Below are 144179 nucleotides of genomic sequence, written 5' to 3' on the forward strand. Positions count from 1 at the left end.
AAATAGCTTTGCGGTTGTATGGTTAGTAGGACAGTCAGTCCACCAGAGATCAAGTTCTAGACTTGACATTGTTAATGATTAGGAGAACAGTGTTATCCCATCCCATCAGAGTTCAAGTTCTAGACTTAACATTGGTGCTCGCATTTTTCTGGATTTAGTCCAGACCTTTCAACGATGTGTGGTCATACATTCCTATTGATTATGATGACGTCTATGGCAAATTCGTCAATCTGAAGATGATGTGCCGGCTTAATTTCTTGCAGTTGCTCATGGAGGTAGGTTGTGCGTGCGGGTGTTCATAGGATGAGTATATATGCATATGTATGAGCGTCTGCATTTGTACCGTATTCAAAAAAGAAAAATAGCTCTTTTAAGCAAGGACCCCAAAGACACAACAAAATACAAACCGGTCATGTCAAATTACACAAAAGACCCCATGTGATAAACATAGAATACAATCAGGTCCCTCCATAACAGCTTGGCCAAGAGGGCTCCTCCTAGGTTCGGACATGGGATAGCAACCAGCCGAGGGTCAGCCACCAGTCCATTACAGCCAAGAGATAAGGCTAAGCCGCCACTGAAGCAACGTCGGACACGTCGGACACCAAAGATGGCGTCATTGTAAAGGTGTCAAGCCTCTACCCCAACCTCTCCGACAACCAAAACAGCGGAGAAGCGAGGGACATACATGAGGTGGTGGGGATGGAGGCATTCTCAAGGAACGAAGGGGATTGTCAGGGCACAAGTAGCCATAGAAGCGAAACTCCTAGAAACCCAGTTCCACATCGCAAATTTCACTATAGAAGATAATTCAGTTAGGTGGTAGGAAAATAGAAAGGGCAAGTGGGCAGCAGTCCACACCCACATGGTAATCATTCAATTGCGTGCATTTATCTGTATAAACAGACATGCATCTGCTACATACGCACAACTAATCATTCATCGAACAGACGCTACAAAGAGTTCCTTACTGTTGGAGTATAATGTCCGGCCCTTTTCCACAGATCGGTTTTTTGGTTGTATTGGTTAGAGCATGCACTTCTACATGGTAACAGAGCCAAGAGGTCTTAAGTTCAAGACCCGGCTGGCGCAATTAAATTGCAGCCCACTTTCGGTCCATGTTTAGATCTAAGGGAGCCACACGTGAGAGGGAGTGTTGACGTATAATGTGATGTCTAGTCTCTTTTATCAGATCGGTCTAATGGATGAACTGATTAGGTGCATAAACTTACAACTAAGAGGTTCAGGATTCAAAACCCAGTAAACGCAATAAATAATTGCGGACTGCCCCTGCTTCCGCTGCCCACGACATATAGCTCCAAAGGAGCATATGCGTGAGGGGGAATGTTGGAGTATAATGTTCGGCCCTCTCTCACAGATCGGTTTTTTTGTTGCATTGGCTAGAGCATGCACTTCTACACTTATCCTTTGAACATATTAAAGCCGCCGCCCTCACATTTGCGAGTTCCATTGTGCTAGTTTTGTATAGTCTTCCATTGAATTTAAACTTTTGAAAAATTGAATGACCAGATTTCCATCAAATTTCAGATAAAAGATAGGATGGAGTGTGCTCTGTGAGTGATAAATGTGCCCGAATAAAGGTACTCGAGGGGCCAAAAAGAAAAGTATGAGCCTGGAAGAGAGTGAAGTGGGGGAGACGAAAGAATATGGTTATTTCGTAACTAGAGAATGCGTTTTTTTGGCATAAAGAGAGCATACGGTTTGTGGCGGGAAATAGAAATGGTAATTGATTGGCGAAATTGCTTTGCGTATGACTAATTACATCCGATTTGCATACGGTATGATGATCCTACGTCTGTTCTTAAAGGAGCGATTTGATCCTAGGGTGACTGACTAAGGTCGTACAACAACATGCAATACGGTCGAGCGGAGACTTCCTGGACTGGCGTTATGCCGCTCTCCACCTCTCTTCCTCCTCCTCGTTCTCTCCGCCCCAGCTACCTAATCCCTTCTCATCACTGAGGATTCCACTTCGAGCTATCTCTCTTCCACTGTTTTCCTCTGCTTTTTCGCCTGCCTGTGCTCTTCCTATGGAGCCACATGAATCTCATAGCCATCTACCTGATCCCCTGGTCAACACAGAGAATTTCAATCCAGATCCTGGGATTGAAATCAACATGCAAGGTCTCTCCATTCAAGATCCTCAAGTTATTCACATCCAGGCCCATCACCATCCTTCAGATCATAGCAAAGAAAAAGGCAACGATGCAGCATACAACATCTTGATGAAGCTGGCGGTCACTGGAGGGCAGCCAAGAACTCTCTCGCTTAACGTGGTTCAGCAGTCCATGGCAAGAGCATGGAGGGATAATTATCAGGGTATCTCCCAACTTTCAAGGTACATATTTGTGGCTCACTTTCAGTCCTTGCAATCTGCTATGTTTGTTTTCACGAGGCAGCCCTGGAGTATGGGACCTGATAATTTCTTGGTTGAGTTCATGGATCCAAAAGATAACAGCAAGGATATTCATGATTATAAGTTTGACACCATCTTTGTTACTGTCCGTATATATGGTGTTCCTGATTGATTCCGCTCTCAAGAACTTCTGAGTAAGATTCTGACTTCTTTGGGCCAAGTTTCAGAGTTTCATCCTTTTATTCAGGCCATGCTCTTTGCTAAACCTGATTACATGTGGGGAATTATTAAGCTGTCTGTGGTCAGTTCTGTTAGAGACAAGATTTGGATATCTTTCGATGAAAGATTTGCTACTTGGGTTTATTTGTTCTATGAAAAGATTGGCAGAATTTGTACTTTTTGTGGTCAGCTATTTCATAGTGTGCAGCACTGTGATACAAGGAATAATTTGTTGATTTCTAGACAAAGGTTGAAGATTCAGCTTGATCAAATCCCTGCTGCTAGATTTGGTCAGTGGATGAACAAGGTTGAACTCATTCCGCTTGCAAATTCAGAAGTTTTGCCTCAAAGTTCAGATCCTGCTTTCTCCACTTTTTCCAATCCTCAGCTCATCAGATTGCAGAAGCAGACTCAACATGATTCCTCAGAAAAGGATAAATTTCAAAATGTCTCCTTGCAAATTCAGAGCAACAATCACCCAGGTTCCTCTGCAAAGCAAAATCAAGGACAGAAACAATTTCTTGCTAATCGATCTCATGACCATGACAGTATTGTTCATGCCTCAGGCGGTGCCCAATTGATTTCAGTCGTAGTTGCTGCACCTAACGCAGTTATTGCTGACACAGACATAAGGCGGTGCATTTATGCAGGAGACAAAGTGATTGATAGTACTGACACCCCAATTCAGGTGGATGTCTCCAGGACCGCTCCGGTTCATGCGGGGAAAATAAAACAGTCCGGCCCACTGACTACTTCAGCTTTGGACTTTCAGTCGGCACCACCTTCAACCCTGCATACCTTTCGTCAGGATGAACCTGCAAACCCCATTTCTTCCCCAAATCTGCTCAGTCTGCCTGCACTCTCTGCTCCTCTCACTTCTCAGAATCCAGTAATGCCTACTCCCTCTGCCACCATGGAGAACATTTTTCCAAGGGGAAGAGACAGCACTAGTCTTTTCCATAGACTTGGCTCCTCCACATCTCATTCATGGCGCAGGCTCCCTTCTCCTCCAAGTCTCGCTCCCAAAAGAACCGTTGAAGACATTCCAGATCCTCCTTTGCCACCAACAAAGAGACTAGAGTTGACCAATCTTCCTGATGCAGATCCTTCCACTCAAGAAACCCCAGCGGCAGGCGGAGCTCCTTCGGGCTCATTCAGAGTCCCCTTTTCGGCGTCGCTCGATCCCCATGCTGGGTCGAGCCTTCTCGGAGCTCCTCCACCCGGGCTCGCACCTCTTGCCCATGCCACAACTGCTCGAGCCGGTTCCTCCCTCGCTTACCGATCTGAGGAAGCAGCAGTTGGTGGTGCCCGCGCCGCCAATTCCCCCGCCCGTCCAGACTCAGGGTCTCAACTTGCCAGAAATCCATCGGTCAACAGGAGCAGCCATCGATCTACAACTTCAAGATGGGATATTCCCCCAACTGGGAGATCTGGAGGTATGCGTACCTCTGTCAAATACTTTCCTCGCCGTTGCTATGGTTCTACCTCTTGGCACCGCGAGACTGTTTCCAATCCGATGGCTAGTAGCGGTATGTTGTACGAAAGCAGCAACAAATTTGTGGCAAACTTGGATGTCAGGCCCACAGCTAAGCAAAGCAAACTCACTGAGGATCAGCGCAGAGAAGCGGCAGCTAGCTATGATCCATGGCCAATTCAGACGCCTTCAAACTCGCCTAGTTGAGATGCTGATAGCTCTTACAAGGGCCCTATCTCTCCTCCTAGACATGATCGCTTCCAGTACATGGGTGTGGATGCTTGTCATAGCCCATATGGCACCACAGGGCAAGGCGCAGTGGAAAATCAAGATAACATTAGCTCCTCTCGCCAAGATGTTCCAATGGATGTTCTCATTACTCACCAGACAGATCACAATGCGACTGCCAACATGGAGATTTCAAATCAAGGAGAGGATGGCATGGATTACTCAGCTTCTTGGGCAGCGGCGCATGGCCCTAACACGCCTGTTGCGTCATGAAAGCAATTGCTTGGAACTGTCGAGGTATGGGCAGGGGCCTTGGCAGTGAAAGAATGTCTTACCTTGCTAACTTGATGCGGTCTACTCATGCTCAGGTAATGTTCATATCTGAGATTAAATCTTCCAAAGTGCGTTCAGTTGATCTAATTAACAGATTTGATGTATCTAATGCTTTCGTTGTCCCTTCTAGACGTACTGCAGGGGGTCTTTGGCTTATGTGGAACGATGAGCTCAAAGTCACTGTCCATAGTTCTTCCTTCCACTATATATTAGCGAATGTTATCCATGTAGCCTCTGGGGTCAATTTTTGCTTGATCTGTATATATGGTGACCCATACCATAAGCAGACTAAGGTCATCTGGGACCAGGTTGCTGCATTTGTTTATGATAACTTAGGTAAACCCGTGGTTTGTATGGGTGACTTGAATGACATCTTGTATGATATCGATGGGTGCAATGGTAATATCAACTACTATCGTATGCATGCTTTTCGCTCTCTTGTCAAGAATTGTGGTCTCTTTGATATTGGTTATAGCGGTCCTGCTTATACTTGGCGTGGTAGACACAATACCTCTAAACCTGTTCTTAGACGCTTAGATCGTTGTCTCATTAACTCTCATTGGTGCTCCTTCTATCCAAATACGGAAGTCTTAAATTTACCTATTATTCTCAGTGATCATGCTCCTATTTTAATCTCTACTGATGGTAATTTTGTCAAACCTAGACAGACTTTCAAATTTGAAAACTGGTGGCTTATGGAACAAGATTTTCACTCCTTCACGAAAAATATTTGGAGCAATGCTTCTCATACTTCTTTTGCAGCAAAATCTTCCTATCTTGCAGGATCACTCAAAGCTTGGTGTAAAAAGAAGAAACCTCTACAAAATAAACTTGCGCTCTTGGAGGCAAAAATCAATGAACTTCAACAACTTCCTCTTTAGCATCAAAATCAAGATCTACAGTGTTCTCTCACGGCAAGGTATGAATTGACGCTTACTAAAATCAATCAGTACTACAAGCAAAGGAGCAAAAAGAATTGGGTAGCAAAACGGGATCATAATAGTAAATTTTTTCATCAAGCTGTCATTAAACGTAGGAAAAGAAATACTATTTGTTCCATTAAAGATGAGCATGATCTTGTTCACTGCAATCCTACTGCCATTATGCAAACTTTTGTGAATTACTTCAAATGTATTTTCTCTTCCCCTAATGACAATACGACTAGACCATTTTCTCACTCTCAGGGATACAATGATAACAATGATCATACTTATTCTATTCCTGATAATGCTGAAATTTTGCAGATTCTTAAGGATATGAAGCTTAATGCCTCTCCTGGTCCCGATGGTTTCAATGTTGAATTCTATTTAGCTACTTGGGATTGGATAGGGGAAGAAGTCACTAAGCTTGTCACTAATTTTTATCAGACGGCTACCCTTCCTTTTCATATTAATAACACCAATATTGCTCTCATTCCTAAGAAATTGGTGCCTCTTGTTCCGTCTGATTATAGACCTATTAGTCTTTGTAATGTGATTTATAAAATTATTGCTAAATCTCTGGCTAATAGACTTAAGACTCACCTTCCTGACTATATTGATCCTGCTCAACAGGCTTTCATACAAGGTAGACGTATTAGTGATAACATCATTATTGCTCAGGAAATTGCTCACTCTTTTTCTCTTAAATCTTGGAATCATAAAGCTTTCATGCTCAAGATTGATCTTGCTAAAGCTTTTGACCGTCTTGAGTGGAACTTCATAGTTTCTGCTTTGGCTCGTAAAGGACTACATGGTCATTTCATAAATTTGGTTCATGCCTGTATCTCCTCACCTACTTTCTCTGTGCTTATTAATGGTCAACCCTCTCAAATATTTAAAAACTACAGAGGTATTAGATAGGGATGCCCCATATCTCCTTATTTATTTGTTCTAGCTATCAATGAGCTATCCATTATGCTGAATGAGGCTTTGCAGGCCAATCATTTGTTTGGTATGTCTCTTGGACCAAATTGCCCTTCTGTGCATTCCTTACTGTTTGCAGACGATCTTCTTGTCTGTGGGCAAGCTACTTATCAGGAGGCTCAGGTTATGGCCAACTTGATTAATCACTTCTGTAATATCTCTGGCCAAACTCCTAACTGGAGTAAATCAGCTATTTTCTTAGTTCTCATGTTCCTCAGCAGGTAAGAGATGACATTAAAAGCATTTTTCCAGTAGCTAATCTAGATGATAGCTTCACTCATTTAGGTCATCCTCTCATTCTTCCTGCTAACAATAGAGCAGCTGCTTACAACTTTGTCTTAGATAAATTTCTTAACAAGCTGCCTTCCTATAAAGCTAATATGCTTTCTCATGCTGCTAGATTGGAATTAATCCGTTCTGTTTTCTCGGCCATTCCAGTTTATTACATGACCAATATTTTATTCTCAAAAAAGTTCATTGCTAAACTTACTGCAGTAATCAGAAACTTCTGGTGGACAGGTATTAGAGAAACAGATTCCAGGAAAAGTCTTTGCCTTCGTGCTTGGAAGGACATTTCAAATTCAAAAACAGAAGGAGGATTGGGTATCAGAAACTTGAAGGCAATTAATGAAAGTCTAATTCTAGCTACGGCTTGGAGGTTAGCAATTAATCCTACTTCACATTTATATGCTGTACTCCGAGCCAAATATTACCCTAATACAACTATTTGGAAAGCTACTCTAGCTCCTCCTAAGTCTGCTTTTTTTGGGCTGCTATTCTTAAAATGTTTCCCAAGATTAAAAATCATGCGTTCTACCAACTGACCCAGGGGAATATTTCTTTATGGAGCATGCCTTGGTGTACCAATTGGAATACTATTCATGACTACCTTATTCCTCAACATTCTGCTTTTGTTTATCCCTCTTTAGTTAAAGATCTTTGGATGACAGAAGCTAGGTCTTGGAATCATCATCTCATCCGCCAACTTTTTAGGGAACCTCTTGCTTCTCAAATCATTAATACCAATATTATTCAGGATGATAATGAAGATCTTCTTTGTTGGCCTTTAGCTCCCAATGGTACCTATTCTCCTAAACATGCTTAGAAAGTTTGTTTACAAGACATTCACGCTCATCCTAGAACAGCTCCTACTCAAGTCGCCACTAATTTAAAAACTTTCTTAAAGTGCTGTGGAAAAACAATTCCATGCTCCCTAAAATCAAAACTTTCGCTTGGCGTCTTCTTAGTAAATCTCTGCGTACTGGTATGAGAGCAGGTAAATTTTTCGGTCATATTTCTCAAATTTGTTCTAGATGTGCGCATCACGAAGACTATTTCCATCTTTTTTTCCTTTGTCACTTTGCTAGAGCTGCCTTGTTTGCGCACCCTTGGTTTATTAGATCCGACACTCTGGTTCATAATCATGATTCTCTCCTTTCAACCATTACTTCTTTTCTGAATTCTGGTCATCCTTTTGCTTCCATGCAAAATATTTTCAATTTCTTATGGTGCATTTGGAAAGAAAGGAATGAGCTCCTTTTTTAGCACAGGGAAGTACACCCGAACAGGATTCACATCATGGCTGCAAATACAGACTGCGCGTTGCAGGCTGAGGCACTGGTGTCAGGACAAGTGTACAACAGTTTTTCACACAGTTTGAATAATGAATAACATATACCTCTGCAGGGTACAACTATCAAGTCTGATCTCATCATTAAAGGGAATAAAATTTATTCTAATGCGGCCTTTCGATCTTCAAAAATTCCAGGTATTATGAGGGGACAGGTTGGTACAGGTATTGGAATTTACTTTTCTATTCCCGTTGATCATGGTGAGATTAATATTCAGATTCAGGCATCTGCCCCTGTAACCACAGATCCTACTCATGCATAAGCCAAAGCTCTTTCTTGCGCTGCTCTTATTGCAAACAAATTGAATGTGCAGCAACCTACTTTTTTCACTGATTGTCTTCCTCTCGCTTCTGCTGCTGCTTCTAAGACCATTTCCCACCCTGCTACTCCTTGGAATATTAGAAATGAATTAGCCTCTTTTAATAGCATTTATTCTATTCTAAATGCTCAGGTGTTCCACATTTCCAGGAATCTAAATGGAGTGGCTCACAATCTTGCACAACAGGTGTACCAGGCTTCAGATCAGCCACTCATGATTTGCTCTACAAGATCACATGACACAAACCTCTGTCCTGTTGCGGCTGCTCTAGCTCAATTCTCTGGCACAGGGTTCCAACTACACAAGGTGTATTGCTACTAAAAACAGCACTCAAAGCAAGGGTCCTCCTGCCTGCAAGAATAGTTGGACTCTGGTGTTACCACAAGCATATGACAACACATCTCTACCGGTGCTGTTGGTCTTTTCTTTAAGCTGCAGTTCATCTGGTTGATTAGTTTTCAACCTATCTCTGCTTCTCCATTGCAGCCTCTTTTTCGGGCTCTGTCTCTTATTCTTCAGTCTGTTGCCCCTGTAACTTGTAATGACCCCATAAGCTGTCAATGGAAATTTAGGCACCTTTCAGGTGCCTTGCTTTGTTCAAAAAAAATGTCGTACAACATCGGATGAAAAGTTGTCACTACATGTAGCACTGCTCAGTGATTGGGCGTCTGCGTAGTGGAGTAGATCACTTAATTGCAGCACGACCACTTGCTTAGTGGACTAGATCAGTGTTGCTTAGAGAGAGACGAGTATATCTATATACAGAGAGACATGCATGTATGCAGCACTACATGTTGAATATCATGGTTATTATGGAAATATAGGATAGCGTAGGATTTCTTTTGACTTGTCTTGTACTCCAAATAGACCATTCTACTTCTATATATATGCCCATGAGACTCAAGCAATACAACGAACAACTATTCGACCAATCCTCTTTCCCTTCTCACATGGTATCAGTTTCCGGATTCTAAACCCTAGCCGCCGCCACTTCCGCACCTACGCGCCGCCCCCGGGGCGGTCGGCCTCCATGACCGCCGCCGGGGGCCGCGCCGCTCATACCTAGGGTTCGTCCGCCGGTCGTGTTGACCGGCTGCCCTAGAGAGTCTTTTTCCCGAGCCCTTGCTCTGGGTTTCTCCGCTCTCTCCCCGGTCATTTTGATCGGCGTTTTTCTTTTTGGTTTTCCGATCTATACTTGATCGGTTTGTGTCGCCCGCCGCCGCCGTCGACCCCCGTGCGCCTCTACTTCGACACCGGCGCGACCGGCCGGTCTCTTCACCGACCCGGCGGCCTCGCGCGATAGGAGGCCCCTAACGGGTGTCGTCCGCGCGTCTGCCCGCCCATCGCCCCGACCCGGCGGCCTCGCGTCGTCCACGCGTCCGCCCGCTCGTCGATCTACACCAGCCATCACAGCCCTGTCCTCGAGTTCAGCGCCCCTCTGCCGATCAAGCAACAGGCTGCCGCTACATCCCCCTTTGGGCCACAGCGCCGCTGCCCCGTGGTTCTCCCAGTGGCTGCACCGATCCGCGCCGCCGCTGGATCGCCCCTTCAGGCCGTAGTGCCACGGCAAGTGATCTCCGCCGCCACCCCGAGGCTGTTCCCGTGGTTGCACCACCTCGCGCGCTACTACTGCGTCGCCCCTTCGGGTCGTAGTGCCACGGCCCGCGGTCAACCGCCGCACCGAGGCCGTTGCTACGTCTTCATCTTGCGTTGGTTTTCCCCGAAGAGGAAGGGATGATGCAGCAGAGTAGCGTAAGTATTTCCCTCAGTTTTTTAGAACCAAGGTATCAATCCAGTAGGAGCCCACGCTCAAGTCCCTCGTACCTACACAAAGCGATAGCTACTCGCAACCAACGCGATTAGGGGTTGTCAAGCCCTTCACGGTCACTTACGAGAGTGAGATCTGATAGATATAATATTTTCGGTATTTTTGATATAAAGATGCAAAGTAAAAAAGTAAAGGCAAAGTAAATAGCAAAACAATATAAAAGTGATGGAGATTGATATGATGAGAATAGACCCGGGGGCCATAGGTTTCACTAGTGGCTTCTCTCAAGAGCATAAGTATTCTATGGTGGGTGAACAAATTACTGTTGAGAAATTGATAGAATTGTGCATAATTATGAGAATATCTAGGCATGATCATGTATATAGGCATCACGTCCGTGACAAGTAGATCGAAACGATTCTGCATCTACTACTATTACTCCACTCATCGACCGCTATCCAGCATGCATCTAGAGTATTAAGTTAAAAACAGAGTAACGCCTTAAGCAAGATGACATGATGTAGAGAGATAAATTCATGCAATATGAAATAAACCCCATCTTGTTATCCTCGATGGCAACGATACAATACGTGCCTTGCTGCCCCTTCTGTCACTGGGTAAAGACACCGCAAGATCGAACCCAAAGCTAAGCACTTCTCCCATGGCAAGAACTACCAATCTAGTTGGCCAAACCAAATGGATAATTCGAAGAGACTTGCAAAGATAACAAATCATGCATAAAAGAATTCAGAGAAGATTCAAATATTATTCATAGATAGACTTGATCATAAACCCATAATTCATCATTCTCAACAAACACACCACAAAAAGAAGATTACATCAAATAGATCTCCACGAGAGAGGGGGAGAACTTTGTATTGAGATTCAAAGAGAGAGAAGAAGCCATCTAGCTACTAACTATGGACCCGAAGGTCTGAGGTAAACTACTCACACTTCATCGGAGGGGCTAGGATGATGTAGAAGCCCTCCGTGATGACGGCCCTCTTTCGGCGGAGCTCCGGAACAGGCCCCAAGATGGGATCTCGTGGATACAGAAAGTTGCGGCGGTGGAATTAGGTTTTTGGCTCCTGTTCTGATCGTTTGGGGGTACGTGTGTATATATAGGAGGAAGGAGCATGTCGGTGGAGCACCGAGGGGCCCACGAGGCAGGGGGGCGCCCCCCCACCATCGTGACCACCTCTTTGATCCCTTGCAGTAGGGTCCAAGTCTCCTAGATCATGTTCGGTCAGAAAATCACGTTTCCGAAGATTTTATTCCGTTTGGACTCCGTTTGATATTATGTTTATCCGAAACACTGAAATAGGCAAAAAACAGCAATTCTGGGCTGGGCCTCCGGTTAATAGGTTAGTCCCAAAAATAATATAAAAGTGGAAAATAAAGCCCAATATAGTCCAAAACAGTAGATAATATAGCATGGAGCAATCAAAAATTATAGATACGTTGGAGACGTATCAGGCATCCCCAAGCTTAATTCCTACTCGTCCTCGAGTAGGTAAATGATAAAAAGAGAATTTTTTATGCGGAGTGCTACTTGGCATAATTTCAATGCAAATCTTCTTAATTGTGGTATGAATATTCAGATTAGAAAGATTCAAGAAATAAGTTTATATTGACATAGAAAATAATAATACTTCAAGCATACTAACAAAGCAATTATGTCTTCTCAAAATAACATGGCCAAAGAAAGTTATCCCTACAAAATCATATAGTCTGGCTATGCTCCATCTTCCCTACACAAAGTATTTAACGCATGCACAACCCCGATGACAAGCCAAGCAATTGTTTCATACTCTAACTTTTTCAAAACTTTTTCAATCTTCACGCAATACATGAGCGTGAGCCATGGATATAGCACTATAGGTGGAATAGAATGATGGTTGTGGAGAAGACAAAAAAGGAGAAGATAGTCTCACATCAACTAGCCGTATCAACTGGCTATGGAGATGCCCATCGATAGATATCAATGTGAGTGAGTAGGGATTGCAATGCAACGGATGCACTAGAGCTATAAATGTATGCAAGCTCAACAAAAGAAACTAGTGGGTGTGCATCCAACTTGCTTGCTCACGAAGACCTAGGGCAATTTGAGGAAGCACATCATTGGAATATACAAGTCAAGTTCTATAACGTAAAATTCCCACTAGTATATGAAAGTGACAACATATGAGATTCTCTATATGAAGAACATGGTGCTACTTTGAAGCACAAAATATGAGACTCGCTATATCATGGTGCTACTTTGAAGCACAAGTGTGGGAAAAAAAAGATAGTAGCATTGCCCCTTTTTTATTTATTTATATTTTTTTGGCCTTCTTTTCTTTTCTTTGGCCTTTTTTGGGACAATGCTCTATTGAATGATGATCATCACACTTCTATTTATTTACAACTCAATGATTACAACTCGATACTAAAACAAAGTATGACTCTATATGAATGCCTCCGGCGGTGTACCGGGATATGCAATGAATCAAGAGTGACAAGTATGAAAGAATTATGAACGGTGGCTTTGCCACAAATACTATGTCAACTACATGATCATGCTGAGCAATATGACAATGATGGATGTGTCATGATGAACAACATGGTGGAAAGTTGCATGGCAATATATCTTCGAATGGCTATGGAAATGCCATAATAGGTAGGTATATATGGTGGCTGTTTTGAGGAAGGTATATGGTAGGTGTATGATACCGGCGTAAGGTGCGCGGTATTAGAGAGACTAGCAAGGGTGGAAGGGTGAGAGTGTGTATAATCCATGGACTCAACATTAGTCATAAAGAACTCATATACTTATTGCAAAAATTTAGAAGTTATCAAAGCAAAGTATTACGCGCATGCTCCTAGGGGGATAGATTGGTAGGAAAAGACCATCGCTGGTCCCCGACCGCCACTCATAAGGAAGACAATCAATAAATAAATCATGCTCCGACTTCATCACATAACGGTTCAGCATACGTGCATGCTACGGGAATCACAAACTTCAACACAAGTATTCTTTAAATTCACAACTACTCAACTAGCATGACTTTAACATTATCACCTCCATATATCAAAGCAATCATCATGCTTCAATCTTTTCTTAGTATTCAACACACTCAAAAGAAAGTTTCACAAATCTTGAATACCAAGCATATTATTATTAGGCAAATTACCATGCTATTAAGAGACTCTCAAATTAATTTAAGTGAAGCATGAGAGATCAATAGTTTCTTTAAAACGAATCCACCACCGTGCTCTAAAAGATCTAAGTTAAGCACATGGAGCAAAATTATCTAGCTCAAAGGATATAAGTGAAGCACATAGAGCAAAATTATCTAGCTCAAAAGATATAAGTGAAGAACATAGAGCAAAATTATCTAGCTCAAAAGATATAAGTGAAGCACATAGAGTATTCTATCAAATTTTAATTCATGTATGGCTCTCTCAAAAGGTGTGTACAGCAAGGATGATTGTGGCATACTAACAAACAAAGACATGAATAATACAAGACGCTCCAAGCAAAACACATATCATGTTGGTGAATAAAAATATAGCTCCAAGTAAATTACCGATGGAAGTGGACGAAAAGAGGGGATGCCTTCCAAGGCATCCCCAAGCTTTGACTTTTTGGTGTCCTTGGATTATCTTGGGGGTGCCATGGGCATCCCCAAGCTTAGGCTCTTGCCACTCCTTGTTCCATGATCCATCAAAATAATTCACCCAAAACTTGAAAACTTCACAACACAAAACTCAAGATAGAAAACTCGTGAGCTCCGTTAGTGAAAGAAAACAAAAGACCACTTTAAGGTACTGTAATGAACTCATTCTTTATTTATATTGGTGTTAAACCTACTGTATTCCAACTTCTATATGGATTATAAACTATTTTACTAGCCATAGATTCATCAAAATAAGCAAACAACACACGAAAAACAGAATCTGTCAAAGACAGAACAGTCTGTAGTAATCTGTAGCTAGCGCAAAATATGGAACTCCAAAAATTCTAAAATAAATTTCTGGATGTGAGTAATTTATCTATTAATCATCTGCAAAAAGAATTAACTAAATATCACTCTTAAAATAAAAATGACAGCACTTCTCGTGAGTTCTAAAGTTTCTGTTTTTTACAGCAGGTTCAACAAGACTTTCCCCATGTCTTCCCAACGGTTCTACTTGGCACAAACACTAATTAAACATAAAAAACACAACCAAAACAGAGGCTAAATAATTTATTTATTACTAAACAGGAGAAAATAGCAAGGAATACAAATAAAATTGGGTTGCCTCCCAACAAGCGCTATCGTTTAACGCCCCTAGCTAGGCATAACGAGTAAGAATAGATCTAGGTATTGCCATCTTTGGTAGGTAATCCATAAGTGGCTCTCATGATAGTTTCATATGGTAATTTTATTTTCTTTCTTGGAAAGTGTTTCATGCCCTTTTTTAATGGAAATTGAAATCTAATATTCCCTTCCTTCATATCAATAATCGCACCAACCGTTCTAAGGAAAGGTCTACCAAGAATAATAGGGCAAGAAGGATTGCAATCTATATAAAGAACAATGAAATCTATGGGCACATAATTCCTATTTGCAACAATAAGAACATCATTAATTCTTCCCATAGGTTTCTTAATAGTGGAATCCGCAAGATGCAAGTTTAGAGAGCAATCATCAAAATTACGGAAATATAGTAAATCACACAAAGTCTTGGGAATAGTAGAGACACTAGCACCCAAATCACACAAAGCATAAAACTCATGATCTTTAATTTTAATTTTAATAGTTGGTTCCCACTCATCATAGAGTTTTCTAGGGATAGAAACTTTGAACTCAAGTTTTTCTTCATAAGATTGCATCAAGGCATCAACAATATGTTCGGTGAAGGCTTTATTTCGACTATAAGCATGTGGAGAATTTAGCACGGATTGCAACAAGGAAATACAATCAATCAAAGAGCAATTTTAATAATTAAATTCCTTGAAATCCAATATAGTGGGTTTAGCAACATCTAGATTTTTATTTCTTTCCATCCCACTTTCATCAATTTCATTATTAAGATCTAAACAATCCGAATTTTTAGAACGCCTTCTAGGTAAAGGAAGATCATATTCAGTTTCATCAAGATTCATATTGCAAAATAAAGATTTAATAGGATACACATCAATAACTTTTAGATCTTCATCTTTATTTTCATAAGAATTAGAAGAACACGCTTTAATAAAGGCATCTTTGGAAGTACGCATCCTAGCGGTTCTTTCTTTACACTCATCAATTGAAATTCTCATGGCTTTTAGAGACTCATTAATATCATGCTTAGCTGGAATAGATCTAAGTTTCAAAGCATCAACATCAAGAGCAATTCTATCAACGTTCCTAGCCAAATCACTAATCTTAAGCAATTTTTCTTCAATCATAGCATTAAAATTCTTTTGCGAAAAAATAAATTCTTTAATATTAGATTCAAAATCAGAGGACATAATTTCCATAAGAGTTGTTGTAGGAATTCCCATAATTATTAGAAGGATTACTAGGATATGGCCTAGGATTAAAATTCCCTCTATAAGCGTTGTTACCAAAATTATTCCTACCAACAAAATTCGCATCCATAGATTCATTGTTATTCTCAATCAAAGTAGACAAAGGCATATCATTAGGATCAGAAGAAACACTCTTAGTAGCAAATAATTTCATAAGTTCATCCATCTTTCCACTCAACACATTAATTTCTTCTATCGCATGCACTTTTTTATTAGAAGTTCTTTCAGTATGCCATTGAGAATAATTAACCATAATATTATCTAGGAGTTTAGTAGCATCTCCTAAAGTGATTTCCATAAAAGTGCCTCCCGCGGCCGAATCTAAAAGATTTCTAGAAGCAAAATTCAATCCGGCATAAATTTTTTGTATAATCATCCACGAATTCAAACCATGAGTAGGGCAATTATGTATCATTAATTTCATTCTCTCCCAAGCTTGTGCAACATGTTCATGATCAAGTTGTTTAAAGTTCATTATATCGTTTCTAAGAGAGATGATCTTAGCGGGAGGAAAATACTTAGAGATAAAAGCATCTTTGCACTTGTTCCATGAATCAATACTATTCTTAGGCAAAGATGAAAACCAAGCTTTAGCACGATCTCTAAGCGAAAAAGGAAATAGCTTCAATTTAACGACATCATTGTTGACATCTATTTTCTTTTGCGTATCACATAAATCAACGAAGCTATTCAGATGAGTAGCGGCATCTTCACTAGGAAGGCCGGCGAATTGATCTTTCATAACAAGATTCAACAAAGCAGTATTAATTTCACAAGATTCAGCATCGGTAAGAGGAGCAATCGGAGTGCTAAGGTAATCATTATTATTGGTATTGGTGAAGTCACACAATTTAGTAGTATCTTGAGCCATCGCGACAAACAAGCAATCTAACACACGAGCAAACAAAAAGCAAGCGAAAAAAGAGGCAAATAGAGAGGGAGGATAGAGAGAGAGAGGGCGAATAAAATGGCAAGGGTGAATTGGGGGGAGAGGAAAACGAGAGGCAAATGGCAAATAATGTAATGCGAGAGATAGGGATTGTGATGGGTACTTGGTATGTTGACTTTTTGCGTAGACTCCCCGGCAACGGCGCCAGAAATCCTTCTTGCTACGTAGTGAGCTTGCGTTGGTTTTCCCCGAAGAGGAAGGGATGATGCAGCAGAGTAGCGTAAGTATTTCCCTCAGTTTTTGAGAACCAAGGTATCAATCCAGTAGGAGCCCACGCTCAAGTCCCTCGTACCTGCACAAAGCGATAGCTACTCGCAACCAACGCGATTAGGGGTTGTCAAGCCCTTCACGGTCACTTACGAGAGTGAGATCTGATAGATATAATATTTTTGGTATTTTTGATATAAAGATGCAAAGTAAAAAGTAAAGGCAAAGTAAATAGCAAAACAATATAAAAGTGATGGAGATTGATATGATGAGAATAGACCCGGGGGCCATAGGTTTCACTAGTGGCTTCTCTCAAGAGCATAAGTATTCTACGGTGGGTGAACAAATTACTGTTGAGCAATTGATAGAATTGTGCATAATTATGAGAATATCTAGGCATGATCATGTATATAGGCATCACGTACGTGACAAGTAGATCGAAACGATTCTGCATCTACTACTATTACTCCACTCATCGACCGCTATCCAGCATGCATCTAGAGTATTAAGTTAAAAACAGAGTAATGCCTTAAGCAAGATGACATGATGTAGAGAGATAAATTCATGTAATATGAAATAAACCCCATCTTGTTATCCTCAATGGCAACGATACAATACGTGCCTTGCTGCCCCTTCTGTCACTGGGTAAGGACACCGCAAGATCGAACCCAAAGCTAAGTACTTCTCCCATGGCAAGAACTACCAATCTAGTTGGCCAAACCAAACGGATAATTCGAAGAGACTTGCAAAGATAACCAATCATGCATAAAAGAATTCAGAGAAGATTCAAATATTATTCATAGATAGACTTGATCATAAACCCACAATTCATCGTTCTCAACAAACACACCGCAAAAAGAAGATTACATCGAATAGATATCCACGAGAGAGGGGGAGAACTTTGTATTGAGATTCAAAGAGAGAGAAGAAGCCATCTAGCTACTAACTATGGACCCGAAGGTCTGAGGTAAACTACTCACACTTCATCGGAGGGGCTAGAATGATGTAGAAGCCCTCCGTGATGACGGCCCTCTTCCGGCGGAGCTCCGGAACAGGCCCCAAGATGGGATCTCGTGGATACAGAAAGTTGCGGCGGTGGAATTAGGTTTTTGGCTCCTGTTCTGATCGTTTGGGGGTAAGTGTGTATATGTAGGAGGAAGGAGTACGTCAGTGGAGCACCGAGAGGCCCATGAGGCAGGGGGCGCGCCCTAGGGGGGCGCCCCCACCCTCGTGACCACCTCTTTGATCCCTTGCAGTAGGGTCCAAGTCTCCTGGATTATGTTCGGTGAGAAAATCACGTTTCCGAAGATTTTATTCCGTTTGGACTCCGTTTGATATTCTGTTTATCCGAAACACTGAAATAGGCAAAAAAACAACAATTCTGGGCTGGGCCTCCGGTTAATAGTTAGTCCCAAAAATAATATAAAAGTGGAAAATAAAGCCCAATATAGTCCAAAACAGTAGATAATATAGCATGGAGCAATCAAAAATTATAAATATGTTGGAGATGTATCAGCCGTCCGCTCCAGGCCGTCCCCAAGGCTGCACCGACCCTCGCGCTACCGCTACGTCGCCCCGTCGGGCCGTAGCGAGCATGGCACGCGATCCCTGCAACCGCCCTGAGGTCTTCCCCGCCGTTGCCCCAACCTGACCGCTGCAGTTGCGTCGCCCCTTCGGACCGTAACGCTGCGGACCGCGGTCCACCACCATCGACGCGCGTTGACTTCCACGTGATATGCGCCGCACCGCCTCCCTTGGCGCAGGAACGTCACCGTCCGCGCCGGTCTTCGTCACGCCGTCGGGTTCATTATCGCCTACTTCGGGCACCGCCGCCGCACTCCTTCTCTAGCCGCCGCCGCCTCCTTAGTCTGTCGCTGCTCTTCTTCCACGGCTCCACGGCGACTACCTCGACACCGGCGACCCACGACTTGACACCGACTATGGCGTTCTTCACACGGCTACCTCGACTACGGCTACACCACCTACACTCTCGGCTACCTCGACAAACGGCACAAAGGGCTACCGCCGTGCTTGAGCAACCTCCTCGGTTTCCACCCCAACCACTGCTCCGTGATGCATCAACTGTTACGACTGTGGGGGGTGTCCATCGGCTTGCCTTCGGATTCTTCTCCAGTCTCACCGTCTGCGTCGCTATCGTTGTGACTACGGGGGGATGTTGAGTATCATTGTTATTATGGAAACATAGGATAGCGTAGGATTTGTTCTGGCTTGTTTTTGTACTCCAAGTAGATCATTGTACTCCTATATATATGCCATGAGGCTCAAGCAATACATCAATAATTCCACCAATCCTCTCTCCCTTCTAACACTACATAACCACAGCAAATCATTCACTTGAGAACGACGCCAATGGAGTTCCTTATGCTCCTGGCCATTCTCCTATGCCTCCTTGCCGGAATGGTCATTCGGCGAAGCTACACTGGGTAAGCCCCTGCTAGTGCATGTTGGGTAATGCAGTATTTCAAAAAAATTACCTACGATCACGCAAGATCTATCTAGGAGATGCATAGCAACGAGAGGGGAGAGTGTGTCTACGTACCCTCGTAGACCGAAAGCGGAAGCGTTTAGTAACGCAGTTGATGTAGTCGAACGTCTTCACGATCCAATCGATCAAGTACCGAACGCATGACACCTCCGCGATATGCACATGTTCAGCTTGGTGACATCCCTCGAACTCTTGATCCAGTTGAGGCCGAGGGAGAGTTCTGTCAGCACGACGGCATCTTGACGGTGATGATGAAGTTACCGGCGCAAGGCTTCGCCTAAGCACTACGACGATATGACCGAGGTGTGTAACTGTGGAGGGGGGCACCACAGACGGCTAAAAGATCAACTTGTGTGTTCTAGGGTGCCCCCTGCCCCGGTATATAAAGGAGGGAGGGGGAGGCCAGCCGGCCCTAGGGGCGCACCCAAGGAGGAGGTAGACCTACTAGGACTCCAAGTCCTAGTAGGATTCCACTTGGTGGAAGGGGATAGGAAGGGAGAGGGAGAGGGAAATGGGGCCGCACCCCTCCCCTAGTCCTATTCGGACTCCCCATGGGGGGGCGCCTCCCCTATGTGGGTTGTCCTCTCTCTCCCCTATGGCCCATGATGGCCCATTGCTTCCCCGGGGGGTTCCGGTAATCCCTCCGGCACTCTGTTTTTACCCGAAACCATCCGGAACATTTCTGGTGTCCGAATAACATGGTCCAATATATCAATCTTTATGTCACGACTATTTCGAGACTCCTCGTAATGTCTGTGATCTCATCCCGGAATCCGAACAAACTTCGGTACATCAAATCACATAACTCATAATACAAATCGTCATCGAACGTTAAGCGTGCGGACCCTACGGGTTCGAGAACTATGTAGACATGACCGAGACACTTCTCCGGTCAATAACCAACAGCGGAACTTGGATGCTCATATTGGCTCCCACATATTCTACTAAGATCTTTATCGGTCAAACCGCATAATAACATATGTTGTCCCCATTGTCATCGGTATGTTACTTGCCCGAGATTCGATCGTTGGTACCATCATACCTAGTTCAATCTCGTTGCCGGCAAGTCTCTTTACTCATTCCGTAATGCATCATCACACAACTAACTCATTAGTCACATTTATTGCAAGGCTTATAGTGATGAGCATTACCGAGAGGGCCCAGAGATACCTCTTTGACATTCAGAGTAACAAATCCTCATCTCGATCTATGCCAACTCAACAAACACCATCGAAGACACCTGTAGAGCATCTTTATAATCACCCAGTTACGTTGTGACGTTTGATAACTGATACGTCTCCAACGTATCTATAATTTTTGATTATTCCATGCTATTATATATTCTGTTTTGGACGTGACCAACGTCCAACCGTGCGGTCATTAGCAACAGATCCACACGATTTGTATATTCCATCGATCAACCCTTCTTTCTTTTTTTAACTGTGGCTGACGTAGATAAACGAGAGAAGGCACTGCATACTTATGCCTCAAAAAATGCATGCATGTATGTAAGACAGAATTGCTGACATCAGCGAAGATTCCGTCAAATTTCAAAATTTAAAATGTTTTCTAGCTCAAACTGTCGCTCTGATCAAAAAACTGTTTACATATAAAAGATTCGTCACGACGAGACCTTCGAAACTAGATCCCATGTTGGTATGTTTCGACAACTTTTTTTCGGATAAAAAGTTACCAGGCATGTGCGACGTAAGTTATCACGACTGCGACATATAAGTTACCAAGTTGTTTTCGTATTAACTACCCGGTATGAAAAGATGGTCTTCCAACTTTTCTTTCCACGTGCACATGCATATATTCACTATGATAAAACTAAGATGTCATTCTAAATTCTTCCTATTTCGAATTTTCAAAATCTTTATAGCTCAAACCGTCGCTTTGATCAAAATCGTTTTCACATAAAAGATTTGTCGCAACGAGATCTTCGAAACTAGATTCCACGTTGGTATGTTCCAACGACTTTTTCCGGATAAAAAATTACCACGCATGTGCAACACAAGTTATCATGCCAGTTGAGCGTAAGTTATCGTGTTGTTTACACATAATTTACCAGGGCATAAAAACTGATTTCTTCTACATTCTCCACACAAGCACATTCGTGTGTCCCTAGGGAAAGAAAAATGCTAATGTCAGGGAGGATCCCACCGAAACTCAAAAAGAAAAAAATGTTTTGTAACTCAAACAGTCGCTCAGATACAAAAATCATTTTCACATAAAAAATTCGTTGCGATGAGACCTTCAAAACTAGGTCTCATGTTGGTATGTTTCGACAACTTCTTTTGGTCAAAAGTTTATCAAGCCTGGGTTAACTAAGTTATCAACTCTCTTGTGTGTGTGTGTGTGTGTATTACTATGCTATTCACACACGAGTTACCGAAGGGTGTTTTTCAACAAGCCCCCCCTCCGGTCAAAAGTTATCACACCTAGACTAAGTAACTTATCAAGTCAGTTGTGCATATATCATAATGTTATTTAATTATGAGTTATCGGGTCAAAGTTATCATCGTGGTTGTACGTAAGTTTTCAGGTCTGCGGTGCATAAATTACCATGTAATTCGCACAAAAAATTACCGAGGACATGTTTCTTCAACTTTGTTTTCATAAGTCAAAAGTTATCAAACATCTTGCACACAAGTTATCAGTGCATAATTACGATGCTATTCACACAGAAGTTATCGGGGATGTATTACAAGAACCCCCACCCCCGCCAAATTTATCATTGTATTAGTACATAAGTTATCGTGTGTGTGATGCAAAAATTATCATGCTCTTCACACATAAGTTATAGGGATATGTTTTCAACCCCCCCCCCCGCCCCCCAACCCGGGGTCGCGGTCGAAGTTACCGCGGTATTTGTATGTAAGTTATCAGGTCCGCGGTTCCTATATTATAATGCTATTTACACAGAAATTGCGGGGTGTACTTCAACAATTTTTCCCGGGTCAAAAGTTATCATAGTGTTCGTATGCCTCATCAAAATTGTCCTCATTATCATTGTAGTGTTCAAGGAGGTACAACAAAGTGTATGTACCTTGTGAATGATACAATGGAGAAATGTAGCAAAAAATCATGATGAACTGATAGCTTTTATACCCAATATTATGCATTTGTTTTCTTGTAAGTGTTCTTCCTACTAAACCCAAGAAATTTAGGGTTAAAAATGCCTCAACCTAAAAATACTAACAGAGCATCCGAGCCATTTGACTATTAAAATGAAGAAAAAACAGTAGGAAAAAGAAGGAAAATTCGGTGTAAAAAAGGGGAAAAGGACATTTTATTATTCACGCCTCGTTTTTTACAGGTACAAAAATTACAAAATCTGAATGTAGTCTCAATCTCAATCTAGTCCTGGTGGTTAGGGGCACTGCGAGATACCAAGGAGGTACTGGGTTCGATTCCATTTCCTCCCAAGTTTGTACTCTTTTCAGGAAGGAAAAGGGGAAGCGGGCAACGAGAGGGGGAAAAAAGTCCCGAACGGGAGCGGGAATCACGGGACGTGCGAAGCGGGAGCGGGAATCATGGGGCGACCGGGTTCGATCCGAATTTAACAGCAACCGAATCGTGCGGATCTGTTGCAAAATTACAGTCGGCAGGAATTTAGCTTTCTCGTTCTGTTTTTGATGTTTAATGGGCTTTATTATACACTTTTATATTATTTTTGGGACTAACCTATTAACCGGAGGCCCAGCCCAAATCGCTATTTTTTTTGCCTATTTCAGTGTTTCGAAGGAAAGTAATATCAAACGGAGTCCAAATGGAATGAAACCTTCGGGAACGTGATTTTCGGAACAAACGTGATTAGAGGACTTGGTGTGGACGTCAAGCAATCAATGAGGAGACCACGAGGCACGAGGGCACGCCTACCCCCCCCCTGGGCGCACCCTCCACCCTTGTGGGCCCCTCGTACCTCCACCGACCTACTTCTTCCTCCTATATATACCTACGTACCCCCAAACCATCAGACGAGGAGCCAAAACCCTATTTCCACTGCCGCAACCTTCTGTACCCGTGAGATCCCATCTTGGGGCCTTTTCTGGCGCTCCGCCGGAGGGGGCATCGATCACGGAGGGCTTCTACATCAACATCATAGCCTCTCCGATGATGTGTGAGTAGTTTACCTCAGACCTTCGGGTCCATAGTTATTAGCTAGATGGCTTCTTCTCTCTCTTTGGATCTCAATACAAAGTTCTCCTCGATTCTCTTGGAGATCTATTTGATGTAACTCTTCTTTTTAGGGTGTGTTTGTCGAGATCTGATGAATTGTGGGTTTATGATCAAGATTATCTATGAACAATATTTTAATCTCCTCTGAATTCTTTTATGTATGATTGGTTATCTTTGCAAGTCTCTTCGAATTATCAGTTTGGTTTGGCCTACTAGATTGATCTTTCTTGCAATGGGAGAAGTGCTTAGCTTTGGGTTCAATCTTGCAGTGCTCGATCCCAGTGACAGTAGGGGAAACGACACGTATTGTAGTGTTGCCATCGAGGATAAAAAGATGGGGTTTATATCATATTGCATGAGTTTATCCCTCTATATAATGTCATCTTGCTTAAAGCATTACTCTGTTCTTATGAACTTAATACTCTAGATGCATGCTGGATAGCGGTCGATGTGTGGAGTAATAGTAGTAGATGCAGGCAGGAGTCGGTCTACTTGTCACGGACGTGATGCCTATATACATGATCATACCTAGATATTCTCATAACGCTCAATTCTATCAGTTGCTCGACAGTAATTCGTTTACCCACTGTAATACTTATGCTATCTTGAGAGAAGCCACTAGTGAAACCTATGGCCCCCGGGTCTATCTTCCATCATATTAATCTCCCACCAACGAGCTATTTCTGGCGCCGTTTATTTTGCTTTATTTACTTTTACTCTTTATCATAAAAATACCAAAAATATTATCTTATCATCTCTATCAGATCTCACTCTCGTAAGTGACCGTGAAGGGATTGACAACCCCTTTATCGCGTTGGTTGTGAGGTTCTTATTTGTTTGTGTAGGTGCGTGGGACTCGAGCGTGGTCTCCTACTAGATTGACACCTTGGTTCTAAAAAAACGAGGGAAATACTTACGCTACTTTACTGCATCACCCTTTCCTCTTCAAGGGAAAACCAATGCAGTGCTCAAGAGGTAGCAAGAAGGATTTCTGGCGCCGTTGCCGGGGAGTCTACGCACAAGTCAAGACATACCAAGTACCCATCACAAACTCTTATCCCTCGCATTACATTATTTGTCATTTGCCTCTCGTTTTCCTCTCCCCCATTTCACCCTTGCCACTTTATTCGCCCTTCTTCTGTTCGTCTTTTCGTTTGCTTTGATGTCTCACTTGGCTCGTTTGCTCGTTTGGTTGGAATAGTTGTTTATTTATTGCCAAACAGAGAACCTAAGATCTATGGATCCTCATCTGCTTGCTAATCTTTTTAAAAGATCCAATTATGATGAACCAATTGCTAGTGAGTTTTGTGCACTAGACTATCTTTATGAAGTTTTGCTTGAAATTCGTGAATCTGAAAATTGTGATGAAGTACTTTATGGAGTGATTCATGATGGATCTTTGAATAAAAAGCATGATTGCAATGATGATAGTATAAATTCTATTAATGTCAATTGTGTTTATAATATGCCAAACCCTAAGCTTGGGGATGCTAGTTTTTCTATGTCTACTACGTGTTGCAATGATCATGATTGGGTTGATTCTTCTTATGATCTTGAAAATTTATCTAAGCCCCATGATGAATATGAGATTGATAATAGTGTTTGCAATAATATTGAAAGTGGGTTTGGAAGAGTTTCGACTTTAGATCCCACATATTTAGAGAATGTTCAATCTTATGAAGTTTTTGATACAAGTGGGTTTGGAGAGGTCATGACTTTAGTTAATGTTAATCCCACTATTTTGCAAGAGTATCAACTTTGCATGCATGTGGATCGCGTTGAGAATATGTTATGTGATAGCTATATTGTTGAATTTGAATATTATCCCACATGTAATTATTTTGAGAGAGGAAAATATGGTTGTAGAAATTTTCATCTTACTAAATTACCTCTCGTCATGTTGAGATTGCTACCGTCTCTTTCTTCTTCCTTACATATGCTAATTTTTGCTTGCTATGATAATTTGTTTGCTTGCTATGATAATTTGTTTGCTTAGAAAATGCCTATGCACAGGAAGTATGTTAGACTTAGATGTGTTTGTCACATGCTTTATGATGCTCCTTTTGTGCTTCAACTCTTGTCTTTCATGTGAGCATCATTGAAATCTCAATGCCTAGCTAAAAAGGCTTTAAAGAAAAGCGCTTGTTGGGAGGCAACCCAATTTTATTTTAGTTTTTTGCTTTTTGCTCCTGTTTAGGAATAAATTCTTTGATCTAGCTTCTGGTTAGGTGTGTTTTTATGTTTTAATTAGTGTTTGTGCCAAGTGAAACCTATAGGATCTTCTTGGATGATAGTTATTTGATCTTGCTGAAAATTCCAGAAACTTTCTGTTCACGAAAACAATTGTTTAAAATCACCAGAACGTGATAACATACTGATTCCAATTCCAATAGATCAATAAACAAATTATTTAGGCCGTCCTATTTTGGTAGATTTTTCTGAGTTCCAGAAGTTTGCGTTAGTTACAGATTACTACAGACTGTTCTGTTTTTGACAGATTCTATTTTTCGTGTGTTGTTTGCTTATCTTGATGAGTCTATGCTTAGGAAAATAGTTTATAAACCATAGAGAAGTTGGAATACAGTAAGTTTAACACCAATATAAATAAAGAATGAGTTCAACACAGTATGTTGAAGTGGTGTTTTGTTTTCTTTCGCTAACGGAGCTCACGAGATTTTCTGTTAAGTTTTGTGTTGTGAAGTTTTCAAGTTTTGGGTAAAGATTTGATGGATTATGGAACAAGGATTGGCAAGAGCCTAAGCTTGGGGATTTCCAAGGCACCCCAAGGTAAATCCAAGGACACCAAAAAGCCAAAGCTTGGGGATGCCCCGGAAGGCATCCCCCTTTCGTCTTCGTCCATCGGTAACTTTACTTGGAGCTATATTTTTATTCACCACATGATAAGTGTTTTGCTTGGAACGTCTTGTATGATTTGAGTCTTTGCTTTTAGTTTACCACAATCATCCTTACTGTACACACCTTTTGAGAGAGACACATGATTCGGAATTTATTAGAATATTCTATGTGCTTCACTTATATCTTTTGAGCTATATAGTTTTTGCTCTAGTGCTTCACTCATATCTTTTAGAGCACGGCGGTGGTTTGTTTTATAGAATCATTGTTCTCTCATGCTTCACTTATATTATTTTGAAAGTCCTACAAAACAGCATGGTAATTTTCTTTAATTGTGATATTAGTCCTAACATGATAGGCATCCAAGATGAGTGAAAACTTTCTTATAAGTGCGTTGAATACTAAGATAAGTTTGATGCTTGATATTTGTTTTGAGATATGAAGATAGTGATATTAGATTCATGCTAGTTGAGTGGTTGTGAATTTGAGAAATACTTGTTCTAAAGTTTGTGATTTCCGTATCATGCACGTATGATGAACCGTTATGTGATGAAGTCGGAGCATGATTTATTTATTGATTGTCTTCCTTATGAGTGGCGGTCGGGGACAAGCGATGGTCTTTTCCTACCAATCTATCCCCCTAGGAGCATGCGTGTAATACTTTGTTTTGATAACTAATAGATTTTTGCAACAAGTATATGAGTTCTTTATGACTAATGTTGAGTCCATGGATTATATGCACTCTTACCCTTTCACCATTGCCAGCCTCTTTAATACCGCGCACTTTTCGACGGAGGGTGTGCATTTTGTGTGTGACGAATCTATAGATCATTTATTTTTCAATGCTCTACTGCTTGACCGGTTTGGGATCTTTTGAAATGTGCTTTTGATTTGGACTCTACCCCTGTGAATTTAGATGAGTGCTTCTCTAGTTGTATCAAAACATTCCCAAAACATGATAGGAAATTGGTCATGGTGGGGATTTCTGGTATGTTTTGATCTTTGTGGAAATGTAGAAATGATATGTGTTTTAATAGGAGATTGATTTGTGATCCCATGACTCTGAAGAAAATGATGTGTGCTTGAATTTTCGACTGGTCCGTTTTGCAGATAAAGGAGCCCGACACAAAATTACTGGCGAACGAGTAGCAAGTGCGACCTACAAAGCATCGCAGGGATGGAGGCTGGGGTTGCTTCAACTAAGTTCTAGTTTCATCCTAAAGAGGCCTTCCTGGGGGTCTCTTTTTCTGCATGTCTGTAATAAGGCCGATCTTGTTACTGATGGTAGTAGTAGATGTTGGTACTAAACTCTAGACTTTATGCCCATATTTTGTCCCCCGAAGTGCTGGCCTTCGTTTTATATTGCAAGATTAGTAGCAAAAATGGCGACTGGTCGGGTCGTCGTGGCTCCCGGTCTGTATTTACCCAACTTATATTTTCATGCTTGTAGTCTGTCTCAAGACACATGATTTTCTATACTGACTAGGATAGTACCATAGTACCGTGTGTGTTTACAACGGGATATAAATATCCTAGTACGTTAGCTTGTGATGTACCAATTCATATTATGTGATTATATAAATAAATGTTTATCAAATCTTACATGCGATTTGGCTATGAGAAGTTTAGTAAATAAATTAAAATGAAATTGGTTCAGGAGATAAAATAGATTAAGGTGGTTGATTACTTTACGGCGAAGGTTAGACCAAGAGGTGGTGGGAAAAGAAAAGTGAAACATGAAAGCTTAAATTATTTTTAAATAATAATAGTTCCTCCATCACGTGTCTAGATGCATACATATCGAGATAAATCTAACAAAAGTAATTTTGAAGGGAGTAATAGTGAAAGGAGAAAAAAATCGAAGATGATAGCCTCTTTTTTTTAAGAGGAAAAGGGCATCCGTCGGGGTTCCATTCCATCAGAAACAAGAGACCCTGATAAGAGATAGTAGTCTCTCTTTTACTAAATAAAAAAGACCGTGACAAGTGCTTCATGTACACGTGTGACACAAACACTTGACAACTACAGACGTTTTTATGATAAATTTGGTGACGCGATGACAACAACTTTAGTTGTCAAGCATGACAATGTTTTTCTATGTTAACTTTCATTTTTTTGTTTGTTTTTTCGTTTTGAATGATAATTTTAGCTGTAGAAGTGCTTCGCGGCACATGTTTGACATTTATCGTTTGTGATAAAAAAATCTGATATGAAGGAAGTGTGAAATACTGTAGAATTTTCGGATAAGGCAAGGAAGAATCCTTGGGATGACTGATGATGGTGCGCCCCGGCAGCCGCGTGACCGTGGTCGTGGTCGGTCGGTCACCGGTATCCGCGCGGGAGCCTCCATCCCGGGGAGTTTCCGGGAAGCCGCCGTCGCGCCCTCCCTCCGGGGAGTTTCCGCGAAGCCGCCGCCGCCGCCCCGCAAACCGCGACCACAAAGCTGCTTGCTTGACCCACGGAGACGGACTGACGGACGCTACCTCTCCTCCTCACTCTCGCGGGCGACTTGTGGCGGCGGCTGGCGAACAGAGGTCAGCTTCCGATCCCCTCTCTTCTCCCCGGCCTTCCCGGTTCTCTCTCCTCTCGAATCTCCTATATCCCGGCGGATTTTGGTGCCGCGGGTGGTTCGGCGAATTTGGGGTCACGGCGGTCCGGTGGATTTCGGGGGCACGGCGGTCCGACGGATCTTGGGGCGTGACGGTCCGGCGGATTTCGGGGCGCGGCGGTCCGGTGCGGTGGGGCGGGTTTTGGGGGCGCGGCGGTGGCGAGGATCTGAGGGGGGAGGCAGCCGCGTGAGGAGGCAGAGGGGAAGACGACGCCAACATCTGAGGGCTGTGTGCGTGCGCGCGGCCGGTGTGCTTGCTGCTTACTGTACTGATCTATTATGTCTCCCTTGCAGAAGTTTCAGGGCAACAGGGAGCAGAAAACAGGAGCCATCTATTTAGTCTGAATCTCGCCCTTACACGCGGTTGCCATGGCGCTGTGGACAGGGCTGGGTCAGGCGGCGACAGTGGCGCAGCTGGTCGGCGCGGATGTCGGCGGCCTCATCTCCATGATTGTGCAGGCCGCGATGACGGCTCGTCAGAACAAGAGTGAGTGTGAGCAACTTGCTCGTCGTGTCCTCATGATCGCGCAGCTGCTGCCGCACGTGCAGGAGCCAGAGGCGGCGCAGCCGCTGGCCGGGCTGGGTGACACGCTCCGGGACACCCACGAGCTCGTCGTGTCGTGCCAAGGGCGGAGCGCGGCATACCAGTTCGTCATGGCCAGCAGGACAGCCGAAAAGTTCAGGGAGGTGCAGAGCAAGATCGACTCCTACCTCATCCTCTTCCCCGTGATCAGCCACATCGGCATAACACGCCGCCTTGAACGGATCTACAATGTCCTTGTTCAAGATGGCTCCACCAGAGATGAACCGTCTCCATTTCCACAGTCGTTGCAGCTGCAGGTAAATTGATCGTGCGGCTCCCTGACAAGACAATACAGAAATTGATACAGAGTTACGGAGCACACGCTCTCACTGCTCATTTATGATCTCATTTCTTGTGGTCTCTTTTTCAGGAATCTACACAGCTTGCTCAGGAGGTACTGCCACATGGAACCCAGGAATTCACGTTGGCGGAGATCGTGGCTGCCACCAATAACTTCGCCCCTAACACCGTGATCGGTGAAGGCGGGTCCGGAAAGGTGTACATGGGCAGGCTTTACGATGGGCGAGAGGTGGCCATCAAGAGCTTAAACAACTCACAGTCGCAATATTTAGAGGAGGAGTTTTGCACGGAGCTCGACATCCTATCACGGCTCCGGCACAAACACATCATCAGCCTCCTTGGATCGTGTGTGACTGTGAGCAAGGACAAGTGTCTGCTATCCACCCCACAAAAGAAGAAAAAGCGCCAGCTGACCTGGTGGAAAAAGGAGCCAGAAGAACCCGAAGAGTCGGAAGAGCTACAGAGGTTCACTGTCTACGAGTACATGGAGAACGGTACGCTCTTCGACCACATGCATTCTGATCACGGCTCCTCCACGATGTCGCCGGTGAGGGGGTCCTGGAAGATGCGCATCGCTGTGCTCCTCGGCGTGTCACGCGCCATCGAGCACTTACACTGTCATGCCAACCCGCCGATCATCCACCGGGACATCAAATCGGCTAACATCCTTTTTGACGCCAATTGGGTGCCGCGTGTGTCAGACTTTGGCTTGTCGGTCGTCTGGGACATGGCAAGTGAGGAGTCGGAGTTGAAAGTCCACCGGGTTGTAGGAACATTTGGGTACCTCGCCCCTGAGTACCACTTTTATGGTCTTCTGAAGCCGGCGAGTGACGTGTACAGCCTGGGCGTGGTGATGCTCGAGGTTCTGACAGGGAAAAGTGCATATTCTCAATTGAACGATCGGGCATATGGACCTTTGACAGACTTCGCACTCCCCATCATTGAAGTCGGTAATATTGAGGAGTTGTTGGACAAGCGACCTGTACCGGAGCCAACGCCTTGGCAGCTGCAGGCGATGAAACGTGTGGCGCAGATTGCATGCAGCTGCGGGAAGTTGGATGCGAAGGACCGGCCGGCCATATCAGACATTGTTGCCAACCTCGAGATGGCGCACGAGTTGATGTGCCGAGACGAGGCTGGTTCAGTTGACGAGCCATGTTTGTGGCCCTTCGTCGAACAAGTTGACCTCCCATCGGACTCACCACACTCCAGGAGCTCGTCATCGGCAGGCTACCATTCCGAGCTGGTACGCTACAAACTAATAATTGAACTCTGTTCACATAAATTCAACCATGTTCATACGGTGATGAAGGGGGCTCACTACTCACTTTGAGGTCTCTTAATTAGGAATCTGAGGTGTTGGAGGAGGGGCGTTGACAACAATCGTCGTTGAAGGCGTCCTCGGAAGGTGGTTCTCTTAATACACTGATGAAGGTGCATTATAATGCTTGTTGTTGCTCGCAGTTTATTAGGAAAGGAACACACCCGCTTGATGGTCACCACCTCACTTTTGTTTTTTAGACTTGATTGAGTTGCACATGGTCACAGTAGTCCCACTTTGTTTGTGTAGCTTCTCTTTCAAAGCCATTCATAGTGTATCCCTGCAAAAAAAAGCCAGTCATTGTGTAGACCCCGTCCTATATATTCTCATTTTATTTTTGAATGTCGATATTTTTTATTCAAGTTGCACATGAAGGACCACCCAGCCATATCAGACATGGTTGCCAACCTCGAGATGGCACACAAATTGATAATCAGCAGAGACGAGCCAGCTTCAGTTGACGAGTTACTCACCACGCGTCATCAGCAGGCTCCCGGTCCGATCCGGTACACCACAAACTGATTGAATTCTATTCACGTTGATGCATTGAATCATGTTCATGCACCAGCTGAGGTGTTGGAGGAGAGGCGTTGACACCGATCTTTGAAGGCGTCCTTTGGAACTGTGCATTGCACTGGAGCAGGCTCCACAACGGGTCACAGGTGACCGTCATCTGCTTCAATCACCCGATGAGCATCCCATTACTGCACATAGGTAATGCCCACTTTTGGTAAATCTACGGGCGCTTGTTAGCTCGGGTGGTTTATGACCGGATCGATCCCACTATAGTTTGCTTCTTCACAACCAACCCTCCTTTGATTTTCCCAGTGGCTTCTTAGGAAAGGAACATGGGGTTGATGGTAAGCACTGACTCTGTTTTTTCATCACTTTCTTTTTGTAATATATCTTGTTTTTTTTTACCCTGGGGCTGTTCATGGGTACAGTAGCCTACTTTATTCGTGTAGCTTCTCTTTCAAAGCCATTCATTCCTGAAAGTGGTAGTTTTGTTATCTCTCTTTTATTTTGGAAAGGTAGGATTTTAGATAAAAATAAGACTATATCTGGTATAAAGTTGGTACTTTTGATTTTGAACTACTCCCTCCGTTCCTAAGTATAAGTCATTTTAGAGATTTCAACACGGATTACATACGGACTTATATTTAGGAACAGAGGACCTGGATTTGTTGATTGAGTATTTGATTAGCTCTCTAGTTCGGTGGTCGGATTTTTTTTTCCCGGAATTTCAGAGCCTGGACCCAATTGTACACTGTGATGCTGACCCAATCCGAAAGAGCCAAACCTATGTTTAATTTATTTGGAAATAGATGTGAGTGAAATGTTGCATCGGAGTCGTGGCTGGGGCCACTGGTGCAGAGGTTAGAGAACGGCTGAAGGTCTTTCTTCCTCTCCGTGCAAGCAGTTTCTTCAGGAAAGAAAAATGATGATGTCCAAATACATATGTTGCTGTAGTTTAGAATTCTGCTGTAGGATGCACTGCGCATGGATTGATGTTGGCAGTTCGGCCTGCTTTCGCCTTGTTTCTTTGCTGAGTTCTAGTATTGTATGGTGAAACCATAATTCCATAAAGCAGAGTTGGCTGCGGCTGAAAACCTGGAGGTAGAGTTCCTCTTGAACTGTTTTTTGGTCAGGTTGTCTTGTCAGTCTCATAAGAAATGAAATTGACTGGGTTATCTTTTTAATTTTTTTCACGTAAAATAGACTAAACTACCCGGTTTAAGGAGAGGGTACATTGTAGTCTACACCACGGTTTTGGGTACCGCTCGAGAAAACGTGTAACCGAGCGGTTACCGCGTTTCTCGCTGCCCTCCGGTAAATGGGCCTCTCGTGCAAATAAATTCGGCCTTTTTTTTATTTTTTGTCCGGCCCAGCGAGAGCCCGAGAAGCCACGGCTGCCACGCTGCGTCTCGCTACTCACACACCCAAACGCGAACCCTAGAAACCGAAAACGCCAGTCTCTCTCGTCCTCTTCTCCCCAAATCGTTTCCCACAAAAACTTGGCGGCGGCGCCCAATCCACCCCTTGGCTCCCGTTCGGCCGTGCTTTAGCTCCTCCACGGCCTCCTGGGGCGCTCCCTGTCATGGCTGGTGTTGCAAGGGGGATGGGGCGGGGTGATGGCGATGGAGATGGTGAGCTGCGAACTGTAGGGATGGCTATCGTCGCCGGCGTCCGTGGCGCGGGTCATGCGTCCATCACCGTCGGTCAGGGCAGAGGGGATGTGTTCCTTCATGGCCAACCAAGCAGATCCGGAGGCAGAGGTCGTCGGTCAGGGCAGAGGGGATGTGTTCCTTCATGGCCAACCAAGCAGATCCGGAGGCAGAGGTCGTCGGTCAGGGCAGAGGGGATGTGTTCCTTCATGGCCAACCAAGCAGATCCGGAGGCAGAGGTCGTCGGTCAGGGCAGAGGGGATGTGTTCCTTCATGGCCAACCAAGCAGATCCGGAGGCAGAGGTCATGGCAGTGGCAGTGCGCCCATCCCTGTTGACCGTTCATCAGGAGGAGGAGGACAAGCCACAGGCATCACGGATGACATCAATCGGAGCGTCCATGCTGTTGGTCTATGAAGTATAGTCTGTTGTTGTATGTGTTGTGTAAGCATGCTGATATGCTATAAATACAGTAGGCATGCAGTCAAAAAATCGAATTTTTTAGTCTTTGGTCCAAAAAATTTGAATTCAAATTTCATCCGAAATTTTTCTCAGAATTTCTGGGTTACCGTGGTATCCGCATTTCCCAGTCACCCACGAGAAAAATGTCCTCCTCGGTAACCAAATTCTTGGTCTACACCATGCCAACCCTCTGTTCATCTACCGTGACATCAAGTCAAGTAACATCCTTTTCGATGTCAGTTGGGTGCCGCATATTTCAGATTTTGGCTTGTGGGTCATCTGGGGCATGGAGAGTGAGGTGTCATGGTTGGATGTCACCGTTAGAGGCACAATTGGGTACATCGACCTTGAGTACCTCCACACAAGTCGAAGAGGCAAGCAACGTGTATAGCTTGGGCGTGATGATGCTCGAGGTTCTTACAGGGAATAAGGCATTTTCCAAGGGTAGGTGGAGATGAATAGAGATCTGGCATCCTTGGCACTCCACATCATCGAGGCCGGTGATATTAAGAAGTTGCTGCACAGGCGACTTGTACCAGAGCCAACGCCATGGTAGCTGCAGCCGCTGAAGTGTGACTGCAGGACTCTGCCTGAAATTGCACGGGGATGACCGGCCAGCCATATCAGACATCGTTGCGAGCCTTGAGATTGCGCACGAGTTGATCTGAGACAGGCCAAGTTTCAGTTGACGAGTGATATGTCAGCAGTGTGTCATCGGCAGGCTACCAGTCCAATCTGGTACACCAGACACTGATTGAACTCTGTTACATTAATGAATGCTACCCTGGTTATACACTGATGAAGGGTGCTCACTAGTCATTTTTGGTCCCTTTCTTAATTAGAATCTGAGGCGTTGGAGGAGGGGAGTTGACGCAAATAATCCAAGGCGTCCTTTTGGACGGTGCACAATTCTTGCCAAGCTTTACAACGAGTGACGGTTTGCTTCTTCACCACCCACCCTACTTTGTTCTTCCCACCGGTTTCTTAGGGAAGGAACGCATGGGGTTGATGATGGTCAGCACCCTCTACTTTTGCTTCTTAGCCCTTTTCTTTGGTAATTAATTTTGTTTTTTTATCCAGGGTTGTGCATGGGCACAGCATGCCTGCTCTGTCCTATATTTTGTTATTTTGTTTCATTTTTGAAAAGCCGGGACTGGAGTACTGTAAAGTTTGTATTTTCAATTTATTGTCACAATTTTTTTGCTACTTTCAATGTGGAACTAGCCTGGAAAAGAAGGATGATGCCGTTGATGGAGTAGCAATGGGAAAGGCTAGGGAAGGATATTGCCATGTAACTCAAGGATTTTTCTTTTGACTTGAACTCAAGAAATTTTTGGATAGTATTATCAGGTAACACAGATATCAAAGAGATAAGGGAAATGAGTGCACAAAAAAAGGTTCCATAATCTTACATCACTGCCATCTTTCAGATGGAGCTTTCTACGAACGAAGAAAACATCTCTAATTCTAGAAGATTTTTCCAACATGCAGAATCGGAGAATTTAAATGGAATGCCTTCTCCATTTTACCTGCTGATTTTGGGGCCCAATTTTATGGGTGTCCACTTCGGCCGCCCTTCACCACCAACCAGTCTTGTGGTAGTCGTAGTCGTACCTCTTCAAAATGGGTCCACTTGGGTTCTCCGCAAGCCCTCGACGAAGGCGTCCTCCTCATGGCGTTTGTTGTGCAGCACGAATTATTGGAGGCTTGTGAGATATTTTAACCCAGTAAACAAACCAGAGTTTCTCTCATAAGGCGGGGTAGAAAACAGCAGCACCTCAAGCTTAGGGGCTGCTCCATCTTGAAACTTCACCCCTCGTAGCTTTCCTATGTCGTCTTCCATTGTCGTTGAGACCATAGACTCAGTTCCAACACCTGCAGACCCGGGAATGCACCAGAGGAAAAACTGAAGGAGACACGAATACTGCTGAATGAGTCATACAATAGGTGTAAGTTGGTCAGGTTTGGTAGCTTCCCAAGGAATTTTATGGCCTCATCGTGCTCCCATATCATGGTGCTCCGTAGCTCCAACTTTCCAAGGTTTTGATGCCCCTCGATCCATTTTGGCAATTTATTCAGGTTGCCATATAGCTTGAGGCTCCCAAGATTTTCGGGAGCTGAAGACACTTCATCAAAGCAGCCGGCTAAACCTGGATTCCCCTCTGACCGTACGAACAAGGATTCTAAACATTCCATTTCGGTGATAGCTGAGAAAAACTTCGTGCAATTGCTCTTGTTGAGACCAGTCACTCTTAATTTGCGCAGCTCGGTAAGATACTTCAGCTCTTCAAGAATGGTGTCCGCCCCATCAATATTCACAACACCCAATGTATGGAGGGCCTTCAGTTGTCGTATTCCTCTTGGAAACTTGACACCATGAGGTTTTAGCTTAAAAAAGAAGACAGGCAGCCCATCAAAACCATCTTTCGTAAGTACCCATGAGCAGCTCGCTACAAGAAGCAGTTAGCCGAATCCCATGATAAGCAGCAACCATACGAGGCCCCACAGTACAAAATATACACAAGCGTTTAAAACTCGGATCAACTGCCTGTTCACGTAGTAGCAGCATGTATGGCCGAAAAACAATCTTTGAAAGACCTGGAGGCAGAAGTGGTTGCAAAAGGAACCATGTTCCCATATTGCACAAATCCAATTTGTTTTTCTCCCATCGTCAATATCTGGCATGAAACCCACACGCAGGTACTGTAACTTCTGAAGCTTGACGATTGTTCTTGGCAGGCTGATTATTTCTGTGTTAGTTCCCAGATCAAAACGTGAAGTAGCTAGCTTAGGAAAATAAGGACAGAGACGCTCTGTCCTTATTTTCCTAAGCTAGCTACTTCACGTTTTGATCTGGGAACTAACAATTGGTAATCAGAGCTTCAGCGTGGAAGCAGCCAGCGTGTACGTATCTTCTCGGCGGAAGGAACTCATCGACGAGGATCGTGCAGTCCGGGGCGGAAGGTACTCGTCCAGGATGGGAGGAACTCATCCAGGGCGGAAAGAACACGCCCAGGACAGGAGGAACTCGTCCAGAAGCAGCCTGCATCAGCGATGGGGGACAAGACGAAGAGCCCAGCAGAAGCGTCCGGCGCCGCTAAATTACTTGCAGTGCCCGGGTCGCAGTACCCACGATTCGATCGTGAGAATTTCAAGGTCTGGCAGGTCTTGATGGAGTGCGCCCTCCGAGCCAATGAGTTGTGGGACGCCATCGATCCCGGCGGTGATGCTTTCAAGAAAGATGGAGCAGAACATCGCAAGGATAGACATGCAACATCAGCAATTTACTCTGTGATGCCAATGCATGTCTTGCAGCATTTGATCTCAAAGGAAACAGCCAAAGAAGCATGGGACGCCCTGAAGGTTCTGTACGAGGGGCATGCTCGTGTGAAGCAGGCCAACCTGCAAACTATGTTGAGGAATTACGAGACACTGGTGATGGCTGATGATCAAACCGTAGATGCGTTCGCGTCACGGGTGGTCACACTTGTCAACGGAATTCGTGCGCTTGGTGAAAATCTGACTGAAACATCTATTGTCCGGAGATTCTTGCGCGCTGCGCCTCCTCGGTATATGCAGATCGTGACTGCAATTGAGCAGTGCGTCGATTTGGCGACGCTTAGTATCGACGACCTAGTCGGGCGCTACAAGGCGCACGACGAACGTATGCGTTACAGCGAAGGAGATGCGAAGCATGATGAGCAAGTAATGCTCACCCTGGCACAATGGCAAGCACTAAGCTTAAGGGAAAAGAAGGGAGGCAGCGAGGCATCCGGCAGCGGCTCGAAGCAGGACTGGGCACCACGAGATCAGAACAAGAAGGGCACCGGTGCCGATGGTGCTCCAAAGAAAAGGAAATTCGACAAGCGCAAGATAAAGTGCCACAATTGTGGCCTGATGGGGCACTTCAAGTCGGAGTGCCGGAAACCCGTAAAGGAGCGGGCATATGTTGCCAAGAAAGGCGACAAGGATGACGATCCGGCGAACCTCCTGTTATGTGAGATATGCGAGTACACGGAGGATGACACGCAGCCAGAGGAAGTCGAGACCGTCACACTTGTGGAGAAAAAAGTATATCTCCATGAGGAAGAAGAGAAGAGGGCCAGCAATGTTTGGTACCTGGACACAGGCGCTAGCAACCATATGACAGGGACAGTGCACAGTTCTCTGAGTTGAGTGCAGCAGTCAACGGAACAGTCAGGTTTGGCGATGGCACGACGGTCCCAATCAAAGGTAAAGGGACTGTCATCTTCGAGTCAAAGAGTGGTGAGCACAAGGTGCTTACAGATGTGTATTACATCCCCCGTCTAAAGACAAACATTATAAGTCTAGGACAGCTTGAGGAGCGTGGGTGTAAAATTGTGCTCGAGGATGGATACCTATGGGGGTATGATCGCGAGAGAAAACTGATGATGCATGTGAAGCGGTCGAGGAACAGGCTGTATGTTTTGAACCTAGACCGTGCTGATCCGGTGTGTCTGTTGGCAAACTTTGATGAAGAAGCTTGGAGGTGGCACTCAGCTATGGGCATCTTAATTTCCATGCCCTACGGCAGCTCGGCCAGAAGAATATGGTACGAGGGCTGCCATGTGTAGATCATGTTGATCAGCTGTGCAATGGCTGCCTTGTTGGCAAGCAGCGGCGAGCCGTGTTCCCGAGGGAGGCAAAGTTTAGAGCTTCGAAGGTACTGGAGCTTGTTCATGGTGACTTGTGTGGACCAATCACACCAGCGACTCCTGCAGGGAAGAAGTATTTCTTGCTGATTGTTGATGATTTCAGTCGGTACATGTGGCTAGTACTACTGAAGACCAAAGATGAGGCTTTGGAAGCTTTCAGGAAAATCAAGACTGCCGCTGAAGTGGAGTCAGAAGAGAAGCTGAAAGCGTTACGTACAGATCGTGGTGGGGAATTTAACTCTAATGAGTTCAAGGCATACTGTGAAAAACATGGCATTAAGCGGTACTTGACGGCACCCTATACTCCGCAGCAAAACGGCGTTGTGGAGCGCAGAAATCAGACCATAGTCGCAATGGCAAGAAGTATGCTAAAAAGCAAGAAATTGCCAGGAAAATTCTGGGGAGAAGCCGTGACTACCGCAGTGTATTTACTCAATAGAGCTCCGACGAAGAGTGTTGTCGGAAGAATGCCGTATGAAGCATGGTGCGGCAGAAAACCCACAGTCGATCACCTCCGCACGTTCGGATGCATAGCACATGTGAAGACCGTGGGAGGGCATGTTGGCAAGTTGGCGGACAGGAGCTCCCCAACTATCCTACTCGGTTATGAGGCCGGGTCCAAAGCATATCGAGTCTACAATCCCGTGATGAAGAAAGTGCAAGTGTCACGTGACATAGTATTTGATGAAGAAAAGGCATGGAATTGGGACGACGCAGTAGTAGCAGATCGCCCCACGCAAGGTGATGATATTTTTGTTGTGACATATAATCACATCAACCATGCAGGCCATAACCATGACGACGACGGGCACGGAGATGGCCATGATGTCGACGACGACGACGACCTAGGTGACGGTGCGCCGGCTACTCCATCAGCACAAACAAAAGTGCCAAGTTATGGGTCGCCGAGCTGCTCCTCACCGTGGGTGGACGATCCATGGTGGACTGAAGACGGCGACACAGGATCAGCTACTGGTGGTGCAGCACCTAGTGCCACGGTCGACACGCAGCAGCCAACAATGTCCACAACAGTAGATGAAGACTCTCCAAGTTCAGTGGGACAAAGCACGGTGGCTGGGTCCCCTGAGCGGACTCCGGGAAGAGCAGCAACGCCGGTGAAACTCCGGCGAGTCCTAGATCTCTACCCTAAGGAGGCTCTTCGGAAGATCAATCCAGTGAGGATGAAAAAGGTCAGAAGGGAGTGTCTACTCATCACAGAAGAACCAGCCACGTTCAAGGAGGCGAATGAAGAAGAATCATGGCGTAAAGCTATGGATGACGAGCTTGGTTCAATCCAGGATAATGACACATGGAGTCTTGTTAATCTTCCTGATGGGCACAAAGCAATAGGTCTCAAGTGGGTCTTCAAAGTTAAAAAGAACTCAGAGGGTGCCGTGGTGAAGCATAAGGCTCGTTTGGTAGCCAAAGGATATGTCTAGCAGCAGGGTGTAGATTTTGAAGAAGTATTTGCTCCAGTTGCACGAATGGAATCAGTACGGTTGTTGATTGCTCTAGCAGCCCAAGAAGCTTGGTTTTTACACCATATGGATGTGAAGTCTACGTTTCTGAATGGAGAACTAGAGGAAGAAGTGTACGTGAAGCAGCCCACTGGTTTTATCAAGAAGGGAGAAGAGCATAAAGTATTCAAATTGCATAAAGCTTTGTATGACTTGCGACAGGCACCTAGGGCATGGAATACCAAACTTGATAGCACCTTGATTTCACTCGGTTTTGTGAAGTGTCCGCTTGAGCACGCTATGTACAAGAGAGGCACCGGTTCAGACTGTCTCCTTATTGGCGTGTATGTAGATGATATCTTGATCACAGGAGCTAATGAAAGGGAAATTGGAAGGTTCAAGAAGCAAATGAATGAATTATTTAAAATGAGTGATCTGGGCTTGTTAAGCTATTACCTCGGGATCGAGGTGCGTCAAAGTAAAGACGGGATCACGTTGTGCCAGGAGGCATATGCCTTGAAGATCTTGCAGAATTGTGGCATGGAGGATTGTAATCCTTCACAAACGCCTATGGAGGCGAGGCTGAAGTTGAGCAAGAGGAGCAAGGCGCCGACTGTTGATTCAACCGAGTACCGAAGTATTGTCGGAAGTTTACGATATCTTGTGAACACTAGGCCAGATTTGGCATACTCGGTTGGCATAGTAAGCAGGTACATGGAGAACCCTACCACTGAGCATTTGACTGTTGTGAAACAAATTTTGAGATATGTGAAAGGGACTCTGAAGTATGGCTGCAAGTACACAAGGAGGAAGGAAGACAAATCACTTCTAGTGGGCTATAGCGATAGTGACTTGGCAGGGGATGTAGATGACCGAAAGAGTACATCGGGCGTTGCATACTTTCTGGGAGAAAATCTGATCACTTGGTTATCGCAGAAGCAAAAGGTGGTTGCCCTCTCATCTTGTGAAGCCGAATACATTGCAGCGGCGACAGCGGCGTGTCAAGGAGTGTGGCTCAGTAGACTCCTTGCTGATTTGACGAACCAGCAGCCAGAACAAGTAAAGCTTAGAGTTGATAACAAATCCACAATATCGTTGTGCAAAAACCCCATTCATCATGATCGCAGCAAGCACATTGATATAAGGTACCATTACATCAGAGAATGTGTAGAAGAAGGCAAGGTGGAGGTGGATTATGTCAGCACTAAAGATCAACTCGCAGATATACTAACGAAGTCGTTGGGAAGACTGAAGTTTCAGGAGATGTGCGAGAAGATTGGAGTCGTGGCTGTTAAGTAGTCGCATTTGTGCTTAGGGGGGTGAATGTGAGTTACAGCACATGCTATATATTAGGCTGAATCGAGTTCGTCGAGTCTGTACAGGATAGCCGAAGTATAAGGTGATTCCTTAGTCGTTTTCCATCCAATCTCTAGGAGTTAAGTAGAGTCCTAAACCAGATTGACCTGTGATCTGGGTCACGTCGTCTTGGGCAAGTTAGGAGGCCGTGTTGGACGTGAGGTCGGTTCATTGAGCCATATATAAAGCAAACGAAACGAGATTGAAAAGCTGCGAATTTGGGCAGCACCAAAACCATCGTCTCTGTCCTTATTTTCCTAAGCTAGCTACTTCACGTTTTGATCTGGGAACTAACATTCTGTATCTCTGATATCTAGCGTCTGCAGGAACCGTAAAATACCATCACAATGAATTTGTTTGGTAACCGTAAAATACCATCACGTCTCCGTAGAGAGAGGTAGCTCAGAAGAAAAAGCTGACAAATTTGATGGAGATCATGATCTGCTATACCCTCTGTGTCTTCAAGATCCAGCACTCGGAGGAATCTCATCTTATCAGAAATGAAAAATGATTCCCATGCTCCAAATATTGTTAGCGATCTTAAGCATGATAGATCCAGTGCACACTCAAAAGCATCCCGATCCCTTCTCCAGCTACTGCTTACAGCAAGGTGACGAATTTTACCTTCGGTGTTTATGTTGCAGCTTCCCTCCAGTGTAGTGACAAGGTTTTCTTCCACTGCCTTTGAGATCCCAATTTCATCGTGAACTTGCAAAAAGACAATCCTTCTAGTGCTACGGGTTGCCCCTTTTGATGGTTGAACCATGGTCCTCCTGATAAGCTGCGTGATATAGCCGGTCCCAATTTCCTCTGCAGCCATGCCCCGTATCCCCCTTGAGTAACCCTCTGCTATCCACCGTCTAACCAATCGTTTCCATCTGATGTCTTGGTCTTCAGAAAATATTGACAAATATAAGAAGCAGGGGTTGAGAAGATACGGTAAACCTTCGTAGCTCGAGGTGAGAACTGTCTTGATCATCCCAAGCTCTGGGTTGATCTCGAGCTCGGCACTAATGTGTTTGTTCAAATTCCTCCACTCAATTGCTGTTTTAGGTTTGCTTGCTAAGAAGTTGCCTACGGTGGATATGGCAAGAGGAAGGCCACCACACTTCTTCAGTATAAAATTCTCTTGCTCAATCATATCCGGACTATAACTGCAATTATCTTTCTCCTTAGTATCCTTGAATACCTGTTATCCATATAATTCAAGACTCATTTAGATCATATCCAAATTATGTTAGTTACTTTGAATTTTGATACTTAGGAAACTAGCCCAATGGAACATATTTTGGGGTGAATAGTCATGTTGTACCCAAAAGCACCATATTAAGGAGCATATATCTCGCTTGTGCTACTGTGAGCTAGCTGATAAATTTGATGTCATTTTAGATTATTATGCTAGTTTAAAATTTATGCCGGCTTCTCATTGATACTATATGTAGAGTTACAAAGATTTAACTGATGTGGTCCAATAATTAGGGTTTAATAGAGCAACATTATAGTAATGTTTAGCTATAATTGTGGGGATTGATATATTTCTAAAATAAGTGTTCATCAAATCAATGGTCAGGTGATGTTATGTGAGAATAAGGTTCAACAAATCAAAACAACATGGTTCACTGATTTTTGGTGTCTACTAGAAGATTATTTTGCTTTTTTTATTTAATCACTAGTCAATTTCTTCATTGCATGCTTCATAAATCTTAGCATATACTCCCTCCGATCCATGTAAATTGTCGCTGACTTATAGTACAACATTGTACTAAGGTAACGACAATCAATATGGATCGGAGGGAGTAGTAAACATGGTGTGTAGTTATGAAAATATATCAAAAGACATAATTTTAGATGGAGGACATAGTGGTTAACATGTCATATGACATAATAATGAATATTTTTTCTCATGTATAGTCAATTGAAGAAGTGGCCTAGCTCATTTGGTTAGGAAGTGGCTGTACAATCCAACCTCCCTGGTTCAAGTTCTCATGGAGGTGAAAATGGGTTCTTATTCCTTGAAAAACAGTATTGCTTCCTGTACCGCATTCCCATAAAAATGGTTTGTAGAGTGCATAAAAAGCTAAAAAAATTCCATTTTACATACCACTATGCATGGATATAGTCTTTATGACATAACTTCGACCATTACTATTGTGCATACCACTCTGTTGCTTAACAACAATAAAATAAATTGTAGAATATTTTTAACACAGATTGATTATATTATTTTCCTTTGGCTAGGCTTAATAATATTTTTTATATTTGGCCAAGTTAGATAATTTCAGTGAATACTTTGTAGAATAACATCTATTTTTGGCCCCTATAAATGCGAGGTTGTAGTCTATAATGTCTCGAAAGTGTAATAGAATAAATTTTGGCTCATATCAAATGATTAAACATAATATTCTTCTATAAGCCACCATAAATGTTTATATGAATTAAAATATCATGCAGATGATAAACATATTTAATCATGTTTAGTCTGGCGGTGAATAGTCATGGCGTTCCCAAAACACCAAATTAATCAGCATATGTATCATTTGTACATGACATTAACTGACGACATTGCCAGCAATTTGTATCTGATGCCAATGTTGTCAATATATATCACAGTTGTTAATGATTTTGACTACTTCCAGGAATTAGTATAATCTTGAAAATAAGACGTGAAGACTTGAGAGCAAGGCTTTGCTAAATAATTATGAATTTTATGTATCATTTTGTTTCTGTACTTTAATTGATGATAGCCACTAAATTATGGAATCGACTATAAAATATTTTTCTTAATGTCGACTAACGGTTTGCCTCGAAGGTATACAGAAGATCTAATGTGGAGCTGGATCCATGCGGGAAAATATAGTCTTAACAAGGTAGTGAAAACAACTTATTTATGCCAATCTGGCACAAATTATGTCTAGTTGTCTACACAATCGCATTGTAGCTCACAAGCAAGTAGAATGCATTTTTTTACATCAACCAACCCTTTAGCTTGAGATATTTCTATAGCAGATGAAATTAAGTTACAATCTAACAGCCGTAGGTATCGGTCAATATCAAAGATTAAACCACACATTGATTGTATTATGTAATTATGTAGTTCTTACAATTTTATATTTTTTAGTTTAACAAAGCTCCACCAAAATCAATGTTCACCTTATGATTTCGGTTCTCACGCTAAATCCTAATTTAGTTGATGTGAATTGACTCGGTGCCTCGAAGAGGACATTATATTGTGCTTTTAGTATATAATAGATAAAGGATTAGCATAAGCCGCACTTGCAAATGCAGCCATTTTCATGAAGTCATGAAGTCCCATTCGAAAGAAGGAAAAGGGAGGAAGAAACAAAGGACAAAGAGAATTGACAATAAAAGAAAGCATTGTTCCATGTTTGGAAGGTAGCAATTGAACAAGTAACTCAAATCAAAGAGAACTTAAATCCAATAAATCAATTCTAGAAGAACTTACGTTGAGTTCCTTCAGCAACTAAAATCAAAGAGAAATTAAGTCCCACAACTCAACTCTAAAAGAACTTATATTGGTTTCCTTTTCATGATAAGGTAGTCATTTTTCTGCAATGATAACATAATTATCAATTCATATGTTTAGGTGCATGGGGTCAACTTTTAAATGGCACGCATATCCAACAACTAACAATATCCAAAAACTAATAATCAAACTCCACTGGACATCAAATTGATGCACACATGACTTGGCGCCAAATATGGGCTTCCAGACTATTCTGAGAAATAGGACAGGTTTAGGGACAGCCAGTCGGTAGGCGCATCTTTGATGGGAGTTGTTTGGACAATGTCTCGACTCTCTTCTTCTTGGACACTTGAGGGTGGTGTGAGGACTGCCCTTGGATATGCCCTTACCTTGTACATATGTTGTTCACCATCTTGCCCAGTCCGGAATCATCTCACTTCTAGTCTCCTGCAATACGCCATGCTAAGTGCCAACTATGCTTGCAACAATTCTAAGGCTAGCTTGAACGGACGCACATCTATAGTGACCCTGGCTAGTGCAAGGAGCGACCCAAGTTAGCTCGGTATGCAAAGCTTAACTAAATCCACAGCTTGAATAAGGAGGCTAGTCATATTCAACAATATCGACCGATTTTCCTTGTAAATGCAAGCTTTAAAATCTTTACGAAGATTGCAACTAATTGGTTGAACAGTGTGCTTGACCATGTGGTAAAACAAACAACGTTTATGCAAGGACGCAGCATACTAGATGGAGTTTGTTGTGCTGCATGAAACTATACATGAGCTTCACTTTTAAATTTTGAGTGGAGTCATCTTCAAAATAGACTTCGAAAAGGCATGGTAAAGACAAATGGCCCTTTCTTTCGCATACTTATGCATGAAGCGGTTTTCACTAAAATGGTGTTGATAGGTAGAAAGTTTTGCTTTTGGAGGTAGTGTGTGTTGGGGAACGTAGTAATTTCAAAAAAATTTCCTACGCACACACAGGATCATGGTGATGCATAGCAACGAGAGGGGAGAGTATGTCTACGTACCCTCGTAGGCCGAAAGCGGAAGCGTTATATCAACGCGGTTGATGTAGTCGTACGTCTTCACGATCCGACCGATCCAAGTACCGAAAGCACGACACCTCCGAGTTCTGCACACGTTCGACTCGGTGACGTCCTCGCCTTCTCGATCCAGCAAGAGGGGCGAAGTAGTAGATGAGTTCCGGCAGCACGACGGCGTGGTGACAGTGTTGGTGAAGAACAATCTTCGCAGGGCTTCGCCTAAGCACTACGAAAACTATGATGAAGGATAAACTAGAGGGGACGGGGTAGCCGACACACGGCTTGGTTTCTTGATGTGTCTTTGGTGCTAGCCCTGCCCCTCTATTTATATGTTGAGCCCGGGGGTCGAAACTTGGAGCAAAAGCCTCCTCAAAGTTGGTTTTGCCCGAAAGGCAAGAGTCCCACTCGGACTCCAGGACCAAAGGCCACAATCCTTGGCGACTGGCCCAGACGCCATGGGCCTCGGCGTCTGGCCCAGGGCCAGACGCCAGGATCTCCGGCGTTTGGCCCCCTGGCCTCCACAAAACTCCTTTTGCACCGACTTATAGCCCCGTGGGCCTGACCCCTTGGCCTAACCATATCATCCAATATATGAATCTTTACCTCTGGACCATTCCGGAGCTCCTCGTCATGTCCGTGATCTCATCCGGGACTCCGAACAACATTCGATCACCAACATGCATAACTCATATAATACTATATCGTCAACGAACGTTAAGCGCGCGGACCCTACAGGTTCAAGAACTATGTAGACATGACCGAGACACTTCTCTGGTCAATAACCAATAGCGGAACCTCGATGCCCATATTGGCTTCTACATATTCTACGAAGATCTTTATCGGTCGAACCACATAACAACATACGTTTGTTCCCTTTGTCATCGGTATGTTACTTGCCCGAGATTCGATCGTCGATATCTCAATACCAAGTTCAATCTCGTTACTGGCAAGTCTCTTTACTCGTTCCATAACACATCATCCCGCAACTAACTCATTAGTTACAATGCTTGCAAGGCTTAAGTGATGTGTATTACCGAGTGGGCCCAGAGATACCTCTCCGACAATCGGAGTGACAAATCCTAATCTCGAAATACGCCAACCGAACAAGTACCTTCGGAGACACCTGTAGAGCACCTTTATAATCACCCAGTTACGTTGTGATGTTTGGTAGCACACAAAGTATTCCTCCGGTAAAAGGGAGTTGCATAATCTCATAGTCATAGGAACATGTATAAGTCATGAAGAAAGCAATAGCAACAAACTAAGCGATCAAGTGCTAAGCTAACGGAATGGGTCAAGTCAATCACATCATTCTCCTAATGATGTGACCCCATTAATCAAATGACAACTCATGTCTATGGCTAGGAAACTTAACCATCTTTGATTCAACGAGCTAGTCAAATAGAGGCATACTAGTGACACTCTGTTTGTCTATGTATTCACACATGTATTATGTTTCCGGTTAATATAATTCTAGCATGAATAATAAACATTTATCATGAAATAAGGAAATAAATAATAACTTTATTATTGCCTCTAGGGCATATTTCCTTCAGTCTCCCACTTGCACTAGAGTCAATAATCTAGTTCACATCGCCATGTGATTTAACATGAATAGTTCACATCACCATGTGATTAACACCCATAGTTCACATCGTCATGTGACCAACACCCAAAGGGTTTACTAGAGTCAATAATCTAGTTCACATCGCTATGTGATTAATACCCAAAGAGTACTAAGGTGTGATCATGTTTTGCTTGTGAGGGAAGTTTAGTCAACGGGCCTGCCACATTCAGATCCGTATATATTTTGCAATTTTCTATGTCAACAATGCTCTGCGCGGAGCTACTCTAGCTAATTGCTCCCACTTTCAATATGTATCCAGATTGAGACTTAGAGTCATCTCGATCAGTGTCAAAACTTGCATCGACGTAACCCTCTACGACGAACCTTTTGTCACCTCCATAATTGAGAAACATATCCTCATTCCACTAAGGATAATTTTGACCAATGTCCAGTGATCTACTCCAGATCACTATTGTACTCCCTTGCCAAACTCAGGGCAGGGTATACAATAGGTCTGGTACACAGCATGGCATACTTTATAGAACCTATGGCTGAGGCATAGGGAATGACTTTCATTCTCTCTCTATCTTCTGCCGTGGTCGGGTTTTGAGTCTTACTCAACATCACACCTTGCAACACAGGCAAGAACTCCTTCTTTGACTATTCCATTTTGAACTACTTCAAAATCTTGTCAAGGTATGTACTCATTGAAAAAACTTATCAAGCGTCTTGATCTATCTCTATAGATCTTGATGCTCAATATGTAAGTAGCTTCACCGAGGTCTCTCTTTGAAAAAAATTTATTCAAGTATCCTTTTATGCTATCCAGAAATTCCATATCATTTCCAATCAGCAATATGTCATCCACATATTATATCAGAAATGCTACAGAGCTCCACTCACTTTCTTGTAAATACAGGCTTCGCCGCAAGTCTGCATATGCTTGATCAACTCATCAAAGCGTATATTCCAACTCCGAGATGCTTGCACCAGTCCATATATGGATCGCCGGAGCTTGCACATTTTGTTAGCACCCTTTGGATCGTTAAAACCTTCTGGTTGCATCATATACAACTCTTCTTCTAGAAATCCATTCAGGAATGTAGTTTTGATATCCATTTGCCATATTTCATCAAATTTGGCAATTGCTAACATGATTCTGACAGACTTAAGCATCTCTACGAGTGAGAAAATCTCATCATAGTCAACACCTTGAACTTTGTCAAAACCTTTTTCGACAAGTCTAGCTTTGTAGATAGTAACACTACTATCAGCGTCCGTCTTCCTCTTGAAGATCCATTTATTTTCTATGGCTTGCCGATCAACGGGCAAGTCAACCAAAGTCCACACTTTGTTCTCATACATGGATCCCATCTCAGATTTCATGGCTTCAAGCCATTTCGCGGAATCTGGGCTCACCATCGCTTCTTGAATGAATAACCGTATTGCAATAAACATGATCAAATCATATTCATGCTCAACGCAAACACCAAATAACATTTATTTAGGTTTAACACTAATCCCGAAAGTATAGGGAGTGTGCGATGATGATCATATCAATCTTGGAACCACTTCCAACACACATCGTCACTTCACCCTTAACTAGTCTCTGTTCATTCTGCAACTCTCATTTCGAGTTACTACTCTTAGCAACTAAACCAGTATCAAATACCGAGGGGTTGCTATAAACACTAGTAAAGTACACATCAATAACATGTATATCAAATATAGCACTGTTCACTTTGCCATCCTTCTTATCTGCCAAATACTTGGGGTAGTTCCGCTTCCAGTGATCAGTCCCTTTGCAGTAGAAGCACTTAGTCTCATGCTTAGGTCCAGACTTGGGCTTCTTCACTTGAGCAGCAACTTACTTGCTGTTCTTCTTGAAGTTCCCTTTCTTTCCCTTTGCCCTTTTTCTTGAAACTAGTGGTCTTGTTAATCATGAACACTTGATGCTCTTTCTTGATTTCTACCTTCATCGATTTTCATCATCATGAAAAGCTCAGGAATCGTTTTCATCATCCCTTGCATACTATACTTCATCATGAAGTTCGACTAACTTGGTGATGGTGACTAGAGAATTCTGTCAATCACTATTTTATCTGGAAGATTAACTCCCACTTGATTCAAACGATTGTAGTACTCAGACAATCTGAGCACATGCTCACTGGTTGAGCTATTCTCCTCCATCTTGTAGGAAAAGTACTGTCAGAGGTCTCACACCTCTCGACACGGGCATGAGTATGAAATACCAATTTCAACTCTTGGAACATATTATATGCTCCATGGCATTCAAAACGTCTTTGAAGCCACGATTCTAAGCCGTTAAGCATGGTGCACTAAACTATCGAGTAGTCATCATATTGAGCTAGCCAAACGTTCATAACGTCTGCATCTGCTCCTGTAATAGGTCTGTCACCTAGCGGTGCTTGAAGGACATAATTCTTCTGTGCAGCAATAAGGATAATCCTCAGATCACGGATCCAATCCGAATCATTGCTACTAACATTTTTCAACATAGTTTTTCTCTAGGAACACAATAAACGGGGAGCAACATCGCGAGCTATTGATCTACAACATAGATATGCTAATACTACCAGGACTAAGTTCATGATAAATTAAAGTTCAATTAATCATATTACTTAAGAACTCCCACTTAGATAGACATCCCTCTAATCCTCTAAGTGATCACGTGATCCAAATCAACTAAACCATGTCCGATCATCACGTGATATGGTGTAGTTTCAATGGTGAACATCACTATGTTGATCATATCTACTATATGATTCACGCTCGACCTTTCGGTCTCAGTGTTCTGAGGCCATATCTGTTATATGCTAGGCTCGTCAAGTTTAACCTGAGTATTCCGCGTGTGCAACTGTTTTGCACCCGTTCTATTTGAACATAGAGCCTATCACCCCCGATCATCACGTGTTGTCTCAGCACGAAGAACTTTTGCCATGGTGCATACTCAGTGAGAACACTTATATCTTGATAATTTAGTGAGAGATCATCTTATAATGCTACCGTTAGTCAAAGCAAGATAAGATGCATAAAAGAAAAACATCACATGCAATCAATGTAAGTGATATGATATGGCCATCATCATCTTGTGATTGTGATCTCCATCTCCGAAGCACCGTCATGATCACCATTGTCACCGGTGTGACACCTTGATCTCCATCGTAGCATCGTTTTCGTCTCGCCAACTTATGCTTCTATGACTATCGCTACCGCTTAGTGATAAAGTAAAGCATTACAGGGCGATTGCATTGCATACAATAAAGCGACAACCATATGGCTCCTGCCAGTTGCCGATAACTCGGTTACAAAACATGATCATCCCATACAATAAAATATAGCATCATGCCCTGACCATATCACATCACAACATGCCCTGCAAAAACAAGTTAGACGTCCTCTACTTTGTTGTTGCAAGTTTTACGTGGCTGCTACAGGCTGAGCAAGAACCGTTCTTACCTACGCATCAAAACCACAACGATAGTTCGTCAAGTTAGTGTTATTTTAACCTTCTCAAGGACCGGGCGTAGACACACTCGGTTCAACTAAAGTTGGAGAAACTGACACTAGCCAGTCACCTGTGTGCAAAGCATGTCGGTAGAACCAGTCTCGCGTAAGCTTACGCGTAATGTCGGTCCGGGCCGCTTCATCCAACAATACCGCCGAACCAAAGTGTGACATGCTGGTAAGCAGTATGACTTGTATCGCCATAATTGTTGCTAGTGGCTTCTCTCAAGAGCATACGTATTGTACGGTGGGTGAACAAATTACTGTTGAGCAATTGACAGAATTGAGCGTAGTTATGAGAAAATCTAGGTATGATCATGTATATAGGCATCACGTTCGAGACAAGTAGACCGACTCCTGCCTGCATCTACTACTATTACTCCACTCATCGACCGCTATCCAGCATGCATCTAGAGTATTAAGTTAAAAACAGAGTAACGTCTTAAGCAAGATGACGTGATGTAGAGGGATAAACTCATGCAATATGATGAAAACCCCATCTTGTTATCCTCGATGGCAACAATACAATACGTGCCTTGCTGCCCCTATTGTCACTGGGAAAGGACACTGCAAGATTGAACCCAAAACTAAGCACTTCTCCCATTGCAAGAAAGATCAATCTAGTAGCACTAGTAGAAAACGGAGCTTTAAAACCGGTTCGTAAGGGCCTTTAGTGCCGGTTCCATAACCGGCACTAATTGGTGGGCACTAAAGGCCCCCCTTTAGTACTGGTTCGGCACGAACCGGCGCTAAAGTGCCACCACGTGGCGTGAGCTCGCGCCCTGGTATGGGGGACCTTTAGTACCGGTTGGTTTTTTTTTTGATTTTTTTTATTATTTTTCGATTTTTAATTTTTCTTAATTATTTGGTGATCTAGTCTCTAATCACCTCTCTCAACTGCTCAAGTGTGGATCACTCATTCCAAATCATCTAACTTCCCGACCGGTCACCCTTCCCTCTCACTACTCCAGCCCGAGCACGCTTAACTTTCGGGTTCTATTCTCCTTCGTTTCCAAGTCTGCACTTGTTGTTTTCCTGACAATAGTAAGATGTCAATCCTATTAACCCTCAGGAGTTTAGCTTGAGCATGAAGTCACACATTTCATTATTTGAGTTTGAAACTATTATTCTAAAAAACAGTAATTATTTGGTAACACTAATATTTCTTGAATAAGTTTGACCATAGTTTGACCATAGTTTGACCAGATTTGACCAAAATTCAAAAAATTGAAATAATTATTTAGTAACACTAATATTCTTGAATAATTATGTAGTAACATTAATACTTCTTGAATAAGTAGTTTGACCAGATTTAACAAAAAAAATTTAAAAAAAACTGAAATTTGACCATATCTTTTTTTCCTTTTGGAATTTGAGGATTCTAAAAAATTGCAACCAGGCCATAGGCGGTCTCCATCGGATGCGGATTTTCGTGCTGAATTTTTTGATATAGTATACGTTTTTTTCCGACATCGTATGCAAAAGTTATAGCCGTTTTACATTTTCCCTACACTTTTTGCAAAACATGTCCAAATTTAAGTTTTCAAATTTTCCTAACTAGTAGATGTAGTAATATAACTACCTCTCGAAGGATTTTATTTTTTGAAGTTTTTATCATTTTCTTTTGATTTTTTCAGAACTGAAATGGCGACACGCGAGGGGGGGGGTAGAGTTTGAAAATTGCCCTATAGTGCCGGTTTGTGTCACAAACCGGTACTATAGGTCAGACCCCTTTAGTACCGGTTCGTGGCACAAACCGGTACTAAAGGTTGGCCCTTTAGTACCGGTTTGTGACACGAAGCGGTACTAAAGGTGATCGTGGGGCCCCGGCCTGACGCCAGCCTGCCATCACCCCTTTAGTATCGGTTCGTGGCACGAACCGGTACTAAAGGTTCAACACGAACCGACATTAATGCATAGCCGTTCGAACCGGCACTAATGGTACCATTGTGCCGGCTCAAATTCAAACCGGCGCTAATGTGCTTCACGTTTGACCCTTTTTCTACTAGTGTAGGCCAAACGAAACTGATAATTCAAAGAGACTTGCAAAGATAACCAATCATACATAAAAGAATTCAGAGAAGATTCAAATATTGTTCATAGATAGACTTGATCATAAACCCACAATTCATCGGTCTCAACAAACAAACCGCAAAAAGAAGATTACATCGAATAGATCTCCACAAGAGAGGGGGAGAACATTGTATTGAGATCCAAAAAGAGAGAAGAAGCCATCTAGCTACCAACTATGGACCCGTAGGTCTGAAGTAAACTACACACACTTCATCGGAGGGGCTATGGTGTTGATGTAGAAGCCCTCCGTGATCGATGCCCCCTCCGGCGGAGTTCCGGAACAGGCCCCAAGATGGGATCTCGTGGATACAGAAAGTTGCGGCGGTGGAATTAGGGTTTTGGCTCCGTATCTGATCGTTTGGGGGTACGTGGGTATATATAGGAGGAAGGAGTACGTCGGTGGAGCAACAGGGGGCTCACGAGGGTGGAGGGCGCGCCTGGGGGGTAGGGGGGTAGGCGCGCCCCCTACCTCGTGGCCTCCTTTTTTGTGTCTTGACATAGGGTCCAAGTCTCCTGGGTCTTGTTCGTTGAGAAAATCACGTTCCCGAAGGTTTCATTCTGTTTGGACTCCGTTTGATATTCCTTTTCTTCGAAACCCTAAAATAGGCAAAAACAGCAATTCTGGTCCGGGCCTCCGGTTAATAGGTTAGTCCCAAAAATAATATAAAAGTGCATAATAAAGCCCAATAATGTCCAAAACTGTAGATAATATATCATGGAGCAATCAAAAATTATAGATACATTGGAGACGTATCAAGCATCCCCAAGCTTAATTCCTGCTCGTCCTCGAGTAGGTAAATGATAAAAACAGAATTTTTGATGCGGAGTGCTACTTAACATAATTTTAATGTAATTCTTCTTAATTTTGGCATGAATATTCAGATCCGAAAGATTCAAGACAAAAGTTCATATTGACATAAAAATAATAATACTTCAAGCATACTAACTAAGCAATTATGTCTTCTCAAAATAACATGGCTAAAGAAAGTTATCCCTACAAAATCATATAGTCTGGCTATGCCCTATCTTCACCACACAAAGTATTTAAATCATGCACAACCCCGATGACAAGCCAAGCAATTGTTTCATACTTTTGACATTCTCAAAACTTTTTCAATCTTCACGCAATACATGAGCGTGAGCCATGGATATAGCACTATAGGTGGAATAGAGTGGTGGTTGTGGAGAAAAAAAAGGAGAAGATAGTCTCACATCAACTAGGCATATCAACGGGCTATGGAGATGCCCATCAATAGATATCAATGTGAGTGAGTAGGGATTTCCATGCAACGGATGCACTAGAGCTATAAGTATGTGAAAGCTCAAAAATAAACTAAGTGGGTCTGCATCCAACTTTCTTGCTCATGAAGACCTAGGGCATTTTGAGGAAGCCCAGCATTGGAATATACAAGCCAAGTTCTATAATGAAAAATTCCCACTAGTATATGAAAGTGACAACATAGGAGACTCTCTATCATCAAGATCATGGTGCTACTTTGAAGCACAAGTGTGGTAAAAGGATAGTAGCATTGTCCCTTCTCTCTTTTTCTCTCATTTTTTTATTTGGCCCTTTTCTCTTTTTTATGGCCTCTTTTTTTCTTTTCTTTTTTTATTTTTTCGTCCGGAGTCTCATCCCGACTTATGGGGGAATCATAGGCTCCATCATCCTTTCCTCACCGGGACAATGCTCTAATAATGATGATCATCACACTTTTATTTTCTTACAACTCAAGAATTACAACTCGATACTTAGAACAAGATATGACTCTATATGAATGCCTCTGGCGGTGTACCGGGATATGCAATGACTCATGAGTGACAAGTATGAAAGAATTATGAACGGTGGCTTTGCCACGAATACGATGTCGACTACATGATCATGAAAAGCAATATGACAATGATGGAGTGTGTCATAATAAACGGAAAGGTGGAAAGTTGCATGGCAATATATCTCGGAATGGCTATGGAAATGCCATGATAGGTAGGTAAGGTGGCGTCTTTGAGGAAGGTATATGGTGGGTGTATGATACCGGCGAAAGGTGCGCGGTATTAGAGAGGCTAGCAATGGTGGAAGGGTGAGAGTGCGTATGATCCGTGGACTCAACATTAGTCATAAAGAACTCATATACTTATTGCGAAAATATACAAGTTATCAAAGCAAAGTATTACGCGCAAGCTCCTAGGGGGATAGATTGGTAGGAAAAGACCATCGCTCGTCACCGACTGCCACTCGTAAGGAAGACAATCAATAAATAAATCATGCTCCGACTTCATCACATAACGGTTCACCATACGTGCATGCTACGGGAATCACAAGCTTCAACATAAGTATTTCTCAAATTCACAACTACTCAACTAGCATGACTTTAATATCACCATCTCCATATCTCAAAACAATTATCAAGTATCAAACTTCTCATAGTATTCAACACACTCATAAGAGAATTTTATTATTCTTGAATACCTAGCATATTAGGATTTTAAGAAAATTACCATGCTATTAAGACTCTCAAAATAATCTAAGTGAAGCATGAGAGATCAATAGTTTCTATAAAACAAATCCTCCACCGTGCTCTAAAAGATATAAGTGAAGTACTAGAGCAAAATTATATAACTCAAAAGATATAAGCGAAGCACATAGAGTATTCTAACAAATACCAAATCATGTATGGCTCTCTAAAAAGGTGTGTACAGCAAGGATGATTGTGGTAAACTAAAAAACAAAGACTCAAATCATACAAGACGCTCCAAGCAAAACACATATCATGTGGTAAATAAAAATATAGCTCCAAGTAAAGTTACCGATAGAAGTAGACGAAAGAGGGGATGCCTTCCGGGGCATCCCCAAGCTTTGGATCTTAGGTGTCCTTAGATTATCTTGGGGGTGCCATGGGCATCCCCAAGCTTAGGCTCTTGACACTCCTTGTTCCATAATCCATCAAATCTTTACCCAAAACTTGAAAACTTCACAACACAAAACTCAAAGTAGAAAATCTCGCGAGCTCCGTTAGCGAAAGAAAACAAAAGATCACTTCAAGGTACTGTAATTAACTCATTCTTTATTTATCTTGGTGTTAAAACTACTGCATTCCAACTTCTATATGGTTTATAAACTATTTTACTAGCCATAGATTCATCAAAATAACCAAACAACACACGAAAAACAGACTCTGTCAAAAACAGAATAGTCTGTAGTAATCTGTAGCTAGCACAAGATCTGGAACCCCAAAAATTCTAAAATAAATTGCTGGACGTGAGGAATTTATATATTAAACATCTTAAAAAATAATTAACTAAATAGAACTTTCCAAATAAAAATGACAGAAGTTCTCGTGAGCGCTAAAGTTTCTGTTTTTTTACAGCATGTTTAACAAGACTTTCCCCAAGTCTTCCCAACGGTTCTACTTGGCACAAACACTAATTAAACACAAAAAACACAACCAAAACAGAGGTAGATAATTTATTTATTACTAAACAGGAGCAAAAAGCAAGGAATAAAAATAAAATTGGGTTGCCTCCCAACAAGCGCTATCGTTTAACGCCCCTAGCTAGGCATAACAAGCAAGGATAGATCTAGGTATTGCCATCTTTGGTAGGAAATCCATAAGTGGCTCTCATAATAGATTCATAAGGTAATTTGATTTTCTTTCTAGGGAAGTGTTCCATGCCTTTCCTTAACGGAAATTGGAATCTAATATTTCCTTCCTTCATATCAATAATTGCACCAATCGTTCTAAGGAAAGGTCTACCAAGAATAATAGGACATGAAGGATTGCAATCTATGTCAAGAACAATAAAATCTATGGGCACATAATTCCTATTTGCAACAATAATAACATCATTAATTCTTCCCATAGGTTTCTTAATAGTGGAAACTGCAAGGTGCAAGTTTAGAGAGCAATCATCAAAATCACGGAACCTAACAAATCAAACAAAGTCTTTGGAATCGTGGAAACGCTAGCACCCAAATCACATAAATCATAACATTCATGATCTTTAATTTTAATTTTAATAGTTGGTTCCCACTCATCATAAAGTTTTTCTAGGGATAGAAACTTCCAATTCAAGTTTTTCTTCATAAGATTGCATCAAGGCATCAACAATATGTTTAGTAAACGCTTTATTTTGACTATAAGCGTGAGATGAATTTAGCACGGATTGCAACAAGGAAATACAATCAATCAAAGAGCAATTTTCATAATTAAATTCCTTGAAATCCAAAATAGTGGGTTTAGCGACATCTAGGGTTTTAATTTCTTCAATCCCACTTTTATCAATTTTAGCATCAAGATCTAAATACTCCGAATTCTTAGAACGCCTTCTAGGTAAAGGTGGATCATATTCAGTCCCATCATTATCAAGATTAATATTGCAAAACACAGATTTAATAGGGGACACATCAATAACTTTTAGATCTTCATCTTTATTTTCATAGGAACTAGAAGAACACGCTCTTATAATGGCATCTTTCTTAGCACGCATCCTAGCGGTTCTTTCTTTGCACTCATCAATGGAAATTCTCATGGCTTTGAGAGACTCATTGATATCATGATTAGGTGGAATAGATCTAAGTTTCAAAGAATCAATATCAAGAGAAATTCGATCAACGTTCCTAGCCAACTCATCAATCTTAAGCAATTTTTATTCAATCATAGCATTGAAATTCTTTTGCGAAGTAATAAATTATTAAATATTAGATTCAAAATCAGAGGGCATCTTATTATAATTTCCATAAGAATTGTTGTAGGAATTTCCATAATTATTAGAGGGATTACTAGGATAAGGCCTAGGATTGAAATTTCCTCTATACGCGTTGTTACCAAAATTGTTCCTACCAACCAAATTCACATCCATAGATTCATTATTATTCTCAATCAAAGTGGACAAGGGCATATCATTAGGATAAGAAGAAACACTTTTACTAGCAAATAATTTCATAAGTTCATCCATCTTTCCACTCAAAACATTAATTTCTTCTATCGCATGCACCTTTTTATTAGTAGATCTTTTAGTATGCCATTGAGAATAACTAACCATAATATTATCTAGGAGTTTAGTAGCTTCTACTAAAGTGATTTCCATAAAAGTGCCTCCCGCGGCCGAATCTAAAAGATTTCTAGAAGCAAAATTCAATCCGGCATAAATTTTTTGAATAATCATCGACAAATTTAACCCATGAGTAGGGCAATTACGTATCATTAATTTCATTCTCTCCCAAGCTTGTGCAACATGTTCATGATCAAGTTGCTTAAAATTCATAATATCGTTTCTAAGAGAGATGATCTTAGCGGGAGGAAAATACTTAGAGATAAAAGCATATTTGCACTTATTCCATGAATCAATACTATTTTTAGGCAAAGACGAAAACCAAGCTTTAGCACGATCTCTAAGAGAAAAAGGAAATAGCTTCAATTTTACAATATCATTATCCACATCTTTCTTCTTTTGCATATCACATAAATCAACGAAGCTATTAAGATGGGTAGCGGCATCTTCACTAGGAAGGCCAGAAAACGGATCTTTCGTGACAAGATTCAGCAAGGCAGTATTAATTTCACAAGATTCAGCATCGGTAAGAGGAGCAATCGGAGTGCTAATATAAAATCATTGTTGTTGGTATTGGTAAAGTCACACAATTTAGTGTTACCTTGAGCCATCGTGACAAGCAAGCAATCCAACACACAAGCAAACAAAAAGCAAGCAGGCAAAAAGAGGCGAATAGAGAAAGAGAGGGAGGATAGAGAGAGAGAGGGCGAATAAAACGGCAAGGGTGAAGTGGGGGAGGGGAAAATGAGAGGCAAATGGCAAATAATGTAATGCGGGAGATAAGGGTATCTGATGGGTACTTGGTATATTGACTTTTGCGTAGACCTCCCCGGCAACGGCGCCAGAAATCCTTCTTGCTACGTCTTGAGCACTGCATTGGTTTTCCCCGAAGAGGAAGGGATGATGCAGCAAAGTAGCGTAAGTATTTCCCTCAGTTTTTGAGAACCAAGGTATCAATCCAGTAGGAGGCTACGCGCGAGTCCCTCGTACCTGCACAAAACAAATAAATCCTCGCAACCAACGCGAATTGGGGTTGTCATTCCCTACACGGCCACTTACGAGAGTCAGATCTGATAGATATGATAAGATAATATTTTGGTATTTTTATGATAAAGATGCAAAGTAAAATAACAGCAAAGTAAACGCAAAAGGAAATAACTAAGTATTGGTAGATTAATATGATGAAGATAGACCCGGGGGCCATAGGTTTCACTAGTGGCTTCTCTCGAGAGCATAAGTATTCTACGGTGGGTGAACAAATTACTGTTGAGTAATTGACAGAATCGTGCATAGTTATGAGAATATCTAGGTATGATCATGTATATAGGCATCACGTCCGAGACAAGTAGACCGACTCCTGCCTGCATCTACTACTATTACTCCACTCATCGACCGCTATCCAGCATGCATCTAGAGTATTAAGTTAAGAATAGAGTAACGCTTTAAGCAAGATGGCATGATGTAGAGGGATAAACTCATGCAATATGATGAAAACTCCATCTTGTTATCCTTGATGGCAACAATACAATACGTGCCTTGCTGCCCCTACTGTCACTGGGAAAGGACACCGCAAGATTGAACCCAAAGCTAAGCACTTCTCCCATTACAAGAAAGATCAATCTAGTAGGCCAAACCAAACAGATAATTCGAAGAGACTTGCAAAGATAACCAATCATACATAAAAGAATTCAGAGAAGATTCAAATATTGTTCATAGATAGACTTGACCATAAACCCACAATTCATCGGTCTCAACAAACACACCGCAAAAAGAAGATTACATAGAATAGATCTCCACAAGATAGGGGGAGAACATTGTATTGAGATCCAAAAAGAGAGAAGAAGTCATCTAGCTACTAACTATGGACCCGTAGGTCTGAATTAAACTACTCACACTTCATCGGAGGGGCTATGGTGTTGATGTAGAAGCCCTCCGTGATCGATGCCCCCTCCGGCGGAGCTCCGGAACAGGCCCCAAGATGGGATCTCGTGGATACAGAAAGTTGCGGCGGTGGAATTAGGGTTTTGGCTCCGTATCTGATCGTTTGGGGGTACGTAGGTATATATAGGAGGAAGGAGTACGTCGGTGGAGCAACAGGGGGCCCACGAGGGTGGAGGGCACGCCTGGGGGGGGGGGGTAGGCGCGCCCCCGTACCTCGTGGCCTCCTTTTTTGTTTCTTGACGTAGGGTCCAAGTCTCCTCGGTCTTGTTCGTGCAGAAAATCACGTTCCCGAAGGTTTCATTTCGTTTGATATTCCTTTTCTTCGAAACCCTAAAATAGGCAAAAAACAGCAATTCTGGGCTGGGCCTCCGGTTAATAGGTTAGTCCCAAAAATAATATAAAAGTGGATAACAAAGCCCAATAATGTCCAAAACGGTAGATAATATAGCATGGAGCAATCAAAAATTATAGATACGTTGAAGACGTATCAGCCTCCGCAAAACTCCTTTTGCACCGACTTATAGCCCCGTGGGCCTGACCCCTTGGCCTAACCATACCATCCAATATATGAATCTTTACCTATGGACCATTCTGGAGCTCCTCGTCGTGTCCGTGATCTCATCCGAGACTCCGAATAACATTCAGTCACCAACATACATAACTCATATAATACTATATCGTCAACGAACGTTACGCGTGCGGACCCTACGGGTTCGAGAACTATGTAGACATGACCGAGACACTTCTCTGGTCAATAACCAATAGCGGAACTTGGATGCCCATATTGGCTCCTACATATTCTACGAACATCTTTATCGGTCGAACCACATAACAACATACGTTTGTTCCCTTTGTCATCGGTATGTTACTTGCCCGAGATTCGATCGTCGATATCTCAATACCTAGTTCAATCTCGTTACCGGCAAGTCTCTTTACTCGTTCCATAACACATCATCCCGCAACTAACTCATTAGTTGCAATGCTTGCAAGGCTTAAGTGATGTGTATTACCGAGTGGGCCCAGAGATACCTCTCCGATAATCGGAGTGACAAATCCTAATCTCGAAATACGCCAACCCAACAAGTACCTTCGGAGACACCTGTAGAGCACCTTTATAATCACCCAGTTACGTTGTGATGTTTGGTAGCACACAAAGTGTTCCTCCGGTAAACGGGAGTTGCATAATCTCATAGTCATAGGAACATGTATAAGTCATGAAGAAAGCAATAGCAACAAACTAAGTGATCAAGTGCTAAGCTAACGGAATGGGTCAAGTCAATCACATCATTCTCCTAATGATGTGACCCCGTTAATCAAATGACAACTCATGTCTATGGCTAGGAAACTTAACCATCTTTGATTCAACGAGCTAGTCAAGTAGAGGCATACTAGTGACACTCTGTTTGTCTATGTATTCACACATGTATTATGTTTCCGGTTAATACAATTCTAGCATGAATAATAAACATTTATCATGAAATAAGGAAATAAATAATAACTTTATTATTGCCTCTAGGGCATATTTCCTTCAGTGTGGCCATCAAATTTCACGATATATTGGAAACCACTTTCAGACTACGAAGGGACTTTGCCAAGGGGACACCTATCCTCTGTTATGTTTAACATTGTGGCCGATATGTTAGCTACCCTTGTTCAGCGGGCTAAGGTGTCCAGTTAGGTAGCGGTGTCATTCCTCATTTAGAGAAGATCTATCTATTCTACAATACACGGATGACATTATACCTTTTATGGATCATGACCTAGATAAAGCAAGAAATCTCAAGCAGCTTCTATGTGCATTGAGGAGCTCTCTGGTCCCAAAATTAGTTTCCATAAGAGCGAACTTTTCTGTTTTGGTGAAGCCGCATAATCTACATCTGGTTATGCTCAAAATTTCGACTGCCAGCTCATGCAGTTCCCTATTCGGTATCTGGGCAATCCCATATACTATCGGCATTGAACTATCGTTGAGTGGAAGTACATGGAAGAGAGACTTGAGAAATATCTAGCCAATTGGGAGGCCAAACTCTTGTCATATGGGGGGAAATTAATATTGATTAATTCCTTCTTGAGCAATATGGTTATATACATGTTGTCTTTTTTCCATCTACCGCACGGGGTGCTTCAGCGCGTCGATTTCTTTTGATCCAGATTTTTTTGTACTACAATAATGAATCCAGGAAATATTGGTTGGCCGGGTGGAGTGTTTTACGCAAACCTAAAAGCCAAGGGGGACTTGGGACTCAAGATCCTGAGATTACAAACATCACTCTTCTCAATGGGTTTACAAATTTCTCACAGAGAATGGAGTGTGGCGGGAAACCATTTGTAAAAAGTACGTGGAGTCCAAAACCATCTAAAAGTTCATTGAAAACAAGGTGATTCACATTTTTTTGTGGCGTGATGAAGGCCAAAGAATTCTTCTTCTAATTTGGTACCTTCTCGGTTAGGGATGGTTCTCGGGTTTGATTCTGGGAAGACACCTAGCTGGGGGCCACCCCAGTTATGGTGCAATACCCTAGCTTGTACAGGATTGGCAGACATAAATTTGTCACGATCAAACAAGTTTTAGGCAAAGAAAACAATGGTATTTCTTTACATAGGGATCTTCTAGGGCCTCGCTTGGTAGCATGAAATGAATTACTCATTTGTTTGGAGACCATTCAGCTGTCAGGTGAACCAGACAAGTTTCGATGGAATTTGCATCAATACGGCAGGTTTTCAGTGAAATCCTTGCATGAGGCAATGGTTCGTACTGATGTTTTGGTTGATAACAGAAAAATATAGAAGCTCAAAATTCCTCTATGAGTGAAAATATTCCTATGGTGTCTAAAAAGAGGGGTCATCTTAATTAGAGACAATTTGGCACGACGAAACTGGCAAAATAGCAAGACATGTGTTTTTTGCCAACATAACGAGTCGATGAAACACTTATTCTTTTTTAGTGTAAGTTCGCTCGTTCAGTTTGGGACATAGTTCAAGTAGCTTTAAATCTATATCCCCACGTAGTGCACTTAACATGCATGGCAATTGGTTCAGAGGTATTTATTAACAAATTTCTGCACATATTCTCGTGGGGCCGGCTGTCTTATGCTTGACATTGAGGCTTACCAGGAATGATGTGATTTTTAATAATAAATGTGTTTCATCCCCTGTGCAGGTTATTCGTGCATGTATGCGATGGCTCCGTACCTAGTCTATCCTGTAGATGCGTGAGGAAATTGATCTTTTTATGGCGACGTCTATATGGCTGGAGCTTACGGCCAGGGAGGTTTTCTCCACTCATGGATGGCGGTGTAATCTCTGGCTTGGATCTGCGGCACCATAGGCTGGACTGAAGTATTATTTTTATGTAAACCAATGTTTATTTTTGGGTTGTTAGGACTTATTGGCTGTGTGCATCATGCTATGTAGAGGTCGGGCATTCTTTCGATGCGTTTGTATCAACTCGATATATCAATTCAATGAATTGTCCTTTATTGTTGAAGATCCACAGCTTCATGCTCAACACATACATGATGTGGTCTTGTGCAGGCACAACACACAACCCTCTTTCCAAATTTGACTTTCGGTTCAAAAGATACAATAGATATGAACTTGGAAGTCAAAAGAAAAAGCACGGGAGGTGAGGTGGGTGGAGCATGCAGTCTCTGGCTCTTCGCCAAAAGTTCCATGCATGGAGTCCATCTACAGTAATTAAGGGCTAAAACACATGCTAAGACCAAACAAATTTCTGAATTGTGAGGCAATCGTGTGGTCCACAACGCCCCAGAAAAGTGGGTGCTCCGCATATGCGTGCCACAAATCTTCCACCACCCCTCCCCTACGTTCCCCACAAAATTTGTACCCCTATGTACATTATTTCACCTCTCCTGTTATGAAAAGGCAATGCTCCTATCGATTCCTTAAAAGGAGTGGTAGTGCCTCACTGCCTCCTATGCCATGGTGTTGTGGGGCAATGAAGACGAGAATGCCATAGTTGGATTTCTGTAGCTCTCTTCTTCCTGGATTAGTTGCCATTGGGCATGTGGACGGAGGTTGGGACGACCATATATGCTAGCTGCTGGCGTGTGGCTTACACACACCGTCATGTGAGACGCCCGCCGTTACAAGCAGTGGTACATAACACATAACTAAGGGAAGTGGCACAAAACTGCTTGCACTTTGTCCGTGTCAAGTTTGGAGAGACCTGTGTGAAGGGATGGATATGCTCAATCAAGTACTCGTGATGCGTGCAAGACAACCATTTGGGATGACAATTGGCTGCTGAGTAACTTTACCTTGCCGCCTTAGAGAACCTTCCGCTGGTCTCTGAACTGATATGTTCAACGACAAATGAGAGGCGCATATGCTGCCAATGGACGTTGAAGTGGCACGGAAAATTCCAATTGTGCAAAAAGAATTATGGGCATGTCAGTAGGAAAATTTGGGTGCTATCATGGTTAGATCTGTGTATAAGATCATGACTGAGACAAAGTATCAGCAGGAGAGAGTTGGTCGGAAGGAAGAACCGAGTCTTCGGATAATGCGGTGCTGGAGGAAGTGTGATAGGTTGGTGTAGATGCTCTCGATCTAATTAGTTTTGCAAATACATTCAAAATGGTGGGGCCTTGTATGGTTATCATGGCCTGCCATTATGCACAAGGAACTAATATATATCAAATACTTTGGGGGGGGGGGGGGGGGATATGGCAGTTTTATTTGATTTTTCTTGTATACTTACTCTCAGTCTAAAGTACTCGGCAACACCAAATAAAACTTCGCCAAGTTTGACTAACTCTGTACAAAAGCATACCAAATTCTACAACACCAAATAGTCTCATTCGACCAGACTGATTATGAATTATGTGTTTATAGTATATTTATTCTGTATTATGAATGTTAATAGAAGTTTGACTTCAGAAAAATCTGGAACCATAAGTACTTGGGACGAAGGAGTAGGTATGTTATCGCCTATGGCATAGTTTTAATCCATGGACAAGTGTGTTTGTATACAGATGGAGGTTCTAGCTCGCCGAATCGACTTGGGTACCACAAAGCACGTCGCCTATGTCCTTTCATTTATGTATTCCTATGGCGCCCGTTGCAGTGTCAATCCGTGACCATGAGGTAATAAGGCAAGTTTAGTTAGGTGTTTGAGCCTGCTTTATATTCTTAATTTGAGCCTGTGTCACTTAATAAAAAATGTGCAACATAATTAATATATGTTTAGCTTCTTTCTTGGAATAAAAAATAAATATTTACACAATTATTCGTAGATGATTTAAGTACAGAGAAGTTAAACAATGTGACTAGAAGGTATTTTATGCAAAGAGACATGTTGAACAGAAAATGAGAAGCTAAATTAGCTGAAATAAGTACTTTTACTAGTTCAATGGTTTGTGGTCGTACCTTCTTTTGAAATAGCTTACGAGCGTCCGTTTCATTTAGGAGTTCAAGATTGTATATATTCTCCTTTCTGGAAGAACACATTTCAGCAATATTCAGTTCTCGTGTGGTAACAATGATCCGGTTACGACCATCATTTCTTGGTGGCGGCAGGAGCTTCATTATCCACTGCCATTTCCCAACAGACCACAGATCGTCCAAAACGATGAGGCATTTATGTTCAAGTAAAATCTCTGCCAACTGGACAATTGGCTCCTTGCCAGAGCCAGAGCCAAAGCCAGAGCCAGAGACAAACTCCCTTTTATCTTCATTATTGCTTAGCAATTGCTGGAGTAAGTCCCCCATAAATTCCTTCTCGGTGAAAGAACGTGACACTGTTAACCAGGCGCACCTCTGAAACCTGCCACCAGGTTCTTGTTGGTAGATGCTTCTCACAAGAGTTGTTTTTCCAAGTCCACCCATTCCATAAATGGCAATCACCTCACCACCTGGATTACTCACAGGAGTAATTAAGTCCATAAGTTTAGCTTTTGCTGCCACTCGGTCAATGAGTTCACCTTCCACCAAAGCAGCAGCCATTGCACAGGCAGGAGTGAGCTTCTCAGGTTCAGTTGAAGTGGATCCAGCCTTGTCCTCCTCTTGGGTTCCAGCGTCCACCTGAACACCAAGAAACACTTAGGGGGCATACTTCTTGCCAAGATGCATTTATATTTGCATTAAGTTCTAGTTTCCAATGCATGATAATATTTCTAGCAATCTGCACTACTTTTTCCGTTTAAAATGTAAGATGTATAACTTTTTCTGGAAGACAAACATTTCCATGTTTGACCAATTTCATAGCAAAATATATCAATATATAAAATACCAAATAAATAAAATATAATTTTTTTACGATGAGTAAAATGATATGATTTGTTATATTTCTCTGTAAATTTGGTCAAAGTAGAGAAGTTTCATGCCGACAAAACTAATTGTACTTTTGACGAGCACAATAGTCATAGATCAACGTGGCCATCTGAAAGAAGTACTGCATCCGTTCCAAAATATATGGAATAGAAACCTATGAATTTCATCACCAAAACAGAGAAATATATAAGGATGTACATGGCTTACACTTTTTGCCTGGTCAAAGCCGATTGTAATTGTGCGTACTTATCATAAACATAATACTTTTTTACAATGGATCTAGTTGGTTTTACAAATGAAAAGAACTATCCATTAAATGTAACAAGTATATATATCGCAGCATCAATTTATCTAGCAATTATGCATGTTCACAATTCGCTCATTTTGAGGAAGAGGATGTTTACCTTCTTATAGAAGGCAAAAAATTCCTTGTCGATTGACCAGTTCTGCTCTATATCAGATAGCATGTAAGGCTGCTCAGTGCATAAACTTGCAACTTCAAAAGTCTGAGTGGACACAATAATTTGGCTTCCTTTGTTGTTCGGGAAGTATGTTTTGATCCAATCCCACTCTTCTATAGTACAGACATCATTAATAACAACCAGATATCTATTGTCCGTCACAAACTGATTGAAATCATCAACCAAATTATCATGTGCTTCCATCTGCTTCAAAACCTGCACCCCTGTTCTTTTAAGATTGTCTTTGCATGACTACCCATAAAACTGCCTCACCAAGCTTGCAAAGAAGTCATTTGGATTAAAGGGATGTGTGAGCCTTATCCAGGCTCGGCACTCAAATTTGGCTTTTACATCTTGATTATTGTAGGCATCCCTAATAATGGACGCGACCCCAACATTGCTGCTTGCTCCCCACACTGCAATGGCACTAGGAACTTTTTCATCTCGAGTGATCAGTTTGACCAGATTCACCTTTTTCTTGTCCTGCAGTGCAGCACGCGTAGCCTCAGCGATCTGAAGTTGTACTTCGGTGCTGATGATAGCCTGTTCATCATTGGAGGTAGGATTGGAGCCAGAGCGCCTGATGAGGCGGTAGCGCACGTTCCTTTGGCTCACATCCTCCACTTTAACTCTCAGATCCTTCATCTCCTTGGCCACACGGCGCCGGTCTAGCAGCATGCGAATGTGCCACCAGGAATATTTTTCAATACGAACAGCGAAATCCTGAAGGTAAGGATATCAATGGATCAAATACCAACTGAATACTGACGAAACTGCATTCATCTCAAGATATTTAAATGGAATACTAAACTAGGACATGATGCATCCAGTACATATATATTTATGGCTGATGAAAGTAACCGGGCAAAACATTCATGATAGTTTTATCATCTAAGAGCTATCACCAGCCATGCATTTTATCTATTTGTGTCACTAACAGAGCATAAGTTGATGTTAAGCTAAGATCTATCACCAACTAATTAGGATATTTTATTCTAAAAAAACTAATACATACGTTTGTTCCTATGTCAGAATACTTTGCAGCTACATAATCCATAATATTTTGGATAGCAACTAACCCATATTTTTATGCCCAAAAAATGCAAGTAATTAAGAAGAAAAAATTAACAGGATTTTTCAGCAACATGCTAAGGGATGCGAAAATTTTAACCCACATATATTCACTCTTATATCTACCTGGAGGGAGTCCTCAACATCATAGGCAACGTCGCGGACTTGCTTCACCCAGGTCTTGACCAACTTGTGGTCATCTCGCTCCTCATGTGCTGCCTCCAAGAAAGCTTGCATCATCTCAAGCTCGTCCGTGATAAAAGCCTGATCACCCTGGACTCCGACCTGCAAAGCCACCTCCTCTGCCACAGCAGATTTGGCGTAGCTAAGTGCTCCATTCAGCACGGACTTGCCAATGCTTAGCACCGTGGCCTCCATTAGCTAGTGGTCTGCTTCAGTGGATGGTTGTGATTGTAGAGGCAATACTGATGCTGTGTGTTGAGCCAGAAGGCGAACTGTTCTTTTAAGATTGACTTACAGGGAATTTAATGCCTCACAATACACTTTAAACCCCCTGAAAGTAAAGCAAACAAACAAGGCCTAGGAGTATTTATATGATGCAAAGAAATGCATTGCAGTGTGAGTACAACTGAAAATCCATTGATTAGTTTGGGGACATGGGTTGGGCAATCAATTGGATTTAGAGAAGATGGAGAACAGGAGCTTTGCGAGTGGTCAAAGATTTCTGGGTAAGTACTTTCAAACATCGCAATGTCAATACCAAAAGGTTTAAATTTGCCATAGTCATGATTCTACCCTTCTCACATGTATGCATGTTTGTAGGATTTCTTTACATGCGTAGATGGTGAGAAGGATCACGCAAATGTGCTGGTTGAGAATATTGCCAAGAAACTAGTCCATGACATGTACTATGAGGAGCGTGTCTAGTTAGTGGTCAAGTATCAAGAGGACTATCTCAACAAGAGGATTTCCAAAATGGATGCTCGGGGGAAGCATCTTTCATGGGACAATTACTTCAAGGCAAGTTATGATGGATGCTTGCTATCCCTTACATTACCGCAAATTAGATTCCTTACTAAGATGTATTTGTTTACTTATTATAGGTGATTCCTTGGTGGTGCGCTGACAAACGTCCGTGCTAGGAGAAGATCGTTGAACGATGGACAGATCCAGGGTGGCAGGATGAACACATGGTAATAGCTGAATGGCGTAAGTTGATGGGCTGTCCACGACACTGTCAAGGCAACCTCACCATCCCATGTGCCGTCCCCAAATATGCAGGCAACAACATCCTTTTCTTTTCATCATGTTCTGTTTCATTTGTGAGCATTCGCTTGATAGTTTGGATCGCTTTCTTTTGTAGAAAGAAGACACCGGCAAGGATATCTCTTACTTCGAGGCGTGGATCATCAAACATACCAAAGACAACAAGGACAAGCGCCTTCTCCACCTGGAGAGGGACTGGATCAGCTCTAAAGCCCGGTCAGATGGGGAAAACTACACCAAAAAATTGAAGGAGATGTACGGGCAAGAGGTTGATCCTCACGTGTTTTCGTTTGACCCTCTTGTGGCCATTGCCGCGGCAGGCGGTAGACCAAATGGACGGATGGCGGTTCACGTCGATATTGTCATAACCTCCTCCCTTCCGAGAGTCAACATGCTCCGTGCTATGAGTACTGGCTCTACTCCTACCACTGAGCGTTGCGTGCCACATACCCGTGGCGATTATTGTGGATATTCAGATCGGTGCTTCTTCATTGATCCTTCATAGTCCTGCATGTTTGCATTTCAACATGAATGACATTTGCATTGCCATATTGTAGACTCGGCTGAATGACACCCAGAAAGAACGAGATGAAGACCGGGTTAAGCTAAAGGCACAAGATGATCTTGTGAAGTCTTTACAACATATGGTGGTCAACCTTATTCTATGCAAAGCAAACCAGTGCCAGAGATGCCACCGACGCCAGAGTAGAACATTGTGAGTTTCGTTCAAACTATTTCTATCACCATTTTCGGCATTACCATATGCATTCATCTTATTATTGGGTCAATCCATCACAGCTCAATCCATCACAAGGGTCGAACAATGTTCCGGTTGTTCCACCTCAAGTTGCTAGAGTTGGGGAAGCAAACGGAATGACACCTCCTAATGTTGATGTTACCACTCCGATCTCCAAAACCACGTGAACTTCATGTTATGTTGTGTTTGAAATTATTCCTTGTATGTGCTTGAGAACTATTGCATCTTGTGTGATCTTGAGACTTGTAAACTTGTACTAGTCGAGTGTGCTTGAAAACTATTGCACCTTTTATGCACTATTGTTTTTTACGTGGGGTGTTCTTGAGAATCATTGCTTGTTTTGTTCATTGACGCCTATATGTGACATGTTCTATTTGTGAGCCACTATATGTTGCTGATGTATATGTTTTTCTATAGGAAAGAAACAAAAATGCAAAAAAGGCTGTTGGGCAAAACATTACCGAGAGGGCCTCTCGGCAAAAACTGTGAAACTAGACCAAGATACAACTTTTACCGAGAGGCCTCTCAGTAAAGAGTACGAACCAGTAGAACCTGCCACCTTTATTGAGAGGACTGTCGAAAAAGGGTAACAACCTATAGTGGCTCATGAAATCTTACCAAGAGGCCTCCCGGTAAAGCAGGACTCGGCTTTTAGGACAAGTGACGTGGCCCTTTCCTATTGGCTCTCTTTGCCGAGAGGCCTCTCGGCAAAGAACGGACTCGGCTTTCAGGACAACTAACGAGGCCCTTTTCAATTGGCTCTCTTTGCTGAGAGTGCCTCTCGGCAAAGAAGGCCCTCGGCCTATTATTGCGGACCCACATGTTAGGAGATGGACACGTGGCACTTTCCTATTGGCTCCCTTTGTCGAGAGTGGCTCTCCGCAAAGATGGCCCTTGGCCTGTTATGGTGGACCCACATGTCAAGCTGGACATGTGGCGCCTTCCTATTGGCTCCCTTTGCCGAGAGTAGCTCTCGGCTAAGATGGCCCTCAGCCTATAATTGAGGACCCACATGTCAGGAGCTAGATGGCACTTTCCTACTGGCTCTCTTTGCCGAGAGTGGCTCTCGGCAGAGATCTCCATCGGCCTGTTACGGGGACCCACATGTCAGAAGCTAGACACGTGGCACTTCCCAATTGGCTCTCTTTGCCGAGAGTGCCTCTCGGCAAAGCTGCGCCACGTGGTAACCGTCGTTCCATTCTGTTGTCTGTTAGCTACTTTATATTGCCGAGTGATACTGTTTGGCTCTCGACAAACTCTTTGCCGAGTGCCTGTGTCCTGGCTTTTGGCAAATTCATGTTTGTTTGAGAGGCGTACGCTGGGTGGCCTTTGCCGAGTGCAACTCTTGGAAAAGGTGTTGCCGGCGGTTATTGGTCCTTTGCCGAGTGTCCGTGGCACTCGTCGTATAGGCCGATTCCAGTAGTGGCGCCACCGGGAATAATTTTCAATACGAACAGCGAAATCCTGAAGGTAAGGATATCATTGGATCAAATACCAACTCAATACTGACGAAACTGCATTAGACTGATCATGAAAACTAGGACATACATATTTATAGCTCATGAAATTAACTGAGCAAGACATTCGTGATAGTTTTATCATCTGAGAGCTATCACCAGCCATGCATTTTACTATTTGTTTCACTATCAAAGCATAAGTTGAACTTAAGCTAAGAGATATAACCAACTAATTTATGATATTTCAATACCTATGTTTGGTTCTTATGGCTGAATAGTGTGGAGCTTCATATTGCATATCATTTTTTGCAAGAAATATTGCATGTCATTTTGGATAGCAAAAAACTATGCAGCACTCATGTCCATATTTTTCTGACCAAGAAATGCAGATAATTAAGAAGAAAAAATTAACGGGATTTTGCACCAACATGCTAAGGGATGCGAAAATTTTAACCCACATATATTCACTCTTATAATTACCTGGAGGGAGTCCTCAACATCGTAGGCAACGTCGCAGAGTTGTTTCACCCTGGTCTCGCTCCTCGTGTGCGGCCTCCAGGAAAGCTTGCATCATCTCAAGCTCGTCCGTGATAAAAGCCTGATCACCCTGCACTCCGAGCTGCAAAGCCACCTCCTCTGCCATAGCAGATTTGGCGTAGCTAAGCGCTCCATTCAGCACGGAATTGCCAATACTTAGCACCGTGGCCTCCATTAGCTAGTGGTCTCTGCTGGTGTGGATGGGTTGTGAAAGTAGAGGCAATGCTGATTCTGGGGCTGGAGCCAGAAGGCGAACTGTGGTATTAGAAAGTGAAGCTGGGAGGCAATGCCGGTGTCAGTAAGCTAACTTCTCTTAAAAAGAACTCTAGAAGAACAAGATTCTAGGCTGTTCTATATGTGCCAAGTCTTCACAACTTCATTTGACCAGGCTGTTCTATGCTTGCTGCCTACTTCGTCGTAGTTAGTGCTGCTTGCTAAGCATCTCCCAGAGATGTATTTGAACTTAGTTACAGGGCAGCATGGTTCATTTGCCAAAGAAACGCCCTCAATTCTGGATCTCTAGGTAGTGACCGCTTGCCTGCAAGTCCAAGAGATTAGCTTTAGATTAGTGGGTTGCCTCAGCAAAGCCCGGCCGGGACCGCTTGCTCCATGCACGTTCTGCGTCGTTGGCGATCGTGTCGATTGTCGAGCATGTGAGTTCGTGGAAACGGACATGGTAAGCTCGTGGTGAGTGTTTGAGTTTTGCATGAACACTTTGTCAACTTTATTTTCACCTCGAGCCGGCCATGGCATTCTACAGGCCCTTGTGTGAACTGCATATAATGGGCCCATACGTTTTATAATACGCTAAAAAAATACTTCCATGCCTATCCTGTACCGTGAGTGTAAATTTCATTAGCAAATATGGTCTAAATACGGCACAGAAATAATTTACAGGATGGCCTATTTTGCGGGATCTATTCGGGGCGGAAAAAACTTATTCGTCTGCTAAATCGGTGGTTATTATTCCGGGTGGCCTCTTTTACAGGATCTGCTAGAGATGCTCTTAATCCCTTCCCTAAGGGGATTGGTGAATTTTGAAGGGGATTTGGGAGTAATTTGACTCATAGGGGATTTAATCCCTCACAATCCCCTTTAGTCCCCCCGAACCCAACGCAAACAAACAAGGCCTGAGAGTATTTATTGGATGCAAAGAAATGCATTGGCGTGTGAGTACAACAGAAAATCCATTGATTAGTTTGGGGACTTGGGTTGGGCAATCAATTGGATTTAGAGAAGATGGAGAACAGGAGGAAGACGATGAGATGGCGGCGTGTTTCTCGGATAGTGAAGGAAAGAATTTAGGGAGTTTTTTTTCACGAAGAATTTAGGGAGTTGTTCGTGAGTGACTTCTGGGAGCCATTAGTTAACGAGCGGTCCTTCAGGAGCCTCGCAACGATCAGCGCCACTTGGCGCACTCTCAGCCATTTGCCATGTGTCGTGCTCTGGGCGCTCCTCTGGATTTTGTTTTTTTTTCGCATGCGTTTTCGGCTATTTAAACAGTTTTTTTGGGTTTTTTCGACGTTTTGATTTTCCACCGGTCTTCCTTAGCTTTGCGACCAAAAAATATTTCGACAAAAAAATTACGCGAAAAAACGCGTTTTTTTTTTCCTTTCACGAGAGTTACGGTTTTGCTTTCGCGAGAGGTGCAGTTTTGCCATCGTGAGAGTCACGATCGTGCCTCTCGGAAACGGAAAAAAAAAATCACATTTTCTTTTTTTTCCTTTCGCGAGAGTCACGGTTTTGCTTCCGTGAGAGGCACCGTTGTGCTTTCGCGAGAGTCACGGCCGTGCCTCTCGGAAATGAAAAAGGAAACACATTTTCTGTTTTTTCCTTTCGCGAGAGTTATGGTTTTGCTTTCGCGAGAGGCACGGTTGTGCTTTTGCGAGAGTCACGGTCGTGCCTCTCGAAAACGGAAAAAACGCGTTTTCTGTTTTTTTTTCTTTCGCGAGAGTCATGGTTTTGCTTCCGTGAGAGGCACGGGTGTGCTTTCGCGAGAGTCACGGTCGTGCCTCCTCGGAAAACGAAAAAACGCATTTTCCCTTTTTTCCTTCCGCGAGAGTCACGGTTTTGCTTCCGCGAGAGGCACGGTTGTGATTTCGTGAGAGGCACGGGCATACCTCTTTCAGAAAGGGAAAAAACCCATGCCCCCAGTTCGGTTTTTTGTCTGATTTTTTTCGGCCGGTTTTTTCGTGAAAAAAAAAGTTCGTAAAAACATATCAACATGGGATCAAGTCTTAAAGATCTCGATGCGAGGAATGCAACGGTGAAAACGGTTTGAGATTTGGATGCACGGTTTTGAGAGATAAAATGTTTTGAATAAACGAATCTATGAAAAAAGGGAAAACTCCCAGGTTGTGACAAGTGGCGCGTACCACTTGTCGCAATCTGGAAAGTTAAAGTGATCTTTGCAATGAGTACTCCTCAATTAGTAATTTCAGTGACTTCGGTTCGTGCGTGTGCGTGACTTGCTTACTTCTTAATGGGCCTGGCCTTCTTCTCTGCGTACCATTTTTTCTTCTAGGAATATATAAACAGTATACCTGCAGAGGGTATGGGCCCCTGCTCGGGCTGGCACGAGCCCATTGCAGTCGCCACCATGGCCCAGGGCCGGCCCTGTTTTCACCTTCCTGGAACATAGAGATCAGTTCTCGTCTCCATGGCTTCCCTTCTGGATCTCGATCAGACTGGGTTCATCAAAGGAAGATGCATTGCTGAAAATTTCTTCTATGCGTCTGAGATCACCCAAGTCTGCCACAAACGCAAGGCTCCGACCCTTGTGGTGAAGTTGGACTTCGCAAAGGCCTTCGACTCGGTGATTTGGAGCAGCCTCTTTGACATCCTTGCAGCCCGTGGCTTCTCGCATCGGCTGGATTGGTTGGGTTGAGGCGACGCTGGAGTCTGCCCGCTCGGCGGTGCTTCTAAATGGTGTCCCTGGGAAGTGGATTTCTTGCCGACAAGGCCTGCGCCAAGGAGACCCCTTGTCCCCCTACCTCTTCGTCCTGATGGCTGATGTGCTGCAACGCCTCATTCAGCGAATGTGTTGAAGACAAGCTGCATCACCCCCTCCGCGATGACATGTCATGCCCCGTCCTGCAATACGCGGACGGCACGCTAATCCTGGTCAGAGGCACCCCGGAGGACGCAACCCATCTGCGTTTGGCCCTCGACCTCTTCTCCAACCCCACTGGGCTTAAGATCAACTTTGCCAAAAGCACTGTTGTCCCCCTGCACATGACCGAGGAAGATGCTCAACTCGCCGTCTCTGCCCTTGGATGTGTGGTCGCCTCCTTCCTGCAAAGCTACCTTGGTTTGCCTCTATCCACCCGTAAACTCGGGAGGATGGATTTCAAGCCACTCATCGCCAAAGTGGACAAGTATCTTGCTGGCTCGAAGGCGGCGCTGCTCTCCCCCGCCAGCAGACTCGTCCTCGTCAACACGGTCATCACCAGCCTCCCTGCTTATGCCATGTCCGCGCTGCTCCTGCCGGTTGGTGTCTGGGAGGATAATGACAGGCTACGGCGGGCTTTCTTCTGGTCAGGGGAGTCATCCTGCTCGGGCGCCCGCTGTCTCGTCGCTTGGAAGGACATGTGCCGGCCAAAGGATGTCAGAGGCCTTGGGGTGCGCGACCTAGCATCCCAGAATGCCAGTCTGCTTTTCAAACTTCTGCATCGACTTCACCAGCCCCACAGTTCAGCCTGGGCGGTGTGGTTCTAACGAGAATATCACAGCGTGGGCGACAAACGCGCCCTCGCGTCGACCGTCTGGAGAACACTTGCGATGCTGCTCCCCCTCTACCGCGACCTATCTTGTGTCACACTCGGGGACGGAGCTCGGACAGCCTTCTGGCTTGACAACTGGTGCGTCGAAGGCGGTCCTCTGAACAGGCGGTTCCCTGCGCTTTTCTTCCATGAACATGATGCCGGTGCCACTGCTGCTGCTATATATGTGCCGAGACGGGTTTCATGACCGCCTTGCTCTCGCCTTTCGGCCATTGCAGCATAAGAGCTAGCCATGCTCCCTGGCTGCGTTCCCTCCCTGACGGCCGGAGTTGCTGACGACCGCTCCCTCATCAGGTCTATTGATGGTAATGTTGTTTCCTCCTCGGTGAATAGGCTGCTTTCCTTCACCGGCGAGCGATGCCCCGTGCATGAGTCTATATGGCGGACTGCCGCGACACCGCGGGTTCGTTTGTTCGAGTGGCTGGTGGCTCGTGACCGCGTCCACTCCAAGGCGAATCTGCTCAAGAAGCATAACCGGCATGAGGACAGGTGTGAGCTTTGTTGCAGGGCCTCTGAAACAACAAATCACCTCCTTTTTCATTGCTGCCGTGTCGCCCACCTTTGGCGCGCCGTTGGTATTGAGGCCGCTGTGAACTGCGGCTCCATCTGGGAGTCATGCTTCCGCGCCGACTCTTCACTTGGGCACGGTGCGGCTGCTGCTCCTCTGGACCATCTGGAAGCATCGTCATGCTGTCGTCTTCCGCGGGGGCAGGCCGGCGATCAGCTGTGTCGTGCGCTCTGTTTCTGCTGAACTTACACTCTGGTCTTTCAGGCTGAAAACCCAAGAACGGGGGGGGGGGGGGGGGGGGGGGGGGGGGGGGGGGGGGGCATGCTTGCCTGGATCCCCTATCTTGAATCCCTGAACCTGTGATTTCTTCAGAGCACTTGTAACTCAAACTCTTGTTCTTCCCTATCGCCATGGGGTTTTTTCCCGCAGCTATGCATGCAGCTTTGAGAAATATATATTCAGGTGGGGCTGCATCGCCCATGCTTGCCTGGATCCCCTATCTTGAATCCCTGAACCTGTGATTTCTTCAGAGCACTTGTAACTCAAACTCTTGTTCTCCCCTATCGCCATGGGGTTTTTTCCCGCAGCTATGCATGCAGCTTTGAGAAATATATATTCAGGTGGGGCTGCATCGCCCCCCCCCCCGTTTTCCTCAAAAAGCACGGCAAACCTCGTCAGATCAGAACCAAAACTCACGGCAAACTTCATCAGTCCTAGGCGCTAGGTGTCATCAAGTTCATGACAGGTTAACAAAATCAGGAACTTCTTTTCTGAGTTCTCGACGAACTTCAATATGCTAGCAGAACTTGCGTCTTCAGATTAGTAATGCATGTGACTTTTGAACCCAACAACACTACAAACTTACCCACACAAAAAAAACACTACAAGAATCAAATGCACGTTAGGCCTCTAGGGTACGCATGTGATAGAGGCTTAATTACCTCTTAAAAATTCCGCAATCTTGGCCTCAAAATATTGTTGAGACGAACAGGCTCTCTGCCCGTTGTGTGGTGGACCATATGGGATGCCTCGATCGACAATAAGCCCAACCTAGGGAGAATTAATTTGTATGCACGCGTTTTGGAGCATTGATCTTGTGGGGAGCATGTGAGTTCGTCGATTAACTGACTGGTTCCGGCGGTGAAACCACATGACCAGCTTCGGTAAACTGAAGTGCTAGCCAGCTGCTGATCCATATTGGCTAAAGACAGATTAATATGAATGGAACTCAAGTACAATAACGGGCATAAAGTTGCGAGGTGACTTAATATTGGTAGTAATAGAAGACACTTTTATTAACTCAAAGTGTTCCATGTCGGGTAAATACATCTTGGAAAGGTGTGGCTCCAAACATCTTTTCCCACCTTCTCTAACTAGTACACACCATCATAAACAGTTGTCGGTGTTTTTGTCGCTAAGGATTAGATCACGTATTGAGTAAGTGCGTACAATGGTAGATAATCCATATTAGAGTAATTATTACAATAAAAGAACATGCATTTCTAAATAACCATATATAACCAAATCAAGGCTGAAGCTCAATCCTTATGAAAATGCTAGATTTGTGGGCTATATACCGTTGAGCCATTGACCAAATGTGTTGGCAAAACTGTGTGGCGGATGTAAGTTCGGTGTGTAGCACTCAAAACTGCACTACTAGGAAAAGGCATGCTGGTGGCGCACCGAATTTGCCTTCTAATGGCGCACTATCGGTGCGCCACTGGCATCACGCCATTAGAATTAAATTCTAATGGCGCACCACCGGTGCGCCATTAGTATCTGGTGTTCTAATGGCGCACCGCGTAGTGCGCCATTAGTATAGCCTGCAGTGCGTCATTAGAATGCCTCCCAGTGGGCCATATGTACCCATGTGCTTTGGCATTCTAATGGCGCACCAGCAGTTAATGCGCCATTAATGTGATGATCACAGTGCGCCATGTCTTGTGTGATGCGCCATTAGTATGAATATTAGGTTTTTTTTTGCTTTTCTGATTTTTGCACTGGTTACAAAATATATTATTGGACAGAATATAGACAGGAGCACACAGCAACATCAGATTCATCGAATACAATAGAAGATTAGTCTCCGAATATAATTAATCATATTAGTCTCCGAATTCAAAAGACCGAACAAAGATAAAACACTACAAGTCTCAAGACCACGAGTATCGAGTTTGCCTTCACATTACAAGTCGATATCGATCATCTAAACTACCATCACATAGAAGAGAGCTGTGGTCATCACGATGAGCATCATCGCGATCAAACTAGTCTTCATCCGGTTCCTCCAACGCTCCCTCCTCTCTCCCTCTAGATAGCGGGCGTATCTACATTCGGCCTCCGCCCTAGTGGTGTACCCTTTGTAACTGTTACCGCTGAAACGGTGAACCTGTCTCCGACACTCCTCCTAGTCGTCGTAGACTCCGGGAACCTTACCCTTGTACACGACATACGATGGCATCTCTATGCACAAGCCAAATAACAGACAATACATAAGCAATATGTAAGTATGCAACAAAAGGATCGGAAGAGAAAAGTAAGATATTAATAGCACGATTCATGGTCCTACTAATAAATAGCATCGATTACATCTAAGTTGAACGACTGTCCAAACCAAAGAGACATACGAATTCATTAAAGTATAATTACAACATGAGCCAATCAATGTTTCAGAACTACACATCACTACTTTCGACTCGACTCATCGGACAGGAACGTGGATGAAGCCGCCGTCTGTCGTGATGGTCATGAAATCGCGGTCGTTGTCACCCTGCATTTGTAGCATTTCATCTATCTCACTGTTGGACGGTTGATATCTGAGGAAGAACTGCCCCGAGGTATGAAGGACATCTTGATGGATGATGTCCGCAAACTCCGACTGGATGCAAAAGAATTCTTGTCTGAGGTCCGCGGCCTGGACTACCGACAAGCTCGCGGCCCAATCTTTGAGATTATCTGGTAGCAGAAGTTGATGATGGTCCCTTACGATCGCCCGCATGTGATGGAGGGCGTAGTAGGCATCCTTCTGAACGCCAGGAGGCTGCTTGACGCAGCAGAACTTCGTATTGTGTGAGAACATGTGCTTGCCGTACTTACGAACTGCCCTGGTGAAGGTGCCTCCAGATTTGGCGTAGGCGGGGAGAACATCCTCAAGAACTTTCTTGACATTTGTGTAGTCTATCTTGGAGTTACAGTTCGGGTCTAAATACGTGGCCATGGAATATTTCGGGCTTAAGAGGATGAGTGTGCAATGTGTGTCACTGCACAGAACACGGAATGTTAGAAAAAAAAGAACGATTGAAATCTAAGAAATCATATGTTACGGGGCGGTTAAGGGATGACTTACTCGGGAAAGTAAGCCATAAGGAAGTTATCCTTATCTGGGTTTGCCAGAATGACGCCTTCGAGGTGTGAACTTGCAACTTGGCGGTCCCCAGCGCTGCTAAAGTGCTTGGCACGCATGTAGAAGGGGTCGACTATCGCGATGTCCGGGGTCTTGTCTCTAATGATCCGCATCTCCACACTCAGCGAAAATAGCCGAACGAAGGTGTAGTGCAGCGGATGAAGGTTAAACATAGCAAAGATGTCATCAAACCGCAGGACGATTGTACCCCCGATGTCGCCATCCACAAAGCCCTTGCCCTCTGGCACCTTGGCCACGAAAACCGGCTATGCCACATCCTTCTCTCTGAGACGCCGCTTCTCCAAAGAAAGAACACTGTCGTGCAGACTCCGCATAGCACCGGTTGCAGCATTCAGCATATTTGGCGGTAGCATCGCCCTACCCGCCACATGCACCCTCCTCGAGATATCCTTAGGTGAAGGTGGCCCGTCCTGAGCACGGATCGAACTCGGTGCCGGCTGGCTTGCACCGGCGCCCTTGTTAGTCTTTCGTTTCCGTCCCTTCTTCTTGATCTCCTGTAATGGGACCGAGTTCTGCTCACAGACCGCCTTCTTGAGCGTGTTGGGGCTGATAATATTTCGCACCTCAGCTATCTGAGGCTCGGTGAAGGCGGGAGCTGGAGGCGTGTCCTGAGAACTGAACGCCAGACGACGCCTGTTGCAATTGGATTTCTCTGCCGTACCAGCTAGATCGCGGTCGTCTTGGTTGGGTTCTTGAGAAAGAGGCCCGCAGAACTCGTCAGCGTACCCATGTTCGGCAAAGTACTTATCAACTTTGGTAAATGTACCGTCGTCGTTGTCGTCGCCGTCCGGATCCTGTGCCATAGGGCTGTCCGGATCCTGTGCCATAGGGATGTCCGGCAGGTCCGGTAGCGTTGCGGCGTTCTTGCCATGGCTTGGCGCCGGCATGACTGGCGGTCTTGTCTGTGGGGTGGTGTCCCCCGCCCCCAAACGAATCTGGCTCTTCGGCCAAAGCAGGGGCCAGTTTGCGCAGGTGCTGAGGGTCATCTCATCTTCTTCCTCGGCCCCAGCGGTTCTAATCGGAGGTAACAGCTCGTCGCAGCCTGGCAGCACCCGAACCACTTGAACCCTATACATTGTGGGTGGCATCGGATTACCGTGGAACATGGGGTTGCCCAGTTGAACGATTCTGCCCTTGGCGACATCGACCAACTCGGCGACCATGAAGTGCAGAAGAGTGCAAGGAACGTCGGTGGTGCCCTGCGAAAACATGTACAGGGCGTCAGGGATGCCCAGTCAAAGGCAAGGAGATGAAGTCATCGGCCGAGAGGCTTAGTTACTGTGATGCCGTCGAGCTCGGCTAATGTCGAGGCACCGCCAACGGCGGGCGTGCAACTGACGGAGGGGGCGCTTGCTGGCGAGGTGCCGGCCGGCGTACACCCAGGTGCATTAAGCTCCAATGCCCGTGCCGGCGCGGGAGACACGAATACTGCCTCCGCCGGAGACACCAATGGCGCCGCCGCCGGAGACACCAATGGAGCCGCCTGCGCGCTGTGCGAGTTGCTGGCCGTGAAGCTGGGAACCGGGGGAGGCCCCTGTTGGCCGCCCGCAATCCACGTCGTCAGCCTATGAATCAACGTAGGCACCATGGCGTTGAGCATCGTTCCAAGTTGTTGTTGCACTTGCTCTTGGACAAGCTCCGGAATCCACGCCACTTGTGCCTTGAGTTCTTCAACCTCGCGCGTCTGGCTTTCCGAGCTGGTCTTTTTCTCCTTCCGCACACCAGCGGTATAGTATGACCCCCATTTTGTGGACAAGCCTTTGCCGGACACACGACCAGCTGACGTCGGCTTAGTGAGCTTATCCTTGTTTTTCATTACGTTCAACGCCCTATTTAAAGGGGTGTTGAAAGGGGAGCTCTTAGACGACCCCGCGCTACTGCTTTCAGTGTCCTGCGAAAGGAACATGAACCATTTAGAAATATTGGGGATTAATTAGAGTGCAACCATATGGAGCTAATTACGCGGGGGTGTATTCCTTACCAGAAGAAGCTCAAGCTCCATGGTCTTCGGATCCGTGGTAAGCTCCTTTGTTATCGGGTCCTCCTTGTACCGGGCCCTGACATAGTTCCTGGTCTACTTGTCACCGATGTATTTCTCGAAGCGGGGCGGTAGGCCTTTCTCGGCAGGCTCCGCGTCCTCCTTGTCCCATATAGGCTCCGCCACTCTGTAACCGCCGGGACCGAGTTTGTGTTCCCCTAAGTTCAACTCCCGCATTTCTTTCCCCCACTGACTTGATGCGGAGGTTGCACTGCTCTCGCACTTGATCTTGAACTCCTTGTACTCATCTTCGCTCACCAAAGGATATTTTGCCTTGATCTTCTCATAACTATCACCTTTATCAATCATTCTCTTCACCGCGCTTTTCCAAGTAGACAGGGCCGTGCTCATCTTCGTGAGGGCGGCACTGTTCACTTTATTCCCTGAGAGGCGTGTGTTTTCAAATTCGGCGGGGAACTTGTATCGTTCATGCAGCTTCGTGAAGAGGAGGTTGCGCAAATTCCCTCGGTCCTTATGCCTAAGGTTCTCGGTGTTGATCGAGACGGTGCTCCGAAGAATGCACCCGAGCTGAACCGAGTACCCCTTGACTATATGTTTGGGCTCCGTTGGATTCCCGTCGGAGTCCACTTGAGTGAATTCCTCCTTGACGGTGCGAAGCGCATTCGGGCGCCGGTCCTTCTTTTGCTTCTTCGGTTGGCTGCCATCTGTGTGTGCGCCGCCATCATCAGTGGTGGCATCCTCGGCGGCACCATCAGTGGTGTCATCCCCGACGCCACTAGGGGTTGTGTAATCAGGATCGGTGTCTTCCGCGGCGTCCTCATAGCGGTGAGGTTGTTCCTCCATCTCCTGGGACAGCTCCCAGAATTGCTTGCCGCCCGAACCACCGGCCTCATCGTTGTGGGCCATGTTTCGCTCTAAATAGGAAAAAAGTTTGGTCAAAAAGTTGGTTATTGTCAAGGAACAAGATCATGGTGTCATCATTTAGGGTTTGTCGACACCGAGGCACCCTAAAAGCCTAAGCTTTCATCATTTAGGGTTTGTCGACGCCGAGGCACCCTAAAAGCCTAAGCGTACATCATTTAGGTTCTCATCGACACCGAGGCATCCGGGGCAGCCAAGTTAAGTTTTCATCATTTAGGGTTTATCGATGCCGAGGCACCCTAGGTTGGGCCTAATCACTTGGCACTAATCACTTGGCTCTATTGCCACCTATGTTGGGTTTATCATCTACGGTTTATCGATGCTAAGGAGAATTCTAAGTTGGGCCTAATAACTTGGCTCTATTGCCACCTATGGTTTAATGCAGCAAGAATGGCAGGGCAGTTGATCCTACTTAACTAAGTACTAAGATACCCCGGCCCATGCATTGGTCGCAAGTACCCCATATGTCCTATTTTTAGCAAAGTCATGCTAAAATTCATGGAAAATTTTAGCATGACCTTTGCTGAAAATAGGAAATATGGAGTACCCGAATTTGCCGGAACGGAAGTTAATCGACATTTCGGCAAACTCAAGGGCAACTCGGGGTACCTGCAAATTCATCACGACACAATGGTCGGAGACAAAACCCAGAAAACTAGCAAGATGATCATCATCTTTGCAAGACAGTAGCTCAAGTTTTTGACAGTAGCCTCTGAAGAAAACAGCATTGCAACATTCAAGTTCACAGGATAAAAAAATCATCCACATTCACCAACCCACATGAGCTGTAAACAGACTTAAAAAACCCACATGATGTTATAACTGTATACACTGAACATGATGATACCAAATGGGAAGGAAAATTGTATCACTCTAGATTAGTGTAGCCACTATCTAACAAAACCAGAATGTTAACAAAATCACACCATGATGATACCAAATTCTTGTAGCAGTACAATGAGTTCACAGGATAAAAAATTCATCCACATTCACCAACCCAAACGGGTGGAGATACAACAAACCAGAACCTCCCAGGTTTCTGCCATTTTATTTTTCCCACCGTATATGTTTTTTGATTCATGTCATGGTACTTGCTGTCAAACCAAGTATTTTCTTTCTACATAATCTGGGAAGTTTCCTTCTTACTGTCTCACTATCTTACTGTCTCACTACAAAAAACTAGTATGCTTAGTTGAGACTAGTATGCTTAGTTGCATTATGACAGGCAAAAACTACAAATATTTGTGTTTTTAGTTGAGCAATGCAGCGACAGTGTGATAGGCAAGTTTCAGCTGGCAAAGTGTCACGATTCAGACAACAGAGCAGCTAAGCATAGCAAGTGGGCTTAGACTAATATCCTCATAGCATAATCTGACATCAAGCAAATATTATAAGAATAGTGAAAATGTGTGTTCACTGCAAATGAATATGGACCAAGTGTTCTCATTAACTACTTAAAGAATTAGTTCCATATTGTTGCATGAGAATTGTGGAGAGAAAAGATACATGGTTCTACTTCTGGGATTGGTTACATCTCTTATTGTTCACATTCTTGTCAAAGGACTTTAACCATTAATTATCAGAAGAACTAATGCACATTTAAACACCCTGAATCCGGAAGAAGTAATACAACACTACATAGTACCTCTGTAGTTTCCATGCCAAACTTTGGGTGATATCAAACCATTAGAAAGCATGATCATGTTTTATTTATGCTTCCCAAGGACCAACTCCTAAACTGAACACAAAAAACTGTGTGCACATCTGCAAGTTGTAGAAGGAAAAGGTGCAACACTAAAAAAACTATCAAACTAACAGATCCATTAATCAATTATGGACTTCTTACATGTTACATCTATCATTAGTGGCCAGAAAGAATAGTAATTAATGTTTCATATTGTTGCATGAATCCAAACTCACTGGAAAATGCACTAATTGAGCATAGCTACTTAAAGAAAGAATCTCTAGGCGGATGCTTAGTTGAGACTAGTATCCTCTAAAATGCATCTAAATGCAAGCTCAGAGATTTGAACATTTGGAAAACCCTAGCTACTTAATTCTCCAACCCCCTTTCCTTGTCCAATTTTGTCCAACCCCCAACCCTAGAACACATCAGAAGGAAATAAAGAGGGGGAAGAGGGGGAAGCGGCTCGGGTGCTCACTTGGGAGGTCGAGGGCGACTCGGGGCAGCCGGAGCTAGTCGAGGCGGCGCGAATTCGGCGTCGAGCGGTGGCGGTCCTCCTGGGCAGGCCGCGCGGTCGAGGGCGTCGAGCGGTGACGGTCCTCCTGGGCGTCCGAGCTCGTCCGGGTCCTCGTACTCGAAGAGGAAGACGGCGGCGGTCCTCCTGGGCAGGCCGCGCGGTGTTGGACGGCGAGCACGTCGAGGGCGCATGAGGGGCCGCGGGGGGAGGGGGCGCTTGGGCGGGAGGACGTCGAGGGCACTCGGCTCGGGGACGGCGAGGGAGGCGGCGCTCGGCTCGGGGACAACGAGGGAGGCGGCGAGGGAGGCGGCGCTCGGCTCGGGGACGGCGAAGGAGGCGAGGGGGGCGGCGAGGGGGACGGCGAACACGGGGGGCAGCGGGTGAGATCGATGAGGCAGGGGAGAGATTAGAGAGATTGGGGATTTAGTGTGGGGGGAAGCTTTCTAATGGCGCACCACCCCCTCGTGCGCCATAAGTACGACTATTCTAATGGCGCACCACCCCTCGGTGCGCCATTAGAATTTTGTTTTAATCTAGCCCACTAGCCATATCTACAACCTAACCCTATCTACAACAGAACCCACGCACTAGCCCGATTGGTCAGCACGCAGCACACACACCAGGAGGTCCTCGGTTCGATTCCCAGGCTCCCCAATATTTTTTATGCATTTTAAATGCTGTTTTTATATTTGTTTGTGTTTAAATATGTTCAAACTTGTTTAAATCATAACAGTAATATTTTTTATAAAAACAGTAATAATTTTTTAAAAAATATGTTCAAATTTGTTACTTGAAAATATCATCGGTGGAGGCGGTGGAGCGGGGGAGGGTGCGGGGGGTGCCCGTTGGCGGCGGTGAAGCGGGGGAGGGTGCGGGGGGCCGGGTGCTCGTCGGCGGCGGTGGAGCGGGGGAGGGTTGCGGTGGGTCGTCGGCGGCGGTGGAGCTAGCGGGGGAGGGTGCGGGTGGGATCGAGATGGAGGGGGATCGAGATCGAGATGGAGGGGGAATCGAGATCGAGATGGAGGGGGATCGAGATCAAGTGTCCTCATGAATTCAAAAAGTGCCCATGAAATTTAAAAATATTCATGATATCAAAAAGTGCCCATGAAATCGAGAAATGAAGACTACGATTTAAATACAATCGATCTTAGCTAGCTATCTGTTCACAATCTTCTTGCCCTTCTTTTTCGCAAATGGAGTTCTTCTGTGGAACGGACGTCCTTTAGGTAGGGTGGTCCTGCTTCTTCTTGTGGTGTGTGCTGCTACTTCATCGTCGTCGTCATGTTCGATCTTCGGGTCGCCGTACTTGTCGAAGTCTTGCTCATTGGCTACTCCATCCATTCCGATGATCTTCCTTTTGCCTCTCCTCATGACAACACGACTGGGCTTTGACGGGTCGGTAATGAAGAAGCATTGGTCCACTTGGTAATCCAGTACCCATGGCTCATTTTTTGCGGTGACGTTTGCGCCCGCGGTCTTGGATTTGGCTTCGGGTATAACCATGGTGGTGAAATACCGGTCTTCTTTTAGGATGCTCTTGGCCCATCTAACACGGAACATCGGGACCTTCTCTCCAGCATAGCTCAGCTCCCAGATCTTCTTGATCCTTCCGTAGTATCTGTCCTTGTCGTTACCGGTGTAGAATTCCATCATTACCCCGGAGTTCTGATAACCATCGCTCTTCATGTCCTTGTCCTCGGTGTAGAATGTGTAGCCGTTGATATCGTACGCCTCATAGGTCATCAGGTTGTGCTCGGCGCCCTGTGACAAGGCGAATATGAGTTGTTCTTCCGCGGAAGAATCTTCATGTAAAGGGTACGACGGAAACTTCTGCTTGAACCAACGCGTAAAACATGAGTTGTGCTCTTTGAGTATATCTCCGTCCGTCCTCTGTTGGCCTCGGTCATTGTACGTCTTCTCAATAAAGGTTTTGTGCTCTACCACCCAAGGATCGACCACGTCTATGTGTTGTAGCGCGACTAGGTTTGCTCTTTCAAAGTCGGCGAGTCGACCCTCGAAGTCGACATGCATTTCGTGGCGACCCTTACGGTGACCCCGTCCAGCGAGCCTGCCGAGGTGCCTGTTGACGGGCAGACCAACGGGGTTCTCGATGCCTAGATAATTCGTGCAGTAGGAGATGCACTCTTCGGTCAGAAAGCCCCTGGCTATACTTCCCTCTGGACGTGACATGTTGCGAACGTATCCTTTGATGACACCATTCATCCTTTCGAACGGCATCATGCTGTGCAGGAACGTCGGCCCGAGTTGGATGATATCCTCCACGATATGGACCAGCAGATGCACCATAACGTCGAAGAATGCGGGCGGGAAGTACATCTCAAGCTCGCATAGTATCACCACGATCTCTTCCTATAGCCTTCTGAGTTGCCTCACGCCAATCGACTTCTGAGAGATGACGTCGAAAAAGTTGCATAGGCTAAATAGCGTTTCACGGACGTGCGTGTCCATGATCCCACGGATTGCAACTGGAAATATCTGCGTCATCAGCACGTGACAGTCGTGAGACTTCATCCCGCTGAACTTCTGCTTCGCTGGGTCTAGGTATCTGCTTATCTTCCCCGCGTAACCGTAAGGAAGTTTTACTCTTAGGAGGCAGGTGAAAAACTACTCGATCTCCTCTTGACTTAGAGTGAAGCACGCGGGAGGGTAGTCATTTCCGGTCTTCTTGGCTTTTTTGCCTTTGCGACGACTTTCTGTGTCCTGCTTCGCCTCATCATCATCATCATCATCATCATTAGCGTGAAGCTCCTGCCTGATGCCCATTGGTTTCAAGTCTGCCCTTGCTTTCGGCCCATCTTTGGTCCTCTCTGGCATGTTGAGCAGGGTACCAAGCAGACTCTCGCACACGTTCTTCGTGATATTCATGACATCTAGGCTGTGAGGCACACGGTGGATCTTCCAGTATGGCATGTCCCAGAAAACAGACCTCGTTTTCCATACCTTCAGCAGCGGCTCTGGCGCCTTTCGCTTCTTTCCCAGCTCTGACGCCTTTTGCTTCTTTCCCGACAGTGGGCAGTCTTTCCAATTTTTCAATAGCTCGTCTATTTCCTCGCCGCTCCTCGTACACGGGCGTTTTCGGGGTTCGGTTTCACCATCGAACAGATCCTTGCGTTTCCTCCACGGGTCATCGTCGCGAAGCCACCTTCGATGTCCCATGAACACGGTTTTCGAAGACCCGGGATCTCTATCTAGCTGGCGATACGTTGTGTCATCCATGCACCTTACGCATCCAGAAAATCCGTGGACTACCTGCCCCGCGAGATATCCGTAACCGAGATAGTCGTGCACCGTCGTGAGCAGTGCGGCTCTCATAGGGAAATATTCTTTCTCTGCGGCGTTCCATGTATTGGCTGGCGTTTTCCACAGCGTGTCTAGCTCCTCCTTCAGCAGCCCCAGATACAAATTGATGTCGTTCCCTGGTTGTTTCGGCCCTTCAATTAGCATACTCATGTGAATGTACTTCCTCTTCATGCACAACCAAGGGGGAAGGTTGTACATCCACACAAACACAGGCCAGGTGCTATGTGTGCTTCTCTGGCTGCCAAACGGATTGACTCCATCGGTGCTCGCGCCCAGCACGATGTTCCTTAGATCCTTCCCAAATTCTGGGTATTCGAAGTTCAACGCTTGCCACTGGTTCGCATCCTTAGGGTGACTCAGCATCTTGTCTTTTTTATTTATCTCCGGATCATTTCCGTCATCTTCCCACTTCTTCTCCTCCCTATCCGCGTGCCAACGTAGGAGCTTTGCTACCTTAGGGTCCGCGAAATACCGCTACAGACGAGGATTGATCGGAAAGTACCACACCGATTTTCGAGGAGCTTTCTTCCTCTTCTTGTATCGAGTGACGCCACACACCGGACATATGGTAGACTCCGCGTGCTCGTCCCGATAAATGATACAATTGTTCATGCACACATGGTATTTCACGTGCGGTAAATCCAGAGGATACACGATTTTCTTCACCTCCTCGAAACTGGTCGGGCACTTGTTCCCCTTGGGAAGACGTTCGTGCCAGAATGACATGTTCTCGTCGAAGCATGCGTCGGTCATTTTGTGTTTTACCTTCATCTCCAGAGCCATGAGCGTTACTTTCAGGCGGGTATCCTCGGGCCTGCATCCTTCATACAATGGAGTAACCGCGTCTATCTCCAGTTGATCCAGCTTGGCTTTCTCTCGGGCGGCAGCTCTTGCGTTATCCGTCTGCTTGAGAAGCAGCTCTTGAATATGAGGGTCCTGCACCCAGCCTCCATCGTCGTCTGCTCCGGCATCTTCATCTTCATGATCATGCCCTTCGTCTTGATCTTCCTCATCATCATGTACGACATCTTCTACATGATGACTGTGTACAGCATCACCGTCGTGATCATGTCCTGGAGATTCTTCGTCTTCTCGCCCGCCCTCGCCGAGGTGGTACTTGTCTTGTTGCCCTTCCTCATTTCTTGCCCGGCCCCCATGGACGACTTCATAGTCATCTTCATCACCTTGCCACCGATAGCCATCCATGAAACCACGCAAGAGCAGGTGGTCCCGCACCTGCCCGAAATCCGGGTCCGCAATAAGGCTCTTCAGCTTGCATCTTCGACACGGACATCTTATCTCCGTCTCGTTCTTTTGAAGCATCTCGGCCTTCGCGGAGCTCAAAAACCTATTCACGATGCCTTCAGTCATCTTGCGGACCATGGTCACCTGCGGGGTAGAGCAAAACGATATTTTAGAACCAAGAAAAAATTTGGCATGACCTTTCCTAAAAATAGGACCAAAAAGAATGCATAGTGTCAAAATTCTCGCCGAAACGGAAATGAATCAAAACATTCCGGCAAAATATTGGCAACTATCGCATTTCAAATACTGGTACCTTCAAACACAAACATATATGCAACACCACAAACACATGCAACACCACAAACATACATAGATCTAGCTAGGCCACAAAAAGTGCATGTGCACGTTGTTGGAGCGAGCTAGGGAGAAAAAAAGTAGATCTACATCATGAAGATAGCTTTCCCCTTACTTACCTAACAAAAAAAAAGGTAATTTCACCACTTAATTTTGATGAATCTATGGTGGAAATGAGGTGAGGAGGAGGAGATGGCCGAAAGCTTGGAGAAGGAGGTGGAGGGAATGAAGTGGGGAAAGTGAGTGGGTAGGCGTGGGGCTGTCCAAAATATCTTGTTGGGGTCCCAGGTTACTAATGGCGCACCACCAGCAAATGCGCCATTAGTAACCCTGGTTACTAATGGCGCACCTGCAGGTGGTGCGCCATTAGTAGTTTTGCAAAAAAGTAATATATATATATATATATATATATATATATATATATACTAATGGCGCACCGGCTAATAGTGCGCCATTACTAGTTTAAACGAGTAATGGCGCACTCTGAAACGATGCGCCATTAGTAGTTTTGCAAAAAATTTTTTTTACAGTAATGGCACACTGTCTGCTTGGTGCGCCATTACTACTTAGAACTAATAATGACACACTTCGACCTGATGCGCCATTATTATGTATGGAAAAATGAAAAAAATAATAATTTAATACTAGTGGCGCACCTTGTTTCTGGTGCGCCATTAGTGTCTTCCACACTAATGGCGTATCATCAACCGGTGCGCCATTAGTATATAGTAGTGACGCACTGCTTCCATGATGCGCCATTAGTATCAATCCTATCTATAGCCCTTTTCCTAGTAGTGCTGGTCTAGACGATTCATAAGTCAGTGGCACTGCCAAAACAATTTATGTTACCATCATGTAACATTTTCCAAAAATGTAATTCTAATAGTGAATAAAAGCAACCATCTATGATAATTTGCACTATGAAAATAACAACAAACTGATATCATATGCATGAAACTAGTCTAATTTACTCTTCATTAGACTAGTGTTGACATAGGCACCTTGCTGAAGGGACGTACGTCCCCGTCTCTACTCCTTTTCCTATTCGTATTAGTTGTACTAATGGGGCCTGCAATAAACATTGGTTTCTGTTAAAAGAAATTAGAGGAAAAACTCTCTTTAATACAGACACAACAAAGTTTGGCTTCTTTTTCCATGCTTATCATTACCGTTTGCATCGTACGACAAGAGTTAGACTTGGGAAAGTCACCTATGGCAGCCAAAGCAGGGGATTCCTTCCTTGAATTAGCTGGACTCTTGTGTCTAAAAGCTAGGTACTTCTTGTGTGGCAATGCTAGCTAGCAAATTGCCGCTTATATATCATAGCTTAGTAAAGCGGCCTTGTTGTCTCCAGTCTAGCAATCTTATATGATATCGGCTGGCACGTCATTATATATTTTTTTTGAACATCAGTACAGACACAAGCGTTCATAAGCCAACATATCATCTTGAGATTTGCGAAGTCACCGTAGGTGCCTCATCGTCGACGGGGACGTCTTCTCCCACTGAATGGGCATCGCCGGAAATTCTGAAATAAATCCAGGAATAAATGCGAGCACCAGGATTTAAACCCTGGTGGGCTGGAGATACCACAGTCCCTCTAACCAACCAACCACAAGTCGGTTCGCTGATAAGCCCATCTTACCCGGTAAGATGCAGATGGCTTGGACAACTACATCTTTTTTTTCCTTTTTCTTGAGAGTTGGGACAATATTGTCTGTTCAAAAAGAATACTTTGCGTATAAATATAGCGACCAAGTACGTCCTCGTGTTTATAGCAATCCCAAAGAAACTTCCACTTGCCCTTTTGTCATTATCTGATCTATAGGTTTTGAAAAAATTCCACCATTTTGAAAAAAACAATCACTTCTTGATTCCCGTCCACCTCACACTATACTCCAACTCCGATCATATCCTTGAACACTACGTCGTTCGACACCAGGCGGCTTTAGTGTTTCGTCCCGTTAGAGAGAGAGGCTCACGTTGCTAGTTGTAGTTGTATGGCCTGTAATGAACACTAGCTTCTGGTAAATGAAATCGGAGGGTAAACTCTCTTAAGAAAAAGAGCAAGAGGAAGACCTGCCATTTTCTGCACCTATATATGGCTCCAAGACGCCAAAGATTCCTTCAATTAGCAGAACTCATCTGTCTTAGATTCATTGGTTGCAATTGGCAATGACAGAGTTTTCGGCTCCACGTCTTTGTTGAAGGCATAGATTTCTCGGACCTGTTCCAGACATCAGCAACCGAATTTGACCATGGTGGCCCTTGGGTGTCGTTCCCATCTTAGAGGCATTGCTTTCATAGAACCTTGCACATGGTTTGTGTGTTCTCTCTCTCTCTCTCTCTCTCTCTCTCTCTCTCTCTCTCTCTCTCTCTCTCTCTCTCCTTCTTTTATGTTCTTGACTATGTGCATCCTCAATGAACAAGAGGGTGGACAGGTTAGGCGGCAGCCCTTCCTGAATATTTTCAATAGCTTTTATATCATAGAAAAGGTTTAAAAATATAAACAAATAAATTTATATGAATTTTTCAGTGCTGGCCTACCCTGACCCATAGGACTGCATCCGCCAATGTCCTCAATGCCTCAACTACTTCTAGATATTGTGCCAATGCAGAGGGCAAGCATAATTGCTATCATCTCTCTATCTAACTGCTAGGTGTTGCTTAAAATGCTTGTTAGCTAGCAAAATGACGATTATATATCACATATTCGATTTATTAGTGCCAGCTTCTTGGGGCGGCGAGGTTAGGGTATCTCGCTGTGCATACACAACGGCGATATTTGGTGTCAGGTTCTTCAGATCGATTCAAGAATTCAATGCCGATGACTGCAGCTCCAGGGCACTAGTCCTTGGGGGCACGTGCACGAAGACTTCCTAGTTGTATCGATAAGGTCAGGCCGGCTCTGGTATGGGAGCGACGACAACGGTGCGTCAGCAGCTCGTTCTGGTTACAGCAATGGTCGATCGGTGGTCCATGAACCTTGATGTAATTTTTATTATGTTTGAGGTGTTTTGTACTTCCGATGAATCTGTATAATATATCTGACCCTTTCCGCAAAAATATCAGCTTATTAGTCAAGCAACCTTGTTGTCTCTAGTATTATACACCTATATGCTATATGTGGTCAGCAAGATGTGTCATTACATTGTAAAGTAAACATCCCGCAAAAAAAGCATTGTAAAGTAAACAAGTTGCAAATGGTGAAAAAATTACGCCTAACTAATGCGCTGCGATGGGGATGGCCTGAACAATAACATTGTTTTTTTTTCTTGGAAGTTAGGACAATAATGTTTGCTCTACATTTCAACAAAAGACTTTGCTCATATATATACATATCGACCAAGTACGTCCTCTAGTATAGTATTCCAGAAAAAGCATTTAAAAACTTCCACTTGCCCTTTCGTCCTCATCTGATTTGGAATCATAATACCACTGATTCTATTCATGACATGTGAAAACGTTCTCTAGTGGCCGGCTGCAAGTGGGGTTCTAACATAATCTATTTACCGGCTGCAAGTGGGCTTAGGAGTTAATATTGCAAGCCGATCGATGTCTCTGACTCTCTATTAAGCAATATGTGCGCGCGGCAATACATATGCACACAGTACATACCATGCGAGATGCACAGTATAAGCCATATGAGATGCCATACAAAAATTAGGGTAAAGAAGTTAAAAAAACATAATTTCAATTAATTATGAAGAAACAAAGAAAGATTGACACTACGATTTGTACGATTTTAAAAATCACATATGAATAGAAATAGAAAAAACACAGGAATATAATATGATTGCATGTGCAAAACAAATTATTATGAAAACACTGTAATCCGCAGAATTATCTGTTTGATTTACTGAACTAATAATAATAATAATAATAATAATAATAATAATAATAATAAAGGAATCCCGAAAACCATGGTCAAACTAAGGTCAAAGCATATCTAAAAGTAAGATGAAGTTTACGTTATGCTATAGTTGTGGCCTTTGTTTTATTCTTTGTGTGCACATAGGAATGCAAAATATATTGAGTCCATTGTAAAATTATTTTGTTTTTCCGATGAAACTCAATCCAAAGAAAAAGATCCACCATCTTACCTATGGTCAATTCTTTTTTTTGTGTGTGAATGTTACCTATGGTCAATTCATTAGTATCAAATGGATGAATACTGTCACCATATAATTTTTTGTAGGAGCCATACATGATTTAAAGATCCACAAGTCTTTCAATGCCAGCAGAATCATGGATATACTTGACATATGCATAATTAGACTCATAGCACCACACAAGTGGGAATCTTTTTCTAAAAACAATTTCATGATTTTAGGCTTGGCCAAGTTTCTTCCTTAGGGCATGTCCAAGGCAAACCCGCAAACCGCCTGCATCCGTCCAGGCCGTGCTGTCCGGACCGTTAAGCCATCCAACACGAGACTGTATCGGTCCATGGGGCGGTCCGGACACGTTTTCTCCCGCAAATTAGAGACAAAATGGGGGAGGTTTGTGGGATACCGGACACCCAAAACGTAGGACTCTGACACCCCCCAGCCTACCCAATCCCCCCTTTCGGTCCCATTATCTTCCACTCCGCCCCTTCCCCCCTTACTTTGCATCCGCACCCTTCACCTCCGCCGCCACTGTTGTACGTCTCTGGCCTTTACAGAGGCATTGTCGGACATCCGCAACTAGCATCGGCGTGCCCTCTCGCCTTTACGATGGAGCTGTTGACCCTAGATCCGTTTCTACCTAGGTACACTCCACCCACTGTCAACAACCTCCATGGAGGACACCATGCTCGGCAGTTGTTCGATCAAATGCCATTGAGCTTATTTTCAAATCCTATGTCGTTTTTTAGAGTATGAAGAATGGTGAGCTAGTCGATCGTGAAGAATGAGTTGTTGTGTGATGCGTGGCTAGCCGTATCCACAGATTTCGTAGGTAGGAGCAGAGGGCCAGCCTTCTGGGAACAAGTGCATGAAAAGTTTCACGCGCACGAAAGCATATTGCGCCCTACGACATGTACAACATTCAACCACGCAACATGAGGTTGTTGCCGTATCTCTGCCACGCTATCTAGATCAACGTCACCAAGTATTGTGACGTGGTTCGTCGGCTCAAGGTAGCGTGGCGGTTGCAGGCGGTAGAGGACGAGATCGTAAGTTTTACTTACTCTTGCTCAACTTGTTGATTGATTCATTCACTTAGTGATGTCTAAACATTATATTTAGCCCACACGCATTGTTGTGGTGTACCACAGGATAGGGGGCGGCCATTTGCGTGCAGACATTGTAGGATGAAGTTGAAGAGGTAGTATGTGTGGGACGACATGATCCGTTCATGAAAAACATGTTGGACATCTGGTTAATCTCGCAGAATTTGAGACATTGTTGTATTAGACTTAATTTGCATGCTATGTTTGGATGATTTCTGCTATTTTCTATCCAAACTTTGATGAATATCAGCCAGAGTTTTGTCCGGTTTGTTTAAAATGTGGGTCAAAATATATGCGGCTACGGTTAGATGGCGGCCTTCCGCATACGTGTCCGCTAACGAAGGCAAGGGAAAATTTACAGGCTGCCGTTGGAGGTGCCCTTCTGTACGGCCACATTTGTCCACCCGGCTACGCCAGCACCATGGTATAGATAAAAAAGGCCAGATCTGATGGGACGTAGACGTAGAACTACTCAAGTTTCTGCTAGAATTTAGTCTATTTTGGGCAGCCCAATAACTATTTCAGAAATTCCTAATAAATTCTAGAGGCTCACTTAGCTCATTTGTGCAAGGCAAGGGATACTACTAAAGTTTAGTCCCACATTGCTAGTTTAGTGGGAGTTGGACCTCCTTATAAGGGAGGTTCTTTCCCCACTTGTATGAGCATGAGAACAAGAGGGATATCCACGTGCGCTCCTCCTCCGCCGCCCGCCTCGCCACGCCACGGGTTGCGGGAATGAGCCGAGCAGATATCTAAATTTTTGCCACGCACTATGGGTATACGCGAAAGTGGAGTTCGAATGCGAACGGTGCAGCCCTTCGGCTGCTGGCTGTTCATTTCGCCTCCCGTCGCTGCCCTCTCGCCTCCTTCTCTTGCGTCTATAAAAGGGAGGTCGCTCCTCCCAGAGAGACGCACCAGAACCTCTTCCTCCTCTCGCCACAAGTTCCTGAGAACTGCGCTGCTGCTACGATCTTCCCCATCCCGGCTTGCGGCGTGCACCGCAGGTCGGGACAATAGGCCTCCGAAGCCGCACCTTTTGAGTCCTGTACGGGAGAAGGGTGATAAGGTTTTTGGGGAGCGCTCAGCGCGACTACTGGCTGCTTCATCATGGACGATCCGGTCGCCGACGACGACTTCTTCCCCGACGTCCACGACCTCCTCGACGACATGGCAGGCGAGGACACCGACCCCAAGTCCAGCACTTCTACTGCTGCTGTCCCGTACGTGTTCTTGCTCTTTCTGTTAGATGTCATGACACAGTTCTTTGCTCTAATTTCCGCCCTACATGTGTTAGGTTCTATTTCATATATGCAACTTCGTCTAGTGTCTGTTCTAGATGTGTTTAGTTCAAGTTCATATATGCAGATGCTCTTTACCTTCTCTCTGTCCGAACGCATGACTTGTTTTATCTCTACTATATTAGTCATGCTTTATCTAGTATTTCCGTTAATAAAATCATTCGGTAAACTGCTCATATTTTCAACAATCCAAAAACCTTATCATAGACAATTTAGACCAAGTGGTTTTGCTGTTTCCATGAGACCTCCTATGTTTGAGGGTATCCACTATAAGAGGTGACGCGTGAGAGCAGTCTTATGGTTTCAAACTATGAGTTGCTATGACACCACTCTTGGCAAACCTGAAGGGGAGCTTGATGCTCACCAGACACAAGCCTTTCAGAAAATGGATACTCTGTTTAAGGCTGCTCTCTTGAGTGTTCTTGGTGAGAACATAGTTGATGCTTATGTGTCAATTGATAATGGAAAAGATATGTGGGATGCACTCGAGGCCAAGTTTGGGGTCTCGGATGCTGGCACTGAGCTGTACATCATGGAGCAATTCTATGATTATAGGATGACTGAAGAGCGCTCCGTGGTTGAGCAAGCTCATGAGATACAGTCATTTGCTAGAGAACTTGAGCACTTCAGTTGTATGCTACCGGGCAAGTTTGTTGCCGGAGGTATCATCATTAAGCTTCCTCCTTCGTGGAGGAACTTTGCTACCTTGCTGAAGCATAAGAGGCAGGAGTTTTCCGTTCCGGATCTCATTGGCACTCTTGATATGGAAGAAAAGGCGAGAGCAAAGGACACACGTGCTCGAGGAATTGAGGGAGGATCTAGTGCCAATCAAGAACAAGGGCAAGTTTGATGGGAAGAATAAGGCTGTGCAACACACGAACTTCAAGAAGAAGAATGACAAGACAAAAGGTTCTTGTCATGTGTGTGGGGATCCTGATCATTGGGCTCCTAGTTGCCCTAATCGCTATGACAAGCGTCATCCTGGGAAAGGCGGCAAGACCGCTAATGTTGTCATTGGAGACACTGACATGAAGGATGCTGGGTATGGTATATTTCCCACTGTTCTTTCAGTATGTCATTCTCCTGATTGGTTGATTGACACGGGTGCTAATGTGCATGTATGCGGTGATATTTCCATTTTTTTCATCTTATCAGACCGCAGGGACTTCAACCGTGCTGAAGGGCAATGGTTCAAGTGCTTCTGTTCATGGTGTTGGCACGGTCGATCTGAAGTTTACTTCGGGGAAGATCGTGCGGCTGAAGAACGTGCATTATGTCCCCTCCGTCAATAAAAATCTTGTTAGCGGATCTCTTATGTGTAGAGATGGCTACAAGCTTGTCTTTGAGTCGAATAAATTTGTAATATCCAAGTGTGGAACCTTTGTTGGTAAAGGCTATGAGTCAGGAGGTCTGTTTCGTTTATCCTTATCAGACGTTTGCAATAAAGCTGTTAATCATATTTGCAACAATAGTGAATCCAATGTGTGGCATTCACGTCTTTGTCATGTTAATTTTGGTTGCATGTCATGACTAGCAAAGTTGAACTTAATCCCTAGCTTCACCACTGTCAAGGGATCTAAGTGTCAAGTGTGTGTGCAAGCTAAGCAACCTCGTAAGTCTCACACGACTGCGGAAATGAGAAATCTTGCACCACTAGAGCTCATACCACTGGTAGAAAAAGGGCCTATAGTCCCGGTTCGTAAGGGCCTTTAGTCCCAGTTCAGGAACCGGGACTAAAGTGTCGGTACTAATACCTCCACCCTTTAGTCCCGGTTCAATCCAGAACCGGGACTAAAGGCCCTCCACGTGGGCAGTGCGCAGAGCCCAGTCAGGAGACCCTTTGGTCCCGGTTGGTGGCACCAACCGGGACCAAAGGGTCTCCTGACTGGGCTCTGCGCACTGCCCACGTGGAGGGCCTTTGGTCCCGGTTGGTGGCACCAACCGGGACCAATAGGCATCCACGCGTCAGCACTTCTGTGGCTGGGGTTTTTGTTTTTTTTGAAAGGGGGGGTGGGTTGGGGGTTTTAGGGGGTTAATTTAGGTGTTTCATATATTGTGTTAGCTAGTTATAATTAATAGAGAGAAGTGTCCTCTGTTATGTCTATGCTTGGTCGACGCTACGTACTATACATACGTATATAGAGAGGACTAGACACGCTAGCTAGCTAGCAAGAAAACGAAGGAAACAGAAGATCGTCATGAACATATATGCATCTATACAGAGAGAAGTGATATCGACCGCCTCTCCTTCTCCGAGAGATTGGTCGAACAACAAGTTCTCGTATATCTATCTGACACTACCGGCTACATATATACAGTAATTATCTCTTACAAATATAATCATACGGACTCAGGGTTAACATAGAATTCTCCGTCTTCAGGGATCACGTGGTCAAGAAAGAATGCCGCCAATTCCTCTTTAATTCCTCGCATGCGAGCTGGTGCTAGGAGTTCATCCCGCTTCCGAAACATCTAATTTAAAGAAGGGGGTCAATACATATATATATATGAATGAATGAAACTCAACACAAATGATGGTAATAAAATAAAATTGTGAATGTTGTTATTTACGTACTTCATATTGTTCGTCAGTGTAGCCCCGCTCACAGGTCATGTGGCGGATGGACTCGCAAACATAGTAACCACAGAAATCATTCCCTTGTTGCTGCCACAACCACTTTACAAGAAATAGAGGTTAATCAAACTGATAAGCAAGAATGCCAAATGGTATTGATGAAACTAGCGCTTGAATGACTAGTAGATGCGCTTAAAATGGTACTATAGCTAGTACTTACTTTCGGGTGTCTAAATTGCAGCTCCTTCGGCAGTCCCGGAGCTTTTCTGGTGAATTTTCTCCAAACCCTGCCGGACAAAGAAAACAATTACTTGATATATCAGGAAATGAACAAAGTTGCTGATATGGTGGATACTGATCGATTTAACTTACTTCTCGAGTATTTGAGTCATGTCTGCATAGTCCTTGGGATCTTTTCGTCTTGAGTCTAAGACGGTTACTAGTCCCTGCTCAAGCTTAATATGTAGGAGAATATAGTGGAAACTGCACACGCATGCATAACTCATCAATTACATTACTATAACCTTGACTAATATATAAGGGAAACCGAATAAGCACAAGACAGTAACACTCACTTGAAGTTGTAAGGAAAGAGTATTATATCTTTGTTTTGATTTATTATCAACGATTCTAGCATGCTGGCCTCGGTTTCTGCGGCATGAAATTTAACCTGAGTTGCATCTATGAGATTTGTGTTAATGAACCCAATATCACCGACTTGTCTTTTCTTCAATTCGATGATCTTCAATCTGCATAATATAGTGAGGATGATTATAAATACATGCAATGAAAGAGCTAAGCTATATAGAGAAACTTAATGACAGAAGTAGTACTACTTACAGACAGTAGCAGGTGACAGTTGCTTTATGGAGGGCCAATTGATTGAAGAACTGATAGAACTCCTCAAATGGAACAGGCAACAGATCAATTCCAACGAGGTCATGCTCCGGTTTAACTCTCGCATACAAAGTACTCCTCCCCCCAGAGTCTCTGCAGATTTTCAAGTACCAATCATGCAATCTTCGCATCATCGTTGATAGAGATCTTTCATCTTTGACGAGAGGCTTCCCGTACTTGTATCTTTGTATCTGCACGTCCATGGGGTCATAATGTACTTCGTCGGGCAGGTAATCTGCAGGATTGCTATAACCGGGCACCATCCTCGGATCATTATCGACGTTGTGGCTAGGCACCTTGAGCGGGGGGCACGATTGCTTCGCTTGTTCGCCGAGCTGGGCAATTTGTTTCCCAGCTCGTCGTTGTTTCAGCCTTTGATCACTGACAGTACTTCCCGACCGCTCCGCTTCGGCAAATTCCTTTCCAATAATGCTGTCATAGTTTCCTTTCGGCGAATCAGACTTCGGTGGTTTTGCCAGGGCAGCCAGAGTGCGCTTCACTTTCACCCGATCTACCTTCTCCTCCGGAGGTGGATGTTTCTTTGCTTTCACCCCTTCAAAGAATTTCTTCACTTCTTCTTGCGCGATCTCGGCGTTCTCCTCCTGGGTCCTCTCGTATGGTAACTTCTCTGGAGTCTTCAGAGAAGGACCGAATCTGTATGTCCTCCCGCCTCTGGTTGTACTGCTAGACGCCGACCGAGTAGACGTAGCGGTTGTCTTCTTTACTTGCTTAAGCGGCGGAGGAGAAGGACTACGACGCGCCGGAGCAGCTGGAGCGGCGGTAGGTCTCTTCCGCCCTTGCTGACGAGGCGGAGAAGGAGGAGGCGGGCTGCTCGGGCGCGTTGGCGCAGGCGGAGTGCCGCCACGCGCCGGAGAAGGAGCCGGCCGAGGGCCCTGATCGTCACTCGCCGGAGGAGGAGGAGGCGGTGGAGGCGGAGTGCCCTGACTCGCCGGAGGAGGAGGTGGAGGCGGTGGCGTCCAGTTCGGAAGGTTGATGAGGTCCTTCCGCCATAGGCATGGAGTCTTCAGAGCAAACCCCAGCCGAGTCTCCCCTTCACCGGTAGGGTGGTCAAGCTGGAGGTCCTCAAATCCCTCCGTTATCTCATCCACCATCACCCTAGCATATCCTTCTAGAATCGGCCGGCAGTGAAAAGTTGCGCCGGGTTCAGTAGGATAAACAGAGCCAACAGCCGCCTTGACCTTCAAATTCATCCATTGCGTCATAAGGTGGCAATTTTGAGACTCCGTGATAGCATCCACGGGATAGCTAGCAGGAGCCGTCAAGGCATGCTCTAGCTGAAGCAGCTCGGTGGAAGCCACGCTGCTTCGACGCTGAGATGGCGGGGTAGCTTCGGGGGAGGCTTCGGTAGTACGTTTGCTGCGATTTGCTTCTCGTTCCTCTATCGCGTCCACCCTTGCTTGCAGCGCCTGCATTTGGGTCTGCTGCACTTTTTTCCTCCTCTCATGGGATTTGTAACAGCCTGCGTCCGGAAACCCAACCTTCCACGGAACGGAGCCTGGCGTGCCTCGTGTCCGTCCAGGGTGCTCAGGATTCCCGAGGGCCATTGTGAGCTCGTCGTTCTCTCTGTCTGGAAAGAACGTCCCTTCCTCCGCTGCTTCGATATACTGCTTAAGCTTACTGACTGGTATGTCCATTTGATCGTTCGTCCAAATGCACTTCCCTGTTTCAGGGTCCAGGGTTCCGCCAGCCCCGAAGAACCAAGTCCGGCAACGGTCTGGCCAGTTATTTGTCTCTGGTTCGATCCCTTTATGAACCAGATCATTCTCACTCTTGGACCACTTAGGCCGGGCTACGAGGTAGCCACCTGACCCCGTGCGATGGTGAAGCTTCTTCTTCGCAGCATTTTGCTTGTTTGTCGCCGACATCTTCTTACTCTTTTCTGATGTCTTGTGGGCCACAAATGCGGGCCGGTGATCTCTGATCTTCTCATATCTGCCCTTGAATTTTGGTGTCTCATTTTTTTTGACAAACTTATTCAGCTCTTTCTTCCACCTCCTGAATAGTTCTGCCATCCTCTTCAGAGCAAAAGACTTGATTAATTTCTCTTTAACTGGGTTCTCTGGATTATCCTCAGGCGGTAGGGTGAAATTTGACTTCAGCTCAGTCCAAAGATCATTTTTCTTCATATCATTGACATAAGACACCTCAGGGTCTTCTGTAGCTGGCTTAAACCATTGCTGGATGCTTATCGGGATCTTGTCCCTAACCAGAACCCCGCACTGAGCAACAAATGCGCTCTTTGTCCGGAGGGGTTCAATAGGTTGGCCGTCGGGCGCGATTGCTATGATCTCAAACTTTTCATCCGAGCTCAACTTTTTCTTCAGGCCACGTCTCTTTACCGAAGTTGTGCTCGATTCGGAGGGCTAGAAAAAAGAACAAAGACTTAATTAATATGTGTACATACCAAAACAATGAATGCATCAATCAGCTAGTCAGCATAGGCTTAACTAATATATATACCTGGCCGGACTCGGTTCGGTCACCGGAGCCGTCATCAAGGTCTCCTTCTTGCACCGGCATTGGGTCACCGGAGCCGTCCTCATGTTCTTGTTCTTGCACCGGCATTAGGTCACCGTAGCCAGCTTGTTCACCCTATCCTTCCAGACCATCGGTTTCGTTGAGAAACAATGAGATGGCATCACTTCCTTCTGCGATTATGTCCCTCAACAACGCTTCTTTTGTTGCTTCGTCTAGGGCGGTGTCCATAGTTTCTACAAATATTTACAACATGGCAATTATTATTCAAACATGATAGATGGATATATTAGTGCCAAACGTAGAACTAGCTACCTAATCATAGTAAGCTATCGGGAGGGGGTATATATCGACAACAACGACACTACATCTATGTCCCTCGACGACCCTCGTTCCCGATAAAAAAAAGAGGAAGAAGAAGAAAAATAAGAGGAGAAGAAAGAATAGAGGAGAAGATCTCCTCTATTCTTTCTTCTCCTCTTTTTTTCTTCTTCCTCTTCTTTTTTTATCCTCTTCTTCCTCTCATGTTCGATAGGATCGCCGAGGGGTCGGGAGGTTGCGTAGTGTCTCAGGATTCAACAAAACCATGTCTTCATCATTAGGCGAAAGTAACATGTGCATGATGGTACGAAGCTCTTCAAAGTTGTTCTGGAACGGACTCCCAGATAGGATAATCCGCCTTTTGGTACAAAGTTCAGCAAGAGCCTTCCGAATATCGCTATTTGGAAGGCCTTTGCTGAATTGGTACCAAAAGGCGGATTATTCTATCCGGGACTCCATTCCAAAACAACTTTGCAGAACTTCGTACCAACATGCCCTGGTTACTTCCGGCTAATGATGAAGGCATGGATTTCTTCAATACTTTGACACTAGGAAACCTCTCTCGACCCCTCGGCGATCCTCGACCCCACGAACCCTCGACGACCCTGGAAACCTTGACCCCTAGACGACCCGCTTCTTCCTCTCCTCTTCTTTTTCTTCTTTTTTCTTCTTCTTATTTATTTCTCCTCTTCTTTTTGGTAGAGGAAACCCTAAATAGCTAGCAAGTTTCGTGGGTGTGAGATACATGTGGCCTTCGGTGTCGGACACTACATCCACGTCCCACAAGTGACGTGGGCGTCGAAGCCCGCGCCACTTGTGGGATGTGGGTGTAGTGTCCGACACCGACGGTACATGTATCTCACCCTGACGATACTTTCTATTTAGGGTTTCTCCTCTACCGCTCCTCGACCTCTCGACGACCCTCGTTCCCGATAAAATAAAGAGGAAGAAGAAGAAGCAAAAAGAAGAGAAGAAAGAATAGAGGAGAAGACTTCCTCTTCTTCCTCTCCTCTTCTTCTCCCTCTTCTTCCCCTTCTTCCTCGCCTCTCTCATGAATGTCCGGCGTTCTCAACCCCCCCCCACGTGTCGAAGAAAAAAAAGAAGAAAAAAAAGAGGAGAAATAGAAAGGAATAGAGGAGAAAAGAGAAAATAGAATATATATTCTATTTTTCTCTTCTTCTCCTCTATTCCTTTCTTCTTCTCCTCTTCTTTTTCTTCTTTTTTCTTCTTCTTATTTATTTCTCCTCTTCTTCCTCTACCCTCTTCTTCTCCTTTCTTCCTCTTCTTATTTCCTTTTTCCTCTCATTCTTTTTCTTCTTCTTCCTTTCATAAAAATACATGAAGTAGTATTGCTTGTTTTTTTTAAAATAATGATCAAATATAAATTTTAGAAAAAAGTAAAGGTTTTGCCTAATTCATTGTTCATATGAATATACAAACATTTGAACATATCATCATATATATGAACATACATTTTCTTTGCATATGCATATGAACATACGTACATACATTTTTCTTTCATATGAACATACATACATACATTTTCTAAAAATCTGAACATACATACATATAAACATACATACATACATTTTCTAAAAATCTGAACATAAACATACATACATATGAACATACATACATACATATAAACATAACATACATACACAAAAAATTCTAAAAATCTACCTAAAAAATCTAAAAATCTGCCTAAAAAAATTATATGAAAAAAGCATACATCATCCATCCATCCATATAATGAACATATACATCATCCATCCATCCATATAATCAACATATGCATATGAAAAAAAATTATATGAAAAAAAATTATATGAAGAGGATCGAGGGGACAGGGAGGAAAGGGGGTCGCTGGAGCCGGACCGAACGGGGAGGAGGGGCGGCGTCGAGGCAGGGGCGGCAGTGGGGGCGGGCGCCGGCGACGACGACAATGGTGGGGGCGGGCCGGGGCGCAGGGGCGCGGCCGTGCGTGCTCGGGGACGGGGCAGGGGCACGGGGCGGCGGGCGGCGTGGGCTTGGGCGCGGGGCAGGGGGACGGGGAGACGGGGATGGCGACCGGCGGCGGCGACGGCGATGAGGAGCGCGCGAGCGATTTGGGCAGCCTGGCGGCGGGGGCAACTGGCTAGGGAGGCGAGGGAGATGTGAAAATTTTCACAAGTCCTGGTTATATAGCAAGGGCATTGGTCCCGGTTCGTGGCACCAACCGGGACCAATGCCACCCTTTAGTCCCGGTTGGTGCCACGAACCGGGACCAAAGGCCAACTTTCAGCAGCCCAAAGGGCGGGAAGCGAAGCCCATTGGTCCCGGTTGGTGGCACCAACCGGGACTAAAGGGTGGCAATGGTCACGGCTGGTGCCACCAACCGGGACCAATGCCCCCTTTAGTCCCGGTTGGTGCCACCAACCGGGACCAATGCCCTTGTGCTGCCCGCGCCCATAAGTTTAGTCCCACATCGCTAGTTGAGAGCGCCCGGCACTGGTTTATAAGCTCTGCTGCCTCCTCCCTCTCGAACTCCTCTGAATAGCAGGCCTATGGGCCTAATTTGACACTGCTTTGCCTGTGGGCCTATTGGGCCTTCTGCGGGCCTGAATCCTGGCCCATGTAGGGTTTCTAGTCGTATTCAGGCCGTGGAGGCCCAGTAGGTGGCATTTTTTTTTGGTTTTTTCTTTTTTATTTCTATATTTTTTTGGTTTTTGATTTTTGTATTTCTACTTAAAACTAAATACTTACAGTTTTTTAGTGATTTCTTTTTGCTTTTAGGTCACAAAAATTATAAATTTTCTGTTAGTGCCATTAGTTTTAAATTTTAAATAGTTTAAATTTGAATTTTTAACAATTTGTGTGAATCACTAGTTTATGAATAACTTTACTATAAAATTAGAATTTTTTTTCTATTTATTTTTTATTTCTACTTACAACTAAATACTTACAGTTTTTTAGTGATTTCTTTTTGCTTTTAGGTCACAAAAATTATAAACTTTCTGTTAGTGCCATTAGTTTTAAATTTTAAATAGTTTAAATTTGAATTTTTAAAAATTTGTGTGAATCACTAGTTTATGAATAACTTTACTATAAAAATAGATTTTTTTCTTTTTTTCTATTTATTTTTTATTTATACTTACAATTAAATACTTATAGTTTGATTTTAGGTCACAAAAATTATATTCTTTTTGCTATTGAAGAATATTATAGTTTTATTTTAGTTGATCATAACATAATATTTTAATTGATTGTTTTTATTTTCATAAAAGTTTTGTAGTTCATTCTGTTTGCTATTAATTCATTCTTTGAGCTAAATGACTCTGAAATTGGAAAGCATTTCAAAATGAACTCTGAAAAGGTTGAAAGTTGGCATGGTATCATCATTTCACCCACATAGCATGTTCCAAAAAGTAGAGAGGGTTACGACAAAAACTTGATGCACTTCATGTACAAAATGGACAATCACTTTCGAAGTATCAAAGTTTCGAACCATAAGACATGAAAGCATTTCAAATGAACTCTGAAAAAGTTGAAAGTTGGGATGGTATCATAATTTCACCCACATAGCATTTGCTTATTGCGAGAGAAAGTCTTCACTTTTTCTTTGCTTTTGTCATTTGCTTATTGCGCCGTAACCATGGATAATCTTCATTGTTTATCAGGATGCTTGGGTCAGCCTTGACATTGAAGGGAGGAATTTCATGAAACTTTTCATAATCTTCAGACATGTCTGTCTTGCCGTCCACTCCCAGGATGTCCCTTTTTCCTGAAAGAACTATGTGGCGCTTTGGCTCATCGTATGATGTATTCGCTTCCTTATCTTTTCTTTTTCTCGGTTTAGTAGACATGTCCTTCACATAGATAACCTGTGCCACATCATTGGCTAGGACGAACGGTTTGTCAGTGTACCCAAGATTTTTTAGATCCACTGTTGTCATTCCGTACTGTGGGTCTACCTGTACCCCGACGCCTAACAGATTGACCCATTTGCACTTAAACAAAGGGACCTTAAAATCAGGTCCGTAGTCAAGTTCCCATATGTCCACTGTGTAACCATAATATGTGTGCTTTCCGCTCTCGGTTGCTGCATCAAAGCGGACACCGCTGTTTTGGTTGGTGCTCTTTTGATCTTGGGCGATCGTGTAAAATGTATTCCCATTTATCTCGTATCCTTTGTAAGTCAATACATTCAAAGATGGTCCCCTGGACAACAAGTACAACTCATCACAAACAGTGTTGTCACCTCTGAGACGTGTTTCCAACCAACTGCTGAAAGTCGTGATGTGTTCACATGTAATCCAGTCGTCGCACTGCTCCGGGTGTTTGGAGCGCAGACTGTTCTTGTGTTCATCGACATATGGGGTCACCAAGGTAGAGTTCTGTAGAACTGTGTAGTGTGCTTGAGACCAAGAATATCCGTCCCTGCATATTATTGAGTCTCTTCCAAGAGTGCCTTTTCCAGTCAGTGTCCCCTCATACCGCGATTTAGGGAGACCTATCTTGTTAAGGCCAGGAATGAAGTCAACACAAAACCCGATAACATCCTCTGTTTGATGGCCCATGGAGATGCTTCCTTCTGGCCTAGCGCGGTTACGGACATATTTCTTTAGGACTCCCATGAACCTCTCAAAGGGGAACATATTGTGTAGAAATACGGGCCCCAGGATGACAATCTCGTCGACTAGATGAACTAGGACGTGCGTCATGATATTGAAGAAGGATGGTGGGAACACCAGCTCGAAACTGACAAGACATTGTGCCACATCACTCCTTAGCCTCGGTACGGTTTCTGGATCGATCACCTTCTGAGAGATTGCATTGAGGAATGCACATAGCTTCACAATGGCTAATCGGACGTTTTCCGGTAGAAGCCCCCTCAATGCAACCGGAAGCAGTTGCGTCATAATCACGTGGCAGTCATGAGACTTTAGGTTCTGAAACTTTTTCTCTGGCATATTTATTATTCCCTTTATATTCGACGAGAAGCCAGTCGTGACCTTCATACTAAGCAGGCATTCAAAGAAGATTTCTTTCTCTTCTTTCGTAAGAGCGTAGCTGGCAGGACCTTTATACTGCTTCGGAGGCATGCCGTCTTTTTCATGCAAATGTTGCAGGTCCTCTCGTGCCTCAGGTGTATCTTTTGTCTTCCCATACACGCCCAAGAAGCCTAGCAGGTTCACGCAAAGGTTCTTCGTCACGTGCATCACGTCGATTGAGGAGCGGACCTCTAGGTCTTTCCAGTAGGGTAGGTCCCAAAATATAGATTTCTTCTTCCACATGGGTGCGTGTCCCTCAGCGTCATTCGGAATAGCTAGTCCACCGGGACCCTTTCCAAAGATTACGTAGTGTAAATCATTGACCATAGCAAGCACGTGATCACCGGTGTGCATGGCGGCCTTCTTCCGGTGATCTGCCTCGCCTTTGAAATGCTTGCCTTTCTTTCGACATTGATGGTTGGTCGGAAGAAATCGACGATGGCCCAGGTACACATTTTTCCTGCATTTGTCCAGGTATATACTTTCAGTGTCATCTAAACAGTGCGTGCATGCGTGGTATCCTTTGTTTGTCTGTCCTGAAAGGTTACTGAGAGCGGGCCAATCGTTGATGGTCACGAACAGCAACGCCTTAAGGTTAAATTCCTCCTGTCTATGCTCATCCCACGTACGTACACCGTTTCCATTCCACAGCTGTAAAAGTTCTTCAACTAATGGCCTTAGGTACACATCAATTTCGTTGCCGGGTTGCTTAGGGCCTTGGATGAGAACTGGCATCATAATGAACTTCCGCTTCATGCACATCCAAGGAGGAAGGTTATACATACATAGAGTCACGGGCCAGGTGCTGTGATTGCTGCTCTGCTCCCCGAAAGGATTAATGCCATCCGCGCTTAAAGCAAACCATACATTCCTTGGGTCCTTTGCAAACTCATCCCAGTACTTTCTCTCGATTTTTCTCCACTGCGACCCGTCAGCGGGTGCTCTCAACTTCCCATCTTTCTTTCGGTTCTCACTGTGCCATCGCATCAACTTGGCATGCTCTTCGTTTCTGAACAGACGTTTCAACCGTAGTATTATAGGAGCATACCACATCACCTTCGCAGGAACCCTCTTCCTGAGGGGCTCGCCGTCAACATCACCAGGGTCATCCCGTCTGATCTTATACCGCAACGCACCGCATACCGGGCATTCGTTCAGATCCTTGTAGGCACCGCGGTAGAGGATGCAGTCATTAGGGCATGCATGTATCTTCTCCACCTACAATCCTAGAGGGCATACGACCTTCTTTGCTGCGTATGTACTGTCGGGCAATTCGTTATCGTTTGGAAGCTTCTTCTTCAATATTTTCAGTAGCTTCTCAAATCCTTTGTCAGCCACAGCATTCTCTGCCTTCCACTGCAGCAATTCCAGTACGGTACCGAGCTTTGTGTTTCCATCTTCGCAATTGGGGTATAACCATTTTTGTGATCCTCTAACATGCGATCGAACTTCAGCTTCTCCTTTTTACTAATGCATTGCGTCCTTGCATCGACAATGACCCGGCGGAGATCATCATCATCGGGCACATCGTCTAGTTCCTCTTTATCTTCAGCAGCTTCACCCGTGGCAACATCATTGGGCACATCGTCTGGTTCCTCTTGATCTTCACCAGCTCCCCCCGTTGCAGCATCACCGTATTCAGGGGGCACATAGTTGTCATCGTACTCTTCTTCTTCGCCGTCTTCCATCATAACCCCTATTTCTCCGTGCCTCGTCCAAACATTATAGTATGGCATGAAACCCTTGTAAAGCAGGCGGGAGTGAAGGATTTTCCGGTTAGAGTAAGACCTCGTATTCCCACATTCAGTGCATGGACAACACATAAAACCATTCTGCTTGTTTGCCTCAGCCGCATCGAGAAACTCATGCACGCCCTTAATGTACTCACGGGTGTGTCTGTCACCGTACATCCATTGCCGGTTCATCTGCGTGCATTATATATAATTAAGTGTCCAAATTAATAGAAGTTCATCATCACATTAAAACCAAAGTGCATACATAGTTCTCATCTAACAACATATAGCTCTCCAGAGCATCTAATTAATTAAACCATACATTGAAACTATGTAAAACATTTCAATGCGAAAACAAATGCGATCATAATCGCAACCAAGGTAACAATTGATCCAACGGCATAATGATACCAAGCCTCGGTATGAATGGCATATTTTCTAATCTTTCTAATCTTCAAGCGCATTGCATCCATCTTGATCTTGTGATCATCGACGACATCCGCAACATGCAACTCCAATATCATCTTCTCCTCCTCAGTTTTTTTTATTTTTTCCTTCAACAAACTGTTTTCTTCTTCAACTAAATTTAACCTCTCAACAATAGGGTCGGTTGGCATTTCCGATTCACATACATCCTAGATAAATAAAATCTATGTCACGTTGGTCGGCATAATTTTCATAAACAATAAATGAACCAATAGTTATGAAGATAATATACATACCAAATCCGAATCATAGACAGGACGAGGGCCGACGGGGGCGGATACCAAAACCATCGCACTATATAAGATGCAATAATAAATGTAAGAAAATGATACAAGTATCTATCTAAACATACAAGTAAGATTATTTTTCCTTTCAGAAAGAAGATAAGAACAAGAGGCTCACCACGGTGGTGTCGGTGATGAGATCAGCGCGGGTGATCGACGGCGGTGAAGACGGGGACGGGGCGTGACGGACCGCTAAATCTAGACAAATCTCGAGGAAAATGGAGCTTGGAGGTCGAGCTTCGAGAGGAGAAAGTTTAAGTAGTGTGGCTCGGGCATTCCATCGAACACCTCATGTGCATAGGAGGTGAGCTAGAGCACCACAAACCCCTCCCCTCGCCGGCCAGAGAAAAACAGAGCACTGGAGTGCTCTGCTCGCGGGCGAGGGTATATATAGGCACCTCATTGGTCCCGGTTTGTCGCAAGAACCGGGACTAAAGGGGAGCCTTTGGTCCCGGTTCAGGCCACCAACCGGTAACTGTGAGAGCAGTCTTATGGTTTCAAACTATGAGTTGCTATGACACCACTCTTGGCAAACCTGAAGGGGAGCTTGATGCTCACCAGACACAAGCCTTTCAGAAAATGGATACTCTGTTTAAGGCTGCTCTCTTGAGTGTTCTTGGTGAGAACATAGTTGATGCTTATGTGTCAATTGATAATGGAAAAGATATGTGGGATGCACTCGAGGCCAAGTTTGGGGTCTCGGATGCTGGCACTGAGCTGTACATCATGGAGCAATTCTATGATTATAGGATGACTGAAGAGCGCTCCGTGGTTGAGCAAGCTCATGAGATACAGTCATTTGCTAGAGAACTTGAGCACTTCAGTTGTATGCTACCGGGAAAGTTTGTTGCCGGAGGTATCATCATTAAGCTTCCTCCTTCGTGGAGGAACTTTGCTACCTTGCTGAAGCATAAGAGGCAGGAGTTTTCTGTTCCGGATCTCATTGGCACTCTTGATATGGAAGAAAAGGCGAGAGCAAAGGACACACGTGCTCGAGGAATTGAGGGAGGATCTAGTGCCAATCTGGTAGAGAAGAAGAACTTCTAGCCCCACAAGTTCAAGAACAAGGGCAAGTTTGATGGGAAGAATAAGGCTGTGCAACACACGAACTTCAAGAAGAAGAATGACAAGACAAAAGGTTCTTGTCATGTGTGTGGGGATCCTGATCATTGGGCTCCTAGTTGCCCTAATCGCTATGACAAGCGTCATCCTGGGAAAGGCGGCAAGACCGCTAATTTTGTCATTGGAGACACTGACATGAAGGATGCTGGGTATGGTATATTTCCCACTGTTCTTTCAGTATGTCATTCTCCTGATTGGTTGATTGACACGGGTGCTAATGTGCATGTATGCGGTGATATTTCCATTTTTTTCATCTTATCAGACCGCAGGGACTTCAACCGTGCTGAAGGGCAACGGTTCAAGTGCTTCTGTTCATGGTGTTGGCACGGTCGATCTGAAGTTTACTTCGGGGAAGATCGTGCGGCTGAAGAACGTGCATTATGTCCCCTCCGTCAATAAAAATCTTGTTAGCGGATCTCTTATGTGTAGAGATGGCCACAAGCTTGTCTTTGAGTCGAATAAATTTGTAATATCCAAGTATGGAACCTTTGTTGGTAAAGGCTATGAGTCAGGAGGTCTGTTTCGTTTATCCTTATCAGACGTTTGCAATAAAGCTGTTAATCATATTTGCAACAATAGTGAATCCAATGTGTGGCATTCACGTCTTTGTCATGTTAACTTTGGTTGCATGTCACGACTAGCAAAGTTGAACTTAATCCCTAGCTTCACCACTGTCAAGGGATCTAAGTGTCAAGTGTGTGTGCAAGCTAAGCAACCTCGTAAGTCTCACACGACTGCGGAAATGAGAAATCTTGCACCACTAGAGCTCATACCACTGGTAGAAAAAGGGCCTATAGTCCCGGTTCGTAAGGGCCTTTAGTCCCAGTTCAGGAACCAGGACTAAAGTGTCGGTACTAATACCTCCACCCTTTAGTCCCGGTTCAATCCAGAACCAGGACTAAAGGCCCTCCACGTGGGCAGTGCGCAGAGCCCAGTCAGGAGACCCTTTGGTCCCGGTTGGTGGCACCAACCGGGACCAAAGGGTCTCCTGACTGGGCTCTGCGCACTGCCCACATGGAGGGCCTTTGGTCCCGGTTGGTGGCACCAACCGGGACCAATAGGCATCCATGGGTCAGCACTTCTGTGGCTGGGGTTTTTGTTTTTTTTTTTGAAAGGGGGGGGGTTGGGGGTTTTAGGGGGTTAATTTAGGTGTTTCATATATTGTGTTAACTAGTTATAATTAATAGAGAGAAGTGTCCTCTGTTATGTCTGTGCTTGGTCGACGCTACGTACTATACATACGTATATAGAGAGGACTAGACACGCTAGCTAGCTAGTAAGCAAATGAAGGAAACAGAAGATCGTCATGAACATATATGCATATATACAGAGAGAAGTGATATCGACCACCTCTCCTTCTCCGAGAGATTGGTCGAACAACAAGTTCTCGTATATCTATCTGATACTACCGGCTACATATATACAGTAATTATCTCTTACAAATATAATCATACGGACTCAGGGTTAACATAGAATTCTCCGTCTTCAGGGATCACGTGGTCAAGAAAGAATGCCGCCAATTCCTCTTGAATTCCTCGCATGCGAGCTGGTGCTAGGAGTTCATCCCGCTTCCGAAACATCTAATTTAAAGAAGGGGGTCAATACATATATATATGAATGAATGAAACTCAACACAAATGATGGTAATAAAATAAAATTGTGAATGTTGTTATTTACGTACTTCATATTGTTCGTCAGTGTAGCCCCGCTCACAGGTCGTGTGGCGGATGGACTCGCAAACATAGTAACCACAGAAATCATTCCCTTGTTGCTGCCACAACCACCTTACAAGAAATAGAGGTTAATCAAACTGATAAGCAAGAATGCCAAATTGTATTGATGACACTAGCGCTTGAATGACTAGTAGATGCGCTTAAAATGCTACTATTGCTAGTACTTACTTTCGGGTGTCTAAATTGCAGCTCCTTCGGCAGTCCCGGAGCTTTTCTTGTGAATTTTCTCAAACCCTGCCGGACAAAGAAAACAATTACTTGATATATCAGGAAATGAACAAAGTTGCTGATATGGTGGATAATGATCGATTTAACTTACTTCTCGAGTATTTGAGTCATGTCTGCATAGTCCTTGGGATCTTTTCGTCTTGAGTCTAAGACGGTTACTAGTCCCTGCTCAAGCTTAATATGTAGGAGAATATAGTGGAAACTGCACACGCATGCATAACTCATCAATTACATTACTATAACCTTGACTACTATATAAGGGAAACCGAATACGCACAAGACAGTAACACTCACTTGAAGTTGTAAGGAAAGAGTATTATATCTTTGTTTTGATTTATTATCAACGATTCTAGCATTATGGCCTCGGTTTCTGCGGCATGAAATTTAACCTGAGTTGCATCTATGAGATTTGTGTTAATGAACCCAATATCACCGACTTGTCTTTTCTTCAATTCGATGATCTTCAATCTGCATAATATAGTGAGGATGATTATAAATACATGCAATGAAAGAGCTAAGCTATATAGAGAAACTTAATGACGGAAGTTGTACTACTTACAGACAGTAGTAGGTGACAGTTGCTTTATCGAGGGCCAATTGATTGAAGAACTGATAGAACTCCTCAAATGGAACAGGCAACAGATCAATTCCAACGAGGTCATGCTCCGGTTTAACTCTCGCATACAAAGTACTCCTCCCCCCAGAGTCTCTGCAGATTTTCAAGTACCAATCATGCAATCTTCGCATCATCGTTGATAGAGATCTTTCATATTTGACGAGAGGCTTCCCGTACTTGTATCTTTGTATCTGCACGTCCATGGGGTCATAATGTACTTCGTCGGGCAGGTAATCTGCAGGATTGCTATAACCGGGCACCATCCTCGGATCATTATCGACGTTGTGGCTAGGCACCTTGAGCGGGGGGCACGATTGCTTCGCTTGTTCGCCGAGCTGGGCAATTTGTTTCCCAGCTCGTCGTTGTTTCAGCCTTTGATCACTGACAGTACTTCCCGACCGCTCCGCTTCGGCAAATTCCTTTCCAATAATGCGGTCATAGTTTCCTTTCGGCGAATCAGACTTCGGTGGTTTTGTCAGGGCAGCCAGAGTGCGCTTCACTTTCACCCGATCTACCTTCTCCTCCGGAGGTGGATGTTTCTTTGCTTTCACCCCTTCAAAGAATTTCTTCACTTCTTCTCGCGCGATCTCAACGTTCTCCTCCTGGGTCCTCTCGTATGGTAACTTCTCTGGAGTCTTCAGAGAAGGACCGAATCTGTATGTCCTCCCGCCTCTGGTTGTACTGCTAGACGCCGACCGAGCAGACGTAGCGGTTGTCTTCTTTACTTGCTTAAGCGGTGGAGGAGAAGGACTACGACGCGCCGGAGCAGCTGGAGCGGCGGCAGGTCTCTTCCGCCCTTGCTGACGAGGCAGAGAAGGAGGAGGCGGGCTGCTCGGGCGCGTCGGCGCAGGCGGAGAAGGAGGCGGAGTGCCGCCGCGCGCCGGAGAAGGAGCCGGCCGAGGGCCCTGATCGTCACTCGCCGGAGGAGGAGGAGGCGGTGGAGGCGGAGTGCCCTGACTCGCCGGAGGAGGAGGAGGAGGCGGTGGCGTCCAGTTCGGAAGGTTGATGAGGTCCTTCCGCCATAGGCATGGAGTCTTTAGAGCAGACCCCAGCCGAGTCTCCCCTTCACCGGTAGGGTGGTCAAGCTGGAGGTCCTCAAATCCCTCCGTTATCTCATCCACCATCACCCTAGCATATCCTTCTGGAATCGGCCGGCAGTGAAAAGTTGCGCTGGGTTCAGTAGGATAAACAGAGCCAACAGCCGCCTTGACCTTCAAATTCATCCATTGCGTCATAAGGTGGCAATTTTGAGACTCCGTTATAGCATCCACGGGATAGCTGGCAGGAGCCGTCAAGGCATGCTCTAGCTGAAGCAGCTCGGTGGAAGCCACGCTGCTTCTGCGCTGAGATGGCGGGGTAGCTTCGGGGGAGGCTTCGGCAGTACGTTTGCTGCGATTTGCTTCTCGTTCCTCTATCGCGTCCACCCTTGCTTGCAGCGCCTGCATTTGGGTCTGCTGCACTTTTTTCCTCCTCTCATGGGATTTGTAAATGCCTGCGTCCGGAAACCCAACCTTCCACGGAACGGAGCCTGGCGTGCCTCGTGTCCGTCCAGGGTGCTCAGGATTCCCGAGGGCCATTGTGAGCTCGTCGTTCTATCTGTCTGGAAAGAACATCCCTTCCTCCGCTGCTTCGATATACTGCTTAAGCTTACTGACTGGTATGTCCATTTGATCGTTCGTCCAAATGCACTTCCCTGTTTCAGGGTCCAGGGTTCCGCCAGCCCCGAAGAACCAAGTCCGGCAACGGTCTGGCCAGTTATTTGTCTCTGGTTCGATCCCTTTATGAACCAGATCATTCTCACTCTTGGACCACTTAGGCCGGGCTACGAGGTAGCCACCTGACCCCGTGCGATGGTGAAGCTTCTTCTTCACAGCATTTTTCTTGTTTGTCGCCGACATCTTCTTACTCTTTTCTGATGTCTTGTGGGCCACAAATGCGGGCCAGTGATCTCTGATCTTCTCATATCTGCCCTTGAATTTTGGTGTCTCATTTTTTTGACAAACTTATTCAGCTCTTTCTTCCACCTCCTAAATAGTTCTGCCATCCTCTTCAGAGCAAAAGACTTGATTAATTTCTCTTTAACTGGGTTCTCTGGATTATCCTCAGGCGGTAGGGTGAAATTTGACTTCAGCTCAGTCCAAAGATCATTTTTCTTCATATCATTGACATAAGACACCTCAGGGTCTTCTTTAGCTGGCTTAAACCATTGCTGGATGCTTATCGGGATCTTGTCCCTAACCAGAACCCCGCACTGAGCAACAAATGCGCTCTTTGTCCGGAGGGGTTCAATAGGTTGGCCGTCGGGCGCGATTGCTATGATCTCAAACTTTTCATCCGAGCTCAACTTTTTCTTCGGGCCTCGTCTCTTTACCGAAGTTGTGCTCGATTCGGAGGGCTAGAAAAAAGAACAAAGACTTAATTAATATGTGTACATACCAAAACAATGAATGCATCAATCAGCTAGTCAGCATAGGCTTAACTAATATATATACCTGGCCGGACTCGGTTCGGTCACCGGAGCCGTCATCACGGTCTCCTTCTTGCACCGGCATTGGGTCACCGGAGCCGTCCTCATGTTCTTCTTCTTGCACCGGCATTAGGTCACCGTAGCCAGCTTGTTCACCCTGTCCTTCCAGACCATCGGTTTCGTTGAGAAACAACGAGATGGCATCACTTCCTTCTGCGATTATGTCCCTCAACAACGCTTCTTTTGTTGCTCCGTCTAGGGCGGTGTCCATAGTTTCTACAAATATTTACAACATGGCAATTATTATTCAAACATGATAGATGGATATATTAGTGCCAAACGTAGAACTAGCTACCTCATCATGGTAAGCTATCGGGAGGGGGTATATATCGACAACGACGACACTACATCTATGTCCCTCGACGACCCTCGTTCCCGATAAAAAAAAGAGGAAGAAGAAGAAAAATAAGAGGAGAAGAAAGAATAGAGGAGAAGAATAGAGGAGAAGATCTCCTCTATTCTTTCTTCTCCTCTTTTTTTCTTCTTCCTCGTCTTTTTTTATCCTCTTCTTCCTCTCATGTTCGATAGGATCTCCGAGGGGTCGGGAGGTTGCGTAGTGTCTCAGGATTCAACAAAACCATGTCTTCATCATTAGGCGGAAGTAACATGTGCATGATGGTACGAAGCTCTTCAAAGTTGTTCTGGAACGGACTCCCAGATAGGATAATCCGCCTTTTGGTACAAAGTTCAGCAAGAGCCTTCCGAATATCGCTATTTGGAAGGCCTTTGCTGAATTGGTACCAAAAGGCGGATTATTCTATCCGGGACTCCATTCCAAAACAACTTTGCAGAACTTCGTACCAACATGCCCTGGTTACTTCCGGCTAATGATGAAGGCATGGATTTCTTCAATACTTTGACACTAGGAAACCTCTCTCGACCCCTCGGCGATCCTCGACCACTCGAACCCTCGACGACCCTGGAACCCTCGACCCCTAGACGACCCGCTTCTTCCTCTCCTCTTCTTTTTCTTCTTCTTTCTTCTTCTTATTTATTTCTCCTCTTCTTTTCGGTAGAGGAAACCCTAAATAGCTAGCAAGTTTCGTGGGTGTGAGATACATGTGGCCTTCGGTGTCGGACACTACATCCACGTCCCACAAGTGACGTGGGCGTCGAAGCCCGCGCCACTTGTGGGATGTGGGTGTAGTGTCCGACACCGACGGTACATGTATCTCACACCGACGATACTTTCTATTTAGGGTTTCTCCTCTACCACTCCTCGACCTCTCGACGACCCTCGTTCCCGAAAAAATAAAGAGGAAGAAGAAGAAGCAAAAAGAAGAGAAGAAAGAATAGAGGAGAAGACTTCCTCTTCTTCCTCTCCTCTTCTTCTCCCTCTTCTTCCCCTTCTTCCTCGCCTCTCTCATGAATGTCCGGCGTTCTCGAGCCCCCCCCCCCCACGTGTCGAAGAAAAAAAAGAAGAAAAAAAGAGGAGAAGAAGAAAGGAATAGAGGAGAAAAGTGAAAATAGAATATATATTCTATTTTTCTCTTCTTCTCCTCTATTCCTTTCTTCTTCTCCTCTTGTTTTTCTTCTTTTTTCTTCTTCTTATTTATTTCTCCTCTTCTTCCTCTCCCCTCTTCTTCTCCTTTCTTCCACTTCTTATTTCCTTTTTCCTCTCATTCTTTTTCTTCTTCTTCCTTTCTTAAAAATACATGAAGTAGTATTGCTTGTTTTTTTTAAAATAATGATCAAATATAAATTTTAGAAAAAAGTATAGGTTTTGCCTAATTCATTGTTCATATGAATATACAAACATTTGAACATATCATCATATATATGAACATACATTTTCTTTGCATATGCATATGAACATACATACATACATTTTTCTTTCATATGAACATACATACATACATTTTCTAAAAATCTGAACATACATATATATAAACATACATACATACATTTTCTAAAAATCTGAACATAAACATACATACATATGAACATACATACATACATATAAACATAACATACATACACAAAAAATTCTAAAAATCTGCCTAAAAAATCTAAAAATCTGCCTAAAAAAATTATATGAAAAAAAGCATACATCATCCATCCATCCATATAATGAACATATACATCATCCATCCATCCATATAATCAACATATGCATATGAAAAAAAATTATATGAAAAAAAATTATATGAAGAGGATCGAGGGGACAGGGAGGAAAGGGGGTCGCCGGAGCCGGACCGAACGGGGAGGAGGGGCGGCAGTGGGGGCGGGCGCCGGCGACGACGACAATGGTAGGGGCGGGCCGGGACGCAGGGGCGCGGCCGTGCGTGCTCGGGGACGGGGCAGGGGCACGGGGCGGCGGCCGGCGTGGGCTCGGGCGCGGGGCAGGGGGACGGGGAGACGGGGATGGCGGCCGGCGGCGGCGACGGGGACGAGGAGCGCGCGAGCGATTTGGGCAGCCTGGCGGCGGGGGCAACTGGCTAGGGAGGCGAGGGAGATGTGAAAATTTTCACAAGTCCTGGTTATATAGCAAGGGCATTGGTCCCGGTTCGTGGCACCAACCGGGACCAATGCCACCCTTTAGTCCCGGTTGGTGCCACGAACCGGGACCAAAGGCCAACTTTCAGCAGCCCAAAGGGCGGGAAGCGAAGCCCATTGGTCCCGGTTGGTGGCACCAACCGGGACTAAAGGGTGCCAATGGTCACGGCTGGTGCCACCAACCGGGACCAATGCCCCCTTTAGTCCTGGTTGGTGCCACCAACCGGGACCAATGCCCTTGTGCTGCGCGCGCCCATAAGTTTAGTCCCACATCGCTAGTTGAGAGCGCCCGGCACTGGTTTATAAGCTCTGCTGCCTCCTCCCTCTCGAACTCCTCTGAATAGCAGGCCTATGGGCCTAATTTGACACTGCTTTGCCTGTGGGCCTATTGGGCCTTCTGCGGGCCTGAATCCTGGCCCATGTAGGGTTTCTAGTCGTATTCAGGCCATGGAGGCCCAGTAGGTGCCATTTTTTTTTGTTTTTTTTTTATTTCTATATTTTTTTGGTTTTTTATTTTTTTATTTCTACTTAAAACTAAATACTTACAGTTTTTTAGTGATTTCTTTTTGCTTTTAGGTCACAAAAATTATAAATTTTCTGTTTGTGCCATTAGTTTTAAATTTTAAATAGTTTAAATTTGAATTTTTAACAATTTGTGTGAATCACTAGTTTATGAATAACTTTACTATAAAATTAGAATTTTTTTTCTATTTATTTTTTATTTCTACTTACAACTAAATACTTACAGTTTTTTAGTGATTTCTTTTTGCTTTTAGGTCACAAAAATTATAAACTTTCTGTTAGTGCCATTAGTTTTAAATTTTAAATAGTTTAAATTTGAATTTTTAAAAATTTGTGTGAATCACTAGTTTATGAATAACTTTACTATAAAAATAGATTTTTTTTTTCTTTTTTTCTATTTATTTTTTATTTATACTTACAATTAAATACTTATAGTTTGATTTTAGGTCACAAAAATTATATTCTTTTTGCTATTGAAGAATATTATAGTTTTATTTTAGTTGATCATAACATAATATTTTAATTGATTGTTTTTATTTTCATAAAAGTTTTGTAGTTCATTCTGTTTGCTATTAATTCATTCTTTGAGCTAAATGACTCTAAAATTGGAAAGCATTTCAAAATGAACTCTAAAAAGGTTGAAAGTTGGCATGGTATCATCATTTCACCCACATAGCATGTTCCAAAAAGTAGAGAGGGTTACGACAAAAACTTGATGCACTTCGTGTACAAAATGGACAATCACTTTCGAAGTATCAAAGTTTTGAACCATAAGACATGAAAGCATTTCAAATGAACTCTGAAAAAGTTGAAAGTTGGGATGGTATCATAATTTCACCCACATAGCATTTGCTTATTGCGGGAGAAAGTCTTCACTTTTTCTTTGCTTGTGTCATTTGCTTATTACGCCGTAACCATGGATAATCTTCATTGTTTATCAGGATGCTTGGGTCAGCCTTGACATTGAAGGGAGGAATTTCATGAAACTTTTCATAATCTTCAGACATGTCTGTCTTGCCGTCCACTCCCAGGATGTCCCTTTTTCCTGAAAGAACTATGTGGCGCTTTGGCTCATCGTATGATGTATTCGCTTCCTTATCTTTTCTTTTTCTCGGTTTGGTAGACATGTCCTTCACATAGATAACCTGTGCCACATCATTGGCTAGGACGAACGGTTCGTCAGTGTACCCAAGATTTTTCAGATCCACTGTTGTCATTCCGTACAGTGGGTCTACCTGTACCCCGCCGCCTAACAGATTGACCCATTTGCACTTAAACAAAGGGACCTTAAAATCAGGTCCGTAGTCAAGTTCCCATATGTCCACTATGTAACCATAATATGTGTCCTTTCCGCTCTCGGTTGCTGCATCAAAGCGGACACCGCTGTTTTGGTTGGTGCTCTTTTGATCTTGGGCGATCGTGTAAAATGTATTCCCATTTATCTCGTATCCTTTGTAAGTCAATACAGTCAAAGATGGTCCCCTGGACAACAAGTACAACTCATCACAAACAGTGTTGTCACCTCTGAGACGTGTTTCCAACCAACTGCTGAAAGTCATGATGTGTTCGCATGTAATCCAGTTGTCGCACTGCTCCGGGTGTTTGGAGCGCAGACTGTTCTTGTGTTCATCGACATACGGGGTCACCAAGGTAGAGTTCTGTAGAACTGTGTAGTGTGCTTGAGACCAAGAATATCCGTCCCTGCATATTATTGAGTCTCTTCCAAGAGTGCCTTTTCCAGTCAGTGTCCCCTCATACCGCGATTTAGGGAGACCTATCTTGTTAAGGCCAGGAATGAAGTCAACACAAAACCCGATAACATCCTCTGTTTGATGGCCCATGGAGATGCTTCCTTCTGGCCTAGCGCGGTTACGGACATATTTCTTTAGGACTCCCATGAACCTCTCAAAGGGGAACATATTGTGTAGAAATACGGGCCCAGGATGACAATCTCGTCGACTAGATGAACTAGGACGTGCGTCATGATATTGAAGAAGGATGGTGGGAACACCAGCTTGAAACTGACAAGACATTGCGCCACATCACTCCTTAGCCTCGGTACAATTTCTGGATCGATCACCTTCTGAGAGATTGCATTGAGGAATGCACATAGCTTCATAATGGCTAATCGGACGTTTTCCGGTAGAAGCCCCCTCAATGCAACCGGAAGCAGTTGCGTCATAATCACGTGGCAGTCATGAGACTTTAGGTTCTGAAACTTTTTCTCTGGCATATTTATTATTCCCTTTATATTCGATGAGAAGCCAGTCGTGACCTTCATACTGAGCAGGCATTCAATGAAGATTTCTTTCTCTTCTTTCGTAAGAGCGTAGCTGGCTGGACCTTTATACTGCTTCGGAGGCATGCCGTCTCTTTCGTGCAAACGTCGCAGGTCCTCTCGTGCCCCAGGTGTATCTTTTGTCTTCCCATCCACGCCCAAGAAGCCTAGCAGGTTCACGCAAACGTTCTTCGTCACGTGCATCAGGTCGATTGAGGAGCGGACCTCTAGGTCTTTCCAGTAGGGTAGGTCCCAAAATATAGATTTCTTCTTCCACATGGGTGCGTGTCCCTCAGCGTCATTCAGAACAGCTAGTCCACCGGGACCCTTTCCAAAGATTACGTAGTGTAAATCATTGACCATAGCAAGCACGTGATCACCGATGCGCATGGCGGGCTTCTTCCGGTGATCTGCCTCGCCTTTGAAATGCTTGCCTTTCTTTCGACATTGATGGTTGGTCGGAAGAAATCGACGATGGCCCAGGTACACATTTTTCCTGCATTTGTCCAGGTATATACTTTCAGTGTCATCTAAACAGTGCGTGCATGCGTGGTATCCTTTGTTTGTCTGTCCTGAAAGGTTACTGAGAGCGGGCCAATCGTTGATGGTCACGAACAGCAGCGCCTTAAGGTTAAATTCCTCCTGTCTATGCTCATCCCACGTATGTACACCGTTTCCATTCCACAGTTGTAAAAGTTCTTCAACTAATGGCCTTAGGTACACATCAATTTCGTTGCCGGGTTGCTTAGGGCCTTGGATGAGAACTGGAATCATAATGAACTTCCGCTTCATGCACATCCAAGGAGGAAGGTTATACATACATAGAGTCACGGGCCAGGTGCTGTGATTGCTGCTCTGCTCCCCGAAAGGATTAATGCCATCCGCGCTTAAAGCAAACCATACATTCCTTGGGTCCTTTGCAAACTCATCCCAGTACTTTCTCTCGATTTTTCCCCACTGCGACCCGTCGGCAGGTGCTCTCAACTTCCCATCTTTCTTTTGGTTCTCACTGTGCCATCGCATCAACTTGGCATGCTCTTCGTTTCTGAACAGACGTTTCAACCGTGGTATTATAGGAGCATACCACATCACCTTCGCAGGAACCCTCTTCCTGAGGGGCTCGCCGTCAACATCACCAGGGTCATCTCGTCTGATCTTATACCGCAACGCACCGCATACCGGGCATTCGTTCAGATCCTTGTAGGCACCGCGGTAGAGGATGCAGTCATTAGGGCATGCATGTATCTTCTCCACCTACAATCCTAGAGGGCATACGACCTTCTTTGCTGCGTATGTACTGTCGGGCAATTCGTTATCGTTTGGAAGCTTCTTCTTCAATATTTTCAGTAGCTTCTCAAATCCTTTGTCAGCCACAGCATTCTCTGCCTTCCACTGCAGCAATTCCAGTACGGTACCGAGCTTTGTGTTGCCATCTTCGCAATTGGGGTATAACCCTTTTTTGTGATCCTCTAACATGCGATCGAACTTCAGCTTCTCCTTTTGACTAATGCATTGCGTCCTTGCATCGACAATGACCCGGAGGAGATCATCATCATCGGGCACATCGTCTGGTTCCTCTTTATCTTCAGCAGCTTCACCCGTGGCAGCATCATTGGGCACATCGTCTGGTTCCTCTTGATCTTCACCAGCTCCCCCCGTTGCAGCATCACCGTATTCAAGGGGCACATAGTTGTCATCGTACTCTTCTTCTTCGCCGTCTTCCATCATAACCCCTATTTCTCCGTCCCTCGTCCAAACATTATAGTGTGGCATGAAACCCTTGTAAAGCAGGTGGGAGTGAAGGATTTTCCGGTTAGAGTAAGACCTCGTATTCCCACATTCAGTGCATGGAAAACACATAAAACCATTCTGCTTGTTTGCCTCAGCCGCATCGAGAAACTCATGCACGCCCTTAATGTACTCACGGGTGTGTCTGTCACCGTACATCCATTGCCGGTTCATCTGCGTGCATTATATATAATTAAGTGTCCAAATTAATAGAAGTTCATCATCACATTAAAACCAAAGTGCATACATAGTTCTCATCTAACAACATATAGCTCTCCAGAGCATCTAATTAATTAAACCATACATTGAAACTATGTAAAACATTTCAATGCGAAAACAAATGCGATCATAATCGCAACCAAGGTAACAATTGATCCAACGGCATAATGATACCAAGCCTCGGTATGAATGGCATATTTTCTAATCTTTCTAATCTTCAAGCGCATTGCATCCATCTTGATCTTGTGATCATCGACGACATCCGCAACATGCAACTCCAATATCATCTTCTCCTCCTCAATTTTTTTTATTTTTTCCTTCAACAAATTGTTTTCTTCTTCAACTAAATTTAACCTCTTGACAATAGGGTCGGTTGGCATTTCCGATTCACATACATCCTAGATAAATAAAATCTATGTCACGTTGGTCGGCATAATTTTCATAAACAATAAATGAACCAATAGTTATGAAGATAATATACATACCAAATCCGAATCATAGACAGGACGAGGGCCGACGGGGGCGGATACCAAAACCATCGCACTATATAAGATGCAATAATAAATGTAAGAAAATGATACAAGTATCTATCTAACATACAAGTAAGATTATTTTTCCTTTCAGAAAGAAGATAAGAACAAGAGGCTCACCACGGTGGTGTCGGTGATGAGATCAGCGCGGGTGATCGACGGCGGTGAAGACGGGGACGGGGTGTGACGGACCGCTAAATCTAGACAAATCTCGAGGAAAATGGAGCTTGGAGGTCGAGCTTCGAGAGGAGAAAGTTTAAGTAGTGTGGCTCGGGCATTCCATCGAACACCTCATGTGCATAGGAGGTGAGCTAGAGCACCACAAACCCCTCCCCTCGCCGGCCAGAGAAAAACAGAGCACTGGAGTGCTCTGCTCGCGGGCGAGGGTATATATAGGCACCTCATTGGTCCCGGTTTGTCGCAAGAACCGGGACTAAAGGGGAGCCTTTGGTCCCGGTTCAGGCCACCAACCGGGACCAATGGTGGTGGGCCAGGAGCGAGGCCCATTGGTCCCGGTTCGTCCCACCAACCGGGACCAAAAGGTCCAGACAAACCGGGACCAATGGCCCACGTGGTACGGCCGGCCCCCTGGGCTCACGAACCGGGACCAATGCCCACATTAGTCCCGGTTCTACACTGAACCGGGACTAATGGGCTGAGCCGGCCTAGACCATAGCCCTGTTTTCTACTAGTGTACATTCAGATCTATGTGAAATGAATGGTGTGTTAACAAAAGGTGGAAAGAAATATTTCATGATGTTAATTGATGACTCCACTAGATACTGCCGTGTGTATCTTCTGAAATCTAAGGATGAGGCTTTGAACTTTTTCAAGATCTATAAAGCTGAAGTGGAAAACCAACTTGATCGAAAAATCAAGAGACTTAGGTCTGACCATGGTGGAGAGTATTTTTCCAATGAATTTGATGCTTTTTGTGCGGAACATGGTATAATCCATGAGAGGACGCCTCCCTATTCACCTCAGTCAAATGGGGTGGCTGAAAGAAAGAACCGTACTCTAACTGATTTGGATAACGCCATGTTAGACACATCGGGTCTCTCCAAGGCATGGTGGGGGAGGCGATATTGACGGCATGTCATGTCCTAAACCGAGTTCCCACAAAGAACAAAGAGATAACTCCATTCGAGGAATGGGAGAAGAAAAGGTTAAAACTCTCTTATCTACGAACATGGGGTTGTTTGGCGAAAGTCAATGTTCCAATTCCAAAGAAGCAGAAGCTTGGACCAAAGACTGTGGATTGTGTTTTCCTGGGATATGCTTTTCATAGCATTGGCTATAGGTTCTTGGTTGTAAAATCTGAGGTACCTGGCATGCATGTCGGTACGATCATGGAGTCGAATGATGCGACTTTATTTGAAGATATCTTTCCCATGAAGGATATGGCTACCTCATCTAATCAGGAGATGCCTAGTTCATCAAATCAGGAACCAGTTACAATTACCAAACCTGCCATTTCGATGGAAAACTTTGAAAGTCCTGTGGAGGAAAACAATGAAGTTCCTACTAGTAGCAAGAGACAGAGGACTGCAAAGTCCTTTGGTGATGATTTTCTTGTGTATCTCATAGATGACACTCCCAGTTCTATTTCAGAGGCTTATGCATCTGAAGATGCTGACTACTGGAAGGAAGCGGTTCGTAGCGAGATGGATTCCATCTTAGCGAATGAAACTTGAGAGATAGCTGATCGTCCTTATGGGTGCAAACCTACAGGATGTAAATGGGTATTCAAGAAGAAGCTTAGGCATTGAAAAGTACAAGGCTCGGCTCGTGGCTAAGGGTTATACCCAAAAGGAAGGTGAAGACTTCTTTGATACTTACTCACCTGTGGCTCGACTGACCACTATTCGAGTTCTACTTTCACTAGCTGCCTCGCATGGTCTTTTCGTTCATCAAATGGATGTTAAGACTGCTTTCCTAAATGGAGAGTTGGACGAGGAAATTTATATGGAATAACCAGATGGGTTTGTACTAGATGGTCAGGAAGGAAAAGTGTGCAAGTTGCTAAAGTCTTTGTATGGACTCAAGCAAGCACCCAAACAGTGGCATGAGAAGTTTGAAAGAACTTTAACAACTGCAGGCCTTGTTGTAAACGAAGCTGACAAATGTGTGTACTATCGCCATGGTGGGGGCGAGGGAGTTATCCTTTGCTTGTATGTTGATGACATACTGATTTTTGGAAAAAATCTGAATGTTATTAAGGAGGTCAAGGATTTCCTATCTCGTTGTTTTGAGATGAAGGATTTAGGAGTGGCTGATGTCATTCTGAACATCAAGTTGTTGAGAGACGATGATGGTGGGATTACATTGCTTCAATCTCACTATGTGGAAAAGATCTTGAGTCGCTTTGGCTATAGTGACTGCAACACTGGTAGAAAAAGGGCCTATAGTCCCGGTTCGTAAGGGCCTTTAGTCCCGGTTCCTGAACCGGGACTAAAGTGTCGGTACTAATGCCCCGACCCTTTAGTCCCGGTTCAATCCAGAACCGGGACTGATGGGCCTCCACGTGCGCAGTGCGCAGAGCCCAGTCAGGAGACCCTTTGGTCCCGGTTGGTGGCACCAACCGGGACCAATAGGCATCCACGCATCAGCATTTCTGTGGCTGGGGTTTTTGTTTTTTTTTAAAGCGGGGGGGTTGGCGGTTTTGGGTGGTTAATTTAGGTGTTTCATATATTGTGTTAGCTAGCTATAATTAATAGAGAGAAGTGTCCTCCCTTATGTCCATGCTTGGTCGACGCTATGTACTATACATACGTATAGAGAGGACTAGACACGCTGCCTAGCTAGTAAGCAAACGAAGGAAACAGAAGATCGTCATGAACATATATGCATATAGAGAGAAGTGATATCGACCACCTCTCCTTCTCCGAGAGATTGGTCGAACAACAAGTTCTCGTATATCTATCTGACACTACCGGCTACATATATACAATAATTATCTCTTACAAATATAATCATACGGACTCAGGGTCCACATAGAATTCTCCGTCTTCAGGGATCACGTGGTCAAGAAAGAATGCCGCCAATTTCTCTTGAATTGCTCGCATGCGAGCTGGTTCTAGGAGTTCATCCCGCTTCTGAAACATCAAATTTGAAGAAGGGGGTCAATACATACATACATATATATATATATATATATATCAATGAATGAAACTCAACACAAATGATGGTAATAAAATAAAATTGTGAATGTTGTTATTTACGTACTTCATATTGTTCGTTAGAGTACCCGCCCCGCTCACAGTTCGTGTGGCGGATGGACTCGCAGATGTAGTATCCACAGAAATCATTCCCTTGTTCCTGCCACAACCACTTTACAAGAAATAGAGGTCAATCAAACTGATAAGCAAGAATGCTAAATGGTATTGATGAAACTAGCGCTTGAATCACTAGGAGATGCGCGGAACATGCTACTATAGTACTTACTTTCGGGTATCTAAATTCCAGCTCCTTCGGCAGTCCCGGAACTGTTTTGGTGAATTTTCTCCAAACCCTGCCGGACAAAGAAAACAATTACTTGATATTAGGAAATGAACAAAGTTGTTGATATGGTGGATAATGATCGATTTAACTTACTTCTGGAGTATTTGAGTTATGTCTGCATAGTCCTGGGGATCTTTTCGTTTTGAGTCTAAGACGGTTACTAGTCCCTGCTCAAGCTTAATCTCTAGGAGAATATAGTGGAAACTGCAAACACATGCATAACTCATGAATTACATTACTATAACCTTGACTAATATATAAGGGAAACCGAATACGCACAAGACAGTAACACTCACCTGAAGTTGTAAGGAAAGAGTATTATATATTTGTTTTGATTTATTACGAACGATCGTAGCAAGTTGGCCTCGGTAGCTGTGGCATGAAGTTTAACCTGAGTTGCATCTATGAGATATGTGTTAATGAACCCAATATCACCGACTTGTCTTTTCTTCACTTCGGTGATCTTCAATCTACATAATATAGTGAGGATGATTATAAATACATGCAATGAAAGAGCTAAGCTATATAGAGAAACTTAATGACAGAAGTAGTACTACTTACAGACAGTAGCAGGTGACCATTGTTTTATCAGGGGCTAATTGATTGAAAAACTGATAGAACTCCTCAAATGGAACAGGCAAAAGATCAATTCCAATGGGTCATGCTCCTTTTTAACTTTCACATACAAAGTACTCCTCCCCCCAGAGTCTCTGCAGATTTTCAAGTACCAATCATGCAATCTTCGCATCATCGTTGATAGAGATCTTTCATCTTTGACGAGAGGCTTCCCGTACTCGTATCTTTGTATCTGCATGTCCATGGGTTCATAATGTACTTCGTCGGGCAGGTAATCTGCAAGATTGCTATAACCGGGCACCATCCTCGGATCATTAGCGACGTTGTGGCTAGGCACCTTTAGCGGGGGGCACGATTGCTTCGCTTGTTCGCCGAGCTGGGCAATTTGTTTCCCAGCTCGTCGTTCTTTCAGCCTTTGATCACTGACAGTACTTCCTGACCGCTCCGCTTTGGCAAATTCCTTTCCAATAATGCGGTCATAGTTTCCTTTCGGCGGATCAGACTTCGGTGGTTTTGTCAGGGCAGCCAGAGTGCGCTTCACTTTCACCCGATCTACCTTCTCCTCCGGAGGTGGACGTTTCTTTGCTTTCACCCCTTCAAAGAAGTTCCTCACTTCTTCTCGCGCGATCTCAACGTTCTCCTCCAGGGTCCTCTCATATGGTAACTTCTCTGGAGTCTTCAGAGAAGGACCGAATCTGTATGTCCTCCCTCCTCTGGTTGTACTGCTACACGCCGACCGAGCAGACGGAGCGGTTGTCTTCTTTACTTGCTTAAGAGGCGGAGGAGAAGAACTACGATGCGCCGGAGCAGCTGGAGCGGCGGCAGGTCTCTTCCGCCCTTGCTGACGAGGCGGAGAAGGAGGAGGCTGGCTGCTCGGGCGCGTCGGCGCAGGCGGAGAAGGAGGCGGAGTGCTGCCACGCGCCGGAGAAGGAGCCGGCCGAGGGCCCTGATCGTCACTCGCCGGAGGAGGAGGCGGTGGAGGCGGAGTGCCCTGACTTGCCGGAGGAGAAGGAGGAGGCGGAGGCATCCAGTTCGGAAGGTTGATGAGCTCGTTCTGCCATAGGCATGGAGTCTTCAGAGCAGACCCCAGCCGAGTCTCCCCTTCACTGGTAGGGTGGTCAAGCTGGCGGTCCTCAAATCCCTCCGTTATCTCATCCACCATCACCCTAGCATATCCTTCTGGAATCGGCCGGCAGTGAAAAGTTGCGCCGGGTTCAGTAGGATAAACAGAGCCAACAGCCGCCTTGACCTTCAAATTCATCCATTGCGTCATAAGGTGGCAATTTTGAGACTCCGTTATAGCATCCACGGGATAGCTGGCAGGAGCCATCAAGGCATGCTCCGGCTGAAGCAGCTCGGTGGAAGCCACGCTGCTTCTGCGCTGAGATGGCGGGGTAGCTTCGGGGGAGGCTTCGGCAGTACCTTTGCTGCGAATTTCTTCTCATTCCTCTATCGCGTCTACCCTTGCTTGCAGCGCCTGCATTTGGGTCTACTGCACTTTTTTCCTCCTCTCATGGGATTTGTAACCGCCTGCGTCCGGAAACCCAACCTTCCACGGAATGGAGCCTGGCGTGCCTCGTGTCCGTCCAGGGTGCTCAGGATTCCCGAGGGCCATTGTGAGCTCGTCGTTCTCTCTGTCTGTAAAGAACGTCCCTTCCTGCGCTGCTTCGATATACTGCTTAAGCTTACTGACTGGTATGTCCATTTGATCGTTCGTCCAAATGCACTTCCCTGTTATAGGGTCCAGGGTTCCGCCAGCCCCGAAGAACCAAGTCCGGCAACGGTCTGGCCAGTTAATTGTCTCTGGTTCGGTCCCTTTATAAACCAGATCATTCTCAGTCTTGGACCACTTAGGGTGGGCTACGAGGTAGCCACCTAACCCCGTGCGATGGTGAAGCTTCTTCTTCACAGCATTTTGCTTGTTTGTCGCCGACATCTTCTGACTCTTTTCCGATGTCTTGTGGGCCACGAATGCGGGCCAGTGATCTCTGATCTTCTCATATCTGCCCTTGAATTCTGGTGTCTCATTATTTTCGGCAAACTTATTTAGCTCTTTCTTTCACCTCCTGAATAGTTCTGCCATCCTCTTCAGAGCAAAAGACTTGATTAATTTTTCTTTAACTGGGTTCTCTGGATTATCCTCAGGCAGTAGGGTGAATTTTGACTTCAGCTCAGTCCAAAGATCATTTTTCTGCATATCATTGACATAAGAGACCTCAGGGTCTTATGTAGCCGGCTTAAACCATTGCTGGATGCTTATCGAGATCTTGTCCCTAACCAGAACCCCGCACTGAGCAACAAATGCGCTCTTTGTCCGGAGGGGTTCAATAGGTTGGCCGTCGGGCGCGATTGCTATGATCTCAAACTTTTCATCCGAGCTCAACTTTTTCTTCGGGCCTCGTCTCTTTACCGAAGTTGTGCTCGATCCGGAGGGCTAGAAAAAAGAACAAAGACTTAATTAATATGTGTACATACCAAAACAATGAATGCATCAATCAGCTAGTCAGCATAGGCTTAACTAATATATATACCTGGCCAGACTCGGTTCGGTCACCGGAGCCGTCATCACGGTCTCCTTCTTGCACCGGCATTGGGTCACCGGAGCCGTCCTCATGTTCTTCTTCTTGCACCGGCATTAAGTCACCGTAGCCAGCTTGTGCACCCTCTCCTTCCAGACCATCGGTTTCGTTGAGAAACAACGAGATGGCATCACTTCCTTCTGCGATTATGTCCCTCAACAACGCTTCTTTTGTTGCTTCGTCTAGGGCGGTGTCCATAGTTTCTACAAATATTTACAACATGGAAATTATTATTCAAACATGACAGATGGATATATTAGTGCCAAACGTAGAAATAGCTACCTAATCATAGTAAGCTATCGGGAGGGGGTATATATCGACAACGATGACACTACATCTATGTCCCTTGACGACCCTCGTTCCCGATAAAAAAAAGAGGAAGAAGAAGAAAAAAAAGAGGAGAAGAAAGAATAGAGGAGAAGAACCCTCGAACCCTCGAACCATCGACGACCCAGGAACCCTCGACCCCTAGACGACCCTCTTCTTCCTCTCATGTTCGAGAGGATCGCCGAGGGGTCGGGAGGTGGCCTAGTGTCAAAGGATTCAACAAAACCATGTCTTCATCATTAGGCGAAAGTAACATGTGCATGATGGTACGAAGCTCTTCAAAGTTGTTCTAGAATGGAGTCCCAGATAGGATAATTCGCTTTTTGGTACAAAGTTCAGAAAGAGCCTTCCGAATATCGCTATTTGGAAGGCCTTTTCTGAATTCGTACCAAAAGGCGGATTATTCTATCCGGGACTCCATTCCAGAACAACTTTGCAGAACTTCGTACCAACATGCCCTGGTTACTTCCGGCTAATGACGAAGGCATGGATTTCTTCAATACTTTGACACTAGGAAACCTCTCTCGACCCCTCGGCGATCCTCGAACCCTCGAACCCTCGACGACCCTGGAACCCTCGACCCCTAGACGACCCTCTTCTTCCTCTCATGTTCGAGAGGATCGCCGAGGGGTCGGGAGGTTGCCTAGTGGCAAAGGATTCAACAAAACCATGTCTTCATCATTAGGCGAAAGTAACATGTGCATGATGGTACGAAGCTCTTCAAAGTTGTTCTGGAACGAAGTCCCAGATAGGATAATTCGATTTTTGGTACAAAGTTCAGAAAGAGCCTTCCGAATATCGCTATTTGGAAGGCCTTTGCTGAATTCGTACCAAAAGGCGGATTATTCTATCCGGGACTCCATTCCGGAACAACTTTGCAGAACTTCGTACCAACATGCCCTGGTTACTTCCGGCTAATGATGAAGGCATGGATTTCTTCAATACTTTGACACTAGGAAACCTCTCTCGACCCCACGGCGATCCTCGACCCCTCGAACCCTCGACGACCCTCGAACCCTCGACCCCTAGACGACCCTGCTGGAACCCTCGACCCTCGAACCTATAGAACCCTCGAACCCTCGACCCTGAAACCCTCAACCCTTGACCCCTTAACGACCCTCGACCCTCTACCCTAGTTCCCGACCCTCGACCCCTCGAAGAGGAGAAATAAATAAGAAGAAGAAAAAAGAAGAAAAAGAAGAGGAGAAGGAAGAAAGGAATAGTGGAGAAGAAGAGAAAATATAATTTATTTCTCCTCTTCTTATTTATTTCTCCTCTTCTTTTCCTCTTCTTTTCTTCTTTCTTTCCTCTTCTTATTTTCTTCTTTCCTATCCTTCTTTTTCTAAAATTGTAATTTTTGCATATATAAAACTTTTCTAAAATTGTAACTTTCTATATAAAACTTTCCTATCGGGAGGGGGAGAAGATCGAAGAAAAAAAAGAAGAATAAAAAGAGGAGAAGAAGAAAGGAATAGAGGAGAAGAAGAAAAAATAGAAAAAAATCTATTTTTTCTTCTTCTCCTCTATTCCTTTCTTCTTCTCCTCTTCCTTTTCTTCCTCTCCTCGTCTTCTCCTTCTTCTTCTCCTTCTTTCTCTACTTATTTTCCTTTTCCTTATTTTACTTTTTCCTCTCCACTAACATAAAATGCACTAACCTAAAATGCAACAAACATAAAATGCACTAAAGAGGCTCAACTAACCTAAAATCAGTGATAAAATGCACTAACCTAAAATCGATATCTACTAACAACTTAAAAAAATTAATACATATATGAAAAATGCATATATGAAAAAAAGCATCATCATATTATCAATAGAAAAAAAACATCATCATATCATCAGATCATCAACAGAAAAAAAAACATCATCATATCATCAACATCATCATATCATCAACCTAAAGGGCGCCGGCGGGCTCGGGGCGGCGACGAGGCGGGGCGACAGCGGCGGGCTCGGGGCGGCGACGAGGCGGGGCGACGGCGGCGGGCTTGGGGCGACGACGGGGCGGGGCGACGGCGGCGGGCGCGGGGCGACGACGGGCTCGGGGCGACGGCACGGGGCGACGACGTACGGGCTCGGGGCGGCGACGGGGCGGGGCGACGGCGGGGCGGGGAGACGGCGGCGGGCGCGGGGCGACGATGGGCTTGGGGCGGCGACGACGACGACGAACGGCCTGGGGGCGTCGGGGCGAATGGGAGCGGTTGGCCAAAATTTCACAAGTGGTGGCTTATATAACCAGAGCAATGGTCCCGATTCGTGCTACGACCCGGGACTAATGCTCCCTTTAGTCCCGGTTGGTGCGACGAACCGGGACCGAAGGCCAATTTTCGGCAGCCGAAAGGGCGGGAAGCGAAGGCCATTGGTCCCGGTTGGTGGCACCAACCGGGACTAAAGAGGAGCAATGGTCACGGTTGCTGCCATGAACCGTGACCAATGCCCCCTTTAGTTCTGGTTGGTGCCACCAACCGGGACCAATGGCCTTGTGCTGCATCGCTAGCTGAAGTTTAGTCCCACATCGCTAGCTGAAGGGCGCCGACACTTGTTTATAAGCGCTGCTGTCCCTCCCCATTCGAGCTCCTCTCTAATGCAGGCTTCCGGGCCTAAACTTGTTACTGCCTGTGGGCCTATTGGGCCTCTGCGGGCCTGAATCCTGGCCCATGTAGGGTTTCTAGTCGTATTCAGGCCGTGGAGGCCCAGTAGGTGGCATTTTTTTTGGTTTTTTCTTTTTTATTTCTAAATTTTTTTGGTTTTTTCTTTTTTTATTTCTACTTAAAACTAAATACTTACAGTTTTTTAGTGATTTCTTTTTGCTTTTAGGTCACAAAAATTATAAACTTTCTGTTAGTGCCATTAGTTTTAAATTTTGAATAGTTTAAATTTGAATTTTTAAAAATTTGTGTGAATCACTACTTTATGAATAACTTTACTATAAAAATAGAATTTTTTTTCTATTTATTTTTTATTTATACTTACAACTAAATACTTATAGTTTTTTAGTGATTTCTTTTTGATTTTAGGTTACAAAAATTATAAACTTTCTGTTAGTGCCATTAGTTTTAAAATTTTGAATAGTTTAAATTTGAATTTTATAAAATTTGTGTGAATCACTAGTTTATGAATAACTTTACTATAAAAATAGAATTTTATTTCTTCTTTGCTATTTATTTTTTATTTATACTTACAATTAAATACTTATAGTTTGATTTTAGGTCACAAAAATTATATTCTTTTTGCTATTGAAGAATATTATAGTTTTATTTTAGTTGATCATAACATAATATTTTAATGGATTGTTTTTATTTTCATAAAAGTTTGTAGTTCATTCTGTTTGCTATTAATTCATTATTTGAACTAAATGACTCTGAAATTGCAAAGCATTTCAAAATGAACTCTGAAAAGGTTGAAAGTTGGCATGGTATCATAATTTCACCCACATAGCATGTGCATGTATAAAACGGACAATGGTAGCATGTTTGTCTGTGACAAATTTGGCATGGTATCATCATAATAGTTGCGGGAGAAAGTCTTCACTTTTTCTTCGCTTGTGTCATTTGCTTATTGCGCCGTAACCATGGATAATCTTCATTGTTTATCAGGATGCTTGGGTCATCCTTGACATTGAAGGGAGGAATTTCATGAAACTTTTCATAATCTTCAGACATGTCTGTCTTGCCGTCCACTCCCAGGATGTCCCTTTTTCCTGAAAGAACTATGTGGCGCTTTGGCTCATCGTATGATGTATTCGCTTCCTTATCTTTTCTTTTTCTCGGTTTGGTAGACACGTCCTTCACAAAGATAACCTGTGCCACATCATTGGCTAGGACGAACGGTTCGTCAGTGTACCCAAGATTTTTCAGATCCACTGTTGTCATTCCGTACTGTGGGTCTACCTATACCACGCCACCTAACAGATTGACCCATTTGCACTTAAACAAAGGGACCTTAAAATCAGGTCCGTAGTCAAGTTCCCACATGTCCACTCTGTAACCATAATATGTGTCCTTTCCGCTCTCGGTTGCTGCATCAAAGCGGACACCGCTGTTTTGGTTGGTGCTCTTTTGATCTTGGGCGATCGTGTAAAATGTATTCCCATTTATCTCGTATCCTTTGTAAGTCAATACAGTCAAAGATGGTCCCCTGGACAACAAGTACAAACAGTGTTGTCACCTCTGAGACGTGTTTCCAACCAACTGCTGAAAGTCCTGATGTGTTCACATGTAATCCAGTCGTCGCACTGCTCCGGGTGTTTGGAGCGCAGAGTGTTCTTGTGTTCATCGACATACGGGGTCACCAAGGTAGAATTCTGTAGAACTGTGTAGTGTGCTTGAGACCAAGAATATCCGTCCCTGCATATTATTGAGTCTCTTCCAAGAGTGCCTTTTCCAGTCAGTCTCCCCTCATACCGCGATTTAAGGAGACCTATCTTGTTAAGGCCAGGAATGAAGTCAACACAAAACCCGATAACGTCCTTTATTTGATGGCCCATGGAGATGCTTCCTTCTGGCCTAGCGCGGTTACGGACATATTTCTTTAGGACTCCCATGAACCTCTCAAAGGGGAACATATTGTGTAGAAATACGGGCCCCAGGATGACAATCTCGTCGACTGGATGAACTAGGACATGCGTCATGATATTGAAGAAGGATGGTGGGAACACCAGCTCGAAACTGACAAGACATTGCGCCACATCACTCCTTAGCCTTGGTACGATTTCTGGATCGATCACCTTCTGAGAGATTGCATTGAGGAATGCACATAGCTTCACAATGGCTAATCGGACGTTTTTCGGTAGAAGCCCCTCAATGCAACCGGAAGCAGTTGCGTCATAATCACGTGGCAGTCATGAGACTTAGGTTCTGAAACTTTTTCTCTGGCATATTTATTATTCCCTTTATATTCGACGAGAAGCCAGTGGTGACCTTCATACTGAGCAGGCATTCAAAGAAGATTTCTTTCTCTTCTTTCGTAAGAGCATAGCTGGCAGGACCTTTATACTCCTTCGGAGGCATGCCGTCTTTTTCGTGCAAACGTTGCAGGTCCTCTCGTGCCTCAGGTGTATCTTTTGTCTTCCCATACACGCCCAAGAAGCCTAGCAGGTTCACGCAAAGGTTCTTCGTCACGTGCATCACGTCGATTGAGGAGCGGACCTCTAGGTCTTTCCAGTAGGGTAGGTCCCAAAATATAGATTTCTTCTTCCACATGGGTGCGTGTCCCTCAGCGTCGTTCGGAACAGCTAGTCCACCGGGACCCTTTCCAAAGATTACGTAGTGTAAATCATTGACCATAGCAAGCACGTGATCACCGGTGCGCATGGCGGGCTTCTTCCGGTGATCTGCCTCGCCTTTGAAATGCTTGCCTTTCTTTCGACATTGATGGTTGGTCGGAAGAAATCGACGATGGCCCAGGTACACATTCTTCCTGCATTTGTCCAGGTATATACTTTCAGTGTCATCTGAACAGTGCGTGCATGCGTGGTATCCTTTGTTTGTCTGTCCTGAAAGGTTACTGAGAGCGGGCCAATCGTTGATGGTCACGAACAGCAACGCCTTAAGGTTAAATTCCTCCTGTCTGTGCTCATCCCACGTACGTACACCGTTTCCATTCCATAGCTGTAAAAGTTCTTCAACTAATGGCCTTAGGTACACATCAATTTCGTTGCCGGGTTGCTAAGGGCCTTGGATGAGAACTGGCATCATAATGAACTTCCGCTTCATGCACATCCAAGGAGGAAGGTTATACATACATAGAGTCACGGGCCAGGTGCTGTGATTGCTGCTCTGCTCCCCGAAAGGATTAATGCCATCCGCGCTTAAAGCAAACCATACATTCCTTGGGTCCTTTGCAAACTCATCCCAGTACTTTCTCTCGATTTTTCTCCACTTCGACCCGTCAGCGGGTGCTCTCAACTTCCCATCTTTCTTTCGGTTCTCACTGTGCCATCGCATCAACTTGGCATGCTCCTCGTTTCTAAACAGACGTTTCAACCGTGGTATTATAGGAGCATACCACATCACCTTCGCAGGAACCCTCTTCCTGAGGGGCTCACCGTCAACATCACCAGGGTCATCTCGTCTGATCTTATACCGCAACGCACCGCATACCGGGCATGCGTTCAGATGCTTGTATGCACCGCGGTAGAGGATGCAGTCATTAGGGCATGCATGTATCTTCTCCACCTCCAATCCTAGAGGGCATACGACCTTCTTTGTTGCGTATGTACTGTCGGGCAATTCGTTATCCTTTGGAAGCTTCTTCTTCAATATTTTCAGTAGCTTCTCAAATCCTTTGTCAGCCACAGCTTTCTCTGCCTTCCACTGCAGCAATTCCAGTACGGTACCGAGCTTTGTGTTGCCATCTTTGCAATTGGGGTATAACCCTTTTTTGTGATCCTCTAACATGCGATCGAATTTCAGCTTCTCCTTTTGACTAATGTATTGCGTCCTTGCATCGACAATGACCCGGCGGAGATCATCATCATCGGGCACATCGTCTGGTTCCTCTTGATCTTCAGCAGCTTCACCCGTGGCAGCATCATTGGGCACATCGTCTGGTTCCTCTTGATCTTCACCAGCTCCCCCCGTTGCAGCATCACCGTATTCAGGGGGCACATAGTTGTCATCATACTCTTCTTCTTCGCCGTCTTCCATCATAACCCCTATTTCTCCATGCCTCGTCCAAACATTATAGTGTGGCATGAAACCCTTGTAAAGCAGGTGGTAGTGAAGGATTTTCCGGTTAGAGTAAGACCTCGTATTCCCACATTCAGTGCGTGTACAACACATAAAACCATTCTGCTTGTTTGGCTCAGCCGCATAGAGAAACTCATGCACGCCCTTAATGTACTCGCGGGTGTGTCTGTCACCGTACATCCATTGCCGGTTCATCTGCGTGCATTGTATATAATTAAGTGTCCAAATTAATAGAAGTTCATCATCACATTAAAACCAAAGTGCATACATAGTTCTCATCTAACAACATATAGCTCTCAAGAGCATCTAATTAATTAAACCATACATTGAAACTATGTAAAACATTTCAATGCAAAAACAAATGCGATCATAATCGCAACCAAGGTAACAATTGATCCAACGGCATAATGATACCAAGCCTTGGTATGAATGGCATATTTTCTAATCTTTCTAATCTTCAAGCGCATTGCATCCATCTTGATCTTGTGATCATCGACGACATCTGCAACATGCAACTCCAATATCATCTTCTCCTCCTCAATTTTTTTTATTTTTTCAGTCAACAAATTGTTTTCTTCTTCAACTAAATTTAACCTCTCAACAATAGGGTCGGTTGGCATTTCCGATTCACATACATCCTAGATAAATAAAATCTATGTCACGTTGGTCGGCATAATTTTCATAATCAATAAATGAATCAATAGTTATAAAGATAATATACATACCAAATCCGAATCATAGACAGGACGAGGGCCGACGGGGGCGGATACCAAAACCATCGCACTATATAAGATGCAATAATAAATGTAAGAAAATGATACAAGTATCTATCTAAACATACAAGTAAGAATATTTTTCCTTTCAGAAAGAAGATAAGAACAAGAGGCTCACCGCGGTGGTGTCGGTGATGAGATCGGCGCGGGTGATCGACGGCGGTGAAGACGGGGATGGGGCGTGACGGACCGCTAAATCTAGACAAATCTCGAGGAAAATGGAGCTTGGAGGTCGAGCTTCGAGAGGAGAAAGCTTAAGTAGTGTGGCTCGGGCATTCCATCGAACACCTCATGTGCATAGGAGGTGAGCTAGAGCACCACAAAGCCCTCTCCCCCTTGGCCAGAAAAAACAGAGCACTGTGCTCTGCTCTTGCCCGAGGGGGTATATATAGGCACCTCATTGGTCCCGGTTGATGACATGAACCGGGACTAAAGGGAAGCCTTTGGTCCCGGTTCAAGCCACCAACCGGGACCAATGGTGGTGGGCCAGGAGCGAGGCCCATTGGTCCCGGTTCATCCCACCAACCGGGACCAAAAGGTCCAGACGAACCGGGACCAATGGCCCACGTGGCCCGGCCGGCCCACTGGGCTCACGAACCGGGACCAATGCCCACATTGGTCCCGGTTCTAGACTGAACCGGGACTAATGGGCTGAGCCGGCCTGGACCATAGCCCTGTTTTCTACTAGTGCAAGCCCTCTCCAACACCATATGATGCGAGTGTGTTACTTCGAAAGAATCGAAGAATTGCTAGAGATCAATTGAAATATTCTCAGATTATTGGCTCGCTTATGTACTTAGCAAGTGCTACAAGACCTGACATCTCTTTTGCTGTTAGCAAACTGAGTCGGTTTGTCTCAAAACCAGGAGATGTGCATTGGAAAGCTCTAGATAGAGTTTTGCGTTATTTGAAAGGCACTACAAATTATGGAATTCACTACACCGGGCACCCAAAGGTGCTTGAAGGGTATAGTGACTCAAACTGGATCTCAGATGCTGATGAGATAAAGCCCACGAGCGGTTATGTATTCACTCATGGAGGTGGCGCTGTTTCTTGGAAGTCTTGCAAGCAGACCATCTTAACGAGGTCAACAATGGAAGAAGAACTCACATCACTAGATACAGCTACGGTTGAAGCAGATTGGCTTCGCCGGCTCTTGAATGACTTTTCGGTTGTTGAGAAACCTGTACCGGGTGTCCTTATGAACTGCGACAATAAAACTGTTATCACGAAAGTGAGCAGCTCAAAGGATAACATGAAATCATCAAGACACGTTCAGAGAAGGTTAAAGTCTGTCAAGAAAATGAAAAACTCCGGAGTTATTGCATTGGATGATATCCAAACGTCTAAAAATATGGTAGATCCTTTTACTAAGGGTCTATCACGTAATGTGATAGATAATGCATCGAGGGAGATGAGTATGAGACCCACAATATGAGTTGTTCATAGTGGTAACCTATTCTTTGTGATCAGAGGTCCCGTGAATTAGATGTGGAAGACAAGTTGTTGGTCAACTGAGAGGAGAGTATCCTTATTATTCACAATACCACTCCATGAAGATGCAATACTCTCCTAATCTGCATGGCGGGTTGATATATATCTTAATGTGTTCTAAGTGGCTCATTAAAGCAGAGATGTTATCCTGCAGAACATCTTTTGAAGAACACACCTATATGAGTCTGATTGTCAAATGTCGCAATCTATGAGAGTAGGGTTCTCTCTAGTAAACTCATGAAAGGTCACGGAGTATGACGCATAAGCTCCACCCGCGGGGAAGACCCACGGTAGCCACGTATCGGTCAAGGCTTTATGTGAAGCTAGATTCGCAGAAAACTTGCAGTTCAAGGCCCAGTCCACTCTTCAAGTTGCTTACTAGTGTAGCATAGAGTTCTAGGTGGAAGTTCAACTTAACAGTCTCCACTGCAGTACCGGTATATAAAACAGTGTTTTGAAACCAAAGGCAAATTTCTGTGTGCCTTTGGGATCTGGTGGGGGATTGCTAGAATTTAGTCTATTTTGGGCAGCCCAATAACTATTTCAGAAATTCCTAATAAATCCTAGAGGCCCACTTAGCCCATTTGTGCAAGGCAATGGATACTACTAAAGTTTAGTCCCACATTGCTAGTTTAGTGGGAGTTGGACCTCCTTATAAGGGAGGTTCTTTCCCCACTTGTATGAGCATGGGAACAAGAGGGATATCCACGCGCGCTCCTCCTTCGCCGCCCGCCTCGCCACGCACTGGTAGAAAAAGGGCCTATAGTCCCGGTTCGTAAGGGCCTTTAGTCCCGGTTCCTGAACCGGGACTAAAGTGTCGGTACTAATGCCCTGACCCTTTAGTCCCTGTTCAATCCAGAACCGGGACTAAAGGCCCTCCATGTGGGCAGTGCGCAGAGCCCAGTCAGGAGACCCTTTGGTCCCGGTTGGTGGCACCAACCGGGACCAATAGGCATCCACGCGTCAGCATTTCTGTGGCTGGGGTTTTTGTTTTTTTTAAAGGGGGGGGGGGGTTGGGGGTTTTGGGGGGTTAATTTAGGTGTTTCATATATTGTGTTAGCTAGCTATAATTAATAGAGAGAAGTGTCCTCTCTTATGTCCGTGCTTGGTCGACGCTACGTACTATACATACGTATAGAGAGGACTAGACACGCTGGCTAGCTAGTAAGAAAACGAAGGAAACAGAAGATCGTCATGAACATATATGCATACAGAGAGAAGTGATATCGACCACCTCTCCTTCTCCGAGAGATTGGTCGAACAACAAGTTCTCGTATATCTATCTGACACTACCGGATACATATATACAATAATTATCTCTTACAAATATAATCATACGGACTCAGGGTCCACATAGAATTCTCCGTCTTCAGGGATCACGTGGTCAAGAAAGAATGCCGCCAATTTCTCTTGAATTGCTCGCATGTGAGCTGGTGCTAGGAGTTCATCCTGCTTCCGGAACATCTAATTTGAAGAAGGGGGTCAATATATATATCAATGAAAGAATGAAACACAACACAAATGATGGTAATAAAATAAAATTGTGAATGTTGTTATTTACGTACTTCATATTGTTCGTTAGAGTACCCGCCCCGCTCACAGGTCGTGTGGCGGATGGACTTGCAGATGTAGTATCCACAGAAATCATTCCCTTGTTCCTGCCACAACCACTTTACAAGAAATAGAGGTCAATCAAACTGATAAGCAAGAATGCTAAATGGTATTGATGAAACTAGCGCTTGAATCACTAGGAGATGCGCGGAACATGCTACTATAGTACTTACTTTCGGGTGTCTAAATTCCAGCACCTTCGGCAGTCCCTGAACTGTTTTGGTGAATTTTCTCCAAACCCTGCCGGACAAAGAAAACAATTACTTGATACCAGGAAATGAACAAAGTTGCTGATATGGTGGATAATGATCGATTTAACTTACTTCTGGAGTATTTGAGTCATGTCTCCATAGTCCTGGGGATCTTTTCGTTTTGAGTCTAAGACGGTTACTAGTCCCTGCTCAAGCTTAATCTCTAGGAGAATATAGTGGAAACTTCACACACATGCATAACTCATGAATTACATTACTATAACCTTGACTAATATATAAGGGAAACCGAATACGCAGAAGACAGTAACACTCACCTGAAGTTGTAAGGAAAGAGTACTATATCTTTGTTTTGATTTATTACGAACGATTGTAGCAAGTTGGCCTCGGTAGCTGCGGCATGAAGTTTAACCTGAGTTGCATCTATGAGATATGTGTTAATGAACCCAATATCACCGACTTGTCTTTTCTTCAATTCGGCGATCTTCAATCTGCATAATATAGTGAGGATGATTATATATACATGCAATGAAAGAGCTAAGCTATATAGAGAAACTTAATGACAGAAGTAGTACTACTTACAGACAGTAGCAGGCGACCGTTGTTTTATCGAGGGCCAATTGATTGAAAAACTGATAGAACTCCTCAGATGGAACGGGCAACAGATCAATTCCAACGAGGTCATGCTCCTTTTTTACTTTCACATACAAAGTACTCCTCCCCCCAGAGTCTCTGCAGATTTTCAAGTACCAATCATGCAATCTTCGCATCATCGTTGATAGAGATCTTTCATCTTTGACGAGAGGCTTCCCGTACTCGTATCTTTGTATCTGCACGTCCCAGGGTTCATAATGTACTTCGTCGGGCAGGTAATCTGCAAGATTGCTATAACCGGGCACCATCCTCGGATCATTAGCGATGTTGTGGCTAGGCACCTTGAGCGGGGGGCACGATTGCTTCGCTTTTCCGCCCAGCTGGGCAATTTGTTTCCCAGCTCGTCGTTCTTTCAGCCTTTGATCACTGACAGTACTTCCCGACCGCTCCGCTTCGGCAAATTCCTTTCCAATAATGCGGTCATAGTTTCCTTTCGGCGGATCAGACTTCGATGGTTTTGTCAGGGCAGCCAGAGTGCGCTTCACTTTCACCCGATCTACCTTCTCCTCCGGTGGTGGATGTTTCTTTGCTTTCACCCCTTCAAAGAAGTTCCTCACTTCTTCTCGCGCGATCTCGGCGTTCTCCTCCAGGGTCCTCTCATATGGTAACTTCTCTGGAGTCTTCAGAGAAGGACCGAATCTGTATGTCCTCCCGCCTCTGGTTGTACTGCTAGACGCCGACCGAGCAGACGTAGCGGTTGTCTTCTTTACTTGCTTAAGAGGCGGAGGAGAAGGACTACGACGCGCCGGAGCAGCTGGAGCGGCGGCAGGTCTCTTCCGCCCTTGCTGACGAGGCGGAGAAGGAGGAGGCTGGCTGCTCGGGCGCGTCGGCGCAGGCGGAGAAGGAGGCGGAGTGCCGCCACGCGCCGGAGAAGGAGCCGGACGAGGGCCCTGATCGTCACTCGCCGGAGGAGGAGGCGGTGGAGGCGGAGTGCCCTAACTCGCCGGAGGAGGAGGAGGAGGCGGTGGCGTCCAGTTCGGAAGGTTGATGAGCTCCTTCCTCCATAGGCATGGAGTCTTCAGAGCAGACCCCAGCCGAGTCTCCCCTTCACCGGTAGGGTGGTCAAGCTGGAGTTCCTCAAATCCCTCCGTTATCTCATCCACCATCACCCTAGCATATCCTTCTGGAATCGGCCGGCAGTGAAAAGTTGCGCCGGGTTCAGTAGGATAAACAGAGCCAACAGCCGCCTTGACCTTCAAATTCATCCATTGCGTCATAAGGTGGCAATTTTGAGACTCCGTTATAGCATCCACGGGATAGCTGGCAGGAGCCGTCAAGGCATGCTCCGGCTGAAGCAGCTCGGTGGAAGCCACGCTGCTTCTGCACTGAGATGGCGGGGTAGCTTCGGGGGAGGCTTCGGCAGTACGTTTGCTGCGATTTGCTTCTCGTTCCTCTATCGCGTCTACCCTTGCTTGCAGCGCCTGCATTTGGGTCTGCTGCACTTTTTTCCTCCTCTCATGGGATTTGTAAACGCCTGCGTCCGGAAACCCAACCTTCCACGGAATGGAGCCTGGCGTGCCTCATGTCCGTCCAGGGTGCTCAGGATTCCCGAGGGCCATTGTGAGCTCGTCGTTCTCTCTGTCTGGAAAGAACGTCCCTTCCTGCGCTGCTTCGATATACTGCTTAAGCTTACGGACTGGTATGTCCATTTGATCGTTCGTCCAAATGCACTTCCCTGTTACAGGGTCCAGGGTTCCGCCAGCCCCG

General features: G+C 44.5%; 1 protein-coding gene, 1 long non-coding RNA gene and 2 pseudogenes across 3 annotated transcripts; 2 read left to right on the forward strand and 2 right to left on the reverse strand.

Moving 5' to 3' along the window:
• The first annotated feature begins 1858 nt into the window (after window positions 1–1858).
• Window positions 1859–5055, forward strand: LOC125535077 (uncharacterized; annotated as a pseudogene). The gene is made up of 2 exons (XR_015615537.1): window positions 1859–4666; window positions 4762–5055. The product of XR_015615537.1 is annotated as an uncharacterized LOC125535077 (transcript).
• A 23674-nt stretch (window positions 5056–28729) lies between these two features.
• On the forward strand, window positions 28730–31649 carry LOC125535076 (protein CYTOSOLIC ABA RECEPTOR KINASE 2). The gene is made up of 4 exons (XM_048698132.2): window positions 28730–29023; window positions 29392–29937; window positions 30051–31226; window positions 31328–31649. The coding sequence occupies exons 2-4, from the start codon at window positions 29467–29469 to the stop codon at window positions 31355–31357; spliced, it is 1677 nt and encodes a 558-aa protein (XP_048554089.1). The 5' UTR covers window positions 28730–29023; window positions 29392–29466; the 3' UTR covers window positions 31358–31649.
• Window positions 31650–35623: 3974 nt separating this feature from the next.
• LOC125534738 (disease resistance protein Pik-2-like) lies at window positions 35624–68307 on the reverse strand (annotated as a pseudogene).
• A 41492-nt stretch (window positions 68308–109799) lies between these two features.
• Window positions 109800–110364, reverse strand: LOC147982923 (uncharacterized). Its single transcript, XR_015614914.1, has 3 exons — window positions 110119–110364; window positions 109953–110010; window positions 109800–109865 (listed from the first exon to the last, which is right to left on the reverse strand). It is a non-coding gene; the product is annotated as an uncharacterized LOC147982923 (long non-coding RNA).
• Between the last annotated feature and the right edge of the window lie 33815 nt (window positions 110365–144179).

Source organism: Triticum urartu, chromosome 2A (genome assembly GCF_056163025.1).
Source record: "Triticum urartu cultivar PI428250 chromosome 2A, HENAU_Tu73, whole genome shotgun sequence".
NCBI lineage: Eukaryota > Viridiplantae > Streptophyta > Magnoliopsida > Poales > Poaceae > Triticum > Triticum urartu.

Excerpts from the sequence above, each read along its gene's own strand:
- LOC125535076 (XM_048698132.2), top strand. The coding sequence starts at position 29,467 with ATGGCGCTGTGGACAGGGCTGGGTCAGGCGGCGACAGTGGCGCAGCTG. Across the intron at positions 29,938-30,050 it reads CACAGTCGTTGCAGCTGCAG|GAATCTACACAGCTTGCTCA; the intron begins GTAAATTGATCG and ends TCTCTTTTTCAG. Across the intron at positions 31,227-31,327 it reads CAGGCTACCATTCCGAGCTG|GAATCTGAGGTGTTGGAGGA; the intron begins GTACGCTACAAA and ends TCTCTTAATTAG.